The sequence below is a fragment of the Lampetra fluviatilis genome, chromosome 3 (genome assembly GCF_964198595.1).
Source record: "Lampetra fluviatilis chromosome 3, kcLamFluv1.1, whole genome shotgun sequence".
Taxonomy (NCBI): Eukaryota; Metazoa; Chordata; class Hyperoartia; order Petromyzontiformes; family Petromyzontidae; genus Lampetra; species Lampetra fluviatilis.
In genome coordinates this window covers 22518370-22658944 of record NC_136277.1, presented here as the reverse complement: position 1 = coordinate 22658944, position 140575 = coordinate 22518370, and the positions used below count along the sequence as shown (strand labels likewise).

The window sequence follows — 140575 nt, the reverse complement described above, 5'->3', positions numbered from 1 at the left end:
GACATAACCCTGAACAAAGGCCTCCACGATGGCTGCTGCCGACTGGTTGGCCAAAGGCCAGGCCATAGGCCAGCGTGTAAAATACTCGACACCCGTCAACAAATATCTATTCCCTCTGGGGGTGGCGGGGAATGGTCCCAAAATGTCCAGAGCGACCAGCTCGTTTATCCTGGACACTTTGATCGATTGCAAGGGCGGGTTAGACTCCCGTGCCGGCGGTTTGCGTTGTGCACATTGAGGGCACGATCCCAACAAATCCCCCACATCCCTCGTCATGCCAGGCCAGTAAAAATCAAGTTGCAGCAAGGCGAGAGTCTTTTGGGTCCCCAGGTGTAGGAGGCGCTCATGAGCGGCCCATACCACCCTACCCCGCAACCCAGTAGGGACAACCAGCCGATGTCGACGTGACTTCCCGTCCCAATGCATTAGCAGACCTTGGCACATTTCCCATGCGTCGGAACCACCTCTTTTTCCCCCCGCCGCACCGCCAACGCGACGTCGCCACCCGAGGAGGGAGACATCCTCCATCTGGAGGCGCCCCCATTCAATGACGGGCAACCCCAACAGGGAATCTTTGCCCTGTTGTTCGATCGAATTAGGAACCATTGCATCGTCGTCGTTGGCGGCCGCCAAGACAGGTACCGATGTGTCCCCTGGAGGCCTGCAACGTCCAGACCCCAGGAGGCATGCACACTCGGAGGTGGTTGGCAAGCGTGACAGAGCGTCCCGCGTTGGTGTGGCGAACGCCCTTACGGTATGTGGTTTGGAAATCGTAATCCTGGAGGACCTCCAACCATCGGGACAATTGTCCCGATGGCTGTTGAACCCTCAGGGCGTACTGCAGTGCCGCATGATCTGTGCGGACGGTGAAATGCCGACCGTACAGATATGGGCGATACTGTTGGACGAAATGGACAATTGCCAACAGTTCCCTACGGGTGACACAATACCGTTGCTCCGCTGGAGACAACACCCGACTGCCGTACGCAACCACATGTTCCACGCCGTCAACCACCTGGGAGAGCACGCCCCCAATACCCGTGTTGCTCGCATCGGTGTCGAGCAAGAACGGTTTTGAAAAATCAGGGTAAATCAGGGGAGGAGCGTTTACCAAAGCATCCCGAAGGGAGCAAAAAGCAGCCTCCTCCTCCTGACCCCAGCAAAACCGAACCCCTTTAGATGTTAAAGCATGTAGGGGTTTGGCGATAGTCGCAAAATTAGCGACGAAGCGTCTATAATACGACGCAAACCCAATAAAACTCCTAACCTCTCCCACTGAGGTGGGAGTCGGCCAGGAGCTTACACACTGCGTTTTGGCGGGATCGGTAGAAATACCTGAGCGCCCCACGATGTGCCCCAAATAACGCACCGACTCGCGTAACAAATGGCATTTTTGGGGCTTAAATTTCAAATTAGCAGCCCGCATCTTTAGGAAAACCGCCCGCAACCTCTGGAGATGTTCCTCAAAAGTTTTGCCAAAGACAATGACGTCATCCAAATAAATCAGGCACGACTCCCATTGCAATCCAGCCAAAACCAATTCCATCAACCGCTGGAAAGTTGCCGGCGCTGAGTGTAAGCCCATCGGCAACCGGTTGAATTGAAACAGGCCGTGCGGAGTACGGAAAGCAGTTTTAGGCTTTGAATCATCGTCCAGAGGATGCTGCCAGAATCCCGAAAGTAAGTCCAATGTGGAGAAGAATCGCGCTCCCGCCAAGGCGTCAAGCGATTCGTCCATCCGTGGGAGTGGGTATGCGTCGGCAACCGTAATTTTATTAAGGCGCCGAAAGTCAACGCAAAACCGCAACGAACCGTCCTGCTTCTTAACCAGGACGATCGGCGCTCCCCAAGGGCTGTTGGAGGGAGAAATTATGTCGGCGGCTAGCATGTCATCAACAGCCGATTTGACATGGTCCTTTTCGGCGGGACTCAACCGAAAAGGATTTTGGCGTATTGGCGCGCTGTCACCCGTATCAATATGGTGACGCAGCAGATGAGTGCAGCCCAAATCGTATTTATCCCGACTGAAAACGTCGGAAAATTCCCTCAGTAGTGTCTTAAGACGTTGGCGCTCTAAATTTGACAGGTCCGTCGATCCCGCGCAAAGCGCCTCGAGCCACCCTTCATCGCTGTCTGAATGTGGTCGCGGTGCAGGGGCAGCGCCGACATGACTCGCGACGGGTTCCTCACAGGGCACCGGCGTTGCGTGAGCAAGCACGGTCCCCTGTGGGACCACCACCGTCTGCGAGCCCACATTGAGGACCGCGATGAAGGGTTCTCCATCCCCTCTCACTATGGTCTGGGCCGGGAGTAAATTAGGTCCACTGACCCCGGCCCTAGACGGTCCCAGCAAAACCCCTTGAGCCCCAATGCCCTTAGCGAAGGGCCGCCGAAGTCTCAAAGGAATTAACATTTGCGCCCCCGGAGGAACGCGCACCGTTCTATCTACGAACGCCGGCACCGTCGCGAACGCCGTCCGGCTCGTAGCGGGGGATGGCAAAAACGCCATGCGTCGGCCCGATGGGAGCTCAATGCATCCCTGGTCGATTAATATCCTAATCGGCATTTTGGCCAGGAAATCCGTCCCCAGCAGGCACGGAACCGCCAGCGAGGAGGAAACAAAAATCGGCCCAGATAATTTAATATCCCCGACACAAATTTGGGCTCGAATTTGTCCGATGATGCCAAGTGAACCCCCGTTAGCAGCAAAGAATGGCACATTAACAGGCATCAAAGGACGGCTCTGGGCAGGGAGAATGTTATAAATCAACTCCGAAATAATGGTCGCCGATGCTCCTGTATCGACCAAGATGCGAACCTCCACCCCATCGATGTGACCCACAACGGCCGACGACCCCGACGACGCGGCTACAACCCGATGGGCCAACACGGACCACTGGCTGGGTTCAATGTGAGTACCCAGAGCGGTGCGTGTTGGTGCCATGGTACGCGATATTGGCCCCCCCTTCGCTGCGGTGTTTAAGTGTGCGACGGGCGTGTGCGTGGGCCAAACGTGAGGGGTGCCGCGACTCGCCGGATTATGATGGTGGAGCTTGTGACGAGGGCCGGCGTCCCGTTGAGGTGTCATCCCGTGCTGCCGAGGAGAGCGGCACCCCGAGGCGACGTGGCCCCGGATGCCGCAGTTGTAGCAGCGTGGAAGCGCTGGTGGCGACGATGGACGTTGTAGATGGCTTGAACCGGCCCGGTCCCCCCGCGCTCCCGCTCCGTGCTGCCGTCGATGGTTGATGGCGCAAACCTCTTCCGCCGGGAGGGTGGCCGCAGCGACGGCGCGCCCGCTCGCCGCCTTGCTGGCCTTCCGTCGTTGAGAGGACAGGTTTGCGTGGAGGAGACGGGCCGCTTGGAGGGAGCACATTTCTGCATCGTCCTGTGCGACAATGACGATGTCTAAGTCGTCCGCCAGCAAAAGTATCTTTTCTGTCACCATGGCGTCGATCCCCTCGTCGTCCATTCGTGGAAAGGCTTCCTTTGCCAGCGCCAGGAGGCTTGTACGGTACGCCAGGGGCGACTCCTTCGTCCCCCGCTGGCGATCGTAAAAGAGTTGACGACAGTCCGATGGTGGCCCATACACAGCGGACAGCACTTGCATCGCCTTCCGCAGCGTGGAACGCCTCTCCTTCGTTGCCGATGTTAGTGTGGCGAGGGCGTCGCTGTCGAGGAGTGCTGGCAGTGCTCGGAGAGCCTCGGCGTCTGTCCACTGTGCCATCTCCTGGTGAGCGAGGAAGCGCCGCTGGAAGCCGCCCCAGTCGCCCTCCTCGCCCACAAATTCTTTGAGCGGCGGCAGTCGCTGATGTAAGGCAGCGGCTGCAGAGGACGATCGCGCTCCCTCGTCTCCCTCACTCGACTCAGCGTCGGCCCGAAGCAGCGATGGCATCGCCGGTCGCACCCGTGGTGACGCGGCAGGTACTGTACTCCCGCCGTTGGACGCGATGCTTAGAGCGGCCACGCCCTCAACAGCAGCTGCGGCGATGGCGGGAGTTTCAAAATGTTGCTCCGTTGAAATGGCGGGAAGGCGCTGTGGTCGTTGGCTGCTGTCGCCTCGTGGCGGTCCCGCAGCCCCCAGCCGTGTGATGTTATCGAGCATGGCGGCTGCGGCGTACAGCAGCTCGGCCAGCTTCGCGTGCGCCTGCCTCAGCCCCTCCGTCGACGGCTCCCCTTCCTCCAGCTGCTGTGGCGTGGATGCACCCAGCCCCGGCTGCTCGATGGCATCTTCAGCCGTCTCGGGCTCTCCAACTGCAGCGGTGTCCTCCGCTCCTGGTACTCCGACTCGAGTCGTCCGGCGTGTATCCATGTTCGTACTTTGTTTCACTTCTGACGCCAGATGTAGTAATGCTTATGACTCGTTGACACCGGAGTTGGAGGCACACTTGTTTATTTGAATACCAACTTTGTGACATACACAATTGAGGGGGTATCGGCCCCCTCACCCGTCTATCTGAGGACACACCTCTAGGCTAACCTTAGCCTGCCTCTGAGTCCTCCACTAATGGGCTAGGGGAGGCTATCTTGGCCCGACACTGGTCAGTCGGGCCCGGTACCCAGAGTCCAGACCAGCACTGGCTCTGGCTCTGGTACCACGCCACTGGCTCGAGCCTGCGCGGTCCTGATAAGGACGGCGTACCAGGGGGAGTCCAGGGCTCTATCTCAGACGTCTTCCGCCTCCTCTTCTTTAGCTAAACATCACTCCCGAGCCCCCCGATACATTCCCCTTTTATACACCCCCCTCCCTGAGGGGTGGGGCCCCGGGGGATCGTAACGTCCGAAGCGCGGACGTCGTAGAGGGCACCTGCCCGTGCACTGACGTAGCCCCGCCCACTGTGCTTGTTTACCATAGGCTGCCATGCATAACGGGCTCTCTGTAACAGCCCTACATATATTTGGAGATGTATCTCTCCCCGTAGTCGCGTGGATTTTTCTGCGGGTCCTCCGGTTTTTCCTTCCACATTTATGATCAACATGCATTCAGGGTTATTGGCTGCTGTCAATTTCCACGCGATAAGCCACTTCATTGAATGATCATTTGTGATGGCCAGGTCGCTTCTGAAAAAGAGCTACAGAGCTCAGTGGGTCTTACCTGGTGAAGTAAAACATAGTTGAAAGTTTAATTCTGAGCAGACCTAGGGTGGGGGGAGGGGGGCACTCACACTGGTGCTGCCTGTAGGGCGGCTGGGTATTCCGCACCAACACGAGGATGACGAAGAGAAAGAGTGGCCATGTTAGTTCGAGCAGCAGCCGGACCTGGGGAGACAACAGGGGCGCCGACAGTCATTGAACGGTCTCCTTGACATTCCATTCGACAAATTAACGCAGACAATTCAACGGCAACAACGCGACATCCTCTATCCACTGCCCCTCTTTTTGTGGAGGGTGAGAGGAAATAGGGGAGAAGGCGATGGAGGAGCCTTCTTACCCAGGCACCGACCGAAGGCTGCGTGTTCACTTTACCAGGGAATTATTTGGTGATGCTGCTGCTGTGTTGGCAGTGACGCACACACACAAATAAGAGGAACAAAACTCAACACGTTTATCAATAACACGTCATATCACATCCACACAAACCATGGCAGATGTGGATATCTGATGCACAAATGGAAAATTAAAAAGCCTTCAGTGTGCGACTATGGTCATCCAGAACAGTCAGTACAACATATCTACAATACGAAGGAGACATCACAGCGATATTACAACTCCAGCTACTCCTGATAAGGTTATCTGGCTTGACCACCTGATTGTGAAATTGTAGTTAATGCTCTGCATCTACATTCAAAGCTGCATGCAGGTTGCCTAGCCCTGCCTCATATACCCATATCTTAAATCTGCAGTTCACATGTCCCCTTTTCTAATTTGCTTCACGAGTTCATCCAAAACTTGTTGCAAAGGTTCACGGTGCAAATCTAGTGGCCGCCCTGATTAATACTGTGGGTGTAACAACCGAAACGATACCTCGAGCCATCTGCTTCGCAGCGGACGTTAAAGATATTGTGATGTAATTCGCAAGAGTGAGCCAATTTGAGTGCTGACGTCAGTTTTCAAATGTGCCCAAAAATGTGAACATTACCCACAAATTACACAATTGGGATGATACAACAAACCAATCATTGCCCTCTACTGACAGCCTAATGCTCCAGGAAACTTGCAAATGAAATTTATCCTGGTGTCTTAAGTTCTCACATCGTAAAAAAACTACATCATCCATAATACTGTTTTTTTTTTGGGTTAGACCGTGTAAATATAAATGTGTCGTTAAACCCGCCACCACCTTACTAATTGGCTGTGTTGGGTGGTGGCGGGTTTAACAACACATTTATATTTACGTCATAAAACCCAAAAAACCTGTATTATGGATATTGGTCGAAAAAGCCTATGTGTTAAACAAAATACATGTCACTAAGCCGACTCTATTAGGTACATTGCATTACTGCCGAGACACAAAGTTCTAAACTACCTCTGCAATCTCGGCTTCTAATAACACCTGTGATTAAAGTGCATGGGGGCACACCGCTAACAGCTGCCCTCGCGTTTGTGTGGAACACTCCAAAGCAAAATGCATGTACTATTTATAATTGTGTATGCGTGTATTTGCACGCATGTGCGTGTGTGTCTTGTGAGCGTGCATGTGTTTGATATTGCACCTTCTGTCTTTTTCTCAAAGTAAAATTCTTCCACAGCAACAGACGCAGCTGAGTCCAAAAAGCCATCCTGGGGAGGGCGGTGGGGGACCGGAGAATTACAGTGACAAACGGGACACATTACATGAGCCTTAGTCTGGCTCTATGAACCCTTAGGGAGCGTTAGTCTGGCTTTATGAGCCATTAACTTTCACATAACACGTACACAAATGAGTAAAACACACAACAAATTACTTGTGGCTTTCGAGTCTGCACAATTTTTCTGTTGTAGTTTTTTCAAATCATTTACGTAATAATTTGTGCCGTGAACGCTGTACCCCAAGTGAGCCAAAGATTGGCATTATGAGTCATTAACCCTGAGACCTAAGGATGCATTGGTCTGGATTTATGAACCTTGCATAATAACAATGAACTCGTCGGGGAACATTACCTGGTTCTGTGAGCCTCCCTCATTAACACTGAACCCTATTTAGAAGAAGCCTTATACTGGTTGAAACATAATGTGTTCTGGATAAAATTATCTGACAACAAGACAATTCTACTAGAGTATATTACATTTATTCAACAATATTACAATTTGTTTATATAAGCCATAAACACTGAACCCGAAGGGGGCATTAGTCTGATTATATGGTCATAAAGGACCCTTATTCTGGCTTTGATTCTCAGTTCAAAGGGAGTCCCAGTTTGGCTCTGTGGGTCCAGGGCATTAATTCTGCACATGTTGTTAATAATATAAGTGGCTTTTCCTAAGAGGACATGCTTATATGTGACGTTGCTGACCCTAATTCCCAACAGCTGTGAGGAATGGCCATATATTCATGAGGATTAATGAACAAATGAGCGAATCTAGAGGTTGGCCGTTACACTCACTAATTCACGATGTAATATTGTCCTTCCCCTGGTTAAAAACAAATGCCAATCGTTATATAATTACTGTTATCGTAATCAGGATTACTTGGTTAAATTATGCTAACCGAAGGAGAGAATGAACCACAGTGGTCTCTCAGTTGGTTAAATAACGAGTAACCATGTTTTATTTTACCAGGTAAGGCCCACTGATCTAAATATATTTTTTTCAGAAGCGACCTGGCCACACAAATGATAGGTCAACGAAGTGGTCTGTCATGTGGAAATGTATAGCAGCAGCCAAGTAATCTAAACGCATGTGGCTAAATGTGGAGGGAAAAACCAGAGGACCCGGAGAAAAATCCACGCAACCACGGGGAGAACACGCAGACTCCAAATACACAGGCGTCAGGGTCGGCATCGAACCCATGACCTCCTGTATACCAGGCAAGGTAGTTAACATCTCGCCATCATGGCGCCCTAAATAAATACTGCCAGTCACGATAAAATGGCCATCAGGGTGCGCCTGGTTTAAGAACGTGAACCACAAATAAAATATATCTCAATAGAGTCTCACCTGGTGAAATGAAGTACTGTATTTCAATCGCGAGAGATGACTGAATGGGTGCTCAACCTGGATAAATAAGGGATGGCATTCACAACAGGACGGCTCGTCTGATAAAAGAAAACTATCAATTACAAGGAAATTCAACGCAATGAGGTGTCACCTGTTTAAACGACACGAATCACAAGACGTAACGATAGTCCATAATAAACAGTTTCAAGTACGTGTACTGTTCAAGATCTGCAACACGTGGTATAATGGATCTTGATGGGCCTTGTCTGGTTAAAGGCCGTATCAATAACAAGACAGTCATTATCTCTGTGGCGTTGGCTCACTATGGCACGGCCGTTATGAAACTCAAAAAGCCACCATTCTTAACCCGTAATCCCGTAAGAGGCACCCTGACCCAGGGCACAAACCTTGAACCCAGGCTTTCTATGGTATGTACTGGTTCACTGTTTCCGACAAGACCATTACGAACCTTCTGAGAGACATTCAAACCGAGGGCTTTGAACCCTCACATATCAACAGTGCTGGCACAGCTTCCATGAATGACATGGCTATTATGAACCTGTCACGGTCATTGTGAACCCCCACCGACGATGAGACATATTACCCAAACGTAGGAATTGAACCTCGTTATCAACCATGGCCAATCCACTGCTGGATGAAGGCCTCCCAAAATCCGTCGCCCATCTGTCGAGAGCCGTGTGATGTAACAAGCAAATACGGACCTCAGCATATATAATACACACGACCTCAGTAATGCCGGTTCAGTGCCCTCTGACATAGCCACTGCGAAGCCTCTGACAAGCACACAACAGCCGGCAGAACGTGGCAAAAGTCTCAACATTTCCGCGATTCTGTACACCGACTAATTAAACGCCCAATCTCTCTCTCTCTCTTGAACCCACGACGTTTGGCTCACCTGTGCGCGTGCGAGCCTCCGCTTCAGATATCGACGGCGCACATTTCCGAACACGCTCCCTGGCCCCCCACCCCGAAGTCGGCCTCCGGTTCTGCGTCCGAGCGACGTCGCTGTAGATATTGGACTTGGAACCCCCCCACCCCTTCACCCACCCCACGATGGTGTTGTAACTGGTGATTATCTCTCACTGTAGCCAACAGCGCAGAGTCTTTACAGAGTCCAAGAGCTCTCTCTCTCTCTGCGTGACACATAGATTTGGATTAGTCTTAGGGGTTATCAACCAGTCGAGGGGTGGCGGCGGGGGGGGGGGCAGTATAAGCCTGTCTTCTAAAGGGATCTGCGGCGGTGGCGGGGCGGTATGGATACCGTGCAGGGCAACGTTTGAATGTCCTCCCTCGGGAGACGTGCAAGAGAACACAACTGACACGCGACACGACAAGAATGCCTTGCCGCGACACCGCGCTGGCTGAAGAGTTAGTTGTGTGTGTCTTTGGGGTGGTGGAGTTCAAGCGGTATCTTCGATTAGAACTGCTTTTTGTGTGAAGTCTGTTGTCATGCCCCCGCGCGTCCTATTAAACACGGTTGGCTACGTACGGTGCGAAATAAGTGGAACATAAGTACACACTTGTGCTGCCATACCAAAGAGGTTGAGAACCACTGGATTCGCAAGTCCATAATGACCGTGTGTGAGACACTGCACCATCATCTCTGTGATTTTGAATTCAAGGTTTAAGCACCGTGGCTGTGTGTCTAAGAGTTCATAATGGCCACGTCTAAGACTCTTTGAGTTCGCAGCACCTGAGATTCTGGGTTCGAGGTGCGAGCACGGGCCGATTTCTGTGGGGGGTTAGTACAGGGACACAGACTACGTTTAATTCACGTTCCACGAGGAATAAGTCAAATTCCGCTCCGTTCCATTACATTCCAGTCACTTTTGACGTTTGTTCTCGAATGCTCCTGGTTCATAAGAAACATACAAATCTTAAATTTCGATTTAAAGCTTTCGTGACTGCAGGGATTCATCTTCTTGGTTTTTTCGGTAAAGTCACGTAGAAGGGAAATAATAAAATAATAAAAAATCATTTTATTATGTTTTATTTTTATTATTTTATTACTTCCCTTCTACGTGACTTTACCGAAAGAACCAAGAAGATACAAATCTTGTTCTGGAATTATTGGAATGGAACGGAAGCCAGTTCCTTCGCGTTTCATTAGTAAACAAAATTAGCATCTATTTGTAGGCTACTAATGTCGAATGTTATCAAACTACAACATGGAGGAATGAGCTCTAATTACCTACTGTAATTACCCAGGAATGTCTGTCCTTAACGCTCGTGACGTCACTCCACATCGACCAGCCCCCTCATTAATATTCATGAGCATGTGACATCTTCCAAATGAGCATCTCCCCCCACCCCTCCTTATTAATAAGGGGTCGTCCATAAATGACGTCACGCACCTAGTGGGGGGAGGGGGGGGTCAGACATTCGTGACGATGTGTGACGAGGGGGGGGGGGGAGAAATGTGACGTCACATCAAAATGCGCAACTTTAAATAAATATAGAATTGTTATAACAACACTAATTGTTATAACAACACTCCTACAACATCAGAATGCAGCGCCACATTAAATACGCACTACAATGACAATAGTTTAAAGCGATTTGAAGCATGTTTTATTTTCAAAATGGGAATATGGTTTGGGGGGGGGCAGAGCTTTGTGACGTCATATTTGAGGGGGGGGGTCTGACTTTTTGTGACGCCGTGTGACGAGGTGGGTTGGGTCAAAAATCGTCCAAAATCGCGTGACGTCATTTATGGACGGCCCCTAATCAAGATTAATCAAGACACTCTAACAGTGCAAAACACAGGAAATGGCTCACGTCTCCCAGATTGCAAATTATATTTGCCTAACTGCAGAATGGATTCACACCATCGGGATTATATAGATGCAAACCACCAGACATTTATGTGAATTTACACCACTAGAGATCATACAGATTAACACCACCATAGATTCACATCACTGGAGATCCAACCACACTATTGCACTCCTGCATATGGGTTCACGCGACTAGTTGAGAGATTCACAGCTAAAAAAAATGTTAGACACTTTCACATCACCGCTGGTTCCATACATTCACACCACGTTGGGACTCTGTCAATACCCACGATGTACATTTAAACCACTGCACATTTAACAGAATCACATCTGCGTCATTTGCCTAGATTTATACCACTACAGTTTTAACATTTAGGCTGTAACAAAATCACACCGCTAAATTACTCTGCATAACACATTGTTGTATGCATAATACATTGATGTATTGATGTATCATGCATATATTCATGTTATTATTGTAACAGACACAACAACAACCGCCGTTCGTGAAGTGTCAAAGGCTCGCTAACAGGAGGCCTCATGGACAGACCCAGGTGTTATGGTTGACTGAGATGCTACTTCAGATGCACCCCCCCAACTCCGTACTCCCCCCACTGTTCCAACTTTCTCTGCTCGTTGTTGTGAGCGTCGCTCCTGTGCCCTCCGTTGTTGTTGAAGGGTGCGACTGCCCTCCATTTGTTCAGTAGCAGCGTCCTCCTCCCTCCTCGAGAGAGAGTCTCATCTTGACACCGCTGGTTACCAGTACTCGGCAAGTCCACTCAGCTCCATCTCTTCTCTAGCCCGCAGAAGTTGCTTGGACATGCGGTGGCTGGGCATGCATTGAGAAGGGAGGGCATAACTGTGACCTAGACCACCCGCCCAGCCTGACCGCCTTTGTCTCCCTCGTGGCGATATTTACACATCGCACTCGGAACCCATTTGAGGCTGAGTCGACCTAGGGGAGGCCCACGAACGGTTAAGATAATCGTCACTGGGTCGCCAGGTTCGTAGCGCAGCGAGCCAACAGCGACACGACCGCTCTCCAATACACACACACCAACAATGTACATATACAGCACACAGTTCGACAAAAGATTATTAACACACAAATACACACAATTGTGCACCCCAATACACGCACTCATCGCCAGAAGCAGAGGTCGGGGTTAATATGCACCCGTTATACATGATAGACAAAATTATAAAACGTCACAATGTAACGGATGTGTCATCAGCAGTGAGAATTAAATGGTTTATATGTATGTATTCATCCAGTAAACAAGTCATGATCACATCGGTCGATTGTCATCAACATGTATAAAATCTCTCACATTATCATAGCTACTTCTATGCTAAATCCCTCTGTTGATATGTAAACTCCTTTGACAAGGCTTAATTTGGAGCTTTCGTGACTGCAGGAATTACTCTTTGGTTCTTTCGGTAAAGTCACGTATAAATATAAAATAATAAATTAAATACTAACATACGACGTTTCGATTGCAACACAAGCAATCATCATCAGGTATATATGAAATAAAAACACAAATCTAGTATACTTAGAAATGTAATGTAATACAACAGAGAGTCGGATAACATAACAGTCAACACTCTACCTGGTTGATTACGTTCTTCCTGAGAATGCTAAATTTGAGAGAGAGATAAAACACAGAACCAGAGACATATAGACAGACATATAAGCAGACAGATATCACAGAGATACATAGAGAGAGAGAACAAACATAGGCACACAGGCGCTCTGCTCCTCCCACCCAGCTTAAATACGCTGCCAAGCTTAGCAGTGTTCATTGGAGCGCTGTCTTTCCGACAGCTCTGTTTCTTCACCTGAGGACGGCTGCTTGTGTTGTGGCCGAAACGTCGTGAGAATTTTATTTTAATGTTTTATTTTTATTATTTCCCTTCTACGTGGCTTTACCGCAAGAACCGAGATGTATAAACAGTCATACATTGGCTGATAACATCTTAATGTGTAGAGGAACGCAGAGCATTGGCAATTGTTGGTCACGCCCACTCACTACCTGGCTTGGCTGCCTCTCAGCTTGTCCGTGGTTCTTCATCGATTGATATCCAATTTGCATGACCGACGCGATATATATTTCCACAAAACATTATTGATGAACACACGTGTGAATAAAAGCCAAGCTGTATTTTACTGTACAGTATTTAATTATACTGTAGTCATTTGAATGATTGCTCATCATAACCGTGATAATTGTGAGTTTCTAAATAATTACCGTAATTCGGATGTGAAAGAAATATGATTGTAACAATTGTGTTTTAAACATACAATTGCTTACGCAATTGTATGTTTAAAACGAGTCGAAAACGGCGCTCAGATTAGTCCTGTACGCATTGTTCTAATCTACAAAACGCAAACAGTTGCCACCACAGGGAAAGCACGTGCCAGGCACGTTTAGAAAACAAGCCGATGTCAGCATTTACTATTGGCCATTGATTTTGGAACGTTTCCAACATTTAAGAGCAACAATATCCCAATTAAAAGTTGTCTTTGATTTTTCGTTCCAAAAAGGTTTTAATATTATGTTCATTGGTACATTGCAAGAAAATTCCATTGTTCTGAAATATTCATTCATTCCGTTTCCCATTCATAGTTCCACATTAATGAGCAGATGACACGAAGCTGGCTGTTTTGAAGGCACAATTAATGTGGTATCTGTCCCTCTCACGTGAGTTTATAATGATCATCACGTTGGGTAGGTTCATAAATCAAAGACACCCAAGGCAAAACGACACAAATCCTGGGTTTGAGCTTCGAGTCTACAAGTCTCTCCTTTGAGGTTTGTAATTTTTTTCAGAATATTACGTATGGGGCAGGCAATGTTGCAATGTGAAATCCAAATTGAGTAATTTGTTGGTGATTTTTCAGCATTGAGATGTTTGGTCAATACAAGTGACATTTTGGGTATTTTATGTAGCTATGGGATGAAACTAGAGAACTCGGGGGAGAACAAGTGTTACCACTGTGCCATCCTGCCATCAAAACAATTATTATTCGACACACAACCGTGTCAGGTTCATACCGGCCGTGCGAGAAAATGAGCGAACATCTCCAGTTTTAGCTTTGAGACTGGGCATCTCTTTCAGTTCAAATTCTTGTTAGGTTTATAGTCTTGTCAAAAGCACTGAGGCATCAAAGCCGAAATTGTGGGTTCAAGGTCAGTTTATGCTTCTAAGTGTCTCAGGTTTATAATGGTCTTGTCAGAAGAAATGAGCCAACACCGCTTACGTCCTGCGTTCAAACTTGGTTGAACCTCCTAACCAAACACGTTTCAACATCGCAACGCAAACACCAAGTTTAACGATTTATTCAGAAGTTTATTCGCGAACAATGTTCTTTCACAACCAATGGGCAGGTCGTGATGCGCCAGCCTGCTCACATGTGCAGGGACACACACGAGTGTGTGAACATGAAAGTAGTTATGGTGAGAGGCTCTGCCTTTTGATTGTGGGGAGGTGGGGTGGGGGGTATGATTTGTGTACGTGTGCTTGTGTGCGTGCGTGTGTCACAGTGGTTCACACATATAGCTACAAATGTGGTGACACAAGTTCAATTCCCCGCCATGGCCGGTGAGGTGGGTGAACATCGATAATGGGGAGACTAAACCGAATGGGTGAATTGCTGGCCATATTGCCCCCTTGTGCACAATGCTGGAATTAATGAGTGCTCCGCTAATGGCACTTGCCCCAACAGTCTCTATAAGGATGAGTGGGGGGTCGATGTCTTTGTGTGTGTATGTATATGTGTCCAGGTGTATTATGCTGCTTGTTTCTGATCCAGACGCTGCTTTCTCTCCAGAAGCCGACGTTCGCGCTCGTATTCCTTCATGCGCATCACGTAACTAAACACACAGAGACATGCACGCACACACACACATATATGAACAAATTGGAAAAGTGTGCAAAGAAGTATGGGGATATCTATGCTCTGAATAAAAATTAGATGCAGAAACAAGAACACTTGGATCAGGGAATAAACACAAGTTAGAGATAGTACTTTCATGATTAATAAAAGTGAGTGGGCTTTGGCAGGACACATTGCTAAACAAGATGATGAGCTGACAGACTGGACTGATGACACACTCGCAGCCAATGGAAAGGAGGGTACCTGCATTGCGTGCTTTCCGATTTGATTCTGCAGCCGTCTAGAACGCTCTTCCTTACGATGTTAGGAAGCCACTGGAGCTATGCACTTTTAAATCTACATTGAAATCTAATTTCTTTAGAACTGCTTTTTGTATTTAGTTTGTTGTCCTTCCTCCGCACATCCAATTAGTACGGTTCGCTATGTATTGTGCGAAAGAAGTTCAATATACATACATACAGGAGTATCAAGTATCAATCACTGCAAAAATGGAGCAATGAGATCAGTTATAATTTGCAGGAGTGAGATGGATTGTGGAGTTCAAGGACAATGAAGGATGGCGATGGCATGAGGCCTTCATCCAGCAGTGGATAATAGCTGCTGCTGAAAATGACGTCTACGTAAGTGTGCGTGTGTACACAGCAGCGAGTGTACTCACTCATCGTGTTGGCACTGTTCCCACGAGTGCTTTTGGTGGCCGCAAGCGAAGATGTCGGGGAAGTTGTCACGCTTGCACTTGAGCCACATGATCATGTGGTGGGCGCAGTAGTCACGGAGATCTACGGGTACCTGAGCATCACGCATTTGTTCCGCCGTGGCCACCATCACTGACAAACAGACAAATACACGCAGTCATTGATAAAGATCCTCTCCATAGAGCCATAACAGACTTTTGTGGTGCTGTTAGTGAGCACCTATGAAGGCCACCAGGGAACACGAGGGGGTGGTGTGTCTAACGCCATGCGCAAGCTGCTTTTGTTTCTCCAGCGCTGATGTTTACGCACAACAGCTTCTCAATCTTGATTTTAAGCTTTCGTGACTGCAGGAATCCATACTCTTTGGTTCTTTCGGTAAAGTCACGTAGTTACCGAAAGAACCAAACAGGAATCAGTTTACCTTGCAGAGGCCCAGGACCGATTCAGATAGTCGCCACTGGCATTAGCTCTGGCACGAAATCAAATTCAGCTAGCTGAATTCATAGTGCATTGTGCTAACCACCACACATCATCACTCATTTGTACACAATTGGAATGTGTATGGCCTTATCAGAACTCAGAAACAAAGCAGGGTTTGGCCCGAACACCAGCTAAGCTAAGCAGGTTGAGGCCTGACCACCAGGTTTTGTCGTCTTGGGCTGTGTAGTACCCAGCAGACAACAGCGCAGCAATGGATTATTGAATCTATCTGTGGAAACTTTTGAGTCATCCCATTGTATGCATGGGTTTTCTTGGGTACTTGGGCAGTCTTCGCAAATGCTAACATTAATGAATGAACTGACCAAATAATTCTATACATCCCAATCCAGTCTTGAGATTCAGGAATACTTTTCTGGATAAATAGATGTTTTACATATACACACACGTATATAATCATATACTTTATCATAAAATAATACACATACAAATAGATACATTTCTGTTTTTTCAGCTGCAATGTTTTCCATCTGCATTTATTTAATCAGGCAAACTCTAGAATGTATAACATGTTAAATAAATGCTAATTGATTGCCTAATGTTAAAGACAACACTCCAAGTCCCGTCAAGCACAGTCCAGCAACATTGGATGTGCTATGAGCTAACCTTGTGGACAGAGTTTAAACGCAACGGTTTGTCTGGTCATATATAAACCATTGGAGTTCAACAACCTATTGGTCTTCTGATGCAATATTTTACAGCATCATCTGTTTAAACAACAACACTTGGAAGGGTTTAACTTTCATGAGTTTAACGTACATATACTCTCTCACCTTTAAAGATGTAAATACTAATGTTCAACTTCTTTCGCACCATACGTAGCCAACCATGCTAATCGGAGGTGCAGGGGAAAGACAACAAACTAAACACGAAAAATGGTATTCTCCAAGGGTATAACGATTTAATTTGCTCATAACTGGAAAATCTGAAAAAGTAAATGTTTGGTTTTGGGCGTCATAAAATGTAGGGGGGGGGGATATTTTAAACTTGTTTGTCCTCAGGCCTAGACGTATGAAATGTTATATCAGAAGGGTTTGAAGGGTGAAGAATGAAAATACATCATATATTGATAGCCCAATTTCTCTGGAACTTTTTGGAAAAAAGCCACGACCATTTACTGTGCTATGTGATAAGGAGGGTAATTGCCTGAAACGTCATCTATTCTATACTTTTGTTTTAAGGCAATGTTATTGGCGTTACTGTGAATCGTGGCACGAATACAAAGCACACACAAGTATACTCTGGTGGCACGGAGTACACCCCGATGACATGGCACTTTAATGATACTGTGGTGACGAGCACATTGTAGTGATAAGCGTACACCGTCACAGTACCATGGATGTTGCAGCAGTGCCCTCTGCTGCCGACAACGCACCACAGCCCCATGACAACTGAATTCCAGCCGCCCAACCAAACAAAATCCAGGCTCTTCACATGCTTAGCTTACACGGTCTGACGTTACGTGACACAGTGCGGGTTATTTGGTGGTCAACATAATCATCATCACGATATCCCGTGGGTGTCCACTGCACATTCCTCCGTCTTGTACCAAATAGCTTGGGCACATCTTTCTGGCACCAGATTTGGTCACAGGCTTAATAGTAACTGCACTGTCCAAATGAATACGAGCACGCAAACGTCAGCAAGCGTATACTGCTTGACCCCGTGCAACTAAAGACACACGCACGAATACAAATCGCACACGAATATAAAATACAAAGGCTGAAGGTGCCGCGGTTTGCCCCGTGACGCCAGGTTTGAAGGCCTCACCCCTCTCCTGCCGTTCGCCGAAGCCCTTGTTGGGGTCAAACGAGGGTTTGCTTTGCGGGTCTGGCTCGGTCTCGGTGCTCGTCACGTAGCGGCGCGTGAAATGCGACCCCATCGCGCCCTAAGTCAGTGGACGCTTATTGCGATATTCACCAATCTTCTTAATTTAAGTTGGGCAGCCGCTCAAAGACTTAAGAAGGGCGAGGAATCGATTCCATCTGCGAAGATAACCTCATTCGATTCTTTGCACGTTAGGCATCGTGTGCGACCAGGAATCGATTCCCACTTTTGGCGCGCATTAATCGGCGAAGGTACTTTCGCCTTCAACAACGTGTAGGGATTCGAAATAACCCAAAATCGATCATGAGAATCGAATCGTGTTTGGTGACACCAACACATCGATAATATCAACGCCGATTGGCGGCTTAGCGGTCACGTCACAGCAACGAAGAGTTCTGCCCCCTAACGCTGACGTCATGCCGCTCGTCATCGATTCGCAGATGACGACTCCGCCCACGCTGTCTACAAGCCACGCCCATTCTCAATTGTCATTAATCGTGACGTAGAATGAGACGGCGTCTGACCAAATGAAAGAGCAGCCCTGGGAGGTGGGGGGGGGCCAAGAGGGGGCGGGGCGAGAGGTGGGGGCGGTGCGATGACGTCACAACGTTTATATAAAGCCGCGCCGGAAGCGGACGACCTCCCCTTACCAACATGGCGGCGCTGAGCAAGCTGTTCACTCGCACCAATGGCTCTGCCGCGGCAGCCGCTTTCATCGCCTGCTACCTCCTCTCCCGACGCCGCGGCCAGCGCAAACCGCCCAAGTACGTGCGATTGCCGCCACCTCGCGCTCTGTCTGCGGCGCTTCTCGGTATCCCGTCGTCGGTAAATCGATGCGAACGTCACTACCAATGGGTCTCGGACAGCAGCCCAAGTGTCTTTGGAATTCGTAGTTTGCATGTGCGGCGCTGCAGCACGATTGGCTGCGCGCGCGTCGCGTGATGGCGGCCTCGCGACCTGATTGGTCGACGTTTGACGCGCCGGGTTCCCCTGTGGGGAGCTGCGCGCCTAAGCGCTGTATGGAATGCAAAGGCTCCAGTTGACCTTAGGTGAACGTGCGTGCGAGTCTTTGAGTTGACATAAAACTACGCGTGTATAGTTCGTAACGTTGCTCGCACATACGTATCTAAGGCATTTGTGTTGGGTGGTGGGGGGGGAGACATTTACATTGCAAAAAAAAATAGGTGCGGTTTTTGTGAACTGTGTTAGGTTTTATTATACAATCTGTGTTAAGGGTCACGGGTTGAAATTTCGTGTTGGTTACAATATTGAGCTGGAATCAACTTCGCCTGGTTGGTGTAGGTGTGTCATGAGCTCTCACTGTACAGAAAGTGCGTCAGTCATGCAAGATGTACTACTGTACCCTGCGGCTCGTTAATTAGCGGTGTCAACTGGTAATTTGGTTGAAAGGGGTATTAACATGGCTAATGGAAGCCATTCGTTTAGAATACGGTACAATCAATGTCAACGTGGTTAAATAAAGGACGGCAAAAAAATCGACAAGGTTAAATAAAGTACACGATTAAACCAGGTGAGGGTCCATTGAAATGGGGCCCTCATCTGGTTTAATCATTGTAGCGAATATGCATCTCTGGACTCGCACCTACCTCACGAACGTCAATCACAAGGGATATAACCTCAAATGATACCTGGTTAAATCAAGGACACCTCAACAGAATTTCAACGGGCCCTCACCTGGTTTAAAGAAGGTAACGACACTAAATCGAATGTTTTTTTTCCCCGAGGAATGTCCCCTTAGGATATCCAGAGCACAGTGTGTTCCCTATAAATATAATTCACCGACTCTGCCTCCCTGAAATCACACGAAGTGTAAGGCAAAGATTAATTCGATGTTTGACAAGTGCAGGATCCCCCCCCCTCCTCTGGCTCTGATTCTGAACTATAAAAAACGCCCCCTACAGTTTGCATTGTGACTCGCAGTACGTGTCCTGCGAATCCTGTCATCGTCTTTGAAACCCATTGCTAATTTGATTTGACCCATTATCATCAGCATCATTAGCAGCATCAGCAAACAACAATTTGTTCAGCTGCAGTAAAAAAAACACCGTTGTAAACACCATCGCGAACAGCTATAGCAGCAGAATCGGGAGCAACAGTCATCATCATCCCCTATGTGGTGGTAAAGTAAATAGTATCACTTTGTGGGAAGTCACCAGTGTTCTTCCAGTGTATCGACCGAGCTCAAATCGTTGCTCTTTTGATTATTGGAGACACTTTGAATATTTTGAAGGCTCGTAAAGTACAAGAACATATATATAAACCATAATGTGATGCCTTTGCTGTTGATAACACGACAGGTAATAAACATTTTGTCTTTCTTTTTCTAGGAAAGATGGTGATGGATTTGCAATTGTTGTCAATTCGGTAAGACTCTTCCTTAGGAAGTTCACAATGGCCGTGTCTGAGACACTGAGCTAGCACTACTGCGAATGTGGATTTGATGTTTGGGTCTCTCTCACTTGAAGCGTAAATGTCGTGGTTGAGGTATTGAAATTGAGTGGGAAAAAGCACACGAATGACTTCATAGGTGCTTCCTAACAGCACTCATTCCAACAACTCCCACAGGCTAAATTAAGGTGTTGTGTGCATAATTGATGATGGCGGTGATCATGTTGTGTTGTTTAACAGAGTTTTTTCGTGCAGTTTACTTTTTACACGCTGCCAGACAGTTCATTTTGGTTTCATACTTCATTGGGTTTACAGAACGTTGGTTTCATCCCCTCATGTAGACTTGCATATACACTTTTTCTTTACCAAGCACATTGTTATCTCATCTCTGTTATGTAAGCCCATCATTCTATGGCAGCTTACATTAGCTCCCAGTGCAGTCAGTCTTCCTCTCTTGAACTACAGGCATAATCGTATATTTATAGCTTGAAGAGCAGAGGCATGGTGCATGCCTGGTCAGCTGTCTCGCATTGTCACGGTTTGCACAATCGCAAGCCAGCACATTAAATGGCAGCCTATGAAACCGGTTCTCCTATTCCTTGCACTGCATCTCGGCCAGTGAGATCTGCCTTGATTTTTCTCTTGGGTGGCGACCACACCCAACGTTGGTTATCCCATGGGTTACCCCATTTGATGGCGACAGGTATGGTGTTCCTCTACCTTGTCACATGGTGGTTGTGAGCATGATGATGGTGGTGGTGGTAGTAGTGATGGTGGTGGTGGTAGTAGTGATGGTGATGATGCAAACGGGACTTGTCCATGTGTCTGTGTGCAGAAGGATGGCAAGAGAGAGAGGGCAGCTGTTGACAAGGCATTTTTTGGCCGAATTTGGCAGATTTTGAAAATCATGGTGCCTGGGATGCTTTCTAAGGAGGTAAGAGTTTAGATGTTGTTATTGTTATATGAAAGTGATATGAAATGTGTGTGCAACTGTCAGTCATCTCACTCGGCTAACCCCTTAACACCTCAGTTTGACCCTTGACTTGCCTCCAAGTGCACCTGGCTTGGCACAAGTATGCTGGTGAAATCACCACTGATTAGTAGAAAATGACAGTCATTGTTTTTCTGGGTGTGGATACGCTATGTGCTAAAATGTGTGTGATCGTTAACAGCACTTTCCCCAACAGTCTGTTTAAAGGTTGTATGGGTGTCTGTGTATGTAATATAGTATGTGTCTGCACATGTACAGACACACATACTATTTGACAAATTGTTACGTGGAGGTCATTATTTGTAAAAAAAAAATTTGCGTTTTTTCATTCTTGTTTGAATTATCTAGTTTATACTGTCGTTTTTATAGTACTGGTCGCTCTTTCAGCGAAAATATAATGACATATCATTTGGATATGCTTGTATCATAAGTGTCAATGTATTTTAATAAATGCAGTGAAGCATCATTACATTTCCAATGCGTACGCATATAGTTTACATCCATACCCAGATCCACACATTAACTGTGCATACACATGCAGACAAAAATACAGTTACATCTAGACACGCACACATACATATCCATATATACAGAGATATGCAGTCATGCACCAAAATGCATATGCACATACACAGAAATGGGAACGTGTGCGACCTTTGTGTAGGCATAGTTGTGTGTGTCTTATCAGTCGCACAATTTAGTGAGCGAGATGTTCTGTCAACTTACAGCCTCTAAATGATAAGAAAGCTCTCCACCCCTAAAAGCTAGCTGTTAAGTTCACAATGGCTGTCTCAGATGTATAATGCCTTCAATGGTGAATGGTGATGGAGTGTTGTTGGTGCAGTGGTTATCACTGCACTCAGAACCCAGTGACTTGAGTTTGATTCCTGGCCACAGTTAACAACAGTGACGAGTGATATGTCAACTGCTCCTAGGTTTACCCCCCCCCCCTCACCAACTCACACTGACCAGTGTGGTCAAGGATGGTGATATAAACCCCATTATGGATAGGCATGGAGAGGGGAAGTCATATCCAGCAGTGGATTGGCAAAGGGCTGCACATTAATGTGAAGATCATAAAGGCCATGTTGACAATGCTCCACCAGCACCACTGATATCCTGGGTTTGGGTTTACACATGCCTCTCTTGGGAGTTCAAAATGGCTCTGTTTGAGACTTTGAGCCAGCGCCACTAAAATCCTGGCTTCACAGAGATTGTAAAACCCCTACAGGGATCCTAGGTATTAATATGCTGACTAATTAAACCAAATCGCCGTGTTTCATGAGTTTAGTGTCACAACCTACCTGATCACTAATGACTGGAACAAAACAAGAAAAATGGCATCCTGATCTTCATTATTTCAATAGTAAATCTTGTTTTTTATTTAACCAAGCCCAGCTCTTGAGAGATAAAATTTGTATGACCGACACTTGGTGAACAACTTGTTATGGGGTGTTAATAAGTGCCCTCTAATTTGGGGTGAGGGGTGGCTCTTGAAGGCGAGACTCCTATTGAAGTGGCGATGATGGTAATCGGCTGAATCGACTCCGACCAGGGTTTGAACTCAACCTTCCAACTTGTGAGTCAAGTACTCAGACCACAGTGACACCAAGCTAAATTTGAAAGACAATACATCAAAAAATTATGACTTTATTTTAAAACCTCATGTTCCTCGATTTAATGAACGTTGCCCTCCATTGCCCCTGAACCCTCCCTATTGAACTTTGCCCAATGCTGACCTGTCTCCTCTCTCCCCCCTCATTCTTCCCCTACCACCCCCCCCAATTCCTCCTCCCCCATTCCTCTCCTAAACCATCTCGCCTCACTCCCTCCCTGATTCAACCTCCCAACCCACGTGACCTGGTTAAGACAATGTATCTGGTTATGGTGGCGGCAACTTTGGTGGCCCGGACCTACTGCGACGTGTGGATGATTGAGAACGGGACAATGATTGAGAGGTAAGGGAGTTACTCCGGTGATAGTGATGAGGAGGATAATAATGATTATGAAGCTGATGTTGCTGTTGATGACGGTGATTGTGATGGTGATGATATTCATGAGGGCGACGATGTTTATGTTTCTTATGAACAGGTTCAAATAAGTAAAGATAATTTTAGTAATTTTGTAATCTTTGTCAGTGCAATTCCTGTTAAAATTGTACAGTGAATGGGGGGCATAAGCCTGGTACTCATATTTAAAAATATATATACTGTAAATGGGAGGTAAAAGGCACGTGATCAATGATGCGTTCTTTCTTTCCACAACTACACATTTGAATAGCAGTGAGCTTATATTTGTGTTTTTATCCTCTGAGGGTATACAGATGCATGAGATGTATTGCAGAATGAAGCTGCAATATGATTACAATTGTATTCTGTTCACATAGAAATATGGCCAATAAGGCACAACAAAGATGAGTTTATTTTTTAATAGACTGTTCCCACACTTTTTTGCTAGCAACTCCTCATATATGCTTAGTTCCTACTTGACCTGGCATTCAAAATCAGCACCTCAACACAAGCATTGTTGCTTAGACTTGAAGCATCTTTCCCACCACTTCTGTTGTCATCACAAACATGGCCATATCTTGATTACCGCAGATCCACAATTTTTTTTTACTTTAAATACAGGTGCCACCATAATTTAACCTTATTATTTCAAGAAATGGCATGTGTCCTTACACCCCATAACAGCTCTCCGCTCTTGGATTGAAAATTGGGGCAAGTCTGTCATCTAGTGGAAAAATCTTGAGAAAAAGTTATGCGAGTACCGGAGTCAAGCTCCATTATGTACAACTTTTTTTTACTGACATTGCAGTGATATAAGTGATATCATTGTTAAAGTTTTATATATTGCAATACCTTCATATAAACGAATGTGGTGATGCTGATACTGTCTGGTAATTGATTAAGATGATTAAGAGGTGGTGGTTGGGTGGCTCAAGCGGCCAGGACAAGGAGCTGTCACCGTTGCAGTCCCAGGTTAAATATTGACAGCCACTCGTCATTAAACAGGTTCTCAAGTGGTCGTGCGTGGATGGCCTCGACTCAGTCACCAATGACTGCACAAAAACCTTGACGTTTTTTTATTTACTTAATTTGGAAACATTTCAACTGAAAATTTAAAAAGAGCAATTTTATTGTCATGCGTACATTTTTTCTCTGAAGCAAGGTGTTTAGGAAAGTGCGCACCTTGTGTGTGGATAAATAGGGTGACTTGAGAGATCTCAGAAGTAGTTCTGTGATATTGGACTCTGCGGGCCATTCTCGAGCACAGGCTCATGCACAGTGTACCGTGAGGAGTGCCAAATGGACATTTCGTCTCATCACATGAAGATAGTGGCACAATTTGAATAAAATTGTCGAAAGAGACAATTGTTAGTGTTGCTTAAGTCAGCTTTTTATCTTAGTGTCTGTGGTTACCACCTGAAACCATCATTCAACCAACAAGACACGACAACAACGATGGTGTCAAAAGCACTGCATGTTAAGCTTTTCCCTTTGGGAGTTAGGCCAAAACATGACCAAAAGGATTGCGTTAACACTTTGTGTGGTCTTCCATCCCGTGATTCTCTCTCGTTCCATTCTATTCGATAGCGGAATTATCAGCCGGAATACAACAGTTTTCAGGAGACATCTGTTTAAGTTCATATCAGCGATGCCGATGGTAAGATAATTAAAATATACAAAAAAAAGAAAGTTCTGCTCGCCTGTAAGGTTTGGTTGTGGATTGTGATGTTTCATGTTTTTCATGTTGGGTTTAAATGGCGATGTGGATTTTTACAACAATATCATTAATGTCAGCCTCGGAAGATGACGCCACAAACCCACTTAAATACGAGCCTCATTTTAAAAAGGCCTCTCGAAACCAAAACTAGACATCGCTTCTTCACCCTCCATAAAGAGTTGTCTGCTGTGTGTCAGTCATCTGATATCATTGGTGACCGAACTAAGACCTGATGCGACAACCTGATTTAACCATGGGCGGCTAAGACCAGGATTCATAATTAGGACCTCAAAGGTGCCAACACATTGTTTGAAATGCCCTTCATGAACGGCCTCAGACTCAGGGCTCAAACCCAAGATCTCTAGAACTCTCCTTGTCATTGATATGGCCTTTATGATACCCCCGAGACAGAAAGGTGTTCCCAGGCCCAGGCATCGAGTGCTCCTGGCTCATTACGATTTAAGAACCTCTAACGTTGCCATTGTAAATCTGGAAATTTAACACATTCACATTTCTTAAATATCTTTTATCTAAAGATGGATGTCTGTCTTGCCAGCATAGCATAACAAATGTGTACTAGAAAAGGTGATTTTGCCAGTCGAGGTTGGCCATTATGAAACCCAGCATGGAAATCCTGCTCGTATCGTGTTTGCGCATGTTTTTTTTGAGAAAAAAAAAGATTTTCGCTGTTCAGCTTACAACCCAGAATCAGAATATGTGTTTATACTGGAGGAATCCGATGAGCTATAAAGCTCTTTTTCACAGATGTCCAGTAGGGGTGGGTCAGAACGTTACATCAACAACACAACTATACAAAAACATGATAGGAGTGCAGAGTAAAAGAAAAGGTAAACAAATTGCCTAAACACATACAAATGAAACTAAACCATCCCCATCCTACCAGGCAATCTGGGCTGGTGTCAAGGCTATGGGTTAATGTTATGTACAATTGTTGTGGATGTGGGTTCAATACAAATTCCATTCCCATTGTGTTTATATGCAGCTAATCTCCAATAGCTTTCATATAATTTAGAAAATTGAGAGACTGAAGGTGTGATTTCACGTTGAGGCTGTAGGGTAGTTGTTGAGGCTATGCGTTAATGTTATGGATAATTGTTGATTTGATTTTATGTCGTGCCATGATGGCTGGGTTATCTTTGGGTTGTGTCTTATTTTAAGAGCAAATTTTTATCGCTGAATGTCAGGGAACTGTTACTGAACAGTGAAATGTCGATCTGGGTTCAGGGAAGGGTGGCTGCTTTTTTGAATGATGCTGCCCTACCCCCTTCGCTCTTCACTTCTGATTCATTTGGTGTTCTTCACACACCTTGGTTAACTTTCACTCATTCGCTTCTTCGCTCTACTTCACCCCCCCCATCCCTCCCATCCCTCCCATCCCTCCCTCCCCTCGGTCTCCCCGTGCATGGCTTGGTGGCTTTAGTGCTATCATTGGGAGGAGTATGGGGCTGTTCAAGAAATACCTCCTCAACTTCATGTGGGCAATGCCTCTTGTAAGTGTGGTTACAGACTCACTCAGTGACTCACTGACCCGTCCACTTATTTTCCACCTTGCTTAACCATTCACTTACTCCCTTGCACCCGATAACTCACACATTCACACATGCACTCACTGCCACGCTCATTTGATCCTGCTCACTCAATGGCTCGTTAATCCGCTCACTCACTTTCTCACTCCCCACACTCACACACCCCCACTTATTATCTCAACCACTCGCTTGCTTGCTAACCTGTCTGTCCGCTTGCTCATCAGTTACTCGATCACCCACTCATTCACACCAACTCACTCACCAACTCACTCGTCTTCCTACTCATCACCCATGAAATGTGCCTGTTTCTATGCTTTTGCGCCAGGGTGTTTTATTAAGTAAAGAGGCTTTTAGAACTCCCATAGCATGTCAGTGTGATTTTAGTAAAAATTGCTTCGTAAATGGGGAAGAACCTTGGAAAGCATGTGCAATGTGATTGGTCTCACACGTGCATAATTGCTCATTAGAGCACGGTGCAAAGACATGCAAAATTTACTTTAGAATTAACTGCAATATGATGAACATCTGTATGAATTATGGCAGCCTTTACAAATGTTATTGCAGCTGCAAACAGGACGTGAGCATACTGCTGCTACCATTGCGTGTAAAGAAGTTGATTGTTGGGTGGCGAAGTGGGTAGTAATTCGGCATAAATCAGCGGTCTATGGCATAGGTGTAGGAGCAGTTAATTGGACAGTTCATTAAATAATGTGTCCAAAGACCCTTTTGACTCTGAAAGAAGATGTACGTGGAAGGCAGCTCTACAGGAGGCTGAGAGCATTTGTGCAGTCACCACACAAAGAGCAACCAGGAGACTTCTCTGCTTTTGGCATTAGGTGAATTGGCAAAGGCTGTACATGAACATGCAAACTAATGTCCTCTGAAAAATAATTGTTGCCTCTTTGCTTACTGAAACGCCCTCGTATTTACTGTTGAATGTAATTTGGTGTACTTATGAGCAATGTAAAATCTAGCAATCTTCAGGTTCAACAATTGAAATAGTACGCCATCTTAATCATGGCCTTTATAACCAATGGTGTCCATGACAACCTTAACACATAAAAGCCATCATTCATATGAGCACAATGAAATGTGCATGCATGTGCTCATAAGCTTTGTGAAATCTAACATTGCTTATGAGAACTAACAAATGAACTAGGGTGTTTCTGCCATGCCCCATGATTATTGATGCTATGAAGGCCATGGTTGCGCTTGCATACAGTGTGGAGTCTGATGGCTTACTATTACAGATCGCAGTTGTCAACAACCTGCTAAAGTTCGGGCTCAATGAGCTGAAGCTGTGCTTTCGATCCCGGCTTACTCTGTACCTCTACGAGCAGTATCTCAAGTAAGTAGAGACCCACACCCACCATTGGCCAGAAGAGATATACATTCTCCGTCAGTAAGCTAGAGACCCATGATGTTGACAAGCAGTCACCCTCTTACTCGCCATTGGTAAGCAGTGACTAACATATGACCATTAGTTTTTGGTATAACTATGATCGTAAGCAGCGAGGCCAGAGTTTATTTGAGTGAGCACTCAGACTTTACTTGCCACCAGTAATATCTAGAATGTACTATTGGTGAGGAATTGCTTCCATTAATGATCAGTTACCCATGATTGCCGAGGAGTGAAATGTACTCATCACTGTAACGATCAATACTTAACGCTTACCCATAAGTACATCCCTATACCATTAAATGCTGAAATGGTAAGTTGATACCGTACTATTTGCACCAGACAATTTTCACCTATTTCATGCAGTGTTGGGAACTGCTTAGTGAGCTGCATTTATTCACAGTATGAGTACAGTGCAGTGTGACTGTAACATGATGTCTCATGTGAAAGTACTCTTGAGTGTAGAGTGTGTATCGTGATGTTCATACAGTTAGTGCATACAGTGTGACGTGGTTTCAGTTGACACAAACCAACCTTAGCATGCAGCGCACGTACAGTGCATATACTATGTACAGTTTTCATTTGGCACATTTGTTGTGCTGTCCATACGGTTCGCGCATACAATGCTCATACAGTGCTGTGTTCCGTGCTAGTGGCCACACGTACTACAAGATGGGGAACCTGGACAATCGCATCGCAAACGCCGACCAGCTGCTCACCCAGGATGTGGAGAAATTCTGCAACAGCGTAGTTGATCTTTACTCCAACCTGAGCAAGGTGAGGGAAGGCTGACTTGTCGACTCACCCATTGAACGATTCACGAGCTCACTCAATGATGTGCAACGACGACGACTCAAACTCACTCTGTAACTGACGAACACTCGATCACTGAATGACTCCCAAACATAAATACTCTCTCGATGCCTCACATACATGAACACTCTCAATGACTCTCGAACAAGCTCAATTATTTCCACACTCATTGACTCGGGAAGTTAAACACTTGCTCATTCACTCACACCCATTCGCTCACTCTTTTTTTTTCATATAACCACTTATGAACTCACCCGATCACTTGCTTGTTTGTTCACTGGTGCATTCACCAACTCATCCACTCGGTAGCCATCCTTTCAGGATACCTGCTGAGCCTATAACCCACACTCACTCACCCTGTTACCCAATGTATTGCTTGTTTTCTCTCACACCCCCACTCATTCATTCACTCACTTTGTTACAGCCTCTACTGGACATCGCTCTCTATGTGTTCCGGCTGACGAGTGCCATTGGAGCTCAGGTGAGCGTGAACTCTAATCCACAATCTCTGGCAATATGCCTGGCCTATGCTGGTGTTTTCAGTATATGTGTGTTTGCATGTGTGTTTGTACATGTCGAAAATGGTTGGCAGAGTGGGGAGCACAGGTGGTGTATCTGTCGGTCATCTCAGTCAGTCAACCCACAACACCTGAGTCTGTCCCGACACCTGTCAGTGAGCCTTTCAACGTGATCACCTCAAAGTGCATCTAGCCTGGCACAAGCGCTGTGGTGACGTCACCACCATATGGCAACAAATGGCGGCAGTTCTGTGTGTGAATATTTACATGTGTTGTGGACGGGCGTAGTGGTTTAGCACACTGGGCTACGAACCGTGAGACCTGAATTTTATTCCCGGCCTTGGCCCAACATCCGTGGCGAGTGATATCTGAACTGGTCTTGGGGTTCCTCTAGATCAACTCAAACTTACATGAGTACCCGGTGTGTTGTGTAAACAAAGGTGATGTGCGTGGTTGCAGCCACGCCAATCTCTCATGCTCATCTGCCTTAATGAGTTGCTCGCAAACAAAACTCTCCCGAACATTCTCTGTCGGCTAACATAATCTGTAGGCAATGACTTGACACAAGGGCTGTACATGTATATATGTTTGTATTACCGCACACGCGCGTGTGTCTGTTTGCATGTGTCTTTGTGTATATGCTGTACGTTTGTGCCTATGTATGCAGGGCCCGTGTGCAATGCTCTCGTACCTCATGGTGTCGGGGCTGTTCTTGACGAGGCTGCGTCGCCCCATCGGGAAGATGACGATGACGGAGCAGAGATTCGAGGGCGAGTACAGATACGTGAACTCGCGGCTCATCACCAACAGGCAAGGACCCCATATCACCATAAGCACAAGCAGCATCACCATCAGCAAGCCAGAGCAACAACAGCAGCATCTTCGTCATCATCATCAATAGCATCAGCAGTATCATTGGGTGCAGCGTATTTATTGTTATAATTGGCAATAGCAGCAATATCAGCAATAACAGCAATTTCATTTTTGATATCATTTAGTATCGTAATCAGCAGTAGCAGTTTTTGAAGCATCAATAATTATATGATCAGTCACAGCAGTAGAAGTATCAGTTGTAGCAGCATTTTCATTAAAGAGAATAGCACCAGCATCACCATCAGGAGCAGTAGCATCAGCAGCCATAACAGCAGCATCAGCAAATGTATCATCTTCATTATCATTATCAGCACAAGTAGCATTAATGTCAGCAGCAGCATCATCAGCAATGAGCTTCGCCATCAATATCTTCATTAATATTATTGGTATCATTGTTGTCAAAAATATCACCACGATCATCATCAGCATCGTCATCATCAGCAGTATTTTCATTATCATCAGCATCATCTCCATAATTTTGATGTGTCGATGTGTGTGCGTGACTTTTTACTCTACAGTGAGGAGATTGCTTTTTACAATGGCAACAAACGAGAGAAAACGACCATCAAGAACACGTTCAAGCGGCTGGTGAGATGGTTTCTTTCACCACTCCGACCACCATTATTACATCAGCAGCACCACCATTACTGTTATCAGTGAACATTACCACAACTACTACCACCTCCACTATCACCACCTGCAACACCATAACCACCTTCAATGTCTCGTAGACTCGATGCGCGTCTCAAACTTAAATCCTACAGTGCTATGTGTGTTGTGCTCATTGTGTTGGGTGTTTTTTGGTTTGTAAATTGTGTCTTTGTGTTCCCAGGTCGATCATCTGCACAATTTCATTGTGTTTCGCTTTTCCATGGGCATTGTGGATGACATCATCGCCAAATGTGAGCCATGTTTAAAAAAGCAATAACAATTCTATGAAAACCGCAAAGAATCATGGCAAACACCCACCATGCTTTGCAGGACTCCTGGAGCCAAGTCCCATTCAAGACTAATCCTTGGACCCAGTCTTCTGGAGTCGAGTTTTGATCAATACTCCAATCCTAAAAAATATCTCCTGCAGCCAGTTTTGGAGACGGTGTGTGTGTGTGTAAAACACTGCACTACAATCACTATGAGCTCAGTTCAATTCCCAGCCATGGATATCATCAGTGGAAAGTGGTATCTGAATTATTCCTTGGTTATGTCAACTCTAAATTAGTACATAGTGAAGTGTGTGAATGTTGGCACAGGGGAGACAAAGGTGGCTGGGTATGTTGCTTGCTACACCACCCCCTCTAGCATGGTGCAGGGTCTCACAGGTGCTCGTGAATAGAAGATGCCCTAACAGTCGATAAGGCATTAGGGGATCTGTCACTGTGGATCTCTAACTGTACAGTGTGTATGTGTTTTTATCTGGGGAGTGGTGGTACAATAGTTTTCACACTGCTATAAACCTAGTGACCTGCATTTGATTCATGACCATGGCTGTAGTCAGAAGTAAATGATATGTGAACCAGTCCTGACCTCCGTTCGATACTCAGTCTTGAATGAATACCTGGTGCGATGTGTAAATGTGCACTGGGGAGACAAAAGGCGGCCTTCTCGTGTGTTCAGCCAGCTTTAATAGATGTTCGTCAACAACACTTGCCCCAAATGTCTGGAAGGCTATGCTGGGATCTCTGCTTTTTGTTTTGCATATGTTGTATATATCCATAGAAACGGTTGTATTTGTGTGTGTGTATGCACCAGATGTTGCCACGGTGGTGGGTTACCTGGTCGTGAGTCGTCCCTTTCTGGAGCATAACAACCCTCGCCACCTCACCAGCAGCCATGCCGAGCTGCTGGAGGTGAGAGACATTCACCATGGATTGTGGTGACCGGTTGGCGCGGGAGTATCATAATGGTCATGTCAGAGGCGCTGAACCGCTGCTCCCCCGAGCACTTGGGTTTGAAACGTGATTTTTGGTCACCCATAATTAAACCAGGTTGTCATGTGTGTCGTGAAGTTGATGTCTTGACCCAGTCACCAATGATTAGTTTCTCGATTCTTTCGAGCCCAGATCCAAATGCTGCGATTTATGAATACAGGATAATCCATGGTGACTAAAGCCTCTTTGTGGAGCGTAAAGGGGAGATAGGCTTTATAAAGATGATGCTCCTTTTGAAGTGGATGCCAGTGGTTTTTTTTAGAAGTCTGTGTGCCTGTCTTCATATCTGTGTGTCTTTATGTGTAAATATCTTCATCTGCCGTGAATATAAGGTGTTAAGATGTTTAAACATTAAATAGACACCAGTTACAAGGTGTCACGTTTACGTAGCCACACAAGCTTGTGGTGAAGAATGCGAATACATTTTTGCTTTGACAATGTATGCATTGTCCTTGCAATTGATTGGTCTGCACGAGAGACAGCCTCCTTAATGGCATTGTATTGCTCGTCCTAGACCAGGGCCATCAAAAGAAGCACTACAAGGACAATGCAATCGCAAAACAATTATCACTTTCAAAATGTGTGCATTGTTCTTGAAACTGATTGCTCTGCGCCAGAGACAGCTTTCTTCATGGCATTGGCTTGCTCGTGCTAGACCAGGGCTGCTAAAATAGCAGTACAAGGATTATGTAATCATCCTTGTGCTGCTATCTGTTTATAATTCTGCTTGTGTGGGTGTGTTGTCTGTATGCCTATGTCTTTGTGTCTGTGTGCCTGCCTGCTTGACCGGCTACAGGATTACTACCAGAGTGGAAGGATGTTGTTGAGGATGTCTCAAGCACTGGGTCGGATTGTTTTGGCTGGAAGAGAAATGACCCGACTTGCTGGGTATAAACACAATGCTGCATATCGCGAGCACTAACCAACCCCTTACGCAAGCCCATAGCCAAAGCACTCGTCTTAAAATTAGCTGATTCCCATAACGCGAACACGAGCCCATAGGTTTATCCCTCACCCTAACACTAATCCTGCTGCTAATCCATAGCCTAAACCGGACCATGACACTTAACACTTACTCTGTCCCTGACCAAACACTCTCACTAGCTTCATCACGTGTCCTTCATGATAACCATCACATTTACGTAACTATTATGAACCTGAAAACCGTCATTATGAACCTGCTCAGAGTAAGATAAACGTGCAGACCTGGGACACGAACCCAGGTCCTCGGCAGCGCTGTCTCATTGTATCAGATATGACCATTATGAACCCGCTGAGAGAGTGAGAATTGCACCCAGAGTCAGGGCTCAAACCCAGCTTTTTATTGCTCTCAGGTTCACCGCTCGCATAACGGAACTCATGCAGGTGCTGAAGGAACTGAATGCTGGAAAATACGAACGGACGATGGTGACATCGCACGATCGAGGTGATTCCTTGACCGTTTGTACGTGTGAGCGTATTGTGTGTGAGTGTGTGAGCTGTACCACCTGGGTTATACTCTCAGCTGTGGTTAATACGAGTGATAGTTGAACCTTTTTGGGCCACCCGTATGTCAGCTCATCCTTAATTGATCACCTGATGCATTGTGTCAGGATTAGCACTGGGAAGATGAAACTCGGCTGAGCCTGATTCTGGCCACACTATCAGAGGTCGCAATCGGGTACCCGATACCCGGCTACCCGTACCCGGCCGGGTACAGATACAGGTATGGGTATCCGTTTGCGACCGTGGTGCGGCCAGGTACGGGTACGGGTAGGCCGTGAGTCACTGGTGAGTCACCGTTTGTCACTCATTTCCCAACGTCTTGTCTATTCTCACAATTCAAGTTCCTAGAACCAACCCACCCGCACCTGCAAAATGGCTTCATCCCAGAGGTCGCAATCGGGTACCCGTACCCTACCCGATACCCGGCCGGGTACGGGTAGCCGGGTATCGAGTAGGGTACGGGTACCCGATTGCGACCCTGTTGCGGCCGGGTACGGGTAAGGAATCAAAACCCGTTTGCGACCTCTGCACACTATCCCTCATGTCATGCCAGCCTGAATATTCGACCACTGAGAATGATTTTCACAATAGTTTGTAATGGTAAAATGGGAAAACTGCCTTCACATTTGTGTGTATGTTCATCTGCATGCATGTGTGCATATGTAAGCTTACTATGTATTTACTGTCTCATTTATACCGTCTCTTCTGTACCGTCTGCACACTTTGTACTATCATTGTCTTGTTCTTGTCTGTAATGTTTAATATGTTCTGTCTTTACGCGCTAATTTGTTTCGTCTCATTGTGTGTGTAACTGTGTGTGTAGGTACGGGAATAATATCTGTCTGTCGTGTGCGCGCGCGTGACTATGGGTATGTGTGTCCCCTTTGTGAGGGCGTATATCTACGTGCGTGCATTTCACCAAGTGTGTGTGCATATAACCAAGTGTGTGTGTGTGTGCGTGTCTGCATGTGAGAAGGCGCCTCTCAAGAGGAGACGGAACCACTTGTTCCTGGACGAGGACAAGTCATCCTCACCGACCACATCATCAAGTGAGGGCTTAACACAGTTCATGAAGGAACCTGCTATGAGCCAAGGCTCGTGACTGCATCTCCAGAGTTAGTAGGGTGTGTGTGTGCATTTCTGTGTTTTTATTTGTGTAGGGGGGGGGCAGGTGAGGCTGGGGTACAGTAGTTCATGCACTGCGCTATAAACCCAGCGACCTGAGTTCGATTCCCAGCAATTACTAATATTGGAGGCGATTATCTGAACCTCTTCTGGGCCTTCCTTTGGTCGACTCAGTCTTCATTGAATACCTTGTGCAGTGTTTAAACATCAGCACTGGAACGACAAAGGCAGGCAGATGTTGTGTTGGCCACCCACCCCTTCAGGTGCTATGCTGGCCTTCACATGTGCTCGTTAACAGCACTTGTCCCAATTGTCTGTTACAGGCTATATGAGGGATTTCTGTCTTTGTGTCTTTCTGAATGTATATCATCATTTGCCATGATCAATCCACTGTTTGGTGAAGGCCCTCCCACACCGTTGTCATCGCTCATGATCGTACAATGATTAATATAGAATTTATGAGTGTGTTATACGTGTGTGTATGTGTATATTTTGGTATGCATAAGTTCGTGTCTCGCTGTGCTACAGGTTTGAACACGTCCCATTGGCCACCCCTAACGGAGACGTCCTCATCAAAGACCTCTCCTTCGAGGTCTCCTGATACATTATCACATTCAGCAGGACAGGGTTAAGTGTCAGCGTTAGGGTGAGTAGTTAGTTTTAGTGTTATTTTTAGGGGTAAATAGTTGTGGTTATTGGTAAGGTAGTGTCCCAGTTATAGTTTATAATCGGGATAGTTTAAGGGTTAAGGTTATAGTTATTAGTACAGTTAATGTACGGTTATTGCTAGGATTATGTTTATTATCAGGGATAATATAACGGTTATGGTTAGAATCGTGGTCGGGATTAATATTTTCACCTCTCTTTTGTGATGTGGTGTGCCAGTCCGCTTGAATCCATGTACTTATCTCACCCTTGACTGTCCCTTCCCTCCCAATGTCATGTGCAGGTGCGTTCTGGGACAAATGTCCTCGTTTGTGGCCCCAACGGCTGCGGGAAGAGTTCGCTCTTCCGAGTGCTGGGAGAGGTGAGTTTTACTTCCACATGACGCGTGTAACTTTCTCTCTTGAGGGGTTAGCTCCTCTATACCTTGGTGATCTGCTGAAACTGTATGCGCCTGTCCGGCAACTTCGATCCACCAAATCCTTGCACCTGAGTGTACCAATGACAAATCTGCGTTCAATGGGTGAATCGGTAGTCGGGCGCCTCGTTTGTAGAACGCCTAGCCCCAGACCGTTAGGGATGTTACGTCAGTCGAGGTTTTTAGGGCTCGTGTAAAAACAATTTTATTTTCTCTTTCATATCCATCTGTTTACGGTTGTTTGCCTCTTAGTTTTAGTGTTAAGGGGTTTTTACTGGGGTTCTGTTGTAAAACGCTGTGGGTCTTGTGTGAATGGTGTGATAAAAAACCGAGTTTTTCTTGTTTTATTTGCCTTGTCAGGATCATAATGGTTAATCAGACCCTGAGCCAGCACCAGAGGTTCTTGATTCAAACCCTTATGAAGCCCTCTTTGATGAGGGCTTCATAGTTGCTGTGCCAGACACTGAGCTATCACAGCTGAGGTACTGGGGTCCCTGAATCTGCATGTCTCTTTTAAGGGTGGTTCACAATAGCTCTTTGGGGAGACACTGAATCGACACTGATGAGTTTGAGCCCTGGGTCTGAGTGTTTCCTCAAAGGGTTTGTAATGGATATACTATGTTAAAAATGGACACTAGCAGAACTGGGGTAATGCTTGTCTTTCTCTCTTATGAATGGGCATCAGGTTAACAGTGGCTATGTAGGAGACACTGAGCCAGAAATACTGAAGTCTTCATTTCAGCCAAACACCGACCACAAAGTGTCATTGTTGGTGTTTGTTGGTGTTACAGCTTTGTCTCTTTGTTTTCCCCAGCTGTGGCCCTTATTTGGAGGATCTCTCACCAAACCAGAGATTGGAAAGCTCTTTTACGTCCCACAGGTACTGAATAATTCATTATTTGTTCGTGAGAACCTTTACGGGGCCTGTGGTTAGCACACTCAACTCTCACTCCAAAGGTTGAAAAATTAAATCCTGGTCCGTATCATCATCATCAGCATCCTCATCATCTTCACAACCATTGGCAACAGCAGAATCATTAACATCAGGACGATCAGCATTGTAACATCAACTGTATTATTGCTTGCATTATCAATGTCATCAGAATCATTAACATCATGATTAGAAAAACAATTTACGGAGTGGATTAATTGAGAAGCGCACACTTTGTGAAGTGTCAACATTGGTCATCATCCCATTGAGATGCTGATATCCAAAATAGGAATGTGGATTTGTTGGTTGGGAGAAGAATGCGGTTGCAATTGAATTGTTTATGGGTTTTCTGCTATCACAGAGGCCGTACATGACCCTCGGAACCCTGAGGGACCAAGTGATTTACCCTGACTCACCTGAAGACCAGCGGGAAAAGGGCGTCTCTGACAAGGTGATGGTGGTGGTGGAGACAATGGCGGTTTTTCTGATTTTTTTTTCGTCATGGTGGTGATCTTGGTGATGGTGGTGGGTGAGCCTTTGATATTTCACATGACCTCAGTAAACCTAGCATGGCACAAGCACCGTGGTGATGTCACCGCCACTTAGTGGTGAACGGTGGTTGTTGTTGAAGTTAATAATGGTGGTTCTATTTGTAATAGTGTAGTCCTGATGATGGAAATAATGATGTTGGTGGTGATGATATTGGTAGTTGTGGTGTTGATCATGACACTGATTGTCATGATGATGCTGCTTTTATTGATGATGTTGATAATGTTCCTGCTACTGCCCCCCTATACTCCTGCTTTTATTGATGCAGGTCCTCAAGGACTACTTGGACAACGTGCAACTTGGTCACATCCTGGATAGGGAGGGAGGCTGGGATAGCGTTCAGGACTGGATGGACGTACTGAGTGGTGGAGAGAAGCAGCGAATGGCCGTAAGTGTGTGATTTTTCCACACGCTTTCTCCCATAAACCTGTAATGCCAAGGTGTGGAGGCTGCACATTTTGTTAGCCTTCCCACATTCCTCATCTGTCTCCCAGGCCCCCTTTCTCGCAGATTTCTCTGTCTTCATCTTCCCATTGTCCCCTTCATCATGGCCACCCCTCCATTTGAGTCTTCCTATAATCCCCCACTACCTTCTTGCAATCCCCTATCAGTTCCAATTTTTAACAATATTGTTTCCCACAATCCCTCCTTTTCTACAATCCCCCTCACCCATATTACAATTGTTTTATTGACTGCTCCATCTCCCACCCTCCTCTTAACTCTATCCACAATGCCATTTATTTTTTTCCATGTTGCTCCTGTCGCTTCCCACGATGCCTTAGATGGCGCGCCTCTTCTACCACAAGCCGCAGTTCGCTATCCTGGATGAGTGCACGAGCGCAGTGAGCGTCGATGTTGAGGACTTCATCTACAGCCACTGCAAGAAGGTGAGTTGCAGCAGTAGTAGCTGCGGTGTCAGTAGTAGTGTTAACAAAGTGGCAGCATTTGGAGAACTGACTGCAACAGCAGTATAAACATAATTACCGGCAGTCGTGGCATTGGTAGCAACAGTAGTAACAGAAGTGTCAGTAACTATTGGAACATTAGTCACCTTAAAATCAGAAGTAGCAGCAGGTTATGCATTAGTCATGGTAAAAATCGTAGCAACAGCAGTATTATTTGCCACAGCAGCAGTAGTTACAGTATTAACCTTAGTAACAACACACGGCGTAGTAGAAGTCGCAAGTATCAGGAATAAAATCAGTAGCGGTAGCCATATCAGCAGTGGTAGCAGTATTAGTAACAGTCGTGTAGTATAAGCGCTAGAATCATAAGTAATAGTAACAGCAGCAAAAATGGTGGTTCTTATTGTATTGGTGTCAGCAGCAATAGTTTTAGCAGTTAACAGGTGTAGGCAGCTATAAACTAGTGCTAGTATTAAGGTTATGTGTGATGGCTCGTGCCATTGTTGGGGCGAGTGTTTGGGATCATCTCGGCCGTTTCTTCCTCTTCTCGGTCCCCAGGTTCACATTACGCTCTTCACAGTGTCTCACAGGAAATCACTCTGGAAACACCATGCCGTGAGTGATACCAACAGCACCAACATCATCGTCATCACCACATAACCAAAATCATTATCATCATCATTTCTGTCACCATCATCACTCTCACCGTCATCACTTCACTCTCACCGTAATTACTTTCCACTGTTGCTGTCATCACCATAATCAGCAACACCACAAACCATCACTGCTCGTCTTAACACCATCACTCACTACTGTACAATAAACAGCACCACCAAAATGTGTATGCATGTGTGGTTATATTTAATATATTTGGCATGTATGTGTGCCGTCGTGCTGTGCTAGCGACCTTTAATACGTCCACTCTAATAGCACTTGTCTCAAACCCTCCATAAAGGACAATATTAGTATTTATTTCATACTTACATTTTTATGTGTCGGGTGTATATTTATGAGTATATGCGTGTGTCTCTCACCAGTTTTACCTGCACATGGATGGACGTGGCAACTACGAATTCAAAGCGATCACTTCTGACACCGTGGAGTTTGGATCTTAGTCCTGTAATTCTTGAGTGAGTGAGAGTGGTCAATTAGAGACAGCTTTGGTGGGTTGCAGTGAAGGAGGTTGATATTGGTTGGGAAATGTGTGAGTGAGTGATTAGGTTGATCGTAGAGTGAGTAGGTGGGTGGATGTGTGTGTGTGGATAAAATTAGTTGAGTGGATCAGTGTGTGAGTGAGTAGTTGGGTTGGTGAGCAAGCAGTTGGGTGAATGAGTGAGTAAGAAGATCGGTGGGTGAATGGATGAGTGGATTGGTAAATTAATCAATGAGTGGGTAGGCGAGTGATTGGGTGGATTAATTGGTGAGTAAATTCAGTGCATGTCTTTGTGCTCATGAAACTTGGAACTGCAGGCTCCACAAGCCGAGCAATGGCCCATTTAGTCCAGGATCAGAACCTGGACCGAGGTCCACATTTCCATGCTCCATGAGGCTGTCTGGTCTCAGGCCCACTCGTCTTGTTTTATATTCTTCCCCTACCTTCGGTAGCCAGAGGGAAGGGAGTGGGGTTGAGAAACTGGAATATAATGTTCTTAGGAACATTTAATATAGGCATGGGTTATGTTATGCAATTCTGCAAAAATGTTTTGACACTTCAACCAAGGTAGGAAAGCATGAGAGTGTATCAATTTTGCCCATTTGTCTGTTCTTCTATCTTAACGTGGGGGAGGGAACGATAACTCTCGTAAAGCTTAATCCCTTATGTACGAAACTTTATAAAAAAAAATAGTTCTTAGACACTCACTAATTAAAACTGGCCAAATTGTGAATAAAGAGTTGTGCAAAACTTTGACAAAAATCCAGCACTTAAAGGATACGCCTTGGCGTTTGTGCCATAACGGCTGAGATTTGTGAGTGTCTCGCTTTCCCCCGCCTCAGGACGTCACATGTCATGAGGCTGCCTCCCCACCTGATATGTCATAATCCCACCCCCTCCACACACAGCTGAGAAGTTAAACTAAGCAGATGACATCAAGTACGCATTGGCCTGTCATACTCATTGACCCCTCCACTCATGCTGCATTCCAAAACCATGGGAAAGCAGACTGCAACCGTGCTAAGCAATTTCAAGAATGACTGAAAATGGCTTGGTTTTTGTCCCAATGTTTCAAGAAACATGCCACCATGGATTAACTTCCCCGATATCCTCCTTGCCCCCCTCTCTTTCCAGAAGAAGAGGAAGGATCAACATTTTTTTTGTAACTAGGTTTGTCGCATGGTTGGGTTAACTTGCACTGTCCCATTTTAAAATGTATCAAATTTGGAATTGTATGCTGTGACTTTATTAGAAAAACACAGCTGTGATTTTAACTTAGAAACATCAATCATGGAGCATTTATCTTCTACCTTTAAGCCCGTTATGTAACAACTCGGGTGAAAGAATGTAGATCCATTCGTAAATGGTGCCACATGGCTTACAAAATACGAGCTATGGCTTGGCATGGTAAGGGTAATTTGGGAATCCATGCCAAGCTCACTTGTCTGGCTGGCTAGCTTCCCAATAGTGATGGTATCGTTACGCAAATATTTTGTAACCGTGCCGAGGGGTTCAGGGTGCCAAGGTCACTTAAAGTCGAGTAGGCCTGGGAGGACCGTGTGTGGGAATTTGCGTTCATCGTTTCAGCCCCGATGGAGCACCACCGGATCAGTGCAGTTCCCAGTGCCCGTGTAAATGTTCCAACAATATGGTGCTGCTCTCATCACCACCATCCATGTCCAACACTGCTAGCATAATCATTGTTATGGATTTATAACCACTGTGGCAAAGGCATTTAATGGTTGAACACATTTTGGAGCCACTGCACAGCAAAGTGTGTTGAGGAAATAGGGTTATTTTAAAGACCAATTACTGTAGTAATTACTGTAGTTAGTGTTGGTACTTTTAATGAATGTGCAAATAAAGAATGTCCAATGCATTTAAACGAAATCGTCACTATGTACAGCATCAATACTGTATACTGTGCTGTGTAATACCTATTACCAGAATCCTTCACTTTTGCCATAATTATAATTTCCATAAATGTTTTCGGAAAAAAGTTTAATTATTTATTTTCAAAATAGCATGCAAGTTACACCTTGATGGGCAAGATTTCTCAATTTGCAGTTGCCTTGTCAATTATACAATGTCCCAGATTTACTCAAACTGCCCTATTTAATTATAGCTCGGATAATAATTTGCTAGTGCAAATGAAATGCAGTACTGATACAAAAAATATTACAACTTATTATTACTGTTAACTTTAACATCGCAAATGCGCGTGAATGTAATTTCAACCGATTCCTAACGTGTCGACAAAATGTTGATGTTGCTGTTGAATTAATTTGCAATAAAATGCTCATTAGAAACATTTCGTGGATGAGTAAATTATAGTGAGCGGGTGAGTGAGGTCCAAGTGAGTAGATTAGTGAGTGGGTATGCGAGTAAAATAGTCGAGTGATTAGATTGAGTGGGTTAGTTGGTTCGTGGTTGAGTGAGGATTACCAATGATTGGGTTAGTACAGGGGTCGGCAACCTACGGCTCCGGAGCCGCATGCGGCTCTTTACGGGCTGCCTCTTGACGATATGTACGTATGTACATAGATGCATTGCGGCTCTTGAAATACTGAATTTTGTACCGAATTGGAAAGAAATGGCTCTTCTTGTTATTTTGGTTGCCGACCCCTGGGTTAGTAGATTGGTGGGTGAGTAGCTTCGTGAGGAGATTGATAAGTGGATGAGAGTAGTTGAGTGAGAAGGCGAGTAGATTGAGGGAATATATTAATGTGAAAGTAGAGTAACGAGTAGATCATTGAGTGGGTGGATAAGTATGTTGGTGAGTGAAAGATTGAGTCGATTAGATAATTGAGTAGTTTCATGAGTGGATGTGTAGATTAGTGAGTGGGCTAGTTTATGATTCCATGAGAGTGGGTGAGCGAGATGAATGAGTAAGATGAGTAAAGTCACGTAGAAGGGAAATAAAATAATAAAAATAAAACAAAATGAAATTCTCACGACGTTTCGGCCACAACACAAGCAGCCGTCCTCAGGTGAAAAAACAGCTGTCGGAAAGACAGCGTCTTAATGAACACTGCTAAGCTTGGCAGCGTATTTTAAGCTGGGTGGGAGGAGCCATTCAAAATCATCACCTTACCCTACATTGCGGGTGTCACGAAAAAGATCTCAAAAATCCTGAATAAACACAAGATCCAGGTCCGATTCAACACAGTACATAAAATACGTGATCTGGTCCTGTCTGTAACAGATGTGATTCCAGACATACAGTACCCTGGCATCTACAAACTAAGTTGCCTCTGTGGTAGTAGTTACATTGGGGAAACCAAACGACATGTCTCGGACCGCATCCGTGAACACAAAGCAGACCTGAAACACGGTAGGACCAACACCTCAGCCGTGGCAGACCATTGTTATAGTTCAGTGGGCTCACATGACATTGACTTCTCCAAGACGGAGGTTCTCTGCAAGCCATCCGGCTACCATGACAGATTTATTCATGAGGCCATCCACATATACAAACACAGAGACAATTTCAACCGAGAAGATGGATTCTGGCTCAGCAATCATTGGAAGGACGTGATAAACCATTTCGGGTCTTGATTGATTATGTTCACGTTTACGGTGACTTTCAGACCGCATTCCATTCGCTGGCATTGACTTTATAGCTTTTGTATTCTCTTCACAGATCGGAGTCTTTGCTCCGCTGCAAGTTTCCTGCTACCACTCTCCCACTGACATATTTCTTTGCTTCCTCCCTGTACCTTTCACGTGACGGTCAAGGGTATGGTGTATAGTAGAATGTATAATAATAATAATTAGTATAATAGTGCAATGTTTAAATTTTGATTTAAAGCTTTCGTGACTGCAGGGATTCATATTCTTGGTTCTTTCGGTAAAGTCACGTAGAATGGAAATAATTAAATAATATAATTATTAAACAATAAAAATGCTCACGACGTTTCGACTGCAACACAAGCAATCGTCATCAGGTGTGAAATCCACAGCAAAAAATTTTGAAAAAGTGCTGTGGATTTCACACCTGATGATGATTGCTTGTGTTGCAGTCGAAACGTCGTGAGAATGTTTTATTGTTTTATATCTATATTATTTTATTATTTCCCTTCTACGTGACTTTACCGAAAGAACCAATAATATACAGTGCAATGTTTAATAGAATGTATAAGGTAATATATAGTATCGTAATTGTATAGTGAATATACAGCAGTGTGGTATACAGTAAGGTTTGTAGAATAATACATAGCGTAATATTACAATTGTTTTCGATTTAAAGCTTTCGTAACTGCAGGGATTCATCTTATTGGTTCTTTCGGTAAAGTCACGTAGAAGGGAAATAATAAAATAATAAATACAACATAATAAAATACAATTCTCACGACGTTTCGGCCACAACGCAAGCAGCCGTCCTCAGTTGAAGAACAGGTCTGTCGGAAAGACAGCGTCTGAAATATTACAATGTATAGTCTAAGGTTTAGGGTAGTGTATAGTAACGCAGTGTACAATTCAATGTTGGGGTTTGTCTATGGCAGTGTATAGTACGGTGTATAGTCGTGTGATGTAGAAAAAAGTTTAGTTGGAGGCATATCAATATAATGCATAATGTTAGAGCTTATATTGGGCTGTGTATACGATATTATACAGTGTAGTTTAAATTGGAAGGTATAATATTGTAATGTATAGTAGTCTATATTCTTGGTTCTTTCGGTAAAGTCACGTAGAAGGGAAATAATAAAATAATAAAAATAAACCAATAAAATAATTCTCACGACGTTTCGGCCACAACGCAAGCAGCCGTCCTCAGGTGAAGAACAGGTCTGTCGGAAAGACAGCGTCTGAATGAACACCACCAGGCTTGGCAGCGTATATTTAAGCTGGGTTGGAGGGGGAAGAGCGCCTTAGAGTCGCGGCATCTCTTCAGAAAGGTGAAAGACTCAATTAGCTGAGCCTTCTTATACCGGAGTTTGTTGAAGGATCTTAAAGTTTTGTGGAATCCCACCCCGTAGTGGCGGTTAAATTTCGATTTTAAGCTTTCGTGACTGCAGGGATTCATCAACCAAGAAGATGAATCCCTGCAGTCACGAAAGCTTTAAATCGAAATATAGTAGTCTAGTTTATCGCATAGTTGTAACGCAACACAGGACAGAGTAGCGCATCGTGGTTGTTTCTTTCTATCTCCCCTCTCCTCCGTTCCCAGCGTAAATGGACTCGTCCGTCTGAACGACGCTAGCTGCTTTCCGTGGTGCTGACGTTAAGGAGGAAAAAGGAAACCGCCACTTTTTTCGACATAGAATTGTAATGTATACTGACTTATTGTTAGTAGCTCAGCTGATTGGAGAGTATATTGAGTTTATTGATAATATTGATGTAGTTTATATTTTAGTTTTTTTTTATCAGTTTACTATATGGTATGCATTATATAGTGTAGTGTATACCCGGTTACTTAATGTTAATAGCTCAGCTAATTGGAGAGTATATTGAGTGCATTTATTATATTGATGTAGTTTATATTTAGTTTTTTCACATCGGGTTATTGTATGATAGTAGGGTATGTGTAGTTCTTTAAAAACTCCTTTTTTGTTTTCCACATCATGCACGAGCTTGATACGTGGTGGTTTGGCTGCTGCAGTTCTTTATTATTAAAATTTCCATCCCTTTATTACTGCTAATCCTACATAATACACGAGCATAATATGACTTTGAGACCCCCCACCGCCTACACATTCCGCAAGGAGTGACTAACCCCATATCTGCATTTGTCATCAATATGCTAAATTACTCTGTTGATATATAAACTCCTTTGTCAAGGCTCTCTCCTCCAACCCAGCTTAAAATACGCTGCCAAGCTTAGCAGTGTTCATTAAGACGCTGTCTTTCCGACAGCTCTGTTTATTCACCTGAAGACGGCTGCTTGCGTTGTGGCCGAAACGTCGTGAGAATTTCATTTGATTTTGTTTTATTTTTATTGTATTATTTCCCTGCAGTCACGAAAGCTTTCAATCGAAATTTAAGATGAGTAACTGAAACTTATATAAAATAAATCTTCAAATGGTGTATCTAATGGCCGTGTCGATGATATGAATGGAGCACTGCTGATGTTCCAGTTTCATGATTCATTCCCTGGGTTTTGATCAGTGGTGGAGTCACGACATCAGTTCAAGGCGTGCGGCGATCGGTCAGATGGGAGCCCCAATATTTGATTTGTTCTTACACGGTCGCACCCAAGGTTATTATAGATCGCGGCTCCTCACCGACTCGCATCATTACGCTCACGGTCTCGAACATTTAACGTTGTAAGGGGCACTCCGTTTTAAATAAGTGTTTTGTTCTTTTACACCTCTGTTGAAAACGTATCTCATGGTTGTCAAGGGGGGGCCCAGCTCGTAGCTTTGGCCACCAGGGGTTGGGGGGGGTGGCAAAACACCCCCCTGTCCCCTCGCTAGTTACGATACTGGTCTTGAAATCTTTCCTCGGGTTCATAATGGCCAAGCCAGAAGTCGTCTCCGGTTCAAATCCAGCGCGCTCAGAGAATCGATTCTCAGTTTAGAAAGTTTCGAATCTTGCCATTCGGGGCCCAAGGAATTGAATCACTTGGCGTCGAATCGCACCAACCTCGAGCACCCGAACAGAAAAGGATGGGAATCGACGGGGTTGAGAATCGATTCTGATCTTAAATCCGAAATCGAATCTCCGCAATGCAAAGCTCATGAGGCAGAGAAGTGAGGAGGCGACGATGGGGGATGATGGTGCTAATGATGTCGGAGTCTTTTAAACTTTAATTGCAAAACCTTACCCGCATCAAGTGAAAGCACAGAGCGTCTTGCTCAAAGCTCGAAAGTTAACGCGGGAGCCACAAATCACCTTCGCCTCGGGGAATTCCACATTCCTATGGCCGGGAGCTGCTGTCGGTTGAACTTCTTCTAACTTGGAGCAGTCACGATGGAGGTGGACGAGGAGCATGTGTCCACGCTGCTCGCCATGGGCTTCTCGGACCCCTTCTCCGTGCGAAGAGCGCTCAGCTTAGCCAAGGGAGACCTGGGCGACGCCGTGTCCTTCCTCACCAACGAGACGCCGGGCCTTGGCCTCCAGAGGGAAGGGAGAGAAGGCGGTGTCGGTGGTGGTGGCGGTGGCGGTGGCGGAGAAGACGACGAGGACGTGGAGATGAAGACGGTGTCGGGCAGGGACGCGCTGCCCGCCTACGACGACCTCGCGGAAGCGGAGGTGAGAGGAGATGGTCTTCTCGGGGTATGGAGGTGGGGGGGCCTAGTGTTTTGATCGGGACAAGTGAAGGGAAGTTCGGTAGGAAGGCTTATGCAAGAGGGGGGCGGTCGGCGTGGCCGTCAGGATATGGGTTTTAGTTCGAATTTATTTGATAAAGGAGAGTTGGGGGGAGCTTGTACGGCACGACTAAGGGAGTGCAGTGCCGCTCAAGACTTTGGGGAAGTAGAGGATTCAAGGTAAATTGTTGGATAGGGGTTGGGAGGGGGTGGTGCGGCCTAGTTTCATTGGCCGGGTAGGGTCAAGGGACCCCAGTAGGGTGACTAGGCGAGGACGGTGAGCTCGGCCCTTGGAGAGTTTTATGGTAAAATTAGCGCCGCCATGGTCGAGGAGGTAAATTTAGATGCGGGAGTGGTTATTTGAGGAGACACGAGGGGTGTGTTTTAATATGAGCGCCTTGTTTGCCTGCCTGAGTGAAATGGGGTGATGATGAATTCACGATGAATGTTGATTGCGCTGATGGTGGTGGTGTTGATGTTATTAATCACTAATGCTGATTGCCCTGATGATGATGGTGATGGGGTACAGTCTGATGCTACTGATAATGATACGGTCACTGCTGATTTTTGACCACCAAATTATTGAATGAAACATGCGAGTGTTGATTATGAGGTTGCTGCTGATGGTCGTGGTTGTAGTGATGCTCCTGCTGACTGATGACGGTGCTGCTGATGCTTAGAGTGCGGCTTATACTGCAGATAATGGTAATGATGCTAATTATGCTGCTACTGCTGATGCTCCTAGTGAAGTTGCTGCTGTCGAAAATGTTGCTACTGTTGATTCTGATGCGGCTGCTGTCAATTTAGCCAAATACTGCTGTTGTTGAAATGCTGCTACTGCTAATCATAATTCGACTGCAGATGTTCATGTTGCTCTTTAGAGTGCTGCTGCTGCTGCTGATGATACTGCTATCATTGACACTGATGCGGTTAATGATACCGGTACTACAGCTGCACATCGTTCTGCTTGTGGTGGTTGTGTTACTGTTAATAACGCCGCTGCTGATGCCAACTTTCCTCGTGTCACTGCTTCTGCTAACTTCGCTGCTGCTGCTGACGATGATGATGGCGCTCCTGCTGACTCCAATATCGCTGCTGCCGCCTTGTGGCGGTCGTCCCCTGGCTGGTGGCGAGTGCAGGACGAGAATGGAAATGGCACGGGCGTCCCCACCTTCCCAGCTGCGTGCCTCTACGACCTGGAGAACAGAGTGTTCACCGAGCAATGGTCAATACCGTATAAGCGCAACGAGTCGCTGGGACGGTGTCTCTCGGCCGCCACACGCCTCGCCAAGCATGGTACGAGCCACACCTCCTCACCTTGACCCTGACATTGAAGCAGGGTTGGTGACTCACGCCCGAAGGTCCAAATGGATGTGTTGTCCTCTGATATGCCATTTGATAGCTTGCGTTAAAATGGAAACTAAATGAGGCTATCTTAACTATCCAGCATGCTGCAGTGATGTCGCCACCGTCTCACACTCATGCTCTCTAGTGTCCTGGGCGTGTGCTTTATCATAAATTCTATGTTACGATTTCACCTCCATACACCTGTGATTGATGTGACACACACTAACATAAAAAAATATCAAATATTAACCGCACACGTCCCATTTTTTATGCAAACTTACCTTAAGTTTATTATGGTTCTTAATTGTTTTGTTTTCTGTTTAATAAAGTTTGGGTATGTTAATAAGGTTATATATGTGTTTTAATTATGTGGTTATTATCAAGGTGTGGGGACTTTTTTTGTTTTCTATTCAACATTCTTACTGTCTTTAGAAGCGGTCACATTTACATGCTTTATAAATCGAAATAGGGTTAAGGATCAGATTTTTGGTAAGCATATGATGATGCCTTTGGTTTACCTTATGGTGTGTACATTTGTGTGTGTGCGATCAGACCTCCTTGATTCAGATGAGAGCTGCAAGAGGTTCATTGAGCGCTGCATGCCTGAAGCTTTTAAGAAGGTAAACTACAGCAAGGCTCACAATGACGGTGCTGAAAATGGCTAACCATCGAACTTTTGGCTAACCATCGAACAGAGAGGGTCACTGCATTGCGTGCTTTCAGATGCGCTTCGGTGGCCGTCTGGAACGCTCTTCCTTTTGATATTAGGAAGCCACTGGAGCTATGCATTTAAAAAATTAGAATAAGAACTAATATCTTTAGAACTGCTTTTTCAGTTTAGTTTGTTGTCCTTCCCCTACACCTCTGATTAGCATGGTTGGCTATGTACGGTGCGAAAGAGGTTCAATATATATATGGAGCAAGCATCGGTCAGTACCCGATTTAGAGCCCTGGGTCTAGGTGGCTTCATCTCAGGGAATTTGTAATATGCATGTCTGGTTTATAATGACCTTGATAGCATCATAATGGCCATGTCAGAGACCCTGAGCCAGCATTGTATTCCAGCCCTGGATCTGGGTGTCTGTCTGTCTGTCTCCCAGGGTTCATCATTGCTGTGGTAGAGACATTGAGCAAGCGCACGTGAGGTGTTAAAGTCAGATAGTGATGATGAGATGAGTGGTCCTTGAGAGATGTTTCCACTGTTCCAACAAGATGAGCATGATGATGAAACTGCAAGAGCTATCTTTGAAGGACGCATCAATTGTCAAAAAAGGGGAACCTCAAGCCGATGGAAGCAGTCTCGAGACTTAGAGTGGTCCTTGAAAGATGAAAGTGACTGCATAACAGTGGTTAAACTTTACACCAGACAATGACAGTGACGACGAGACGTAAGAGCGGTCCATGCGTAGATTTTTGCAACAGTTGCTGCATGTGGCATAAGTAAGGAAGCAATGGCATGGTGTGGCTGACCCCCTTCAACCTTGTCATTCAGCTGTTGACGTCGAGTGCGGTGCACAAGTGGGGTTCGGAGATCCAGGAGGGGATCCTCCACATGCTGCTGCTTCTGGTGCAGCTCACAGCAGAGACGCTCACTTCTAAGAACACGTCCCCCTTTCTACTCACGTCACTCTCACTGGTGAGTATGTCAGTGTGTCTGAGTGTGTGCGCAAATGTAGTATGTGCGAGTGTTAGTTCATGAAATCAGACCAGATATTGCACTTTTTGGTACTACTCGAGGTGGTGTAGTTTTAGCGGCTCCGATTTCTTGATGTAGCCAATAACAGTGGATGATGTTATAACCATTTTAAATCAGTGGGTTATCAAATCGTTCACTCTTTTTAGCCATGTAAATCAATCATTCATTCTTTTTAGGCAATTAAATCAATCCGAACTATAAAAGTTTCGTGAACATATGTGTGACTTAAAACTTTCGTGACTGCAGGAATTCATATTCTATGGTTCTTACAGTAAAGTCACGTAGATAGAAAAATAAAAATAATAAAAATAAAGTGAATACAAATAATACAAATATCACGATGTTTCGATCGCTTGTGTTGCGATAAAAACGTCGTGATATTTTTAGTATTTTTATTCACTTTATTTTTATTGTTATTTTTTCTATCTACGTGATTTTACCGAAAGAACCATAGAATAACATGTGTGGTACCAATATTGGCTCATGGATTGTGTAAGTATACATGAGCGTGCATGTGTGAGTGAGGTTGTGTGATAGTGTGTATGTGTGCGATCACATGCCCCCCATTTCTGACCACCTTGCATTGGTAAGTATATGTGTGCGAGCACACAGGACATTCTCTTCTCACCTCACACGTGTGATGGTGTGTGTTTATGGTATGATGTGTGTGTGTACATAAACATGGAGAGTGGTGGCATACTGCTCTATGACCCCAGCAACCTGGATTTATATTCCACAGCTAACATCAGTGGCGATTACCTGAACTGGTTCTGGGACACACTCGAGGTTGACTCGGCCTCAAATGTGTACTTGGTTCAGTGTGTAAACATCAGCATTGGGGAGACAATGGTGGCTGGGTGTGGTGTTGGCCATGCATCCCCTTCGTGTACTGTGCCGGCCTTAATATGGTGCTCGCTAACAGCACTTGTCCCAACATTCTGTTGAACGCTATATGGAGGTGCTTTGTATTTTTACGTACATATATATACCCATGTATTTGTATGGTTGTGTCACACAGGCCTTCAACCCAGAGAACGAGTTCCACTTCAAGAACCGTGCCAAAGCTTCCCAGACACCACGCCTTTCTTCTTCCTCGTCATCCTCCACCTCCTCACAGGATGACCCCCCTTTTGCAGAGTCTTCCCCTGGCAAGGTAGAGGGACACAGTGCTGACTATTCACAGTGAGAACGGTGTGCGGAGGAGTGAGATACATGGTGGTGATAGCGATGGAGGTGGTGTTGATTAATTGTTGTGTATTTTGGTGGCCATTTTGATGGTGTTCGTGGTGGTGATGATTGTGAAATTCCATACTGGTTTAAAAGAAGATGACGATAATGTTTTCTTGTTTTCAGGAACCCTATGGCTGGCTTGTGGATTTAATCAATAAGGTACGGCAGTGTTTTCTTTTTATCATTTTTTAAAGAAAGAATATTACTCTGGAATTATATGTTGGACTAAATCGAAAACTAAAATTAGTACTTTCTGCTGATAGACTGTACAATTAGAAGGCCCATTGTAATCGGTCTTCGTCTTGCTAGCCAACCTGTGGGTACACTTTTCTCTTCCCTCAACCCTCGTGAGGAGTTTTGCTTCCCTTAATCACTTGACGATTTTGCTAGGATATGCCGCGGGTGGAACTTATTTTTGAAGTGAGTAGGGCTGCTATGCAGTGGCTTGGGCTTCTTGCTGTCGTGGCTGTGATCTTTTTGCTGTAGTAGGGGGCCCTCTCCATAGTGGGCAGGGTTGAGTGGGTGTGGCTCTTTTGTAGTGGCCAGGGCTTCCTACTATATTGGGCGAGGTTTCTTGTTCTCGTGGTCTGGATTTCTACGAAGGGTGCAGCTTGTCAGTATAGTGGGTGACGCCTCTAGCGGTGGGGTTTTTCTCCACGAGGCAGTTTCTCGCTGTCATGAGCAGGATTTCTCACTCTTTGGTGTGGCTTCTCTGTAATAGGCGGGGCTTCCTGCTGCAATGGGTGGGGCTTCTTGCTGCAGTGGGCAGGCAAACGTAAATACAGCACAAGGTGGTGCATCTTCATCGATTAGTGTGTAGATGCAGAACAAGACTGCATCTTCATTAAAGAGGATATCAAGAAAGGATGAGGCTTTCTTCATTGGTTTGTCTATAGATTCAGGACAGGACTCCATATCTCAAATAAGAAGTGTATAGATGCAATACAAACTCTAGGCCTTCAGTTTCAAGTGTATCGATGCAATGCTCTAGTATAGTACCAGTGGTATTAGGTGTCCACTAACATAATTTGCTCCATCTCTCTCTAAGTCTCAATGAGAATGTCTTTGTGTGTTTTAGTTCGCCGAGGTTGGAGGTTTCAACGCCATAAAGACCAAGGCAGAGACTGAAGATCTGGACTTGACGGTACAACTTATACAAATGGAGACACGGATAGAGACACTGAGATGGACAGACACACAGCTACACAGACGGACAGACAAAGACACACCAGCCATCGTATACTACCCGCAAGCCTTTAAACGAATCACTGGATGGCTAAAGCAGATCGGCAAAGCCAGCACACTTCCCATCTACACGAGTGATCATTTACACTATGAGATCTCTTTTACCAGTGGCAAAATATAATGGTAGGTTTTTACCCTTTTAACTGGTACAAAACTGACACCTTTATTCAAGGCATCATGTTTGCAATGACCACAACACAAGTAGTCAATAAAGCAAACAAAAAGAAGCAACTCTGATAAGGATAATAATATGCACTGTCCTTGAAGTTGATTGGCCCACACCCGAGACGGCTTTCTTTAGAGCCTAGTCCCCATTGGTGTAGGGCCAGATGACACCAGAAGGCGTACAACTCAAAAACAGTGCAATATCAGAGTATTGAGAGTTCGGGGTAAACATTTACACTATGAGATCTCTTTTGCCAGTGGCAACCAGTGGCAAAATATAATGGTAGGTAAAAACCTACCATTATATTTTGCCACTGGTAAAAGAGATCTCATAGTGTAAATGTTTACCCCGAACTCTCAATACTCTGATATTGCACTGTTTTTGAGTTGTACGCCTTCTGGTGTCATCTGGCCCTACACCAATGGGGACTAGGCTCTAAAGAAAGCCGTCTCGGGTGTGGGCCAATCAACTTCAAGGACAGTGCATATTATTATCCTTATCAGAGTTGCTTCTTTTTGTTTGCTTTATTGATTACTTGTGTTGTGGTCATTGCAAACATGATGCCTTGAATAAAGGTGTCAGTTTTGTACCAGTTAAAAGGGTAAAAACCTACCATTACACGAGTGATTTGCTCTGATTTGTCCTGTTGGTGTATATTCTGAACAATTCTCTCTCTTGTTCCTCCAGACTATGGCCTCCGTCCTGCAGCCACTAGGAATGTGTGCAGAATTTCTCAACCCCACAGTCATGAAGGTAACCTCATTCATTACCAGCATCGGCATCATTTGGCGTGCAGTGGTGGTGCTCACCTTTAATCAACACTGGTGGCAGGGGTTGGTATATCACGCAAATATTGTGAAACTTCCTTGCCATGGGCGTCCAGCTGCCATACCCTGGCTTACCAGAAGGCAGTACTGCAATGTATGGACTAAAGTGTTGCCCCCTGGCATGTGTTGGTTTGCTCCGGGTGCTTTGGTTTCCTCCCACATGTAATAATTAATTCTCTGAAAATATCTTAATTTATAGACGACCTCAGAGCCTGCCTAATTGTTGGTGCCTGCTCACCGCCTGGCTGCCTTCCCGCTTGTCTGTGGTTCCTTGTGCCTCTGAGCCATTCTTCTTCTTTGAGAGTGAATGAATCCTGTGCGCATTACAAGTTGAAATAATAATTATTGTCATTATTGGCAGCAATAGCATTCACAGCAGCATTGCCAAACATCATATGTGTCAGTTTAACACGTAGGCTTTCGCGACCAATATCATCGTCACTAGTACAGCACACCGGTGTGTTGTTGTGGCTTGGCTCTCCAACACATCGGTGTGCTGTACGAGTGACGAATTGGCATGTTCTGTTTACGTGACAACCCTTACTAGCTGGCTCTGTCGGGTGGTGGCGGGTTTTAACCACACATATTTACGCGATCTAACCCAAAAACCTCTGTTATGGATCATATGTGTCATCATAATCTCATTGGTGCGGACTCTTGAGTCTCTAACATGGCCTTCATGAACCCTTGTATCCTGCAGACGATGTTCAACCCTGTGGTTCAGAAAGTTATGGCGTCATTGCAGAACCTGGATGAGAAGGATCTGAAGGACAAGGTGATGGTGGTGGTGATTGTGCTGATGATGGTGGTGGTAATGATATGGTGGTGGTGCGAATTATTGTGGTGGTGAAAATGATTGTGGTGATGCATCTGTTGCTCCTATTACTCGTGCTGATGCTGATGAGAATGGTGATGACTGGAATTGGTTATGTTGCTCTTGCCTTTGTTGCTGCTGCTGATAACTGTGTGTTGCTGCTGTGTGCTATTGCGAATGTTGATGTTGCATTTGCTTCTGCTGATGTCGTTAATGATGATAACAATGATGACACACCCTCTTCTCTGCCGTCTTAGCGCCTTGCCTCTGTGCCATCGCTGCTGTCATCCCTGAAACTGCTGTGCCTTCGTTTGAGCGCTGAAGCGGCGCAGCAGGTTGACCTGCTGCGCCTCGACACCCTGCTGCGTATGCTGCGATCGCCACACTTCAACGCCAAGATGACTTCACTCAAGGAGGTTTGAGCTGCTGCACGTGCAGATGCACTTTTCACTATATCCCCTTCTGCGAATACTGCTACATCATCTACTACACCTTACCCATATACCCATTGTGCATCATCTACTGCTACACCTTCTGCTACACCTACAGGGACACCTACGGTAGTATCGACTTCTATATCTACATGCATCACATGCCACACTTACAGCTCTATCACCTACTTCTCTATCACATACTACTCCACCTATATCACCCGCTGCTCCTCCCGCTGTCAATTTCTGCTGTATCAAGCACCGCCTGCTCTTTCACGACCCACTGCATTACCTCTTACTGCGTCAGCTGCTTCTGTTTTGTCGGCTGCTGATGCTGACTGTATTGCAAATAATGATGCAGTGGTTAGTGCGCACTGCGTGCTACCCAGTGACCTGTGTTTGATTCCTGGCCACAGCCAACATCTTATCTGAACCAGTCCTGGGTCTCACCCAGGTCAACTCAGCCTTAAATGTATAATTGGTGCGGTGTGTAAACATCAGCATTGCCTTGGCCACACTGGCCCCTTATGAGCTTTGCCAGCCTTCATTGGTGCTTGTGAACAGGCCTTTCCCCAAAAGTCTGTTAAAGGCTCTCAGGGGGATCTCTCTGTCTTTGTCCCGGCTGCAGGTGTCCCGCCTGCTGGAGGACAGCTCGAGTGCGCGTGCCTCGCGGGACGCGATGGCACGCGAGCAGCTGCTCTCGTGGCTCGAGCAGCAGCACGTGCTGTCTCTCGCTCTGGAGGGTGCGGCCCAATAACCTCAAACTTTCAATCCCGCTCCTCAGACCCTCGACCCCACACACCTAATATCTGACCCTCAAAACTCAATTTCCAATCCCACAAACTTAAATCTCACAAACTCTCGTGACTTCCGGTAACTTAACTCCAGGTCGCTGACTTTTTTTGACGCAGCAAACCGAACTTAGATTATGATACCACTTGTTAAACCGCGACCCACAACTTTTAAGCCCACGAACGTATCACGTGACCGCTGACCCTGCGCACTTGTGCTACCGCCTCATGAATTTTGAACTTGACCGCTGATTCTTGATCCCACTAACTTGGATTCAGGATCTTGACCCATGACCCCATTAAGTCAACTCAGCACCTGACCTCCGACTCCAAAAACTCAACGTCTGACAGTTGATCCACAGCCCCAACTGATTGCCATCTGTCTTTGACCTCATACATTCAAGATCCAAGTTTTACCCCTCATACTCAACCCGAACCCCGTAACAAAAACCTTGATCCAAGAGCTCAAGAATTCAGAGCTTGACCCCTGGCCTTTGCAAACACCATGAACTTGACACATCAAGCTGGGATTCTGATTTGAAACCTCAAGTCTTGACCCTAGACACTGCTGCCATGATAATGATAATGATGCTGATTCTAGTTGTGATGATAGCGATAATAGTGGAAATGATATTGATAATGATCATGACAATTATGATGGTGAAGCTGCTGTTGATGGCTATGATGATGCTTCAAGTGATAATAATGATGGTGATGATGTGTGCAGGTAACATAGACCAAGCGCAATACTGTGACCGAGTCAAGGGAATCATCGATGCTTTGGGTAGCAAACTGACCCTCGATGAGATTGCATCATTATGGAAAATGCAGGTAAGTGTGATGGTCATTAGGTTGGGGGAATGGGTGAGTGTGTGGGAGTGGTGATTGAGTACATGGGTTAGTTGTTGAAGTATGAATTTGTTGAGCAAGTGAGTAAGAGTATTAGCAAGTGTTAGGTGTGCGTATTGGGTAAATCAATGTGTGGATATATGGGTGAGTGAATAATTGTCAGTGAACGAGTGACTGAGAGAGTGGTAGTGTGGGCGAGTAAACAAGCGGGTGAGTTGAGCTTTGTTTTTTTTGTTCAGACGGGACAGTCGACCACAGTGATGGACAACATCCACTCCATCCTCGCGTCTTCCGCCACCCACTTGGGAAACCAGCAACTTCACCACCTCTTTGACCTCATCCACCAGGTACACCCAGACAACTTCACATCCCTGCAGAAGTTATCAGCACTTGATGAACATCACTTTGGCTCAGAGTGGGGTTTGTGATGACTTTGTCAAGTTCATAATGGCTGTGTCGGAGATATTACGGTTATGCATTCAAGCCCTGGCTTTGTTGGTGACACAACTGGTAACTGAGGTCATTGATTCAATATTCAATCCTCAGGGATGCCTGTCTTTTTCGTTTTCAAATGGTTCATAGCAGCTATGTTGGGTACGTAATGGAAATGTTAAATCGGCTTCTCCGGGGTTCCTGCTTTATGTTTGGTTGTCTCGGGGGGTTCATAATGGCCATGTCTGTTTCTTAATTGCTGTGTCAGCGTCAATGTGTACAAATGTTGAGGCTGTGTTGATCAATCAAGGCAAATTGTCTCACTGCTTAATAACTGTACATTACACAGCTCTTTTCATTGAGCAACCCTTTGAAGGCAGTGGAAGTTCCACATTCTCATGTTGGGGGCCCACTGTCGTTCAATTGCTACAAAAGTGGTGATACTCATTATCTCAACCCTGGAAAGAGGTGGATGGTGTTGTTGATAATGTAATTATGTATCCAGTGGACCCTCATTAGTTTTTAGACTCTTTTTTTCAATATGATCTGCATTTGGATGATTGGTAGATTCCTCTTAGTTTTGCATGTGGGAGGACACCAGAGCACCCACAAAAAAAGCCTTTCCACACATGAACACTAAGCAGTTCGCAATTCCACCTGTTGTACTTCCATCTCCTTGCTACTTTTCCATCCTACAGGCTTGAGAGTTTCGCGATTGGACGTGAGCCACCAATATTTTGATTACAAGTGCGCGCCACTCCGTCTAGCTTTCATGACAGTCCCCGTTTGGAATTTGAACTTGTGACCTTTTGAATGTGAGCCGAGTCCTCTGACCACAGCGCCGCTCGGACAGATCATCATGCTGTGTCGCAGTTTTTAGCCAAAAAACCCATGGTGGTTTTGTCTCTTGCCGCAGAGCTGGGATTCGGAGAGCGACAGGGTGAGACAGAAACTCCTCACTCTGATTGGGCGAATTGGCCGGGAGGGGAGGTCGGAGAGCACAACCTCCAAGGTGAGTGAGATAACGTGTTCTCAGTCTATATTCTCACCTCTTTGTGTCACCCGTCTCCTCCTTTGGTCACTTCACCTTTCCGCATCGTCCTTCATCTACTTCTGTCTCCAACCACCTCTAAAGTTACTCATCTCATGCTCCTATTGCTTGCATACCCTTATCACCCTTCCCCCGTGTCACTTTTCCATGTTTCTTCTTTCTCTTCTCGTACCTTCCTTCACGTCCTCCTTTATTCCCTTCCCTGTGTCTCCCTTCTCTCCATGTCTCCTTTCTCCTCCACCTCTCTCCCTCCAGCCCTTGTTTCATTTCTCCTCTTGTCTCCCTTCCCCCTCTCTCTTCTCCCTCAGCATTTCTCATTTCTCCTCCTATCTCTCCCTGCTCCCTGCATCTCATTCTCCCCCATATCTCTTCCTTCTCCTTGTCTCTGCTTCCCGTGTCTCATTTTTGTGTCTCCCTCCTCGTGCCTCCTAGGTGCTGGACCTGCTGTGGGATTTCTCCCACGAGCAGTCGCTGCCTTGCAGTCTGGTCCAGCAGGCTTTGTCTGAGCACATGGCCGTGTGCTGTGAGCCATACTCGACGCGGGATGCTCTCAAGAGATCGTTCGCTCTCCGCTGTGTTGAAGACCTCAAGAAGGTGCCCACATGACCTGCATGATTTATAATGGTCATGCTGGAGACGCTGGTCCTGGCTGCAAGTCCTGGGTTTCTATTAATTGTCAAGATTCAGGGTTGCAATAAGATTTAAGAATCGATTCTTTTGTTCTCTTTTTGGCATCTCATTGGTAATTTTTCGATTATTTGCCACATTTTAACCGTTTGTGTTTACATTATTAGCTTGAATATAGCCTTAGCATATCGTCTGCATAAATCATAAATAATACATTCTTACACACATGATTCTATGCATATATCACATAAAACTCCATGTCATTGTTGAATCGTTGGATCGTCCGATGCCTTCACACCCATGATGTGAGGGCTCAAGCTCTGGGTTTAAGTGTGTGTGACAGTTATAATTACGTGTTTGCATCTCGCCACAGGGCATCCTGGTGGTTCCTCTACTGAGGCATCTGCACGAGATGGTGAAGAGCCTCTTAGAACACAGCTACCAGAAGCAGGAAAAGGTTGGTCATCAAATTAATTTCTACTTTAGTAACTTCAGGAGGGAGGGGGCTGAAATCATTTATGAAAGTTATTTGGGGAGAAGGCAGCACGGGGAGGACAAGGGAAGACATGGGGAAAAGTAAGACCTTGGGAGAGGGGGAGACATGGGAAGGAGAATGGTGACATCGGGAGGGGAAGAAAGATCAATAGCTGATGGTGTGTCTACGCGAACAGGTTGAAGGAGGTTGCTGCTCAATGGTTCATTTTTGAGTTTGTGCTTTTTGGTCATGCCTCCCAGCTGCTTTCTTGAGAGTATGTGAAATGTATAAAGTGATGTTTATTGATTGTGTTATCCATGGGGGCACTGCATTGTATCCAAGATGAATGATGTGGAATGCAGTTCAGAGTTTGCCCTCTCTTCACCCCCCCCCGCCCCTCAGGGCATCATCCAGGAGCTCAAGAAACATGTGGACATGGTGAAAATGGTGACAGGCAGCCTGGTGGCCACCCATAAGACAGCTGTCGGGTCCTCAGGTCCTGGGGTTCTCGATGGGTCCGTGCTTGTGGACGGCCGCTATTCCCACCGTGATGTGCGTCTCCAACTCTTGCCTTCCACTCACAATAACAACACAATACAACAAAGTTATTAATTATAACATCGATGTCACAATTTATCCAGGGGATGGGGTGGTGGTGCAGTGTTTAGCACGCTGTGCTATGAACCTAATGACATGATTTGGATTTCCAACCATGGCTAACATCAGGTGGCGAGTGATTCTCAACCGGTCCTAGGTTACCCCCCACTCCTCCAACACAGATTTATCATGCTGCATTGACCAGCATGGTAAAGTATGGTCAAACAACTTCCATGACTGACATGGTATAAGGAGGTCTTCATCCAGCAGTAGCTCAGCAAAGGGCTAAAACATAAATTCATGATTAATCCATTACATCCTCACTGAGTCTCAGGACTAACTGGTTTTCAGGAGGGTCTTGAATTGGAAAGTTTGTTTAGAGAGCTGTTGGATATTTTTTAAGGTTTTTGAGATATTTATAATATATTTTTTTTTCACATTGGTGATTATTCATGATTTTTTGATTAACTAATTTTAAACATTTATAATTATAGGATTCATCCTAGGGTTTTTGTTTATTATATTAATATATTCTACTGATATATTTTTTTATCTTGAATCTAGTTTTCTATTAATATGCTGCTGATGAAGTTTCTTCTGAAGCAGCACCAGAATGATGGTGCACCATAATGATGGTGTTGCTTCCCATGATGATGGTCTTGCTACTGCTGCAGCTCATGATGCAGATGATGATCATGATGACACTGCTGGTGATGATGTTGCTAATTATAATACTGGCGATCATGCTGACAGTGATGCGGCTCCTGTTGCTGCTGATGGTGATAATGCTAATGATAATACTACTAGTGATACTGCTGTTGTTGCTGCTGCTTATGCAACTGCTGCTGCTGATAGTTGTGATGATGTTGATGTTCCCAGCATGTGGAGGCTCATCTCAAGTTCTTGGCGTTCTTCCTCCAAGTGGCCGCCCTGTATCTGTCCCAGAGCCGAGCCAACGACATCTGGGACTGCCTGGTGTCCAACCCCAATGCATGCGATTCAGACAGAGAGGTGAGTGTGTATATCTGTCTATATATCTGTGTCTGTGCATATGTTTGTGTGTAGACATGCACACGTGTTTAGATGTGAGTGTCTGTTTGCCTTTGTGTGTGTATCTGTCTGTCCTCGTATCTCCCTCCTGTGGCTTGTCTGACTGTCCATGAGTCAGTCTCTGTTTATGAATCTTTATGTTTGTCCTTTTCTTTGCATCGGTGTGTCTATGTGTGTCACTGTCTGTCTGTAAGTGTGGATAATTATCAGTACCTGTCTGGCCATTGATAACAATTGATCTGTGTTTGTGTCCGACTTAATTTTTCTGTCCATGTTTTTGTCCGTTAATAAAGTAATCTTTCTGTCTGTGTGTCTCTCTGCCATGTAACGTATCTGTCTTTCCATCTGTGTCCATGTCGGTCTGTGTGTGTGTGCGTTTGTCAGCTGTGTCTCGAGTGGTTCACCCGCGGTCTTCACGACCTGGAGCCGGACACGCAGCAGCGTCTCTTCAAAGACAAAATTCTCCGTCTGGAGCCACTTGAAATGTCCATGAACGGTGACTCCCCCTCACACGCCCCAGAGCATCATGGGGAAAAAACACCCACATGGCATTGTCTTTATTTGTTAAAGAGTGTTTTCTAATTGGTAATTTAAAAAACATGGATACAATTCTACAAGTAATTATTATCTAGATATTGAGTGGGTTTTGAACATTCTTAGACTTAAAACTTTCGTGACTGCAGGAATTCATATTCTTGGTTCTTTCGCTAAAGTCACGTAGATAGAAAACTAAAATCTAAATTCAAAGCAAAAAACCCACGACGTTTCAATCGCAACACAAGCGGTCTTCTCGCCACCTGTATGTATGTATATACCCATAGTGCGTTGTTTTTGTTAAATTGTGTTTTAATAGGTTGCAGATCATCATGGGAAAAGCCCCACAATTCATTGCATGTATAATGATTGATTTCAGGGTTGTTCTCAGTTCTTTGGAGTGGTTTATCATAACTAATTGGCGTGTATGTGTGTGACACGCATCAGCGTTCAATCTGTTCAAGGCATTCTTTGAGAGCGTGAACATGAATGAGCATCGACTGAAGAAGCAGGCTGGGCAAATGGTAATATTTTTACACGCATTATATATAACATATATACAGTTTAGACACTGCAGACAGACAAGATACAGGAGTCTTTAGCAGAATCTTATTGAGTAGGATACAAACAGGCGGGAAACCCGCTGAATTAAATTCACAGCTTTCAATTAGCAACTGCACACAGTTGCTTTGTTTCAGGTTGTCCAATGCAAGTTTGAATTGTCTATATAGAGAAGTAGCTTTTCCCATGAGTGATTATTATTATTATTTAACTGTGGAAACATATTGTAAGGCATTGGGAGCCAAGTCTGGGAATGTGGGCTTTCTCCACATTTTTACTTTTGTCTCCAGAATTTTCCACAATTCAGCTTACGTGCCAATTGAATGGCCCTTGGACACTTGCAAAAAAATGATTGGTTTGATTTCCTCATGATATGTGTTAGTCCTTCAAAACACAGACAGCCTCTTACTCACCCTTCATGTTTTGTTAACAAACATTTCCTTCCATGTCAGGCAACAGGCAATTATTTCACCCCTCGTAACTGCAAACTCAACACGACCGCAACTCAAGAACACCACCACCATAATACAATCACACCGGCTGCAACACAGAGCTGGCTTTGCCTCTGGGTGCCTTTTTAATAAGTGCTCGCTAACATCCCTGCCCCCGTCTCTACCGCATGCTCCCAGCTCGTAGAGAAGCCAGAGTTAATGGGGATGGATTTCATCTGGCGGGTTGCCATGGAAACAAGTGATGATGACATCGCAAATGAAGCCATCAACCTCATCATCAGCTACGGCTTCACATGCCTCAACCCTCGCCTCAAGAAGGTACTTTGAAATTCACAATGGCTGTCTCAGGTTGATACTGGCTGTGTCAGAGGCAGATCTGACACTGCTGACATCCTGTGCTTGAGCCTTGGGTCTGTGTCTACGTGTGTCTCTCAGGTACTTCATAATGGTTGAGTCAGGTTCATAATGGCTGTGTCAGTGACACCAACCGGTGATTTTTTTTTTTATCTGGGGGAGCATTGTGGGACTTTGCAGGCCCTGAGGTGTTTTAGGAATGCGCTTGGCTATAACAAGTGTCCAGTGCTTTTAAATACTTTGTTTTGAAAGGTGCTTTATAAAATAAAGATGATCACTATTACATCTGTTGAAAGTGAAACTGGTCTGTGGTTTGAAAATCATTGATCCTGAGGGCCCTTTAGCTGATGGAACATAAAGTTATCATTATGTGCAGAGATGAACATTGGTTAATTGTGTTTTTTTATATATATTTCCACAAGAACAGACAATAACGGGGTTAAATGCCTATATGCCGATTTACCCAAGATAGGAATTGGGTGAGGACATTCAGTCAATTTGCGAACATATAACCAAAATCGGATTATTATGAGAGCAATTTTGGTTGATTTAAAAAAAAAAATTTTGATTCGTCAAGACTAGAATCAGAACATGGAAATGTTCATTTAATTTCAGGACCCATCCTCGCTTCACAAGAAATTCTTCTCTGAATGCCAAAAGAGACTGGAGGTGAGATCCGCAAACCCTCGTATTTCTTCTTCATTTCTCACTCTGCATCTCCCTTGTCTTCGCTGTCTCTCTGCCCCTCTCTATTTCTCCTTTATTCCAATCTCCAATATGTTTTCTTACATCTTGATGCGTTTCCCCTAATTAGTCTGTCTCCTTTCTCTTTGTTTCACTTTTCTTCCTGTGTCTCTCTTCTCTCCATGACTCCTTTGATTTATCCCGTGCCTCCGTTACCCATACTGCTACTTCACTCTGTCCGTGCCACCATTCTTCTACCTGTCATCCTTTGCTTCCCGGCATTTCCCATCACCTCCCTTTAACTCCCTTCTGCTCCTTCTCTCTTCTTCTCCATACCTCCCGTCATATAAACTTTTGCTTCCTTTCTCCGCCAGCTGATGACAACGGGCGGAGAAACGAAGTATCAGCTTGTCATCATAATCGCTGTCTGACAATTTTTTTGTAAAAGGGAGCTATTATAAAAGATGTTTGATTGATTGGTTGATTCCGGTTATCTGCCATCAACTTCCTCTTAACTCCCTTCTCTCCGCTCCTCTCGCCCCCGTCACGTGTGTGTCCCAGGCGGCGAGTGGAGGTCTGAGCGGCGTGCCTTCTGTCTGCCACGTGCTGGGCCGTGCGACGCGGACGTTAACGGCTACGGCTTCCCCGGAGCTCTCCAGCACCGTCGACGCCCCCTCAAGGTTTCTGGCATCTCTTATTTAGAGAAAAATACGCAACTCAGAAATCGCACGGCTCATCTCGAGCAGCCACACACCCAGGCGTTCTCACACTTTCCTGACACAAGTTTGAAGCTTCGATAGCGAGATAAAACAAACTTTTTAAAGTCATGGTCAGGCACTCGGTCACAGCGCACTGGCCATGCCGCTGTATTAACAAATTGAATCGTGTGATAGTAACGTATCGGTGATCTAACTAGAGTGCTATAATAAAGTGCTTGACCATGATTTTTTATTATATTTTTCACGAATGAAGATTACAACTTTGACGCACGGCCTAGGTGTGTAGCTACTAGGGACGCGTTCTCTGTTTTTGGTTGCGCCTTCTTTTACACATTCATGGGCCCATCCAGATTCAAGATCTGTCCTTTATTTAACAAAATTGTGTTGACTCTGATTGATGGATTGATTGTTTGATGGATTTTTGTTTGTTCAATGCCAGGGTAAGGAGGGTTTTGACTCTGGAAAGGCTCTTACTTCTGGCGGAGCGATATATTGTCACTATTGAGGTGGGTGAGTGGTTGGGAGGGTGGACGGGTGGGTGGGTGGGTGGATGGATGGCTGGGTGTGTGAGCGAGTGAGCTCGTGGGTGGATGAGCAAATGAGTGAGTTTGTGGGTTGGTGAGTGAATCAGTGAAATTGGTGGGTGGGTGGGCGGGTGGGTGAGCGTGTGAGTGGGAAAGTTGAAATTGAGTGGGATGGATGGGTCAGCAGGTGTGTATGTGAAGAGTGGGTGATTGTATGAGTGGATGGATGAGTGAGTGACTGAATGAGTGTGTGGGTAAGTGAGTGAATGCATTGGTGGTAGATTGGGGAAATGAGTGGATGATTGAGTGGGTAGGTGAATAAGTACGTGATTGAGTGAAAGAATGGGAGAGTAACTGAATATATGAGTGAGGAAATTAGTGGATGGGTGTTAGGTTGAGTGAGTGAGTGAGGGAGAAAGTGAATGTGAGCGAGTTAATGAATGAGCGGTTGAGTCAGTGATTCAGTGAGACTTTCCTCATCTTCTTGTCTCCCGTGTCCTCCTTTAGGACTCCAGTGCCGATGCATTTCCGAGGACCCTGCTCCCCCATGGGGCCTCGTTTCATGGCCATCCCATCACCCTGCACGTGTCGTGTGATGGGACAGGAACCTCATTCACACTAGAGGTGAACAAGACCGGGGCCCTCGGGAGTCTCAATTTAGACCGAAATTGGAGTCTTGATTGAGACTCGGCTCCAGGTTTAAATACGTGCTTGAGTGTCGATGTCTGTGCATATGTGTATATATATACATACGGTGAGGAGCGGTGTTTTGTAGTGCTTTGCACACAAACCTGCCCAACTGAGTTTGATTCCTGCTCACGGCCAACATCAGTGGTGATTATCTGAACCGGTCCTGGCACTCCTTTAAGTTGACTCGGCCTTACACGAGTACCTTGTGGCGATCTATAAACATTGCCACTTGGGAGACAAAGGTGGCTGGGCATGGTGCTTGCCTACCACTCGTTTGTGTGCCGTGCCGCTAACAGCGCTTTACCAAAAGGTCTGTAAAGGTTATACAGGAGATATTTGTCTTGTATATACATACACCCACTTTGGTGACAATTGGACTGGTCCCGGGTCTCCCCTAGGTCAACTCAGTCTTAAATGAGTACCTAGTACAGTGTGCAAACACCAGCACTGGGAAGATAAAAATGCGGCCGGGCATGGTGCTGGCCACCTACCCCCTCGTGTGTCTTGCCGGCCTTCATAGGTGCTTGCTGATCGCTTTTGCCCCCAACAGTTTGTGAAAGGCTATACGGGGGTCTTTGTCTTTGGTGCCGTAACATGAACTCGACTACGAGTCTCACCCCTGTCTCCAACCGTGGCCCCTGCAGGCTCATGGCAACGAGACGGTCAGCAGCGTGAGAGCTCGTGTTGCGGCTCACATCCCCTGCTCACAAGACGTCCTCCAGATTTTCGCCAACGACACCTTGGTTAGTACGAACGCATGGCGAGACACAGGGAATGGATGAGAAGGAAAAGGAGACTTGGGGGGAGGTGAAAGGCGGCATGGAGACGAGATAGGAGACATGGCGATGGGAAGGGAGATGCAGGAAAAAGTATGGAGACACTGGGAGGCTGTGGAAGTCTGGAGAAGGAGAAGGGAGATATTAGGAGGAGTAATGAGATATTGGCAAGAGACTGGAGAGATAATGAGAAATCAGAAATAAGGAGGGCAATGGCTTTATGGGAAAGAGAATAGAGACGTGGGGAAGAGCAGGGAGGCATGAGAAAGAGATGGATGGTATGGGGAAGAGATGGGAGAAACGAGTAAGAAAATAGGGACAGCAGAGAATTAATGCATAGGGGGCGGAGCAATGAAACTGGTCGAAGGAAGATGCCCGGAAGACTTTTAAGACACGGGGAAGAGGAAGGATATGCGGGAAAAAGAGTGGACATACGGGAAGGAGAAACGAGACCCGAGAAAGAGATGGGAGTCGTGTGGTGAAGAAAGCACGAGGGAGGAGATGGGCAACACATTTTCCATCTCCTGTGTCACCTTGTCCCCGCAGCTGTTCTCCTGCGTTGTTGTTGCATGTGAGTCTCCGCGTCCCCGTGTCTCCCTCAGCTCACCTCCTCCCGCAACCACAAGCTCCTCCGCCAGCTGCACTTTGCCGAGCGGCAGCAGCTTGGGGCAAAGGTCGCATCGGGGTCGGCAACCTCCACTTCTTCGGCAGCTGGAGGAGGAGGCGGCGGGGCGGCAGCAACCGCCACGGATACAGCCGCCACTGGCAACGCGTATGGGCTAGATCAGGTGACGTCTTCCCATTAATTGATTAGCAATTCGGGGAAGGTTGCATGTGTTAAATTTGACACTTGCTTACCCCGAAATTTTTTTTATATGAATTTCAAGACTTTTTCAGGAGGGTCCTGCCAAGTTTTTGCCATGGGGGGAGGGCGATGTTGCTATGTGTAATCCGAATTGATTCGATGTTTGGCCAATACTCATTACATTTTATGTTTTTACAGTCATGGGAGGAAGCACATGCAGGACAGGGGGAAATCATTAAAATTCTACACAGAAAGGCAACGGAGTCGAGACCCTTTTTGCTTGAGGCACAGTTGTTACCACTGTGCCACCCTGCCAGCCAATGGTTACTAAAGAAATACAGATTTTCATTGTTTGCCTACCAAACTATGTTTTTTATAAATGATGTTATTCATGGTGATGATGTTGTTACAGGAGAAATCCCTGCCCGGTGTTGTGATGGCACTAGGGCAACCGATGTTCGACCTCCTCTACCAGCTCGCCAACATCGACGAGCCTAGGTTTGACTCGTGAATGTGACACTCGCCTCTTTTGGGGCTCATCAGTGTGCTGTAGGCTACTCGCATGCATCCATCGTAGGTCAAGATCAGAGGCTCTCCCTGCTTAAGCCAGTTTGGAGTAGCGCCCAGCTCTGTGGCGCCCCCCTGTCTTTGGCGGAAATTCCACGTTCCCGTGCCAGTCTCTCCATAGAACAACGACTGCTGTTGGCTTCCTACTGAGAAGTGCTGCTCGTTTTATTAGCCTCGGAGTGATGGTGTTGGCGATGATGGTGTTGGTAACGATGGTGATCATTAAGTTGGTGATAATAATTATACTACTGCCAGTGATTATTATGGTGATTATGTTGATAAGGGTGCCAATGCAAAGTAACAATGCTGTTGATCGTGATATGAATGATCTTGTCGATGATGCTGTTGATGTTGATCATAATGACGAGTTTACACATCTGACTAGGATTTGAAATTGCAACCTTCCTGTCTGAATTGAGTGCTCTAACCACATTAACACAGTCACATTACAACTTTGTTCATAATAATACTGTTTAATATCATGGTACTATTCATTAGCGGTGGAAATTTGCATCGATTCCATCATGTTGATTGTTAAGGTCTAATACTGTCGTGTTGCTGGTTACAGGCTGACTGTGCGAGTTCGGAACCTGCTGCTTCTCATTCCCACGGACCCTTCAGTCCAAGATACCCTGGATGCCTTGGGGCGAAAGGTGCTTTGGCCTTCATAATGACCGTGTTGGGTTCATAAAAGCCATGTCATGAGCCTCTGCCAGCACGACTGAGGTGCTGGATTCGGGCTTAAAGGCTTCAGTGGCTGTGTCAGGTTCATAATGGCTGTGTCAGGTTCATAATGGCCGTGTCAGGTTCATAATAACTCCGTTGGAACAGGGGCCTCAACACTTTGGGGCACCTGTACCCCACCCCCCTAGTTGTGTTTTTCAAAACCTTTGTGCACCCATTTGGCTCTTGAACATGGGCCCACCCCCATTCGAAGTATTCACTATTCGCTCCCCACCATGTGCTGTGATGTGACGAATTAATTAATTTGTACTGTTTCATTCCATCTCAATTCTGTCATGAACTGATATACAATGTGCATATGATTTGCAAATTTTTTTTTTAATTGCAAATTCATTTTAGGTGCGCAATTCAATCTGTTAGTTACATGCCTGCCCCCCTGACCCCCCTAAATTTGAAATCCCCACCTCCCTTGTCATAACCACGGAGCCAGCACTGCTTATGTAATCGGTTCACACCTCCCAGTACTGTGGTCTCTGTCTCAGGCTGCACATAATGGGTATGTCATATGGGTGCCACGGTGGTGAGATGTTAACTACTTCTCCTGGTATACAGTAGGTCGTGGGTTCGAGCCCAACCCTGACGCCTGTCTATTTGGAGTTTGCGTGTTGTCCCCTTGATCGCCTGCATTTCTCTCTGGGCCCTCCGGTTTTTCCCTCCACATTTAGAATCGGCGTGCGTTTAGAGTATTTGGCTGCTATAAATATCCACGTAATAAGCCACTTCGTTGCGCTATCATTTGTGACCAGGTCCCTTCTGAAAAAGAGCTATATAGCTTAGTGGGCCTTATCTGTTAAAATAAAAATATTTTTTTAGTTTATATTCACAATGGCTGTGCGATAGACACCAAGTTAACATGACTAGGTTCGTAATCGATTAATGATGTTAGTGATGATGTTTGTGGTGACGATGTTTGTGGTAATGATGATGAATTTCATGGTGATACTTTTGCTGATGACATGTTTATGGTGACGATGAAGGTGATGTTGCTACTGATAATGATGATAATGGCTGTGATATTCATCTGAAGTTGTTGATGTGTCTAGTCTGCAGATGGGAGATGCAACAGCATCCAAGCCTTGGGCTCCGTTCTAGAGAGCCTTTTCCGATTCTCCTCCACCGGCATGTCCACCTTCAGAGTTCTCTACAACCTGGAGGTACGGGGAGACTCGTAGAGGGCAAGGCTGTCACGGGGAGGTGATGCCGACGATGAAGCTGCTTCTGTTGCTGACACTGTTGCTAATGCTTCTGATGCAGCTCCTGCTTGTGGGTTTGCTTTTGCTGATATTTCTCCCGCTAATGGTTGTGTTACTTCTGTGGATGCCACTGCTGCTGGTATTGCTGCTTCTGCAAATGCTTTTGATGGTGATAATGCTGTTGATGCTGCGGATGTTATTCCTGTTGCTGATATTGTTGCTCTGACTTGCTGATGTTGTTGCAGGTTCTGAGCTCGAAGCTCATGCCGTTGTCTCAAGATGAGATGGCTCGGGACTGTGCTCGATCCTTCTGTGAGGGCTTTGTTCAAGCAGGAGGACTGAAGTAAGATATCACTGTCATTATCATCATCATCATCATCATTTCACCACCATCGGCAGCTGTATTATCATAGTCATCATCAGACCTCTCCTCGGTGTGGTATGCGAGACATCCTCTGTTGTGTTAGTTGGTATAATTCTAGATTTGAAGTTTTCGTGACTGCAAGGATCCATACTCTTTGGTTATTTCGGTAAAGTCACGTAGATGAAAAAAAAGTGAAAATAACTAAATTAAATCACGACGTTTCGGAGGCAACACAAGCTTCCGCCATCAGGTGGAACAGCCACAGCTGTTCGTGATTTAATTTAGATATTTTCATTTTATTTTTCATTTAGTTGGTATAGTCCATGAATTTGTGTATGAGACCACCCATATGTGTATTTGAGTTGGTATAGTCTGGAGTCACTGCCTCCACTATGTGATCCACTCAGCCTCGTTGTGGGAGTGATGGAGAGAGACACTCTGCCCATGGACACGGACTACGAGACGAGACAAGACATCTACTCCATCTGTCTTCAGTTGGCCCGGTCAGACATCAACAACATTAACATGATTGTTATCTGCGCCATGCAATGTTAGTCATGTAATGATTTGTGCAATGAATCAATGAATTGCCATGGTTCAGGGTCACGATTTAGTTAAATAATTGATTCTTGTTTTTTTTCTTGTCTTGTATTGTCATATAGTTTAAATTATAATACATTTGCAACATGATGCATGTGTTGTGAGCATGTGACAATTAATCTTAAGCAATTAATTATTACAATCATCATAACAAACAATTATCAACACAATCAATCATCACCACCAGCACCGCTAACACCACCAGTGGTTGGCAACACCCAACACAACCACCACCACGAATCACCGTGACCTTCTTCACTACCAGCACTGCCATCACCACCTCCACCATTATCACTACCATCACCACATCAACACTAGGACCAACGCTACTACTACTAGCACTGCTGCCACCACCATCGCTATTGTTACCACCATTACCACCGACAACGTCACTAGCCTTGTTGTCTATAGGTATGAGATGATTACTCCCCTCCTTATGTCCCCTCCCCCTTCCCTTCTCAGCTTCTTGCTCGTCGGCCTTCCCCTCGACAACAATTTTCCCGACGACATCGCCATGGAGACAAACGAGGGCCGCCCATCCCCATCGTCGCGTCCAGCCCGCACCGCCCATCACCTCCGCTCCAACACCACCACATCGCCGTCAACGCCATCGTCGTCCTCGTCGTCATCGCCGGCCACGGGCTCCATCTGCTCCACCAACGCCAGCACCTCCCCCTTCTCTACCGCTTCAGGGACTCAGCCCGCCACTCCCTCCACGCGCCTGTCTGTGGGCAGCGGCGGTGGCACGGGGACACAGTCCTCGTCTGATCGCGCGTCGATCCGCATCGACGACGTGCATCCGGCAGCACGAGCAGCCATACAGGTGCCCAGCGGGGTCTACTTGGCACGTTCCCCACCAGATCTGGGGAGTGGGGCAGGGGGGGCGCTGAGTTAACGTACGGCGTAGACGGAGCCTGATCGGGTGTATAGTGACGTATCCATCCGTGTCTTCCTGTACCCCTTGGCATCTTCCTATGTCCCTTTGTCTCTGCCAGTGTCTCTCCATGACCCTCCGTGTCTCCCTGTGTTTGGCCATGTCTCCTTGTGTCTCATCAAGCCTTCCATTGATTCTCTGTCCTCCCCTCTCCTTGCTGTTCCTCCTTCCCTCCCCACCCCCCTATGCTTTCCTCTTTCCTCTCCAAAATCCGTACACCCTGTTCCTGCAATGTTCACCTCCCTTCCCATCTCACTCTCCTTCACTTTTTATTTTTTATCCTTTTTGTCTCCCATGCTACCCTTTTACCTGTGCCTCTCTTTCCTTTGCTTGTCTGCCTTGTCTTCCATTTCCTTCCTTCTCGCTGTGTCTCTCTTATTCCTGTGCCTTTGCTCACCTCCCTGTCTCTCCCTTCACCTCCCCATGTGTGCCTCCTGTCTTTCGCCTGTGTCACCCCAGACGATGGAGTCATGTGATTTTGCAAGCGCAGTCTCTTGTCTCGTACGTGTCTCCTGGGCGGCTGCTGCTGGACGTCTGGATCTGTCGGGGACGACTCCGCTATCGGATCCCGGCGTCATTTACATGCGTGGAGCGATGGGGGGCGGCAGACGCAGTCGGCAAAGCAGCACAGGTAAGCGACGCAAGCCTACTGTTTGCAGTGACTCTAATGGTGGCACTAACAAGGACTCGTAACCTTGGCCCTGAAACTAACAGTCACATTAACACCGACTCTGATTCTTTCCCTGACATTAACAGTGGTACTACTTTCCAATACTGCCACGAATGCTGATGTTAGCCCTAATACTCTTAATGAAAGTCCTGGTACTAACTCTGACACTGGCCCTGTTGCTAGCACTGGCAAAAAACCTGAAACTAGCAACTAGCCCTGCCAATGACCTGAACACACAAGCCCGATTCCTGATCCTAAGACGAACACTTGCCCAAACCGTGATTTTATAACACATTAGCAAGCGGGTTGAGAGTTATGCGGGGCCAAGGATGACGTAACGTCACGGGTTACGTAAGGGGCTTTAGGAAAGCACTTTCGGAAAAGTAGGCGGGGCCGAGCTGTGGGGAGATAGCCACCCAAAGGGTTCTTAAGGGGGGGACCCCGTGACGGAGGCGTGGTCTTCGTCGGGGGCCAGGGTAAGGACCGGCTGGAGTAGGGTCTCTCTCCTCGTCGCGGGGCGGTGATGGCTGATCCCCCGCCCCGGGCAGACGAGTGAGAGAGCCAAGGGGATAGCCGGGGTAGGGTCCAAATAGTTATTCAGTGTCCGTGTGAAGGACGGAGATAGAGTGCACCTACACTGGGGTGAGTGTTGGATGCCGAGTGAGAGAGTGTGTTCATAAACGGCAACAGCCCTTATAGTATTCCTCGTCTCCGCGTGGTTGTACTGCACAACGATTGTATTGTGTAATGCTTGTGTTTAAATGTGATGTTACAGGCAGCACAGGCAGCTCGGGAAGCGAGTTGGGCGACCCGTCTGCGGTCCTGCAGGCCGGTGTTTGTGTCCGGCAGCTCGCCGTGGCTCCCAAGGACGCCCGCGTGTCCATCGAGGCCCTCTCACTCCTCGTCACGTGTCTGCAGCTACGCAGCTCTCTCATAGGTCAGCCTCACGCCCTACCCACAATGCCTTGCTCCCTAGTGGGTGTTGCCATATTTGGAGATAATAATTCCCATAATCCTATAATGAGTCTGCCTCTTCGGTGATGGTAATACCCGTAATTTTTAATTCCTGCTGTTCCCCTTTCATACTTGTACATGTACAGCCCGTTTGTCAATGCACTGCTGGAAGAGTTGCCTCCCTGCTCCATGTGGGCCGTGGGGGGTTTTTGTCCATACTTCACCACGCTGGTCAGTGCAGGTTGGTGAATGTGGGGGAGGGGGGATTACAGAACTAAAACATATTTAGACTGGCCCACAATTCTTCCTACACCTGTTTTTTTGCACATGATTGTCAAAAATCCAAGCACTATCCTCCAGACTTAAGCCTGCTTAACTTAGCAGGTCTGATGGAATCTTGTGCTTTCTGGGTGAGAAAGCAATAATCAGAATTCATTCTGTTTCGGGATAATAATTCCTAGAAGTCTTCAGTTCAGTTTTCATCTGCAATTCGTAAATATTGCATTAATCCTCAACTCCTAAAGCTCCTTGGATTAAGAAATATCCCATGATTATTGTCTGGTCGCACCCTGTGTTTGGTTGTAATAATACCCAACGTCCTTCACTCCTGCACTCTCATTGATACATATCAGATGATGATAGTTCAGAGAATCCAACATTGTTGTTTCCCCTTTTGTATCATATTAACCCCAGAATGCCTCGCTGCTTTGTGCCCAGGTGCATTCTACACTGTTCCCTGTGTCTCTGACTTCATCATCGACATATTACTCTGCTCGCCAAGCGAAGAGGTGAGACGACAGCTATAGGATTTACCCCTTCCTCGTTTGTCAACCATCTTCACGCTCCACCTCTGCATGCCTCTGTGTCAACATTCTCTCCTTTGTGCTCTCCTACTCTCTTCATGTCTCCCTTCACCTCCTTACATCCCTTCCTCCATTCTCTTGATGTCTCCACCTTCCTGTGTCTCCCTGAGGTGTGCTCTTGTTTTTATTTTCCTCCCAGAGTCTTCCCCCTTCACTTCCACCATTTTTTTACCTACCCCCCCCCCCCACAAATGTTTCCCCTCTCCCCACCATGCCCCTAGGTGCGGCGTGCTGCGTGCGATGAGCTCTACGCTCTGAGCTGCACCTCCTGCCCCACCATGGGAGGGGGTGTGGGGGACGACGCTTCCCAGGGTCAGAAACCACTGCTCTTCCTGCTCAGGGTCATTCTACAGGCGCGTCTACCGCTGTGGACACCGGCCGGGACGCTACGGGGACACCACCAGCGGTGGGGACACACGGGGAGGGGAGAGGAGACACGGGCAGGGCAGAGGAAATTAGACACGACAGGGGAGAGGAAAGAAGACACGGGAAAGGAGACAGCGGGGAGAGAAAAGTCCACATTGAAATGAAAAGCAAGTCGTGTAGAAGAGAAGGGTGACGTGACGAGGAGAAAGGTGAAATTGGGACGGGAGAGGAGGCATGGGGAGTAGTGTGACATGGGGATGGAAGAGTGCACATGGGGAGTAGGAAGGCAACATTGGAAGAAAGAAGTCATGGGGAGAAAAAGGGTGACATGGGGAGGTGGGGGGGACGTAGAGGATACATGGGGAGGATAAAAGTAGAATTGAAATTAAATAAAGTCGTTGGGAGGAGAATGGATTTTGCAGAGGAGAAGAGGGGAGATTGGGGAAGTGAGGCACAGAGAACAGAACGGAGATTCTGGGAGAAGAAGAAATGGAGACATGGAGAAATGGGACTTGTGAGAAAAAGGGAGGCATGGGAAAGACATGGTATGTGTATGTGTGTCTCCTCAGTCTGCTGGCTCAGTGCAAGGAGTACTTTGACCTAAGATGCCGCCTGCTGGAGGATATGACAGGTAAGTGATAGTCCAACATAGCCATAATGATTCCACTGAGAGAGATGCTTGACCCAGGGCTCAATCCAGGATTTTATCGGTGTTGGCATGGCCATTATGAACCCAATACAGCCATCTGGCATTTACATTTTGAAGTCATCAGTTTCATGAACCTGAAACAACCAGGATGAATTGCTGGAGAGAAGCACACATTTTAGACCCAGGTTTTCAACCTTAAACCCAAGATTTACATGACTGTGACTCATGGTCTCTAATGGTCATTGTGGACATTATAGTTCTTATAAACCCACTGATAGAAATATAAACACAGATCCATGTAAATAATTTATCCAGGGATACCTCACGGAGTCTCAAGACCCCATTTCTCAGTCGTGTGTCCTGCAATGGTATGTTTGGCTACGTTCCACTGACGATTTCCAATCAGTGTTGAAAGCATTAATGCAATATCTTCTTGGTTCTTTCGGTAAAGTCACGTAGAAGGGAAGTAATAAAATAATAAAAATAAAACATAATAAAACAATTGTGAGAATTGTTTTATTATGTTTTATTTTTATTATTTTATTACTTCCCTTCTACGTGACTTTACCGAAAGAACCAAGAAGATGAATCCATGCAGTCACGAAAGCTTTAAATCATTAATGCAATAGCTTTATCTCATAATTTTCAAAAAGATGATCGAAAATAAACTAAATTTCAGTTAAAATTGTCATTGCTTTAGGGATTTACCTGAGAGAAAACAGACCAAATTCATCAAAGGGGGGCTGCCCAGGTTTTGGTTAACAAAAAACAGTGCTAAAAGTATTTGCCTTGCCGGAACAATGTGGTGACGACGCATGTCATGCGCGCACCTCACCACCTCCTGATACAATTGTGTGTGACGTCATCTCATTGTGCAGCTTGAAACGTATCTGCTTTACAGCTGTTTAAACACAAAAGCATGTTGGGGAGTGTTTTTAAATCCATGCATATCCATGATTTGTCTTCCTTGTTTAATAATGTTTTGCTCTATCTGGGAGGAGAGTTTGCGGACATATTGCACGTACGTGACGAAATAATACTCTGCAAGGACAGATTAATTTCCCTACTTACCCACTTGTTGTACTGCCATTTCTGGCTACCTTGCAGCCCAATGGATTTTTAAATTTCACAAATCTGCACTGTTTGCAAGCCCTTGCCTCAAAGTTCCGGGTTATAGGTGTGCACCACTACACCCGGCCATTGCAAACATAACACTGCCATTGTGAACCTCCATCTCCCCCTCCCCTAGACACGGATATGAAAATGTTGGAAGTGAGCCCGGCGGCCATGTTGGAAGATGAGATCACATGGCTCGACAACTATGAGCCCCCCGCGGCATTGTGGGAAGGAGGCGACGGAGGCGGCGGTGGCACCAGCGTCGCAGTGCATTCTGGGACATCTCTTCTGGCGGGACACCTACGTCTCATCAACACTCTGCTAATGCTGAGCACGCAGGACAAAGATCAGATCGGTGCGTCACTGGCGATTCTGATGACATTAGAAGGGTTACAAACGAGAGTGGGGGGGGGGACCATTCGGTCCATCCAGCATGTTCAGTTATGAATAACGTATTGATTCTAGAATCTCATAAAGGCGTTTCTTGAGGTCCAGTGAATTAAAAATGGGTTTGAGCCACCAATTCTATACTCCCACCCTTTGTATATATAAAAAAATGTCTCCTCTATTCGGTCCTGAACTTTCCCACATGTAGCTTCCACCGTTTGCCTTCTTCTCTCTGTTAAGCTTGAAGTAGTAGTCCGGATCGACTCGATCAATACTATTTATGATTTTGTAGACCTGGATTAAGTCCCCACGAATTCTTCTTTGTTCAGGATTAAAGAGGTTTAGTATGTTGAGCCTATCTGTCTTTCAGTCCAGACATCACTTTGGTTGGTTTCCAGGACAGGAATGACCGAACTGAACACAATTCCAAGTTGGGGTCGTACAAATGCATTGTATAGACTTAACGGTGCATCCCTGCATTTTTTCTCATGAATGAACTTCATTTTTTAGTTTTTTGGGTTGGACAGCTGGGGACGATAAAGCGGTCATCCTTGAAGTTATTTTACACGCCTGTCGCCTTTAGGGTGGAATTGTTTATAGCCTCTGATGATTACCTATAACGTTGACTTCCTTGCTCCCTAGGTCCCCACCTCATTCGTCAACTCTTGGAGACGTTCCTCTTCCCCGCGGCGAAAATCATTGAGACGACGCAGAAGGAGGAAGCGGCGGGCCCACCCTCGCAGCACAACTTCAACCCCAGGCAGGGGCAGCACTGCACCTTGCCCTCTGAACTTACATTCCCCATCTTGAAACCTTAGTTTTAGGATCTTGAGTATGGATGTGTATGCCTTCGCTTTGATAATATATTTCATGAGCCTATGGCCAAAGCACTCAGAATGTGCTCAATCTCATTTTAAATCAGATGCTTGGCATGGTTGAACCTGGATGGGACTTGAGTTGGTGACCAACCATGTCTGCAACAGGTGTCGGACTACGTTGTCGGCAGCAGAGGGCAGTGCATTAAAACCTCATTGTTGTACTTGCATCTCTGCTCAGACATCTATGTGCACCCTGCCTTTAGTAACCTGCACTGACAGGTGAAGTATCCTCAAACTACCGACACGGCATTTTAAGGTCCTCATCTAGCAGTGGATTGACATTGGTCTATACATGCATATGTCCCATTATACCCGGGAACCTTGACCTTTGAACCTGTGGTTCAATATGGAGCCATTTTCCTTGAATCTTTGACCCTTGAATGTGAGCCCTGAATCCTAAGCTCTAATGTAACATCAACACGCCCCAACTTTAACATGATGGTTATTCCTTTACTCTGACCTTCAGCCTATCTTTAGCCCTTGTCCTGGCCAGGAGGTTTACCTATGTCCCCTTCTCCCGTGTGTCTCTTTGTGTGTAGGTGCTGCTCGCCAGAAAGCCGCCTCGCTGCCTGTGAGGTTCTGGTCACTCTCGCCGACAGCAGCCTCCATAACCTGCAGCTGTTATGCTCCGAGCTGCTGTCTCTGCACCACCAAGTGGAGCCGTCGCTCGCCAAGGAGTTCGAGGTAGGGTCCTGATCGGCTCTCGCAGCAGCAACGACGTAATCAACGTGAACAACGATAAATAAAAACGGCAGCAACATCTTCATTATCAGTTGCAGCAACAGAAGCAACGATTCTGATATCAGTATCAGAATCTTAATTATCATCATCATCGGCAGAAACATCTTAATTATTGCCATCAGGAGCAGCAGCATCATTAGTAGCAGCAGACATATCAGTAGCATCTTTATTATGCATTTCTGCTAAATTACCCTTCAAATGTGGGAGAATACGTATGCACAGTATTCACTCAGTCACACTTCGATGTAGACACACAAGCCAGGCACATGGACAGTTACGGTTTTGCTCGCTCCACTCCTTCCTAATTTCCCTTGCCCGTGTCTTCATCACACTGCTTAAGCCAAGGTGTTATTATTAGGATTATCATGAAATGGCAACACTATGATATAGCATGCGCTTACACGGTCCATGATAATCCTTGCCAGCGACCACCACCACAGCTTGCCTACTGACCCAGCCTCTTTAGAGCTGTCCACCGAGCCCTCCGCTAACCTCTGCACTATGCAGGAGGCATGGGAGGCTGGATATCACTCGGCAAATGTCACCCTGGCCCATGCAAGGCTGTGTTATGTGCCCTGGCTTCCAACGGTTGTGCATCATTCACGCCTTGTCCTTGTAGGCAGTGTCACTCACACCCGTGTGTTTGTTGTGTCTTGGTGGGTGTTTTTCAGTACCTTCCGCCTGTGGATGGTCGCTCCGAGTCCGGATTTGTGGGTCTCAGAAACGGGGGAGCAACGTGCTACATGAACGCCGTGTTCCAGCAGCTCTACATGCATCCCGGCCTACCCGAGGTAGCCCCGCACACTCGCCCTCCTGGCCCTTACCGTGAACAAAAGCTCGAACATTAGCATCAGCATTATTACTAGCGCTGTTACTAGCCGTGATGCTAATGCTGTCACTGGTGTTAGCCCTCATTACATTAACCCCAAAACCCACACTAACCCTAATACCCAAACTCCAACAAGAAAGTAGTGCTAGCCTTTGCCCTGACCCAAACACCGTCACTAGCACGTATATATGTCTGTGCTTGTGTGTGTGTCAGCATGTGTGTCTGCATGTAGTGTCGAGGTTAGTGGGCTGCGCAACGAACCCGGTGACACGAGTTCCATTGCTGCTCACGGCTAACACCAGTGATCATTATCTGAACTAGTCCTGGGCCTCCCATAGGTCGACTCAGCCTCAAATGAGTACCTGCAATTTGTAAACATGGTGTAAACATGCTCACAAAGATGGCCGGGATGGTGCTGGCCTCCCATCCCCTCGTGTGCTGTGCCGGCCTTCATAGGTGCTCGCTAACAGCACTTATCCTTAGTCTTTTAAGTCTATACGGGGGATCGTTGTGTCAGCGTGTGTCTGCATGTGTCTGAAAACTGGAGCACAGGCGGTGCATCTGAGTCATTTCAGTCGGTTAACTTGTAATATGTCTGTTCTGTGACCTGCCTTACACACTTCACGTGGCATTGGTGCATTTGGCTGGGCCCAAGCGCCGTGGTGATGTCACTGTCACTTCGTGACTGCTGTTGTGTCTGCATGTGTTTCTAGGCCATTCTGGCTGTGGAGGGGGATGATGCGGAGAACCCAGATGAGAGCGTCTTCTATCAAGTGCAGTGTCTCTTTGGACACCTCATGGAGAGCAAACTGCAGTACTACGTGCCACAGACATTCTGGAAGGTGATGCATACATACATACACGCATACACACAATTTGAAATGCACAGATCCACTGTGTAACCATTAACAGACTGGTGAGGCAAGTGCTGTTCGTGAGCACTTATGAAGGCTTGCACAGGACATGAGGGGGTGGTTGGCCAATACCACGCCCAGCCACCTTTGCTCCCTAGTGCTGATGTTTACACAGTGCATCAGGTATTCCTTTGAGGTTGAGTCGACCTTGGGGAGGTCCAGAATAGGTTCAGACATTTGTCAACGATGTTGGGTGAAAGCGGGGAATCATACTTGGGTTGCCGGATTCGTAGTGCAGCGCGCTAATCACCACACTACCGCTCCAACTACCTACACACACACATCATGTGTAGATGTAGATGATCATAATGTTGATTGTATTGATTGACCAAGTCATTCATGTAAATTACAATTATATTCTAGAAGTGCAACAAACTTGAATTTGGTGGTGTGCAGGGGCTGCACCTTTACATTTTAACATTTTGAGATAATTATAAACATTGCAATCAGATATTATAAGATACAATGTTTGAAAATGTTATATTTTGTGGTAACATTTTGAAATGCTCTCACGATTCACTGCCATGGATTATGAATACTTCAACAACAAGAACAGCCACCATTCGCCACTAAGTGGCGGTGACATCGCCACTCTGCTTGTGCCAGGCCACGTTAAGTGTCAAAGGCTCACTGACAGGAGGTTACGGGACAGCCCCAGGTACCATGGGTTGACTGATTGAGATTACTGGCAGATGCACCACCTGTGCCCCCTGCTATGCCAACTTGCTGCATTTTAGCAGCCGCTCTGCTCGTCGTTGTGAGCGTCGCTCTTCTGCCCTCTGTTGTTGTTGGAGGGCGACTGGTCAAAGCTTGACTTGAAACTTTCATGACTACAGGAATTCATATTCTTTGGTTCATTCGGTAAAGTCATGTAGATAGAAAGAAAAAATTATAATAAAAGTACTTTTCTTTTTCTATCTACGTACTCTATACCGAAAAAAAACAAAGAATATGGTCAAAGCCTGTTAATACTTACATACATTCACCTAAATGTACATGAATCATGTGTGTATGTATGTGTGTGCGTATTTCCTGGTCTTCCCAGATCTTCAGGCTCTGGAACCGGCCCCTGATGGTTCGGGATCAGCAGGATGCTTACGAATTCTTCACCAGCATCATCGACCAAATCGACGAACACCTGAAGGTCAAATTATAATCCTGTCCATTGACTCGACAGCCCTACTACTTGACTCCAACACGTAACATTTACTGTAATTCGTAACACGAACCCGCAACACTTATTCCTAACTCCTAACACTAACCATAACTTCGAACACCAACTTCTAACACGAACCATAATACGTATCCTAACTCGTAACACATACTTCTAACACTGTATCCTAACCTTATCCCTAACTCAACACTAATCCTTACTCGTAACAATAACCACATCATAACTCTTTTCTCCCGGCTCTTGCTACTTAAATTCAGTGAAATGTTAAACTGTTATATATTTTATTGGTAATCATTGTCAATTTAATATGCTATTTTCATTTTTGTTTTTATGCTTTGTGTGCCACAGAAACTGGGAAAGGAACAGATCTTTAAGAACACTTTTCAGGGAGTTTTTTCCGACCAGAAAATCTGCAAGGACTGTCCACACAGGTTCGTCTTACTGCTAGCAGGAACACACAGTGCAGAACCATTCATTCTATTGAATTGCGGCAAAATATGAACACAAATTAAACCTGAGCAGCCAGTGCAATAAAACATGTCCCTTCCCTCTGTGTCTCCTGCCATGCCCCCTTCTTGTTGCTGTGTCTCCCCTTCACCTCCTCCTGTGTCTCCCTTCTCTCTGCACCTCCTTTCTCCACTCTCTTCTCCCCATTTTCTCCTTTATCCTCCCTGTGTTTCCCTACACCCAATGCTCTTCCCTGTAACTCTCTTCTTCTCACTTTGCTTCCTTTATTCCCATGTTTCCCTGCTCATTTGCCTCCTCCCCATGCTCCCGTCCCCCTAATCAACGTCTCTCTGTGTGTTTTCTCCTCCCCGTGTCTCGTGTATCAGGTATGAGAGAGAGGAGCTGTTTGTGGCTCTCGACCTTGGTGTGACTGGCGGCTCGAGTCTTGAGGTTTGCCTTGACCAGTTTGTGAGGGGCGAACTTCTGGAAGGGGACAACTCGTACTACTGTGAGAGGTGCTGCCTCAAGGTGAGATACTGGTCCAGATTATACTTCCCGTATTTGCACTGGCCCAGACTCTGTAGCCAAGCAGCACGTGTGCATCTCGGTACACGCCTCTGCACTTGTGCGCTCATGTCTGTGGCTATACTTGTGTGTGGGTGTGTACGTGTCTACGTGTCTACGTGTGAGGAGCGGTGGTGTAATGGTTAGTGCATTACGCTTTGAACCTGGAAACCAGCATCAATGAAAAATAGCTGAATCAATATTGGCCCTGCTGTTGATTTTCTTGGCCTAAAAGCAGTATCTTTTGCAGTGTATAAACATCAGGACTGGGGAGACAAAGGTGGCTGGGAATGGTGTTGGCCACCTCCCCACTAGCCTTTGATGGGTACTTGCTAATAGCACTCGCCCCAGCAGTCTGTCGGCTAAATATGGGGGATCTTTGTCTTTGTTGCAGCGCACGACTGTGAAGCGAATGTGCATCAAGTCCCTGCCAGAGCTGCTCGTGATTCATCTCATGAGGTTCGGATTCGACTGGGACAGCGGCCGCCCCATCAAATATGACGAGCAGATCCGGGTGAGGGTCATTTTCATCAGCGGCAGCATCATCATCATTAGCAGCAGGAGCATTGCCATCATCACGATTCAGGGTGTCACATTTTTTCCTCCTCAATGCACGGTCATGGTTTGATTAACGAATGATTTTTTTAAACAACGTGGTGAATCTAGCAGCCTCTAGTGGCTGGAGTGTTCACGTGAGCTTTGTGCATATACCATATACACATTTTAAAACGCACACAATGCAAATATCAGATCTGCCTCTGGCCGCACTCTCTATATTTCTCCGAACTCAACGACCTCCACCTGCTCATTTACCTCTTAACCTCATCCACCTCCCACCACCTCTCACCACCACCTCCCGAACCTCCTCAAGCCTCCCCTCTCTCCCCGCCCCCCCCCCGACCCCATACCTCCCAGTTCCCGTTCCTCCTCAACATGGAGCCGTACACGACCGTGGGGCTTGCTCGCCAAGAGAGCAGCAGCAACAACAGCAGCAACAACAGCAGTAACGGCGGCAGTAACGGCGGCAGTAATGGCGGCAGTAACGGCAGTAGTAATGGCAGCAGCAACGGAAGCAATGGCGCGGCATTGAATGGGTCGGCCACGGCGGCGCCGGGCGGGGGAGCCGGCGTGCACGACGATCAGTACGAGCTCGTGGGCGTCGTGGTTCACAGCGGACAAGCGCACGCGGGGCACTACTACAGCTTCATCAAGGAGCGCAGGTGAGAGACTCCATAACGGTGGTATCGCAGACACTGAGCTTGGCAACCTTTGAGGGTTTTAAAGCTCTGGTCTGAATATTTCTCACTTGCTCTGAAGGTGGGGGTTTATAATGGGCCGTGTTGCAGGCATGAAGCTAGCATCACTTAGAGCGTGGGTTTTTGAGGCCTTGTCTATCTTGGATGGTAAATAATGGCTGTGTTGGAGACATTGATTGGCCTGGCAACCAATGACTTCTGGGTTCAGGCACTTTTCTGAGTGTCTCTGTCTCTCTCAGGGGGCTCATAATGGTCATGTCAGAGACATTGAGCTACCATTGCTAAGCACATGGTGTTGTTGAGATGACAATGACGATTATGCAGTTAGATGGTTACCGTGGTTGTGGAGATATTGGTGATGCTCTTTTGTAAATGGTTGTGGTGGCTGTGGAGATGATAAACATGATGATGATGTTGGGTTGATGGATTGTGATGGTAATGCAAAAGATGATGATGATGATGCTGTTTGATTGATGGTTGTTGTTGTTGTTGTACTTAATGGTTGTCTTTGGGTTGTTGTGGTTATGCCAGGCCCGGTCCTGCTCTTGGCCGTTGGTTCCGGTTTAACGACACCCAAGTGGAGGGGTTTGAGATGACGGAAGAGGCCCTGGAATATGAATGCTTTGGCGGAGAGTACAGAACGAAGGTTTACGATCAACGTGAGAATCGTCATCAGCAACAGCATAGTAGCATCACCAGTATCAGTATTATCAGCAGCAGCATTATCACCACCACTGTCACAAACTCAACCACATCACCACCATCACTCTCACCACTATAATTATCATTACCAAAACCACTACCATCGGCCACACCATTACCACCATTGTCGGCATTTCTAGCGTCACCACCCATATCTTCATCACCACTATCACTACCACTGTCAGCACCAACAACACCTCCACTCATGTTACCATCACCATCTTCATCACACTGCCACCGCCAACATTAGCAACATGACAACCATCGTCAGCACTTTAATAACTGCCACCACCTGTGCCTCCCGTGTGTTTAGACAACTCTGCGTCGGATCTCCGTCGCCGCTACTGGAATGCCTACATGCTGTTCTACCAACGCACTGGGGCATCTGCTGCTGCTGCCTCTGCTGCTGCTTCGAACGTTTCAACCACCACAGCCACCTCCACTACTGCCATATCACCTGTATTGCCCAAGAAAAGTCGTGTCAGCACCAGTTCTGGATCTAGCTCTGGCTCTGGATTGGGCTCCAATGCCGTATCTGACTCCGGTTCCGGACTGGGTGTCACCTCCACCCCTGGCTCCGGTTCTGGATCTGGATCCAGACAGGGGGTGTTTCCGGGTATTGTGGCGGCGACGGCGGCGGCAGCGTCCCCGGATCTGTCCCCGGCCTCGTCCCCGCGCCCGCCTCGGGCTCACGACGGACTCTCCCTGCTCGCCCGCCTCGTGCGGCGCTGGGAGCGCACGGGGATGCTGGGGGAGCGCATGCCGCCCTCCATCTGTCAGGTGCGGGATGCTGTCCCGAATACGAGCCCTCGACACGGCCACTATCCCAGACGCGCACTGATGCTAGCTCGTCTCGCCAAATCACTGACATTAGTGCTGGTCATATCACTGACACTCATGCTGAACATATCACTGACACTAGTACCGACCATATTCCTAACCATAGCCCTAAACATGTGAACATGTTGACATTATTACTGGCCCTGACCCTAGTCATAACCAATAACCATGCTGGATATTAACACAAGCCCACGTTTATTGAGACTAATATGACCAGCCATTACACTGTCACTAGTGCTGACTATCATCCCAATCCTGACCTTAACTATTACACCCCTTCCTAACACCCGAATGCTTGGTCTTATCTGAATACTTACCATAAAATAAACTTGGACACTAACCTGAAATTGAGCACCGATCTGACCCTAACTGTGACCATAACCGTTACCAAAGCCTGACAATAACACAAAGCCTAACAATAACTCGAATCTTCCCATTTTCCCTCGTGTGCCCCCCACCCCCCACCCCTGACTAATCTTAACTTTTTCGCTAAGCCCTGCAGGCCTGACCTTCAACCTCAGGCCACCGTCTTGGACGCCGTTTTCTTAGTGGCATGTCACTTCATTTGTTGGTGTTGTTGATTATTTTTATCGACTTGGTGACGTGAAGGAATTTTTCTGCTTCATGCTACCAGGCGGTTCTCGAAGAAAACCTGAAGTTCATGAAGAACCGAGAGGTCTACAACCAAAACTACTTCAAATTCATCCGAGCGCTGGCGTCCATCAATGTCGTGAGTTTTGAGACAAAAAGGTGGAAATTCCACATTCCTATGGCAGTGGCCAGTCTTTCTCCATTGGTCATAAACCACTGCTGTTGACTTGCATACACTAATTAGCATTACCCATTCTCTATGCCCCAGAGAGGATGATGATGGTTGACGGTGATTTAAGACTGTACAGCGTGGCTGTGTGCAGGAGCTGCATGGATCATTGACATCGCAGGATTGTAACAGGTGGTGACGGATTGGGGAGGTCTTCGTTCAGCAGGAAATAGATCATGGCTGGTTATAATGATGATGCTGTGATAATTAAGTCCCTCCCTGGTTTTAAAGTAATGCAAGACTTCAATACTGTTCATACCTTTTCATCCCAACTTGAAAATTTCTCCATACTTTTTTCCCAAAATGTCTCGAGTAACTTTTCCAAGGGCAGTTTTTATCCTTACCTTGAGCTCTTCCACATTTCCTGGCTTCTTGTTGTGACTCTGGACTTGGACATCCGGTCACCACTTCAAATGTTGTTTCGTGACCCTGAAGTCGTGGCACAGCAGTTTGCATCGCAAACGCCACCGCTTTCTGTATGTGCTGTGAAATAAGGGGGCCAGTGCCCAAAATGTCACCTTTTTATATTTTATTTTTTTCATTTTAAGGCCACTCAATGTTACTGACAAATGTGCGGAGTTTTTTTTTTCTTTACTCTTTGTCATCCATGGCTCGTAACATTAGCTAACATGGGGTCTATCTTTATTCTAAAATTATACTGGATATTTATATTGATCTTGATTTGAAGCTTTTTCGTGACTGCAGGAATCCATACTCGTTGGTTCTTTCGGTAAAGTCACGTAGGTATTTTATTTTATACCTACGTGACTTTACCGAAAGAACCAAAGAGTATTTATATTGATATTACATTTACCTATACGCATTCTTCTTTTACCAGGGAGGAACTTTACCTTTACCTTGTACTGAACAGATCGTGTGCAGCACTCTGTGTTTATCCAGCAGTTGATTGAAAATGGCTGTTACATTATTTAAAGCCTTTGTGTGATAATGCGTGATTCATTTTTACCTGATCAGAAGTACAGAACATACGTGTTGATCTATCACTAATATTGCAGTAGAGAGTCAAGGATCCAAGCTAACTGGGATTTTAGGTAGGTTGGCTTTACGAAGTCTCGTGTGGGAGCCGCCAGCCATTGTTAAGGTGTTGCATTGTGATCTGATTAAGCCAGTGAATGCCACATGAACATGTGTCCCACATTACATGGATCCCTGCATCACACTCATGCCACATGAGGAATGTGCATCACATCCAACCCCTAGACACTGAACCAATAAGCATGATCTTCAGCATAAAGATAAATATCCCCCGTATGGCCTTAACAGACTATAGGAGCAAGAGCACCTATGAAGGCCGGCACTTGACACGAGGAGGTGGGTGGCCAGCACCACGCCCGGCCGCCTTTGTCTCCTCAGTGGCGATGTTTACACACCGCACTCGGTACTAATTTGAGGCTGAGTCGACCTAGAGGAAGCCCAAGACCGGTTCAGATAATCGTCACTGGTGTTGGCCGTGAGCGGGAATCGAACTTGTGTCTGTCACCAGGTTCCTAGCGCAATGCGCTAACCGCTGCACCACCGCTCCACAGCACAACCTCCACCACCCTAGCACACCAACAGACTACGCCTGCTTTCCTAAAACCAGGTTCTTTTTGTATTGGAGGTTCGATTATGACGTTTAGGACCACTGCGGTGGTGGCACAGTAGTTCGCACACTACACTTTTAACCTGTATGACCTTAGTTTGTTTTCTGGACACGGCTAACATCACTCGCTGATATCCAAACCAGTCCTGGGCCTCCTTTTCCCCTTCGTGAAGCTGCACTGAATCGCGTGATGATTGACGCGATGTGGGGAAGCCTTCACCCAGCAGTGGATTGACAAGGGCTGTGAAAATTTAGGACCAGTGTTTTGATTGAGACTCGGCTCCTGTGTTATTCAGAATAAGAGCAAGCACACGGACTTTGAGGAGATGGCTACCGTGAGTCTGCGTTTGGCCGTGAACTTTCTCTTCAACACCTTCCTTCGCACCAAGAAGAAGCTCTGGTGAGACCTGTGCAAACCTCGTCAACGCTCAACCTCGTTTCATCTTCTCAAACGCCTCGCTCATGTGCACGATGTCCTTAACCGTCTCCTACACCTCAACTGCCTTGTCCATTCCTTTATTAACGATGGTGTTGATGGTTCTATCGATGATGATGATGATGATAAAATAAAAATGTTGCTGCTGCTGATGGTTCTGCTGCTGAGGCTGCATGGCAATGACGATGCTATTGATACTGCTGATTATTACTTAAATTGCTTAAGTTGACGGTGGTGATGATGTTATTGCTGATACTGATGTTGATGGTGATGATGATAAGTGTGGTGGTGGTGGTGGTGATGCAGGGAGGATGTTGATGAGTGGATGATGCTGGTCGGGTCTCTGCTCTGCCGTTCGAGTCGGGCCTGCGAATGGCTCCTGGAGACGATAAGGAGCACAGAGGGACATGAGACGATACGGTACAACCACAACCCTGACAACCACCACAGCTATCACAACAACCACAACCACCACAGCTTCCACAACCACAACCACCACAGCTTCCACAACCATGACAACCAGCACAGCTATCACAACCACCACAAAAAGAAGCACCCCAACTACCACCACCACAACTACCACAACTGTCATCACCACAACTACCTTAAACCACTGCCACTACCGCCACCATCATCACAACCACCATCGTCATTATAACAGCACAACCGCATCGCAGCTACCACAACCACCACAACTACAACACCTCTCACCACCTCTACAAATATTACAACACCACAACTCCATCACAACTTTCACCACAGCCACCAACAACTGCAAAACCACAAACACTACCTCCCCTATCAAAATAGCAACTACCACCACCACCAGCATCATCTGAACCACCTATGACCGCCTTCACCACAACAACCCTTATCATTATTACCACCAAAATAATTCCCACCAATGCCATGACCACCACAACCATGTCCCATCCCCTGACCTCAAACCAGTTTTCCCTTTGACCCCAGACATCTAGGTTGTTTATGCGTCACTCTTGACCCCTGAACTTTGACTCTGACCTCTGACCCAGGCTGCTGTTGCTCGAGTGCGGCGTTCGTGAGGTCAGGAGTCACACGGCAACCATTCTCGACAAGACCCTGGAGGGAGGACTCCAGCACACAGACAGCCAGGTGATGGGTTCATAATGGCCATGTCGGACGGAGACACTTAGCCTGCATTACTGAGATATTTGGTTCAAGGCATGGGTCTAGGTGAGTGCGTGTGTTTCTCTTGGGGGGGGGGAGGGCAGGTTCATGTTGGCCGTGCCAGAGTCACTGAACCAGCAATGCTGAGGTCATGGGTTCAAGACCTCGAATTCATCATCACTGTCAGAGAGTTCAATACGGTCGTGCCAGGTTCGTAATGGTCATGTCGGAGACACTTGGCCAGCATCACTGAGATATTTGGTTCAAGGCATGGGTCTAGGTGAGTGCGTGTGTTTTTCTTGGGGGGGGGAGGGCAGGTTCATGTTGGCCGTGCCAGAGTCACTGAACCAGCAATGCTGAGATCATGGGTTCAAGACCTCGAACTCGTCATCACTGTCGGAGAGTTCAATACGGTCGTGCCAGGTTCGTAATGGCCATGTCAGAGACACCGTTGCATTGCTCGCCATGAAAGGCTTTTCTCCATAATTTGCAGTAGCCATCTTACCGATTGTGCAACCGCCATTGATGAAACGTCACTTTTGTCTGCCTTGGCGAGATGGCCAGCCAATCACGGAACGGAGAGGGTGCATGTCCTGCTTTCATTCTCCGTGTATCGTGGTGGCATACACAAGCAGGCAAACTGGACTTGTTTTGACTTCATAAGCCTCATCAGCCGGCGTGTTTAGCAAATGCTACTGGTTTGTAGGTGTGAAAGGCAGGAGCTCTCCACAGACACTGGTGTTTGTTCAGTGAACTACAGCAACATTTTTTTTTTCTTCTTGGTTCTTTCGGTAAAGTCATGTAGAAGGGAAGTAATAAAATAATAAAAATAAAACATAATAAAATTACAGCAACATTGTACACACATCCATTATGCATTGTCCTAGTGGACTGTGGATAAAAAAAAACTCACGCTTGTCATCACTGTGTCAGGTTGTGCAGGGATTGAAGAAGCTGGTGGATTCCTTACTGGACCTCCTGGACAAAGATGTCATGGAGAACTGTAAAAACTGTGCCCAGTATTTCCGACTCCTGGAGTCCTTCGCTCGCAGGGTAAGAATTCGTTAAAAATCCAAAATTCTGGTCCCAAAACCAGTTTCCTGAAGCCAAGTCTCAAGACGTCCCTGAAACCCAGTCACCTGGAGTCTCGATAACGACTTTAAACATGAAATTCGATTTCTTGAAGCTGAGACTCAATCAAAGCTTGTTTCTTTAAATCTGATCTCAATCCAGACAATGATTCGAAAACATAGCCTCCTAAACTCCCTTTGTATTCTCATTTGCTCCCATGCCTCCCCAAACTTCCCTTTGTTTCCCAAAGTCCTCCCATGTATTCCCATGTGTCCCCTTGGTTTCCCATCCTTCTTTATGTCCCAGTGCTACTCAACATCTCCTCTTGCCTTCCTATGCCTTCTGTGTTCCCACGTGTCCCTACGAATCCTCATGGCGCTCCTTGTCACCTTGTTTCTCAGGGTCCAGCCCCCTGCCAGCTCCTGCTGGATCTCTCTGCATTCCGGCGCCTCATCTCATTCCTGTTGGGACCTGGACCTCAACCAAACCAGGTGCACAGTGCCAGATCTACCCCTACTACTAACACATCCCCATCCTTAACCTTACCACTAACACAGTCCCATCTATACCCCTACCACTAACACAGCCCACCAAAGACAAAAACCCTCCATATAGCATTAATAGACTGAGCAAGCGTTGTTAACGAGCACCTATGAAAGCCAGCACAGCAGGGTGGGTGGCCAGCACCACGCACCAGGTATTCATTTTGAGGCTGAATCGACCTAGGGGAGGCCCAGGGACCGGTTCAGATAATCGTCACTTGTGTTGGCCGTAAGCGGGAATCAAACTCGGATCGCCGGGTTCATAGTGCAGCGTATTAACCACGACAACTCCCGCTCCCCACAGCCCCATCTCTACCACTAACACTGCCGTCCTGCCCCGAACACTAACACCAGCCCCATCTCTCCCACTGTCTCTGTTATCGAAAGCTTCGTGTTAAAGGATTTTATTCTTTCGCAGAATCGTCACTGGACCATGTCTCAAACGCGAGAATTTTCTGGCCTCCACTCCTGTCTGGCTCTCATCATCCTGCACTGTGACGTCTCATCACAGGCCACTGTGGGTGAGTGAAGTCACCACCATCACAAGCAGAAGCATCAGCACACAAAGATGTTGATGCTGCTGACCAAGGTGATATGGCGATCATGATGACTGAGATGATCATACTGGTGCTGCTACCGTTGATGAGTATTTGGTTGATGCTGATACAAATTTTTATTAATTTTATTTCTGATGGTATTGATCCTGCTAATGATGATGAAAATGCTAATGTGGTTGACGATGCTATTTCTGCTTCTGGTGGTGATTCTATGTTTGCTGCTGATGAGGATGTTAACTGATATTTCTGATGGTATTGATGCTGCTGATGATGGTATTACTGATTATGATGCTAATGCTCGTGGTGATAATGCCACTGATGTCTACGATTGTGCGATTGCTGATGATGCTGATGATGATTTTTTATGAAATGTGATGTTGATGATGATCCCAATATGGGTACTGTTTGCTGCTGACCATGACGCTGCTGGTCTTTGCAGTGTTGACAGTGTTTGATATTGACGTTACAGAACCTGGCACTGCGGTCATGGCCTCCACCGCTGTGGAGGCACCGCCCTCCAACGCCCTCCTCACCCTGCCTGAGGACATCGCACAACTGCTTTTCACAAACAGCAACCAGGCCTACATCAGAGAGGTGCGGAGGAGCACCGCATTACCACCTCATCATCATCGTCGTCAACAACAGCAGCGTTAACTGCAACAGCTTCATCAACATCATCAACAGCAGCTATATTAGCAGCATTAGCAAGATTAGTAACGAAAGTATCATCATCAGGGCTGTCAGGTCACACCATTCATACACTCACAAGTCGACACCCAATGATTCCCCATAGTCCATGAGCCCAGACCAGATATTTCACTTGTCGGTACCACCTAAGATGGCATAACTTGAATGCTCCTAATGTATCAATGTGGCCAATAACAATGAATGACGTGGTAATGATATTTTTATGACTAGGGTTGTCAAGTAATTAACTCTCTATTAACTTTGCATATACATTTATATGACTAAAGTTTTACCGCCTTAGCTGGTACCAATATCTGATTTGGCTCATGAACAAATGCATCAGCCCCTCCCTACTCTTTGCCCTTGCACCAGGCAATATTCATACGCATGCCCTTGCACATGCAAACATGTGCACACTTCCCACACAGCCAGTGTAGCGGTGTGCATAACACACATCTGTGGCATGTAAAGCTTGACAGTGCTGCATCAATACAGGACTGTGAATTCACGTGCTTTGTGTGTGTGACACACATGCTGGTGGCTATTGTTGACTTTCCATTGCGTGATCTCATATATGTTTCCTTCCCCAGAACTTGGCAGCCTTGTAATTGTCATCAATAATACTCTTACTGCCATATCATCTTTCACCTCTCCACCATTTACAATGTTAGTCCTTATTCTAATGTTATTATTGAGGATGTTGGTTTAAATAATTTTACCGTCAATGACACGAGTGATGACGGTGCTGATAATGTTGAGAATGTAAGTATGTATGTTGAACTTCTCTAGCAACGTACGTTGCCAACTGCTAATCGGAGATGCGGGATGATGCTAGTGACGACACTAATCCTGCCGGTGATGATGCAGCTGCTCATAGTGCCGATTGTGACCTAGCTGATCCTCATGCTGGTGATGATTTTGATGTAGGTCATCATCGCATTGAGGAAGCTGCCATCCATCGTCACCATCCTCATGCAGGCGCTCTGCTACCTCTGCTTCTGCAATGAGCAGTTCTCCGCCACCGTCCTTCAGCAGATCAAGGCAAGGCCGCGCTGGGGACTCGGGGAGAGGGGGGGAAATTAAGCGAGAAGCGGTTGGGGTGGGGGGGCGCACATGGGTGGCGTCAGCTGAATTCAGGTTTAACCTCGTCAGCCTAAAAACTCGATTATCCAGGTTGGCGGGGAGAGGGGTTGCCCGGATAAAACATGGAATTAGATGAGGCTATGAAAACGTATCTAATGTTTATTAAATTAGGGTAAAGGTGTTGAATGTGCAATGTTTTTTATCGCCTCTTAAAGTGACACTGATTCATTGACTCTAAGTGGGGAGCTGCTAGTCATTAAACCAGTGTCTGTAAGAGGAACATTCTTAATCCACAACCCGGATAATATGGACAGGGAGCATTGTGAGTTGACTGTCGGTGATACAGACTTAATTCAACACTTGGTTGAAAATTACATCTGTTTTGTGTCCTGCATAGTTGCTTGCTAAATAACATTTGCTACCACATCCTGTAAAGATAAGAGTAGGTATGATTATGTGTGTGTCTTGCAGTGGTTAGCACACTGCTACGAACCTGGTGACCCAAGTTCGATTCCTGTTCATGGCTATTCTCAGCGACCAGTATTTTAAATGTTATTAGGCCTCTCCGAGGTTGACAGCCCAAATAAAAACCGGTTCCAGTGTGTAAACATCAATACCAAACCCGTCCACTAATGTGCCATGCCGTCTTTCACAGGTGCCCGCGAACAGCACTTGCCCCAACAACCTGTTAAGTCTATAGGGGGTCTTTGTTTTTTTTTATTTTTGTGGATATGTGTGTGCTAGCGTTAGTAAGTGTATTAGTGTGTTTGTGATTGTGTGTTTGTAATTGCATGTTCAGAGCCAACTGGAGACGGCTCCACCCAACGAACTCAAGTCCATCTTCCAGTTGCTCCATGAGATTCTTGTGAGTGACATCAACACATCAGGACACATGGGTGGGTGGTCATGCTTGTGGTAGTGGTAGTAGTGGTGGTACTGTGGCAATAGTGATGATTTCAAGTATATTTTAATCAGGTGGAAACTCAAACCAGTGTCTAATTTGCAAAAGTGACCTGAGGCATTGATCTGTCAGTACGGGGTGATGATTTCTGTGTATAATCCTAGATCAGTCAGTTCCAAGTAATTTTTTAACTTGGCAAATTTGAACGCTGACACCGGCACACAATGGCCTACTCTTATGATGACGTCAAGAAGTTTTTAATGTCCACTGTGAAGCAGGATGCACGTAGTATTATGATTATTTACACCTGCAGTATTAATCGGGGGCGGCCACTGGATTCGAACCGTGAAGCTCTTCAGCAGGCGGCGAAGGTGCCCACCCCCGCTGGGCCGCGTCACCACCAAATGTTGCGCTGGTAAATGGCGTTTAATTTTGGTAGTTCAGGTGATGATGGTGATTGTGGTGGTGTTGATTTTGGTAGTTAATATCGATGATAGTATTGGGGCTATGTGGTGGGCAGCATAATCCAGTGGAACAATCCGTCGTTGAACTGTTCTTCTATATCTGCTCGTATGCGCTCCCACGCCTTCATCCTGCAATGGCTAGTGTGGTGAAGTATGTTCACATTTTTCATGACCCACACAGGCATGGGGAGACCCTTACCCTTTTGTCAGTGGACTGACAAAAGGGATGCACATGTGCATGATGATGTTGGTGTTATTGCTGATGCTGTTATTGCTGATGCTAATGCGATTGCTGATGCTAATGCGATTTCTGATGCTGTTATTGCTAATGCTAATGCTGATGCGAATGTTATTGCTGATGCTGATGTTATTGCTGATGCTGATGTTGCTGATGAAAAATGTTATTGGTGAAGCGAATGTTATTGCTGATTTTGTCTGTAGATGATCGAGGACCCACTTCAGACGGAACGCCTCAAATTCACCTTCGAGCGGGAGCGAGGGCTTCTGGGTAAGACAATGGACGCAGACCCCCACATACGTTCCAGAGAGACGAGACGTTATTTACTCACCACGGCACACTGAATTGTAGTTAAACTGTGGTCATCCTGCGGAGAGACTGGCCCCTTGATGGGAATGTGGAATTTTCACAGCTGATTCTGGGCCGAAATGGAAAGCGACGCTGTCCTGTTGTTCGGTTGATGATGAGACACTTTGACTTGACGTGTGTGTCCTTGAATGTACATGTGTGTTAACTTGTATATGTGTACCAGTGTACCTGTATTAATGTGTCTTTATTTCTCTGTATTCAAATTTGGGTTTTTGTCCCCTGCTCAAACAAGTGTGGGGTGGCACTCATCTCCACTGGTGGCCCTTGAACCAGCAGTGGAAATTCCACATTCCCATGGTGAGGGACAGTTTATCCATGGGGACAACGACTGTTGCATGCAACATGTGTATATGCGTGTGCGTGTGTCTGTGTCCACAGCCTTTATGCATCAGACCTCCACCACGGACAGCTCGCGCTGCTACCAATGCATCAAGTTCATCATGGGGCTGGCCCAGAGGTCAGAGGTCTATGTTTGGTGGAGTTAACAGTTTTAACGGTTGTGGTTTATGGTGCATTTGAATTGACTCAGCAATTGGTGGTGGTGATGGCAGAGATGGTGGTGCTGGTGGTGGAGATGGTAGTGTGATGGTGGTTGTGGTGGTGATGATGATGCTTTTAAAATGGTGTTGGTAATCATAATTGTCAAGTGTGGATGTGTTTATATGCATGTGCATGGATGTGGTGAAATGCATGTGTATGCGTGCATATTAATGGTGAGCGGTAGTTTAGCGGTAGCGCGTCGCGTTACGAACCTGGTGACCCTGGTTCGATTACCGCTCATGGCCAACACCAGTGATGATTATCTGAACCGGTCCTGGGCCTCCCATAGGTCGCTCAGCCCCAAATGGGTACCTGGTATAGTTGTGTAAACACTGCCACTCGGGAGACAAAGATGACCGAGCGTGGTGCTGGCCACCCACCCTCTCGTGTGCTGTTCCGCCCTGGATGAGTGCTCGATAACAGCACTTGCCCCAACAGCCTGTGTAAGGCTACACCGAGGATCTTTGTATTATATATGTTCATTTTTTGTACTTGGTATATATCTATATAATTTTGAAATGTGTGCATGAATATACTGCGTAGGTGTTCATCTGCCAAAGAATATTTTCGTGGTGACACCTACCATCTCTCATGGACTGTTCAGTGGCTTCAGAAGAAGGTACATGTGTATGTATGTATGTGATGGTTTCTTTGCATATCAATGTGTGTGTGGGGAGTGGTGGTCCCTTGGTATTGTGCACTGTGCTTTAAACCAAGTGGTGACCTGAGTTGAATTCCCTGCCATGGGTAATATCAGTGGCAAGTTGTTATCAGAAGTTGTCCTGGGCCTCCCCTAAGTAACCTCGACCCTAAATGACCACCCGGTGTGTTTTTTAAACTTCAGCATTGACGTTAGTGAGCCATGCCAGCCTTGATAGTTGCTCGTGAACAGAAATGGCTCAACAGACGAAATGGCTTCATGGAGAATCTTTGTGTGTGTCTGTGATGCACCAGTGGTTACACGTTAGCGTACTGCACTACGAACCTGGTGGCTTGAGTTTGATTCCTACTCGTGGCCAATATCAGTGACAAATATCTGAACATGTCCTGGGCCTCCCCTAGATCGAATGGGCCTTAAATGAATAGCTGCCTGGGTATGTAAACATAATAATTTGGGAGCCAAAGGAGGCTGAAGCGTGGTGCTCGCCACCCACCCCTTTGTGTGGCCATGCTGGCCTTAATAGGTGCTCGCTAACAGCACTTGCCACAAAAGTCTTAAAGTTTCTTTGGGGGATCTTTATTGATGTGCCAACCTACTATGTGCTCTAAAACAGGGCTCGCTTGTCCCGGCAGAGTGGAAGGGAGTTTTATTGTTTTTTTGTTCACAGATGTCAGATCAGTACTACGCTCCACAAACTGACATCTCAAACGAGACTTCTATTGGAAAAGCCTTTCAACGGACCATGTCTGCACAGGTGAGTTGCTGATGACAGGAATATCTTTATCATCATTTTCATCGCCATCATGATCATCATTATTCATTATGTTGGGCGATGGTGGCGCACGCCTGTAATCTAGCACAGTGGAGGCGAGGGTTGGTGGATTGTGCAAATGTTGAGAAGCTCCCTTCCCGTGGGTGGCGAGGAGGTGTCGTACCCTGGCTTGTCCTTCCCCCCGCACCTCCAATTAGCACGGTTGACTATGTACGGTGCGAAAGAAGTTCCACATACATACATTGCCAGAGATAGAGTGTTACTCCCCTGGCGCTCGTGCGCTTTCTCCAGGCTCTCCGGTTTCTTCTCGCATGTGTAGTGAGTCCAACTGAGTCGCAGACGTTGTCTTGGGAGCAACACTATTTATTTCAGTAACTCAACCTCACATAACACAACCTACACTCGGGTGTTGAATGCCCATTTCGCCACGCTACGGCAGAACTAGACATGGTTCGCTATGCCGGCCCGGACCACAAGCTAGGTCCCGGACCGCGTGGCTAGAGTTCTTCTTTTACCCGACGTGGATCTTCATCACCAGCAACACGAAGAACCCCGAGCCCCTCACGGGGCCCCGTTATATTGGCCTGGGCTGGGGCTGGCTCCGCCCTTCGCCCCGCCCACCTTCTAGATCTCTCGAGCTCTTCCCCGAAGGCTCCCGAGAGCTCTTCTATACCACGTGACCGCCCAGCGACCCCCGCCCACCGGTGACCCCCCTCCAATATAATCCGGTGACGTGTCGGCAGATCAACCAGCGTATCATGCCCCAACGTAACCCTGGCTGGCTGACACTCCCTCTTGCTCCCTCACCGGGAGCCCGCACCGCACACTGTACGCGGTGCCTCCGTGCTGACCAGCGCTCACGCAAGCCCCACTGGGGCTGGTACTACGCCCAGTAAGCGGTCTACACATAATGCCAACACATCCGCCATGGCTTCGTAAGCCTGACACCAGACAGTGACAATCACAGTCACTACACATGTATAAACAACCATTAATGGTCTTCATCAAACATCCCAATATTGCACCACAGAGATCGGGCAGTTGTTAGCGGCAATTCCAGTTGCCTTTCTGGTTGTGATTTCTCGCACCTCTGAATCCTTCTCTCTCTGAAACTGTGCACATGTTACAAAGTCTAAATCATTATTATCAACAGCACCAGCAGTCTTATTTTGTTTAACATTTAGTTTAAATCGGTATTAATTTTTTTCTGTTCCGGGCACCCTTCCATCTCAGATTTTTGCTGACCATGGCACGTGTCAAATATTGGATTGATGATTGATTGAACGTCATGCATTTGCATGACGTTCAGCGTCACCAGTCGTCCACTGTTGGATGACTGCCTCCGCAAGCTGTCGCCATCTTGCTTGACCTCGCTGTGCTACAATCCATATCGCTCCTGCACATGGGCTGATCTCCATATCGCCGAATCTCCACAGTGGACGCCACCTCTGCCGTGCTTATGCCTACGGCTGTCAGTGTATTATTACTATGATGTCTATAACACTTGTTTTATTTGCAGATTATTCGCACGTGTGATTATTGATATGCTGTGATAATGTTTGTGGCTGCAGGACACACTGGCAGGCATCACAGCCCTCCTGAATGAGAAGGACGCAACCGGCACTGCGAGTGTCTTTGAGGACGAGGCCGAGGGCTCCACAGACACCACTCAGAGGGCCTCTGAACAGGTGACTCCCAGAATGTCTTTTTTTGCTTTTTCTTTACTTGGAGCTCTTTACTGGGTGGTGGTGGTGGCGGCTGCTGTGGGTAACTGTAATCCAGCACTTTGAAGGCGATGGCTGGTGGATCGCACAGATTTTGTGAAACTCCCTGTTTATGTCGAGGATGTGGTGTATCCTGGCTCGCCAGGAGGAAGGTCGTATAGCAAAAATGTGGACTTCCACCTGTTTCATCTCTGGGATAGTGTTTCTCCCTCGCAGGTGTGGATTTTCTCTGGGTGCTGTGATATCCTGCCACATGCAAACGTTCATTAATTGGCCAATAACATCTTAGTATATATAGAGGATGCCAGAGTTTTGGCATCTGCTGGTTGCCGGTTCATTGTATGGCTGCCTTCCTGGTCGCCTGTGGTTCCTCCAGCCTCTGACCCTTGCTCTTTTGTCTACCATACACCCAGCCTTGTGACTCATCAATTGTCTACCATACACCCAGCCCTGTGACTCAGACCCAGCAATGAATCGGTGCTAGCTCACGGTCACTGAAATCTATATATATAAAATCGCAAATCTGTCTGTCTGTCTGTGTGTGTGTCTGTGTGTCGCCGGACCATACGCAGTTTCATTGGACGGCGGTTGCCCCTGGCGACGGGTAGCGACGCATTCGCTGCCGGGTGGACGCCATTTTTAATTCCCGTTAAAAATATGCGCACGCATTTGTGGTATAAACTCGATATACCCAGCGTTGCCCGGGGGGAAAATACATTTAAAATCTTATGAAAACTTTCAAACATTACATACCAATGAAAAAACAACTGTGTAATTACTTTTAAACCCGACACGCCAAGAATCGATTCTCTGAATCGCAACAAAGGAATCGAAGGTTGTACATTCCTTTAGATTCGGACGATTCCCGTTTACTATAAGTTGCTTAAAGTCGATATAAACTGCTACGAACGGGAAATATCCGGCGTTGACCGGGGCAAAAATGTAATTAAAAACTCCTGAAAAAATAAAAAAATAAAATAACAATGAAAATGAAACTCTATCATTCAAAATGTAAACCCCCAACATGCCAGGAATCGATTCTTTGAATCGCACAAAGGACTAATCGAAGGTTGTAAATTACTTTAGGATCGCGCTTCCTGTTTAATATAAGTTGCTTATAGAGTTGATATAAACTGCTACGAATGGGAAATATCCGGCGTTGACTGGGGCAAAAATATAATGGTGAGGGCGGTTGTGAGTGGCGATTGTGAGTGGTGATTAGTGAGTGGTGAGGGGAGGTTGAGTGGTGAGGGTGAGTGGTGAGGGTGAGTGGTGAGTGGTGAGGGTGTGATTGGTGAGGATGAGTCGTGAGGGAGAGTGGTGAGGGAGAGTGGTGAGGGTGAGTGGTGAGTGGTGAGGGTGAGTGTTGAGGGTGAGTGGTGAGTGGTGATTGGTGAGCGTGTCATTGGTGAGGGAGAGTGGTGAGGGTGAATGGTGAGGGTGAGTGGTGAGGGTGAGTGTTGAGGGTGAGTCGTGAGTGGTGATTGGTGAGGGTGTGATTGGTGAGGATGAGTGGTGAGGGAGAGTGGTGAGGGAGAGTGGTGAGGGTGAATGGTGAGGGTGAGTGGTGAGTGGTGAGGGTGAGTGTTGAGGGTGAGTGGTGATTGGTGAGGGTGTGATTGGTGAGGATGAGTGGTGAGTGAGAGTGGTGAGGGAGAGTGGTGAGGGTGAATGGTGAGTGGTGAGGGTGTGTATATATGTAAGGTTATTAAGAAATATATTTTTCACCCGGGCAACGCCGGGTACTTATGCTAGTTACCGTTATAAATCTGGCATGGCCATTATGATCTGACATAACCATCAGGATAGTATTTTGTGTGAGTATAAATTCGCTTTAAATCTGTTTGTGTTTTCGTGTTGTATGAGTGGAGAGCAGTGGCACAGCAGTTAGCACACTGTGCTACGAATCCCGCAAACCCGAGTTTATAGACGCAGAAAAGCACATCGCATTATAATTGCTAATCCATAAATGCACATCAATTAGATGTATTAGTTCATTTGATAGTGTATTGACATCTTCTTGGTTCTTTCGGTAAAGTCACGTAGAAGGGAAGTAATAAAATAATAAAGAACCAAGAAGATGAATCCCTGCAGTCACGAAAGCTTTAAATCGAAGTGTATTGACAGTGGTGCACAAGCACAAATAGCCCAAAAACTCAACACATCAATAACACTGCATTTAAGAGAAAACATAATAGGCGACCTATCACGCAAGCCCTTTTGAACCCATGTGCTTAACCTTCAACAATGCGAGTTTGACACCAATGAAGGTTTGAGAGCAGAATGAAGTTCAAAAGAACTCACAAACAAACACCTTGTGAAAGACCCAATGCAGAAGATCTTCCATGGAGCTCATGGTCAACCCTAAACCGCATCCGCACAAACCATGGCAAATACGGATACCCGATGCACAAATAGAAAATTAAAACCTTCTTCAGTGCGCGCGACTGTGGTCTTCCGGAACAGAGCAACATATAACGACGCAATGCCCGATCCACAAATTTGAAAGAGACATCAAAGCGATATTACAACTCCGCTTCTCCTGACGTGGTTATCTGGCTTGACCACCTGCATCTGCTGATGGTGATGATGGTGGTGTGTGTGTAAATATATCTTCTGTCTGCATTTTTGTTCTTTTCAGACTCTGGGTTCCCCTATGAAAATCGGTGACACGGACATCACCGACATTGATCCCTGATCGCCTCCCTCTCCCTCCCTGGCTCGGGAACGCCTCTCTCCGAGTCCCGCAACTCATTCACAGGAGGGTGTTGCCTCGGCGTGTCCGCCTACTGCCTTACCGAGTTACATTCAGCTTGAAAGCCCTCCACGGAGGAGAGACACTGCACAATAACTCCACTAAGACAGAGAGGGTGGCAGCATAGTTTTGTACTGCCCAACAACAGCAGATGGAAGGCTGTGTTCAAAGTCAAAGTAACATAAATAATCATGATCTGGATAATATTGTCCTGTGGATAAACTGACCCCTGGCCATAGGAATGTGGATTGTCTGCTCTGAGGCTGCCAATCGACGTGAGTTGCTACCCCTTGGGGAGACACCCAGGGCTTGAACGTAGGCCTTCGGTGTCTCTGACTAGGCCATCATGAACCACATGAGAGAGCCATCCAGACATCGGGCTTAATTGAGCAGGAATAGGAAACTTAATAAATAAAACATATATAATTAAAGTGACTATTTTCTGCTCCAATTTGTGTCCAACTTGTGGTACTCATCTTCATTGGTGGCTCTAAGCCAGAGATGCAAATTCCACATTCCCAATGCCAGTGGTCAGTTTTTGTCCATATGATGGTCACAGTTTTTGATTGAAAAAGTGGTGCTTCTCATTCTATAAACCCCTGGAGGGATGACGACGATGATGAAGGAGATGATAATAATGATGATGGGCTGGGGATTTGAAGTCACAATCTCCCAACTCCTTGAGTCGTGTTGCTCTGACCCCAGAGACACCCGACTGGAGTATATCAAAACAGTCAAATTATTCAAATTAAGTGCACATTTTTGCAATGAAATCGCAGCTCTGAGCCTTGCAAAGGGCCTCTCTTGCCTTTAAAACTAAGCGATTTACCGCAAACCCTAACATCGACGTGCCTTTAACACAAATACTTTTCAAATGGAAACACAAAAAATTGCCAATTTCTTTTTTCATTTGACCATCGCGTTTTGGTTTGCTATTTTTACAAACATTTGTCAATTTTTCCTTTTTTTTTCCTTTTTGTTTACTTTCCAACATTTCATTTTGCCGCTATCTGGTGCTGCTTTGGTTTCCGCATATTTTTCGTTGGGGTTGTCGCGTTTCCGTTTGTTATTTTCAGCTTTCGATTAAAGAAAATTCATCGTCAAACATCGCACTTGGTGCTAAGCAGATTCAATGACAGAATTCCTAAGAGCAGGCATTTAAACCACACCACTCCATTCTCAGGCACCCAGGCATTGACGTCTGGAATTAGTGTTGAATTTTAACCTGGTTTAATGTTTTCAATATTAATGGATCAATTTCTTTTCCCCCAATTTCATCCTAATTTTGCATTCGGCGTCATGAAACAGAACTGACATAGAACTCTCAGCAGATATCACAGAACTATTTCAGGAATCTCCTTATCCACCAGAGAAGAACACCTTTTTCACCTGAAAGAGAGAATTGTCCATCACGTGAAAAGGTAAACTGATCGTTTTAACACTGATTTGGAATTTAACCATCGTGAGTGCCAAATAAAAAATGTTTATGGTTTTTTTCATACAGTTATTGGTGACCAGGCTGAAACCAACAACTCGCTACAATTGAAAATCAAGCCTATTCACAGAGGGGGGGGGGTGACTGGTTTCCAACCCAGGAGTCCAGTGATGGCAGCTCTCAGCCCTTTGACTTGTGAGCCACCTGAATTCCAGACGTTTTACCCGTTGATGTCCTTCAGCGGCTATCCTACAGTTCAGTTTCATGTTCTCCCTGATTTCGACTGAATGAGTCCTCACGGCTGAACAATGACTAAAATTGCATTCAACCCAAATTCATTTATTTTTTTGTTAAACCAATCTGAAGCCTTAAACTCATGACCAATGGCAACCGGGTGTGCTCATGGCTGGTGCTGGTTCACTTCCTCTGACATAACCATGATGAGCCTCCTCAGGGAGAAAGATGTTGCATTCCCACAACAGTTGGCAACTCGGCTATTACAGGAATGATCTGACACGGCGCGGCCCTTGCCCCAAAACATGGCTCCATGGATTCGATTCCTCCCCATCCCCCCCCCCTCTCCTCTCTCTACGGACAGAGGGAAGCAGTCATTATTTTGGAAATGTTCTGCCGTGCCTATTTTTAACACAATCGTGAAGTTAGTTTAATTCGAGAAATGCCATTCACGGCATACATCGCTTTTTTTTCCATTACCCCTGTATGTGTCACAGCTGTTTACCAGGCCCGCCCATCTGAAGCGTGGGTAGCTTGCTCAGCCAAGCAAGCTACACAGCCCAGATTGCGAGTCGCACGGACCGTGTTCAGCTTGGTGCCGGCTTTTATTGGAATCCGAGCGTCAGCCCAGTTGTCTACCGGGCACGTGGGGTTGTTTTTGTTGTTGTAAACTGGCTGTGGGCACGCAGCAAGTGACCCCAAACTCGAGGAGTCGGTTGAACCCATGGTCTTGTCGGTGCTGGCTCGGTTGCAGCGTTTATAATTTAAGGTTTTAACCGAGGACTCTTTTAAAATGTTTTTTTTCACAACCCCAACTTTGGCAGGTATATTTTATTTTAAATCTAGCTATTCAATTGTTTAAAGATTCCAGAGTGTGGCACAAGTTTTAAATTGATTACATTTAACATTTACACACCCAGACAACCTTTTCCTGAGAATGGAGTAGCAATGTTCTGATGGCCTCTTGGATTGTTATCGACAAACATTTGTCTTAAAGCTTTGAGATTAATGTTTTAAAGAATTTTGTGGTTTAGGGTGTGCATGTTTGCTGTATACGCGTGCGTGTGTTGGGGTACGCAGCGGTTTGAAAACTGAGCGATGTTCCCAGTGACCTGGGTTTGCTTCCTGACTGTTGATACCAAACAGTGGAAAGTGGTATCTGTAACTGCCCTGGGCATCCCCCGAGGTCAACTTCGCCTTAAATAAACACCCGAGTGTGTAAACCATCAGCACTGTGGAGAGAAGATCAGAATCGGAATCTTTATATAGACTGCAGGAGGAATCCGATTGGCTATGAAGCTCTTTCTTTCACGGATGTCCAGGATGGGTGGGTCCGCAATGATGGGGTCAGGCATTGGTGCTGGCTGCACTACCTCCATGTTCGCCATGCCGACCTAAATAGGTGCTCGCTAACAGAACTTACTCGAACCAGTCTGAGGATAATTGGGGGATTTTGTTCTTGTAAAGTGAAAGTATACGAGGGTGTACCATCTGTGAGTATGTATAGGAGCATGTGTCTGAATGTATGTGTGCATTTACATGTTATTGAGTATGGCTATGCTAATTGGTATAAATGAGTATATATTGGTACATATATTGGTATATATCTATATAGTGTGTATGTAATATGGCTGAGAACTGTAATGAATGTGTGGATGTATAGTTGAGGATGTGTTTCGAGTGTGTGTGCATGAATGTGTGTTTTTGTATTTGATTGTTTACGTATATGAATATTTGGAAGTATGTATATGAGTGTGTGTAATGTACTATATATGTGCAAGTGTGCCAAATTTTGCATATCCCTTAAACCCAGTTTTAAACTGCTTTTAGTGCCAAAGACCCATTTTCAGCCTTTTATGCCGATGGGTATTTGTCAAGATCCAGATCTGGCTTGCGTTTAAAATTCAATCTCCTAAAATTGATATAATCTCATTAATATATATATTGACCCTTTATTTTAGCCATTTGAGGGCCAATTGAGATATATTATCTCTTGTGATTGACATACTTTAACCAGGTGGGAGTCCATTGAGAGTGATTCAATGTTGCGATTAACATCCTTGAACAGGTGAGAGCCCACTGAGATTGATCGTCTCTTGTGATTGAATTATTGATTCATGCGAGGGCCCATTGAGATTCATTATTTTGTGACGAGAGCCTCATGAGATTTATTCTCTCTTGTGACCGACGTCCTTTAACCAAGCGATAACTTTTTCGAGTTCCATTATCTCTAGTGATCAACACCCTTTATTTAACCAGGCGACAGTCCACTGAGATGTATTATCTCTTATGATTGACGTCCCGTAACCAGGGGAGAGCATATACGTTATTTCTATCTTTCGGTCCGGTTGTTGAATCTTTATCTTAACTGAAACGGCTGTGATCGTCAATGCGTGAACATTTAAGCCAACTAACGTGGCTGAAGCACAAATTGCTCAACTGTTTTTTTTTGGTATAAATATGCAAAAAGTGTAACCAACTGAATTTGTTTTTACGTTTTATTAATTTTAAAGTTTATTTAGGACTTGGCTTTTCTGCAGAAAATGTAATTGTCTCTGGTTTGCGTCGCTTGCCTTTTTCACATTTTAATTATGGATGTAAAGCGTTGTTTATAGGCTTTGGGGGACTGGAGTGGATGAATGTAATTTACTTTAGGGGTTTAACAAATAAAGCGTTGGTTAAAAAACAGCCTTAGTCTGGCTCTATAAACTATAAAGCTGTTCTAAGCCTGGCTCTATGAACCCTAAGCTCGGGTCGCAACCAAAATAACAAGAAGAGACATGTTTTTGTTCGAATTCGGTGAAAAAAAAGTGCTACGCTGTCTTATAAAACAGATCGACGTACTTGGTGATGTTGCTGCTGCGTTGGCAGCGGTGCACAATTAACAAATAAACTCAACACACCCGTCACTCACACTGTGGCCTTTAAATTAAACATTCCATGGGCGACGTTCTACGCAATGGACCTTCTTACGTGCCATGAAATGCCGTATGACCCAACACATCGTCTGTTATAGTTCGTCCTTTTATAGCAGTGTTATTGACATGTGTTGATACACCGGTCATGTGATAGAACAATTCAGCTCGTCTGGACATTTCAGGCAATATTGTACTTGTGCAGTTTAGGAAACGTAGTTGCGATTAAAAGTATGGATACTCGTCCGTTCTCGGCACGTTCCGATGGGAATTTGAATAAATGTCCTTTGTCGGGGTTATACCACGGGTTCTTGCTGGCCCTATTGGGTTCACAATGGCCACCTTGATTTTCTGATGGTTGCGCGAAAGACACTGGACCACTATTTTTGAGAGCATGAGTTCGAGCCCTGGGTCTGTTTCTCTCGCAAGATGCTTCTAATAGCTGTGGTAGAGACACGGAACCGGTGAAGATATTGATTTTTGGTTACCAAATAAGCACTGGATCGCTATTTAAAGCTGTTAATTTTTTATGAAATTCCAATCGGGTAAATAGTTCAAGTGGCCACACTTACGGACGTGATTCATTAACAGAACACACGAGATCTCTTCGTTGGGAGTCAACTGTGGTGGATGACCTGTGGATAGAATGACCCTGCTGTGAGAACAAGGAATTTCCACCAGTGGTTTACTTCCACCAACAGAGATAAGCGCTGTCCCACGCTCTCTTAAGCAGGATATGCTTTGAATCGGGATTTGACCAACAACCGTTTGTTGACGAAGCACACTACTCCAAATGATTCGGTGAATATTGATTTGAAGCTTTCGTGACTGCAGGATTCGGTGAGTTTGACATTGCAACTATAAGCAGCGACGTGCCACCAGGGGACATGGCCAGACCGTTTGCGTTGTTCGCCGCTTGTTGCAGAGACTCGTGGTTCGAAGTCCAGTGGCCACGCTGATTAATACTGCCGGGTGTGTTCACCCTAAGAATACAAAGCTCCGTCCACTTCACATTGCACCTTAAATATCCTGTGACGTATTTATCAAAGAGCGAGTCATTTTCGGTGTGATGGTCCAAATTTGGTACATTTTAAAAAGATACTCGTTTGGGATTTTGTGCAAAGCAATCATTGCCCCCCCCCCCACTACTGCGAAAACACTTGGCAGGATCCTCGGTGACAAAACAAGAGTCGGCGAAGTCGGCGAGACACTTCTGTGTAAAGAAGTGCAATAATGAGATCTTCAGATCAGCCTGGGTGTCACGGGGGTCATCGCGGTCGGCTGAGTAGTAAAGTCGCGAGTTCAAATCCCGGCTTGGCGTTCACTCGGCGCAGTATGCTCATCTTAATCACCAGCAGAACCAGCCTCATCGTCATTCTCATCGGTAATCGTCGTTGATGACGTGTGTACTATTGTGGGGAAGTCCGTAGCGGTCATCATTTCCACCGCCGGCTCAGGGCCGGCAACGGGTATGAGTTGCCACTCCTCCGATAAAGAAATCGTCTCCAAAAGTTTCGTAGATGATCGTTGACATTTGTTGAGCAGGTGAAAGCCCAATTTGGGCCAAGGGCTACTTTGTTTCGAGGGAGACTTCAAGAGATCTGAACCGAAACACTTTTTCCTGCGGAGGGAGCTGGTAGGAACGTTGGGTTGCTCGGTCAATGGCCAGGGTCAACGGCGGCGTGGTGTATTCCGCAAATATGCCCGCCTGTGAGGGCGGGCACAAGCCGGCGTGAGTAGGTTAAACGTTGAGTTTTATAACGGCACCACGGGGTGACCAGCCCCTCCCCACTCAGCCCCACCTCTCCCACCCCCACCCAGCCCCACCCAGCCCCTCACCACCCAGCCCCACCCTCCCCACTCAGCCCCTCCACCCCCTCCCCACCCAGCCCCTCCCTGCACGACGGACGGACACAATAATCTCCTGTGGGCTGGTGTAACCAGGAGGTTCCTACCAGTATACCCATGGTCTATGGGCCTTACCACCTACCTCTTCCTCACCCGTGCACTGTCCAGCGTCTAGATCCGCTCAGCCTCAAAATTTGCAGGTGCAAACAGAAGCCGCCAAATTGGGTGTTCGAATTAACATTTTTATCAACACCTCATCCGTATTTGTCTCTCTCGCACATTGCACAGCCGCTGAGCCGATGGAACGGGTTAATTAATTACGTATAGGGAGGTTAATTAGTAATTAATTGGCAGCACTCCCAGGAGTAGGGGGGGGTTAAGGTTCAACTCATTCCGCTGACCCCCAATCTCCATACAGTATCTCCCCGCCTTCGCTATTAGGGGCGGCTGAACATTTCCAGGGGGTTTGTTGGGCGAGTAGTCGTGTGTTCGAGTGTTCGTGTGTTCGAGTGGTCGTGTGTTCGTGTGTTCGAGTGGTCGTGTGTTCGTGTGTTCGAGTGGTCGTGTGGTCGACACAGGTGTGCGGAGGTGCGTCCAGTGGACGGGCGTGTTCGACGTGTTAGGTTAGACAGGTGTGTTGGGCGCTAGGTAGACAGAATAGTGTGTTCGACAAAGGGGTGTTAAGCGTGAGGCAGGCAGGTGTGACAGGTGATCATACAGGTGTGCTAAGCGTGAGGTCAGACAGGTGTGTTTATGTGCTTGGAATACAGACAGATATGTGTGTGTGTGTTCTGTGGTCGGGAAATAGAAAAGTGTTATGCAGAGAATGTTAGGGGTGTCATGTGTTAGGTAGACGGGTGATTATGAAGGTGTGTTAAGTGTAAGGTATAAACATAAGTATGATAGTCTTTGGATATATAGACATGCGCGTTGTACAGGCGTGTTAAGCGTTATGTATATTGCCAGGTTTGTTCATTGTCAGATTTCCATGCAGGTGTTTTATCTGCTGTATAAGCAGGTGTGTTAGCTGTGTCCGTGCAGGTGTGTTAAGCGAGCAGGTGTATCGGGCGGGGAGTGTAAGTGTAGAGACTGGTGGTGTGTAAGAACCCAGGTAAACCGTGGGAGGTTCGCGATGGACTACGCTGTGCTGGACACGGTGGATGTGGTGGTGTTGGTGGTCTACTTCATACTGGTGATGGTGGTTGGGATGTGGGTGAGTTATTCAATGCAGTACATCCAGTCGATACGCTGTCGACACTTCGTCCTTAGATACGCACACAGACATTTCTCCAAGACAATTAAGGATTCTGAATGTATGTATACCGTATGTTGAACTTATTTCGCACCATGCGTAGCCAACCGTGCTATTGACACAAAGACAAATATCCCCCGTATAGCCTTACCAGACTGTTGGGGCAAGTGCTGTTAGCGAGCACCTATGAAGGCCAGCACGGTACACGATGGGGTGGGTGGCCAGCACCACGCTCGGCCGCCTTTGTCTCCCTCGTGGTGATGTTTACTACACACCGCATCAGGTACTCATTTGAGCCTGAGTCCACCTAGGGGAGGCCCAGGACCTGTTTAGATAATCGTTACCGGTGAGCTAACCGCTACACCACCGCTCCGCTAATGACACACACACACATGGACATGCGCGCATATAGACACTTGCATACACATACTGCCCTTACATTGACTCACACGCATGCGTACACAGTCACATAAACACAAATACAAAAAGACACGCACACTACAAAAACAGTAGCAGCCGCCACTAAATGATGGGGATGTCACCGCGGCAATGACGCCAGGCTGAGTGTACTTTGAGACCTGTGAAGTGGCAAGAACGCTCCCTGTCTGGAAATCACAGCACAGACCCAGATGCTCTGGGTTAACTGACTGGCACATGCACCACCTGCACGTTTCACTGTGCCAACGATCGGTTTTAGCTGCCGGATGCTCTGTCCATTGTTGTGAGGGCGTGCCACGGTAGCGAGATGTTAACTACCTCGCCTGGTATACAGGAGGTCGTGGGTTCGGTCCCGACCCCGACGCCTGTTGTATATTTGGAGTTTGCGGTGTCTCTCTCCCCGTGGTCGCGTGAAATTTTCTCCGGGTCCTCCGGTTTTTCCCTCCACATTTCGAAACACGCATTTAGAGTATTTGGCTGCTGTAAATGTCCACATGATTAGCCACTTCGTTTAGCTATCATTTGTGGCCAGGTCGCATCTGAGTGTTGCTTCTCTGCATCTAGTTATTGCTGTACAGTGGCTTCGACCGGTCGCGCAGTAGCAACTTTCACGAGCCTCCTCCACACAGGTCGATTGTGACACCACTTCTGGCATCTGTTGGCAGGATCCACTTAGCTTCAAAGGGCATCCTTAGCCTCATGGAGGATGACTCCGAACTCCTCGCCATGCAGCTTTACCAGGGCTGTACATCATCATCACAACAAACAAAATCCCTGGCAGCTCACTGGTGTAATTGCCCTTAATGACATCAAGAATGCAAAGGCGTAGATCGGGTTGAAATTTCCAACACCTCTTTATTTAGCAGACGCAATGTGAGCATTGGTGATGGTTGCCGATACCCCCACCAAAGAGAACGATCCATGGAGGGACCACAGGCAAGACTGATGAGTCAAGCCTTCTGTGACTTCCTGTCCCAAGTGCTCGTGCAACTTTACTGCCCGAGTGGGTCATGCTGTTAACACTGGGATATTAACGTGATCGGAATTGACAATGCAGATTAATTCAATGATAATGGTAGGAGGCTGCTAAATTTCTGTGCAGCCAATGGGTTTGTAACAATATTGTACGCTGTTCCTTCATAGGTAAGCATGAGTAGTGAGCGACTTCCGAGACGCGTCGTGTAGAAGGCTTCTTATTTATTCTCACACTTTAAGCACAACACTGGGCGATACGTCTATGTAGCGTTCTACGTAGCGAGACAACCCCATTGTCGGCGTCCAACTACAAAGCTGTCTGACTAGCGCAGCGACGGCGACGATGAGAGCCTTGCAGAAGATCGGCCACGCGGCCAGACGACGAATAAAAATGACGGCGAACAGCGACACAGCCAGGACCCAGGACCCGCAACAGCACCGAACCTCTGGATCGGTCCCCCTTATATACACCCTGGCGCGGCCAAGCCCCGCCTCCGGCCACGCCCCCCTTCCAGAACCTTCGAGCAGGTTCCCGGAGCTTCCCGACTGACTCCGCCTTACACCTTTACCCCAGATACGCCCCCCTCATAATTAGACATGACGTGACATGCCCATAACCACGAATACCCCTTCAGGCCGACAGGTGGCACCCTGTCATTACACAAACATGGGTCCTCGCAGGAATATCTACTGCACTCCGTGATGACAGAGCAATGAATGCGAGCCCAAGTTGTTGACATTAAAACCTTCAATTTTGTTGATCTGTTCATGGAGCATTGGCTTGTTTATATTTGAGATGCCCCTGCCATTATTTCCTTACAATATTCAAATCACATTTCACATGTTGTTGTTGTTTTTTACTGCTGCATCCAGCTACGATGTGTTCAGGATTCGTGATGTTCAGTGTTTTTGGATGCTCGTTGCATGAATAATGCCGGATAAAATAAAACTTTTTATTTCATTACTGTTTTTTGGACTTTCTCTGATGTCAGGAGATGAAGTGGTCGGTACCACCCTGCCTGGTTCGTGGTGTTGTTGTTCACCTCTCTACCCTTGATCGTGTTCGGTTTTCTATCCTTTCTGTGTGGTCCTCGTGCCATTTTTGACGTTAAGTGTGATTTGCAATGTTCACCATTGTGATATTCAATTTGCCATCATGACACTATATACGCACCTCCGATGAGCATGGTTGGCTACGTACCGTGCGAAAGAAGTTCAACATACATGCAATTGTATTATTTTACAATATGTCCACGTCTTTGTATACACAAAATCGTCGACATGTCACACGAAGACCCAAGGCTCGAACCCACAACCTCAGTGTTGCCGGTGCAGTGTCTCCAACATGGCCATTATGATCCAGACACGGTCAATGTTAGGAAGCCCTTGCAAAAGACAACCAGACCCAGTGCACAAACATATAACCCATTGAATCATAATGTTGGACGTGAAAGCCTCTACACATGAAATAATAAATACAAATCTATGATCTCAATGGTGGCAGCGGCTCACTGTGTCGCAGAGCTGCGTTGGCTTCCGGTTGCCAAACGATACGTTACAAGGTCGCACTCTTTCCGATTTGAAGCTTTCGTGACTGCAGGGATTCATCTTCTTGGTTCTTTCGGTAAAGTCACGTAGAAGGGAAATAATAAAATAATAAAAATAAAACATCATAAAATTTCGATTTAAAGCTTTCGTGACTGCAGGGATTCATCTTCTTGGTTCTTTCGGTCAAGTCACGTAGATGGGAAGTAATAAAATAATAAAAATAAAACATAATAAAATAATTCTCACGACGTTTCGGCCACAACGCAAGCAGCCGTCCGTCCCCAGGTGCTTGGAGCATATATATAAGCTTATAAGCTTATATATATGCTTATAAGCTTATATATAAGCTTATAAGCTTATATATATATGCTCCAAGCACGTGTGCTGTTTCATTCAGACGCTGTCGCCTCGACAGACCTGGTTTCACCTGAGGACGGCTGCTTGCGTTGTGGCCGAAACGTCGTGAGAATTATTTTATTATGTTTTATTTTTATTATTGTATTACTTCCCTTCTACGTGACTTTACCGAAAGAACCAAGAAGAAGAAAGGTCGCACTCATTACGCACAAAGTGCTCGCCACAAATGAACCACAATACCTTGCTGATCTCGTCAAGGAGCATAAACCCATCACGCAAACTCCGGTCATCCCCGCAGCAGCGGATTTTTGGCTAACCAATAGAACAAAGATGGTCACCGCATCACTCGCATTCAGATGTGCTTCTGCGGCCGTCTGGAACGCATCTTCCTCCAGATATTAGGAAGTCACTGGAGATATGCACTTTTACATGTAAATAAAAACCTCGTTTCTTTAGGACTGCTTCTTGTCTTTAGTTTGTTGCCCTTCCCCCGCACGTTCGATTAGAACGGTTGGCTACATACGGAGCGAAAGAAGTTCAAAATGAACACGTACATGGTAATTGGGAACTTGACTTGGCCATTGTGAATATCTTGCCCGTCTTCTCCCCCTTCCCAGGCCTCTTGCCGGACGAATCGCTCGACGGTGGGGGGGTATTTTCTGGCCCGTAGGACCATGACATGGCTCCCGGTAAGTCCAACCATACTCATTCACTCGCTAACTTCCTTGTGTCTGTGTTTAAAACTCTATGTATGTGTGTTTGTACCTATGTGTGTCCATGCGTGTGTGTGTGTAGGCATGTGTATTTGTGAAGAGTGATCGTGTCAGGTCTCTTTTCATTTTTGTTTAACACGTGATGCATTTCGGGCACAAATCTGCCACCCAAAGCACTGCACTTCGAATCCGGCGAACTGAGTTCGATTCCCGCTCGTGGCCAACACCTGTGACGATTATCTGAATCGGTCCCGGGCCTCTCCTAGGTCTACTCAGCCTTAAATGAGGACTGTGTAAACATTGCCACTGGGGAGCCACAGACAGTCGTCGGGCGTGGTGCTGGCCACCCACCACCTCGTGTGCTATGCTGGCCTCTATATGTGCTTGCGAACACCACTTGCCTCAACAGTCTTTGTCTTGGTATCTGTGGGTATGCGTCTTGTAGTGGTTAGCGAAAATATATTGAGGAAACTGAAGCCCACACGTGTGAGGCGGGTAACATTCATTCCCCATACAGATGGAAATGAAGCCACCTGCTGCACCCCCTTCTGCTCGCCAGCCAGGGAGGGTTATGACAACCTTGATGCCCACGGGAAGGGAGTTTCACAGCAATTGTGCGACCCACCAACCCTCGCCTCCACAGTGCTGGATTACAGGCGTGCACAGCCACCGCCACCACCCGGCATAGCAGCGTTACAAACGAACTCAACTTTGTTTTGAGCCAGGTAAGGCCCACTGAGCTATAGAGATATTTTTCAGATGCCACCTGGCTGTCACAAATGATAGCCCAACGAAGTGGCTTATCATCATCATCATCACCACGTGGAATTGATAGCAGCCAAATCACTCTAAAAGCGCGATGTTGATTCTTAATGTGGAGGGGAAAACCAGTGGACCCAGAGACAAATCCACACGACCACTGGGACAGAGACACCGAAAACTCCAAATATACAACAGACGTCAGGGTCGGGAAACATCTCCTAGCCATCGGGGCACCCAGCAATGCAGTGCAACAATGCCGTCTACAGCCCACGAGGTAGCCCTGGCGGGTACAGTATCCGTGTACCCTGTGTGCACGTATGCTCTTTGCAGGTACGCTCTGTGTATGTATGATCCGCACCTCTGACTAGCACAGTTGGCCACGTACGGTGCGAAGCACGTTCAACACATTCCTGTGCGAAAGGTTTCTCTTTGGTGTTTGAACATATTAACACCTGTTTTATTTCCAGAAAGGGTAAAGCCTTTTCTTATTTTTCCATAAATATGTAGTGTCAGTGAGTCGGAGACGATGTTTGTAGAGGCACTTTCTTTATTGAGCACACACACGACCTCGCCTGCACACCCTACAGCCTATGCACAACACGAGCCGGACTAACACCGACGGCGTTGACGGAGACAGCCAACAACTATCTCGCCGCGCAATGTCGAGCGATGACAACAGCGACGACGATGGCGACGAGACGACAGCAACAACGAGACCATCCAATCCCAGAACCGGCTGCCCCAGGCTCCCGCTCTCGGCCCCTGTGATGCGACCAGCGTGGCCTGACTCCGCCCTGGCCACGCCTCCCTTCTCGAACCTACTAACAGGTTCCAGGGGCTTCCAGATGGGGCCCTCCGTGACCCTTAGGGGCCGTCCATAAATGACGTCACGATTTTGGACGATTTTTGACCCCCCCCCCCTCGTCACACGGCGTCACAAAAAGTCAGACCCCCCCCCTCAAATATGACGTCACAAAGCTTTGCCCCCCCCCCCCCCCCCCAAATAAAACATGCTTCAAATCTCATTTAAACTATTGTCATTGTAGTGCGTATTTAATGTGGCGCTGTACTCTGATGTTGTAGGAGAAAAGATTGATTAAAAAGTCTACTTAATTAAATAGAACGTGTTGTCTATATTTATTAAAAGTTGCGCATTTTGACGTGACGTCACATTTATCAACCCCCCCCCCCTCCCCTCTTCACACATCGTCACAAATGTCTGATCCCCCCCCCCCCCCCCTAGGTGCGTGACGTCATTTATGGACGTCCCCTTACCTCAGTTCCCCCGTGTATATGCTCACCGGCGTGTGTACTGTTTGTCCACCGCAGTTGCCGCTGTTGGCCACCAGCCGACGCTATTACACTCCACGCACATAGTGTGTGTACGTGTTTGTTTTGGATGCCTTGTGAGTGACAGATCGGAGCCTCGTTGATGTCCAGTAACGTGGGGAGCGGCCTCTTCATCGGGCTCGCGGGGTCAGGGGCCGCCGGAGGAATCGCGATTGGAGGGTTTGAGTGGAACGTATGTGCACACACAAAGACAAAAATCCCCCGTATAGTCGTAACAAACTGTTGGGGCAAGTGCCTGTAGCGAGCACCTATGAAGGCCGACACGGTGTACGCGGGTGGGGGGTCAGCACCATGCCCGGCCGCCTTTGTCTCCCTCGTGGTGATGTTTACACACCGCGTCAGGTTTCTCGTTTTGAGGCCGAGTCGACCTAGGGGGGGCCCAAGACCGGTTCAGGTAATCGTCAGTAGTGTTGGCCGTGAGAAAAATTTGAACTCGGGTCACCGGGTTTGTAGCGCAGCGCATTAACCACTACACGCGTTGACACATTGACACAGACACACACGGGGAGGCGGCACAGTGGTCACACTTGCGCACAAGAGCAAAAAGCGCCTGGGTTCGATTGGCGACTTGGGCGTTTTCCTGTGTGGAGTTTGTATGTTCTCCCCCTGTTCTGCGTGGGATTTCCTCCCAGTTCCCTGGTTTTGATTTAGAAAGTTAGCTGTACGCATCACTGCTTACTTAGGCTTCCGTGCTTTAAATCACCTGTTTGTTGCCAAAAAAAGGGGAAAACCTATTCTCAAATCTCAACACATTGATCAATAATAATATTGCCTTACAAGAGAACAAATATATATCAGGTGATGTTTTGACTATTTGCCCTTCTTCCATTTGTGATATTGAGAAGGGCCATTTCCCCCAAAATGTTGACGATTATATATTTACACTCAAAGGCCGCTGTTTTCGGTAAAGTCACCTATGTGACTTTACCGAAAAAAACCTAAGAATATGAATGTGGTGAGTTTTTTTTCGTTTGTATAATACAAAAAAAGTTGAATTTGTGAGCATCTAAAGAATATTACAGTCACACCGTTACACACAAATACTCCACACGGTGTGGGCAGTTGGGTTGCTCGGGGGTGGGTACACGACGGTCGGCTATGCGTGTACCTATTTTGAATTCCTTCCGCACCGTATGTAGCCACCCATGCTCATCGGAGGTGCGACGTAGTACAACTAGAACCAGTGGCGGTAGTAGCTACGTTGTCAGCTCAGCGGGGTGCGGCGATCGGTCAGGTTGGGGCCTGAATAACTGTTGCACACGTGCCTCATGGTGGTTGCCAAGGGGGCCCCAACTCGTAGCTTTGGCCACCAACGGGAATGGGCCAAGGCACCCTCTGCCCCCACGCTAATTACGCTACTGACTATAACTCGACGTGCTGTGCAGTGTGTTCTCCTTTAGCTTGGTAGTTGCATTCCTGAAAAACACCGCGTTATGGAAAAATCGCGTTTTGATAATTAACATGTGAGACCTGTATGCAGGCTGAACAAAGACTGAGGCGCCTGGGTAGCATCTAGAAGCATCCAGCAGCATCCCGTCCCGCGTGGATGATCGGCCGAGGCAGCCGTACGACCGCTTATTCCTACTCGAGCGACGTACTTCTGTTCACACGATTGCGTTATGTCCATGAAAACACGCGTTATAGAAGAACAGACTCTGTGCTCTTAGAGGCCTACGGCGGGAGCTGGGCCCTGGTTTGTACGCCGGGCTCGGAGTTGCTAACGAGTTGGCCCCCCATGCGGCGTCGTGCAGGCCAGCTGGGTGTTGGTGGCCCTGGGCTGGGTGTTCGTGCCGGTGTACATCGCCGCCGGCGTGCTCACCATGCCGGGCTACCTGAGGCGGAGGTTCGGAGGGCAGAGAATCTCACTCTACCTGTCGGGGCTCTCGCTGGCCCTCTACGTGTTCACCAAGATATCGGTGGATTAACGCGCGGCGCGCACACACACACGCGCATGTAACGCCTACACCTCACCACCACCATCAACAACAATCACCTCCTTTCTCAGCCGTGACCATCATCGCCTTCTCTTCCATTATCATTGCTACTGTTGTCGCCAATATCTCCACCATCGTAGTGGCGGGTGCAGGGGCGAGCGATGAGGGAAACCCCAAAGTTGGTATTGTATTTATATAAAAAAAAATTAGTAGTGTAGGGCATTATTTTAAAAGCTTGACAATTTAGGACTACCGCTACCCCTTTGTAAGTTCTAGATCTGCTTCTGTATGTATGTTGAAATTCTTTCGCACCGTACATAGCCAACCGTGCTAATCGGAGGTGCAGGGGATGGTGCTTTTACACCATCGCCACCATCACTACCAACCGCTCCCCAAACCATCACCGCCACACCTCCAGCACCACTGGCACTGAGGCTGTGACTTGTGCAATCCCATCACATGTCGGTAACTGGGCTCGCATGGTCATCATGCCCGTCATGGATTCTTGATGTTAAGCTCCAGGCCCTGACGATGCTGCATCTGCCGATGTCAACGTCAGTCCGCCCGTCTGTCTTGTCTCTCCGCTGTAGACAGACATTTTTGCTGGAGCTATTTTCATCAAGGTGTCCCTGGGCTGGGACATCTACCTGTCCACTGTGGTGCTCATCGCTGTGACAGCGATTTACACTATTGCCGGTACAGACACACATGTACCCATACACTTACACATGTTAATGTACCTCTACACTTATACACGTACAGTGCCCAAAAGACAAATATCCCCCGTATAGCCTTACCAGACTGTTGGGGAAAGTGCTATTAGCGAGCACCTATGAAGGCCGGAACGGCACACGAGGGGGTGGGTAGCCAGAAACACGCCCGGCCGCCTTTGTCTCCCAAATTACTTTTTACACATCACACTAGGTACTCAAGTGAGACTTAGTCGACCTAGGGGAGGCCCAGGACCGGTTTAGATAATGGCCACTTGTGTTGGCCATAAGTGGGAATCGAACTCGCGTTGCTGATTCCTAGCACAGCGCACTAACTGCTACACTGTTGCTCCTTATATCCTTATACATGATGATATAAATGTACCCATACACTTGCACGCATATATGTATAACAACAGTACAAAGACAAACACCCCAGTCTAACTATACATATGTTTGTGGCAAGTGCTGAGAGAATGGGCACCTTCTAAGGCCCGAACGATGCACGCAGGGGTGGTGTGGCCAGCTTGTCTTTCCTGAAAGTTGACTTAGGGAAGAGCCAGAAACAGGGTCCTCCGGTGTTTCCCTCCACATTTAGAACCAACATGCATTTAGAGTATTTGACTGCTGTAAATATACAAATGATAAGGTACTTTATTGGGCTAACATTTGTGGCCAGGTCGCTTCGAAACAAGAGCTACATGTATAGCTCAATGGGGCTTGCCTGGTAAAATAAAAAACGTATAATAGTAACTAAATAGGTTCATATACCACCTGCTCCTGGTGGTACCCACGGCTGGGAATTGAACTTAGATACCTGTGTGTGTAACATACATATTCAGCAATACACACGTACGTACGTCAATTTGTTCTGTAATTTCGTTGTGAATAATGGTGAATTTGTACCCCCTCATGTTTTCCCTTGCCTACCTATCTCCATGTCTCCCTTCTCCATCCCGTGAGTCCCCGTGTCTCCCTTCACCCAATGTCTTCCTGTGTCTCCATGCCTGCCTTCTCCACCCCGCATCTCCCCATGTTTAGGAGGCCTGGCTGCTGTCATTTACACCGATGCACTCCAGACTGTGATCATGGTTGTGGGAGCAATGATTCTGATGGGAATTGGTGAGTATATGTAAACAAATACGAATTCTACTCACGCGGCACGATGTTCAAAGATCCCCTCTTAACCTACGTAGAATGTTGGGGCAAGTGATGTTGGCAAGCACCTATGAAGGCTGACATGGCGCACAAATGGGTGGTGTAGCTACAATCTCACCCATCTACTTTTGTCTCCCCAGTTGTTATGTTTACACACTCCACCAGACACTCATTTATGGCTGAGTTAACCTAGGGTAGGCCTAGAACTGGTTCAGACATCACTTGCTTTTGGCGTTAGCCGTGGCTCGTAATGGGACTTAGGGTGCTGCCTTCATAGTGTAATAAACGACTGGACCACGATGTCTGGCTCAGTGTCCTTTATTCGGTTCGTGCTGTGCACCCACACGGCTGTCTTTACTCTGTAGCTTCTCCACGGTGCTGACTCCAATGTCGGCCCGATCCACAACAGCAGCTCCGCTGCTGTTTCTCTCACACAGCCCCCCTTGGCTGTACTCGCTGCAACTCCTCTCCCTCCGCAGCTCTGACAGCCTCTTGCTGTCTCTCTCTCTCTCCGCAGCTCCTCCTGGCAGCCACACCGCTGCCTCTAACACGCAGCCCTTCTGGCTGTCTCCTCTGCAGCTGCACACCACTCCGCAGCTTCCTCTTGTCTTCGGGGTTGGCTCCCGATGGCCGTCGGCGCCCCCCCTCTCCACACTCGCCCGCGTAGCCTCACTCTTTTCCGCTCACACCCCGACTCCTTCCCCTTCCGGTTTACCCGCTTAAGGACCCGAACCTTCCACCCACGTCACATGACTCCACCCCCCGTGACGTCACATCCGGAAGGTCGCTTACGCCCGCATTACAATAGCATGGTGCTCTAACCACGATTCCACTGTTCCCCACACACGATGAACATCACCCCATCATCGGGGTAGAATTGGGCCAATTCCTGCACTGGCATCGCAAATGCATTTCATTGGCGATTCTGGATTTGAGGAAGCTTCCATAGTCCCCATTGTGTGTGGTTAGAATCGACAATAGCTTAGCTCAGCTAAAATCCTAGGCCTTTCCGGCCCGTGGGCCCTGACGCAGTTGCACCGCCTGCACACTCGACAGCTGTACCACTGAAGCCTCCGTGTTAACGAGAGGCCCTCTTGCTGAGAGACCTTTGCCCATGGTCCAAAGTAGCAAATTCTATCAAATTCAGCAGGTACTTCTGCAACAAACCCTTGCTTATCTAAAATATGTGCGACAATAAAATCAACTTTGTTTTCTTTCCTCCCAAGAGTTAGCAACTGTAAGTCTGAGTGTGTGAAGCAACCATACTTCACCACATTGGTCAGTATGGGTTGGCAGTGCCGGATTATCCTAGTAGCAAAAGTAGCATATGCTACGGGCCCCGCACTTTCAAGGGCTCCGCGCTAAATGCTTTCAAGCTATCAATTCTGGTTCAGTGATTCTGCACTTGCTCTATTACTATAGTACTACACTACCTTCAACTTTTATGAACGACTGGGTGTTTAAGGTTAGCGATTTGTCGTATTATTTGGCTGTATAGCAAATGAAAAAATACAATTGCTTTACTATGCAAGTAAAAAGTGTTGTGTTTTCATATTTATGTTTTTTTAGGGCCCCTTTATAACATATGCTACAGGCCCCCGAACTAGCTTAGTCCGGCACTGCGGGTTGGTGAAGTGGAGGTGGATCGAGCACTGGCTAAGATTTCACTCGCCGCCGGTGTTGGTCATGATCGGGAATCGAACTCAGTTTGTCGAGTCCACAGCGTAATGAGCTAACCACTCTGCCACTGCTCGAACCATGCGAAAAAATCCCCGTGGTCTAATAATGGTAACAGGAATTTGACGGCAACCACTTTCCTTGGTTTGCATTTTGTACAATTCCTCTTTTTAAAAACACGCCCATATCTGCTATGATATTCCGCAATTATACTATATTAATATAAAATCCAAAGTCCAAATGCTGAACTAGCTACATGAGCCACAGACCTCACCCATTTCCCGTCAGCATCCGAGGGGGTTGGGGGTGGGAGGTGATGCAAAAATCCTCACCCACAACTTTGAATAGTTGGCCGAGACCAGGCTGCTGTGGATGTGAGTGGGGTCCAAGGTGAATAAACTAAAACTATTTAAACTACTTTTTTATTTTACCAGGTAAAGCCCATCGAGCTATATAGCTTTTTTAGAAGCGACCTGGCCACAAATGATAACGCAAAGAAGTGGCTTATTACGTGTATATTGTTAGCAGCCAAATACTCTAAACGCATGTTTCTAAATGTGGAGGGAAAACTGGAGGAACCAGTAAAATAATCCACGGGGAAAACATGCAAACTCCAAATACGCATGCATCGCGGTCGGGATTGAACCCACGACCTCCTGCATACTAACATATCGTCACTAGAAGGATATTGGTTGCATCCTGCAGGTGACCAAACAATATATTCACACATATACACACGTCTACACGTAGACAAGGATCCCCCATATCGCACTGACAGACTGTTGAAGGCTGGCACGGCACTTGAAGGGGTGGGTGGCCAGGACCGCACCTCGCTGCCCGTTCCCCCAGTGGCGATGTTTGCACATTGCACGAGGTACTCTTTTGAGGCTGAGTCGACCCAGGGGAACAATTGCACCACCTCTCCCCATTTACAAAGATCCTCCGTATAGCCTTAACAGACTGTAGGGGCAAGTGCTGTTAGCGAGCACATACACACACGTATACACATATACAGCCATGTACACAAATATACAGCAGATACACGCACACATATCCTGCTATGTTGTAGTCCAGCGAGTGAAAACCTATTGTACCATTATTCAGCATTGGGCTCTCATATCTATGTTCAGCCACAGCTATAAATGTATACACTTTCCACCGGTGATGATTGTTCACAATAACCGGTGTCTATGACTTTCTACATTCGACCTTGTCAATTATTGCCCACACTTGACCCTTATCTATATTTGTCCACTATTGTCCAGCATTACCTATCGTTGCCCCCCTCTGGCGAGATGTTCACTACCTCACCTGGTATACAGGAGGTCGTGGGTTCGATCCTGACCCTCCCACATTTATATTTGGAGTTTGTGGTGTATCTCTCCCCGTGGTCGTGTGGACTTTTCTCCGGCTCCTCCTTCCCCATTTACAAACATGCATTTAGAGTATTTGGCTGCTATTAATTTCCACATGATAATGTACTTCGTTGAGCTATCATTTGTGGCCAGGTAGCTTCTGAAAAAGAGCTAAATAGCTCAGTGGGCCTTACCTGGTAAAATATAAAAAGTTTAGTTTGAACAGTTTTTTTATTGTCCACCTATGACATTTGCCTGCCAATGTCCAGCCCTTGTTCATACTTTACACATGTCCGTCGTTGTCTACCTTTGACCTCGCCTTTCATCGTTCACCATTGTACATCCGTGATGCTCGTCCCTCATTTGTCCACTCTTAACCCTTCGCCATCCCTTCTCATTGTCCAACGCTGACCTTTCCTCACCTGCTCTACCAGGCCTAAAATATCCTGGAGGGGAGTGGGGGCACTCTCCATATTTATCAATCGCAATCGACATCCACCCTTGTCCACTGCCATCCACCCCCTGCTCCCGCACCCAGGCCTGGTGAAGCTGGACGGGTACGACGGCATGGCGCGTAGCTACATGGCGGCCGTGCCCAACATCACGGTGCCAAACACCACGTGCCACCAGCCCCGGGCAGATGCCCTCCACCTCCTCCGAGACGCCGTCCAGGGGGACCTGCCCTGGCCGGGACTCATCTTCGGACTCACGGTGCTCGCCACGTGGAACTGGTGCACGGACCAGGTGCGGGGCTGGAGGAGGAGGTGGGGGTGGAGGAGGCGGTGTTGATAGCGGTGGTGGAGGAGGTGGGGATGGATAGCCGAAAACCGCTGAGAAATTGACAGGAGTTTGCGTTGATGGTTTATGCTCCTTGACGAGATCAGCAAGGTATTGTGGTTCATTTGTGGCGAGCACTTTGTGTCCAATGAGTGTGACCTCAAAACAAGTGAGGTGTTGTTATCGTTGCTGTACGTGCCCGTAGGTGATTGTGCAGCGCTCTCTCTCCGCCCGCTCGCTCTCGCACGCCAAGGCTGGCTCCGTTCTCGCCGGCTTTCTCAAGGTCCTGCCCATGTTCTTCATCGTCTGGCCCGGGATGATGAGCAGAGCGATGTTCCCTGGTATTGTGCACGTCATTATCATAACCTGCGTTTACATCGTCGTCATCATCAGCAGCATAGTCAACGACTCAGAATCATCAATAGCTGCTGCATCATCGTTGTTACCACCATGACCATCCGAAGCATGCGCAGTATTATAAACATTAGCAGCATTAGGATCGTCATCATAGCCACCTGAAAATCATCATCACCATTAACATCGTCAGTATTTTAAGCATCAAGTAAATCGTTTTTTTTATGCTTTTCCCAATCTTGATCAATCGGACATATATGATAAATAATTATATATAGTGACTTGCTTACCATTTTCTATTATTTTTCACTCCTATCGTTTTCTAAATATTGTTTGCTGTTGTAACTTTCTGACCCTCCCACACTGGACATCTGTGAAAAAGAGCTTCATAGTTCATCGGATTCCTCCATTTTCAATTCAGATTATGATTCTAATCTGTGTGAAGAAGCCTGCGAGGCAGGGTCGCGTCTCCAACGAGATGCATCTTTGACGAGAGGCACCCGACGTGTTGTGCTGCCCTAGACGAGGTTGCGTGCGTCGCTCCGGACGAGTGCCAACGAGTCTGTGGCTCCAGGGTCGGCTGCTCCAACGTCGCCTACCCCAAACTCGTGGTGGAGCTCATGCCCACAGGTAACCGTTTACCCCCATCCCTAACACTACTGTAGAGGAGTAAAATGGGGACGTGACGTCAGGTGTGTCGTTCAGTGCGATGACGTCACGTCTCCTAGGGTATTTAAGGGATACCCCGTGACGTAAGCAGGGTCACTGTGGGAACGGGTAGAGTGAGAAGGGTGAAGAGGGAACCAGGGGGTAGAGAGAGGGATCGAGTGGTGAGTCTGGGGAGAAGCCGGTGGTAGCCGTAGAGGTGCTTCTCTCTCCGGTCGGTGGAGTCGGCAGAGTCCACGATCCGACACGAGAGAGAGAGAGACCGGAGCTAGCCGGCAGGGACCCCTAGCTCCTGGGAGTTGTGTACCCTTGTGTATTATTGTAACAACTTTATTAAACCCTGGCGAAAGCCCTTAACTTACCTCCGTCTCCGAGTACGTCCGTCGGAACTTCTCTACACTTCCAAGAAACCAGCATTGGAGCTGATGCCCACGAGGTCAGGAGGTCATTGTCTACCACAATCCCTAACTAATGGCCCAAACACAAACTCCCGAAACCGGGATAGGGGAGTTTTTTCCTTACTGAGGGTCAAGGACTTTTCAATATTGTACCTTTGTCGGGACACACATTAACACGCGTCCCATTCACTTATGTCACTCCAAGAGGTTATTTTATACTCTTTTGTTCTTTCGGTAAAGTCACGTAGATAGAAAAATTATAGTTCACGACGTTTCGATCGCAACACAAGCAATCGTCATCAGGTGGGACAACCACAGCAAGAAAAAACTGCTGAAGTAGGCGAGAGATCTTCCGTGGCACGAGGTTATATAGTAGGCCTCGGCAGTAGGGGAGGAGAGGGAAGTGGGGGGGGAGGAGGCGGGGCAGAAAGTGGACCACGCAGCAGCACCCAGGTCACTAGAGTAGAGATTGGAGAGAGATGCACAGAGAGAGAGAGAGAAAGACACACAGAGAGTCGGAAATAACAGCTGACATCGGCAGGTAGGATGGAAACATCACAGTCAGTTAAGACTTTACCTGGTTAATAAGACTTTACCTGGTTAGTGCACTAAGCCCTCTTGCCGTGGCTAGCAGACCTCGACTTTGGCATTGGGCTAACGAACACATTGCTGCCAAACCACTCAAATTAAAAATGCTGTGCTGCCAGGTTGAAAATATTGCCATTGAGTACGCGATTAGCGCGGCTAACATCGTTTTTAGGCGGTTTTGATGTGGTAGGTCTCATGTGACAACAAGCCATGTCCAACCGTTGGGTCGGGAGGTTCCTCACTCCTGCGTTCCATGAACACTGCCTGAAACTTGGGGTAAAACTCAAGCCCACAAGACATTAGTTACCATGGTCTGACCCTGAACACTAACCCGCTCCATACGATTTACTGCGATCCATAACGTTTAATCCTAATACAACAATATCTAACCTGTGGCAACCCTTTAGCCAGTGACCTAACGACCTTTGAACTTAGTGACCTCTTTATGTATAACCTCACACCTTGACCCCAGTCACCCATTGATCTGACTCCCATTTGCCATCTGACCTTATGATCCCATGACCACGTGACTCCTATGAATGTTGAACTCTCCTGTTGACCTCATGACCCCTGGCCTGCAGGCCTGCGGGGGCTGATGATGGCGGTGATGGTGGCGGCACTGATGTCATCCCTCACGTCCATCTTCAACTCCTCGGGCACCATCTTCACCATAGACGTGTGGAAGAGATTCCGGCCACGAGCCTCAGAGATGGAGCTTATGGTGGTGGGGAGGTGAGTAGGGACGCTCAACAGCATTCACCAACACTCAGAAAAAACAAAGACACAAGATTCCCCCATATAGCATTCACAGACTGGTGGGGCAAGTGCTGTTAGGGAGCACCTATGAAGGCCGGCATGGTACACCAGGGGGTGGGTGGCCAGCACCACGCTTGCCCGCCTTTGTCTGCCCAGTGGCGATGTTTACACTCTGTACTAGGGGAGGCCCAGGACCAGAACATACAATTGTCACTGGTATGTCACGTGAGCGGGTATCAAACTCAGGTCGCCAGGTTTGTAGCGCAGCACACTAACCGCTGCGCCACCGCTCCCCACACCAACACTCAAAGGCAATCACAGACATGCACCAACACTCACCATCACACTCACGCGAACCAATGCTCGCCACGCTCACAGCTATTCACCAACATAGACACTCACCGACACTCACTAACAATCGTAAGGCGCTGATGCACACCAACTCTCGCAGACACTCGCCAACACTCGTACGCACTGACACTGTCATAACTCACGCTCACACACTCAACGTGCACGTGTACCCCAGGCTGTTCGTGCTGCTGCTGGTGATCATCAGCATTCTGTGGCTGCCGGTTGTTCAAGTGGCGAACAGTGGCCGACTCTTTGACTACATCCAGTCGGTGACGAGCTTCCTCGCTCCTCCGATCACCGCGATCTTCCTCCTCGCCATCTTCTGGCCCCGGATGAATGAGCCGGTTTGTGTGACGAGGCCACCAAACATCTTTATTGGGCCGGAAGAGTTCCGGTGGTTTCACAAAGGCTGTCCCGGTGTTTCTCATCAAAGCTTTGGCAAAAATCGGGATTTTGTTCAGGCTTATTGTTTGTTGCTGTAACTATCTGACCCGTCCCTGCTGGACATCTGTGAAAAAGAGCTTCATATCTCGTGGGATTTCTCCAGGATAAATAAAGATTCTGATTCTGGTTAAAATATTTCTGGCCTAACCCTCGACTTACGATGCGGGCAACGTATGACAATATCACTCGGGATGCTTGAAGAGGTGACCGCCAAAGCCTTCGTTTTCATCTGTCCATGGGACTAAGTGGTGGGCAGCAGAGGGCAATGCATAAAAAAATAGATTGTCTACGCTCAACGCCTTGACAAATCCACACTGACCAGCGTCTTAAGAGAACGGTCGAATAACGCCCACGACCCGCACAGCATTGGGGAGGCCCTCGTCCACCGTGTGTATTTAGAAGCGGACCGTGCGTGTGTACGCGTGCGTATGGGGCGTGTGCGAGCAGGGCACTTTCTGGGCTCTCATGTGCGGCCTGGCCATCGGGGTGTCCCGCATGGCGCTGGAGTTCTCTTTCGCTCCCCCGGCGTGCGGCGAGGCCGACCGGCGCCCTCCCGTGCTGCGCGACATGCACTACCTCTACTTCGCTCTGCTGCTCTGCGGCCTCACGGCCCTCATCGGGGTCATCATCAGCCTCGCCACGCCCGCCCCACACCCTCAGCACGTGAGGTCACACTTTCCGCAGCGCCTCTCCAGCTCGCTCGCTTTAATACGTTCGAATAAGTGCTGTGCTGCTTCAACCGGGGCAGTGGTGGCTATGCACGTGACCTGTAATCCAGCACTACGGATCGGGTTGGTGGAATGCACAGATGTTGTGAAACTCCCTTCCTGTAGGCGTCGACTAATCGCCAACTGTTTCCATCTGTATGGGGATAGAGTGTTGCCCCCTCACGCGCATCGGTTTTCTCCTGGTGTTCCAGTTTCGCATTTGCTCCGACTTAGTATTTGTTTTCTATACATTTCCACGCGATAAGCCGTTTTGTTGAGCTATTATTTGTGGCCAGGTCGCTTCTGAAAATGAGCTGTATAGCTTAGTGGGCCTTACCTGGTAAAATAAAAAAAATTATTTAGTTTAGAATTTCCTTCCACGTATAAATAACCATCATTAATTGGCTTGAAACATCATAAAATAAAAACCCAACGCAGGACCCTCCTGAAAGTGAGTCATATATCTCAGTGTAGCTCCCCTGGATAAAATAAGTACATTATAATTAGATTCATAGTTGTTTTAAAAAAATCGATAGTACGGATACAAATGTGGCGGTGACATGGCCCAGTGGTAGTGTGCTGGCTGTTTGTTGCAGACATTTATGGTTGGAATCCGGCAGGTCGCTCTGGTTATTTCTGCAGGATAAATACATACTGTCTGCTGAACAATGGGTGTTAATGGTCCCACGAAGCCATTTGAAACGGGTAGGCGATTGTGTGCTGGCATCAAGGTACAAATTTGCCAAATTCCAAAATATTCCCACAAATTACTCAATTGGAATTCACTTAGCAATAATCATCACCATCCCCATATTGGCAGACTACCGTAATGCCCTCCTTGCAGGCAGGCGCGGAGTCAGCCTTGTGCCACACAGGGACAACTGCCACTGGGGGCCCCCTTTGAATGTTGAGATGTGATGTAAGGCGCTTTGAGTTACTGAAGCATTTACGCACCATGTACATGCCAAAGATTACGATTATTATGACATTCATACGGTACGTCTTCCAGAAAATGTATCCTACTTGCCAACAGGGGGAAACTTGTATACGTCCTTTTTATTTGGTATCAGATTCATGCGTTTAGGAAGCAGTGATGAATTTTCCTTCGTAAAGAAAAGCGACAACGTTGAAACGGATGTGGACAGGGACATTTGGCTTGGACATCAGATGACTGATGGCGGCCGGAATAAGAATTCTGTTGGCGGGATATGGATAAGGCGAGGGAAGAAGAGAAGTGCAGTATTCCCTCGTTATTGACAAACTTGCTGTCCGCGATTTTGGCAATCCACGAAACGCATCTGGGACTCTACACGATTGCATCGAGAGAGTGAGAAAGTGATGAGATAAAGTGATGAGATATGATGCAAAGCATCATCATTTAAGGTAAGTTCGTTTGTAAATGATTTTTTTAAACTTTAAAGTTTATTTTATTTATGTTATAACCAATTGTATCTGCGTTAATATAATTGTCATGTAATCAATAGGTTTTCGTTGGCCAATATAATAATTATCCGTGAAATGTGCTAATTCACGCGAATAACGAGGAAATGCCGTACACGGAAGATGAGATGGCACACTGTGCCGACTGTGAGAGTTGACAAAGGCACCAGATGGGAGGGCAGTGAGAAGTGGTGGAGCGTGAAAGACTTGAGAGGAAGCCTTTTCCCAGCAGTGAATTGTTCATTGTTGAGAATTTTATTTTTTTTACAAAATAAGCGACACTAGGCGGAATACATCAAATACAGGTCATCGCGGGAGGTCCTCGTCCAGCAGTGGATCGGCAAAAGGGCTGTACTAACGTTGCACCATGAGAATAATGCATAACATCACAGTGCACGGTGCCTGCTGTGGATTATCACGAGACACAATTCCGTTTCAGAAAAAGTCACAAAATTAATGGCATGAACGCTGGGTAATTTAAAAGTGCACGGGTTGAGGTATTGCTTCTGTGTTTTCATAAAAACCCAAAGTGATTTGTATTGCAGTTGATCGTGTACCAAAGAATTAACATGTACGAAATGTAAATGTTTCCCATTTTCATCTTGTACACGTATCTGCTCTATAAGCGATTCATCTGTACATTTGTAAAAAAAAAAACTTGACCTAGATCCCTCCACCAATTTTCATTCATGAGGTGTAATTAAAAGGCTCATGAAGATTAAATTCACCAAACGAGGTTGAATATATGAGAAAAAAATGCCTTTGACCTGATGCAGCGAATTGGAGCTGGTTCCGCTTATCCGCTTAGAACCCCCTGTTTAAAATCACACACCAGATAAGTGTAACCTGGCACCGTTGAATCTGAAACAGACTTCCCACGATGTCTCCTGCATACCAGGTGAAAGCCCATCGAGACTTCAATTATAAAATATATATACATCATACCAGCGGTCAATAAGGATACACGAGGCAAATAATACAAGACAGAACAAATGAGCAAGACAAAACATCACTACAGCTTGAACCTTGACCTCTTGAACTTGTCAGTTTAAAGCCTTTCTTATCATTAGCAAGCTGAACGACTCGTGCGGCCTAGGTGTGTAGCTACTAGAGAGGAGCTCTGTGTTTCATGGGTCGCGTCGTTAAGGAATACGGTTGCCGAACGAATGCGTTATAAGGTCGTACTCGTTGCGCGCAAAGTGCTTGTCCACAAAAGAACCACGGCACCTCGCTGCTGGTCTCGTCAAGCAGCATAAACTACCGTCACGCGCAACTCCGGTCATCCTCGCAGCAGCGGCGGCGGCTTTTTGCTCAGGCGTCGAACAAAGACGGTCACCGCATCATCGAGCGGTGCGCTTTCAGATGCGCTGCTTCTGCGGCCGTCTGGAACGCTCTTCCCCTTCCGATGATAGGAAGCCACTGGGAGCTGTGCTGCACTTTCAAATCATCGTCTAGAATGACAAACTCGTTTCTTCAGAACCGCTTTTTGCGTTTAGTTTGTTGTCCTTCCCACCGCGTCTCCGAATTACCGTGGTTGGTTGCGTATGGTGCGAAAGAAGTTCAGTATCCATATCGTACATGCAACAAACTTCTCAGTATTTATCCTGTATTGCAGCTTGTCCGCCTAACTTGGTGGACTCGACACTCCAAGGACGCCGAGGGTGGCCACGATAATCTCGATGAGGTGCCCGATGGGACGAGCAATTCTAAGGAGCCCGAGGAGGGTGGTCACAGCAATCCATGCGAGGTGCACGACGAGACAGGCAACTCGAAGAGCCCCGAAGAGGCTGCCCACAGCAATTCCTGCGAGGTGCCCGATGGTAAAGGCCTCTCCGGGGACACCCACAAGCGAACTGGAGATCTTGATCAAGAGACCCCAGAAAGCACAGGTGAGAGAGCGCACGGCTAAAGGCTGGATCTACAAAAAACATGCTGACAGCGGCATCACTGGTCTCGACTTTAGACATGATTGGGCCAAGTCTGGGTCTAAATAGAAAGGCTGACACTGGGGTTGCACAAGAATAGGTTCTGCACAGTTTTACGCTCAGGATGAATAGAAATTATGATCGAGGTGGCACGAGGCGAACCTTAGGCTAGCCGAGGCTAAGGCTGAGTCTAAACAGAAGTTGTAAACAGATGGCGGCACTCGTCGATAATGGGCTGAGACGGAGTGAATCTTAGTTGTTTCTTCCCACCCACTAATTCCAATGATGCCACTGGGTGCATTTTTTCCGATTCAATGGAGTTTCAATGCAGAACTCTTGAGTCGAATGGCCCCAATGACGACTTTTGAAGTTTATCCTTTTTCATCCACATTGGGTGTCACGCCTTTCTATTTTGCCCCACAAAGAGCGTATTTCGCACAGCAATCGCACCTAAATATGCATTCCTCGAAGCTGAGATGTGTTGAATCAAGAGACAAAGCTTTTATATTATGGCCTCGACTTGTTCGGTCATTTGGTAGCAGGACTAAGACCATCATCTCGGTTTAATCACTGGCAGCTGAAACACAGATGTCTCTAACATGGCCATTGTGAACCTTCTGATAGAAAGAGATACCCAGTCTCAGTACTTGAAACAATAGTCTCAGCCAGCCCATGCTGGCTCGGTGTCTCCGACACAACCATTTTAAGCCTCCTGAAAGGGAGAGGCACGATTCAACTCCATGACTTGAAGCCAGGCCCTCAGCGGTGCTGGTTTCAGTATCTCTGACATGGCCATTGTGAATCCCCTGAGCCTCCAACAGAAATGCTGACATGGGATGCATTAGGCTGATGCAGGTTTTGTGTTTAAACAACGTGTTATTTTTTTGTGGGGTGGCTTCATTGCAGGACCACGAGGCTGGAAGAGAGCTCTTTTCTGGATGTGTGGCCTCACTGGGTCTAAATCATCATCGTCATCATCATCGCCACCCATCCTAACAAGCATCGAAGAGGACTGGAAGTGGAAACATATCTGCAACACCAGCGCCATGCTCCTCCTTGTTGGAAATATCTTCCTGTGGGGCTACTACGCCTGACCTCACTACGACACTAACGACGCACCATCCCCATTACCACCACCTCCTCACCAATTCATTATGCAAGCCACACAGCTATTGTCAAGGTTTCTCGCTACTCATCCCGACCTTAAGAGACGAGTCACTGTGTATTTTGTTGACATCTGAACTCTCTTGTTGTGAGCCATCAGCATGCGTGGAAGCAGCATCACCATGGGATTCTGAGCCATCTTGTTCTGAATCGCCATCGTTTATCTCTGAACTTTCATCATCATTGTTTATAAGCCACTGTTAACATCATCATACCTGTGATCGTCATCATCACTTCGCTGAACTAAAGGAAGATACACAGAGACGTGAAGACGTAGAAAGAGACGTGAAGACAAACTAGAGACAAGCAATCACAGAAACGGGGACATTTATGCACAGAGTACAATGCCATGCTACATGCTGCTATTAATAATTCATACCCTGACTTGCCAAGAGAAGGCAGGACAGAAAATGTTGACTCCGCCTGTTCCGTCTGTATGGGATAGAGTGTTTCCCTTTCTCATGCATCCGTTTTTTTCCGGATGCTCCAGTTTCTTCCCACGTGTAAACACGTATTAATTAGCTGATAACACCTTCATATATGGAGAAGCGCAGAGCTTGGGAAAATATTGGCGCCAACTTATCGTGTGGCTGCCTTCCTGCTTGTCCGTGGCTCCTCCTCATGCCTCTGAGTCGTTATCTCTCTACGAGAGCGAGTAAATGCTGTGTGCTTTACAAGTTGAAATAATGATTATCATTCAGAACTGATCAGAATCAGAATGTTTATTTATGCTGCAGGAGGAATCCGATGAGCTATGAAGCTCTTTCTCACAGATGTCCAGTAGGGGCGTGTCAGAACGTTACAACAACAATCAATACAAAAGCACGATCGGAGTGCAAAGTATAGGGAAGGTAAACAAATAACTTTAATACAAATAACACTAAACTTGTTTCTGTTATCTTACCAGGTAAAGCCCACTGAGCTATTAGCTTCTCTTTCAGAAGCAACCCGGCCACAAATGACAGCTCAACCAAGTGGCTTATCATGTGGATATTTATAGCAGCACAATAATCTAAATAATCGAACTGATTCATTATTCATTATTATTCGATAACAGCGAGCTCTTGATTTCAGGCGGGAGCTGCGTGCACGCTGAGACAATGTAGAGGTGGCACCGGCCCAGGCTCCACAGTGCTTGCGTGAGCCATCACTGAACCAGTAGAACGCACGCATAATACTGGTAGGAACCTCCTGGTTACACCAGCCCACAGGGGATTATTGTGTCCGTCGTGCAGGGAGGGGCTGGGTGGGGAGGGAGGGGCTGGGTGGGAATGGTGGGGTGGGGAGGGGCTTGGTGGGGAGGGTGGGGCTGGGTGGGGAGGGTGGGGAGGGGCTGGATGGGGAGGGTGGGGCTGGGTGGGGAGGGGCTGGGTGAGGAGGAGAGAGTGTGGAGGGACTGGGTGGGAGGGGTGGGGCTGGGTGGGGAGGGGCTGGTCACCCCGTAGTGCCCTTATACAACTCAACGTTTAACCTACTCACGCCGGCTTGAGCCCGCCCTCACAGTCGGGCATATTTGCGGAATACACCACGCCGCCGTTGACCCTGGCCATTGACCGAGCAACCAAACGTTCCTACCAGCTCCCTCCGCAGGAGGAATGTGTTAACCCTCATGGAAAGTAAAGCCTTGAGACTCGGACAATCCCCAACATCAACATGCACGGAGAGAGTGACATTTCATAACACACGCAACGTTTATTAAGATATAAAATGCCTGGGTTGCACCCCCAAATTATCACACTCATGTAAAATAAAAAAAACATTGTAAATCAAAATAAAGCGAATGTGGAATGTCCAAGCGTTGTCTCGAGAGCTGGCGCTGACGTCGAGCTCGGCTCCACGGGTTACGTGACCAAGACACTCACCCGTGACTGGACATTAGAATTATTTTGATTTAAAGCTTTCGTGACTGCAGGGATTCATATTCTTGTTTCTTTCGGTAAAGTCACGTAGAAGGGAAATAATACAATTATACAAATATAAAACAATTGTTATTGTGTTATTGACTTTACCGAAAGAACCAAGAATATTAGAATTATCGTTAACGTGGCTATTTCCCCAGAATTAGGACCCCGAGGCATGTGATTATAACCTAAGACTTATTTTAAACTCATGTGTACCTAACAATGCAAGATTCTGCCATTTTTGTCTGAACAGAGACGTATTCTTAGACGTTCATAAATTAATTATTGCACTCAACGATGACGCGCATTGAATTGTGCACGTGGGAATCATTCATTTTACATTCATGCACTGTGTTTATCGGCTTGTACACGACTACTTACTGCATAGGCTTTTACCAGTTATTAAAAAAAAGTGGGCTTTTGAGTCATTCCCTAAGACAAACCGAGGCACACCTTCCAAGCTCTCTCAAACTTAAGCGTTAAAAAAAACATTCGTGGGATTTATCAAAAATATCCAACGAATTATAACCACTGTACTGAGATCGCAGGCTATTCACGGCAAAATATGATACTCGTTGAAAACTGAATTGGAAAAGTAATGGCATAAGCGTTCTACGTCAAAAGTGTGAGTCATCTCAGTGGAGCTGATAACATCGAAAAACGAATGAATCGAGGGAAATCAATTACAGTCATTGTTGACTGAATGAAGAACTTCACAATTGGGCTGCAAACATTGTATTAAGGATAAATATGAGCAAAACAAAAGCCCCTGTACAAGTTTGCAGAACAAATAAACATATAAATAGTGGTACAAATGAAAACGCAGCGTTATGTACATGTAAAGTAACTGTTTGAGGTGGATAAACATTACGAAATAACGAAGCAAACAGGAGCAGGATTAAACACTTTTGTACGGTGACATTTGACATTTGATCGTGAAAAGCCGCACGGCAATCAATCAATCTTTATTTGATGCGCCAATATCGCCGTCGCTAAAGTGTGGCGTCAGCGCACATTATCGCGGAACGGGAACGGTACAAGAGGGGTGGCACAGAGCAACAGGAATGAAAAATAAGCGATATTTTTAAAAAAAACTTTAAAAAAAACATGCTTTTATGAAATGTACTAGTAATGGCAGAACTCCACGACTCCAAGAAGTGGCCCCGAAGCTTGCCATAACGTAAGGGACCGTGGGCAATTAGACCCATGCCGAAACATAACATATAAAAAATAATGTTTAGAAATATATATTTTTTAATGATAGAATATGGTATTGTCATCAGTATGACATAAGTATACCGAGTTTGCAGTCGACACCACATTGGGAAGTGGGTTAAAATTTAGTTACAAAATTTGAGGATACAACGACAACAGCAGACAGAGTTAGTTAAATGAAAGCGTGTAAAATAAAAAAAATATTTTAAAATACTTTAAAAAACCCACGCTTTAATGAAATGTACTGTCCGAGCTGCTCCTCCCCCTGCCCCCTTCCCCCATCGCCCCTCCCCTCCTTCCACATCCCCCGCCCCTGGGCGTGGCTGCCCGAGGCTTGCCGTGACGTCAGGGACCACGTGGTGATTTACAGGCAACGTGAGTTGAGCGTGGACAATTAGAGCCGTAAAAAAGATTGTTTAAGAAAATATTTTTAATTTTCAATGATAGAATATAGTATTGTCATCAATATGACATACCTATACCAAGTTTGCAGTCGATAGCACATTGGGAAGTGGGTAAAAATTGAGTTAGAAGATTTGTTTAAGGATACGACAACAGACGGAGTGAGTTAAATGAAAGCGTGTAAAAAGAAATCCGTCACACTCCACAACCCGCAGCGGCTAACACCGCTGTGCCTCAAGAGGTCCAACGTTGCTCCAACGTTGCTTCAACCACATGCAGCACTGTTTGCCAAACGTTGCACGTTTACAGACCACACACAATTACAAAACTCCCCCCCGCCTCCCCCAACTTGGTTTGATTGGTTCATACCAGTAAATATTTTACAGATATATACAATCGAGATTCTGCATGCATGATATTGCTTTCTTAGGTTTGAAAATGTATGGATTCATAGCGCTATCGGTTCTGCAGAGCCACCTCACCATCGACTCAATAGCAGGGGCTAAACATGCCTGAATTAAATTGTAGCCAAATTCTGACAAATGATTGAATAATGGACAGAGTGCTTTGTTACATTCACAATTTTAGTTTTGTTTAGTAGACCCAGATTACATTTTTTCTGCATGATATTTTGAAGGGGGGAAAAAACTGCCCCATCGCATATACCAAGTTAGTCGTCCACCGCGAACTGAAGCCATCACATCTACAGATTTTCATAATCGTCTTTGTCGTTATAATTAATATCACCATCGATATAATTGTCAGATTCCATGTCTTCCTCTATCATCTCCCCCACATTATCGTACACATCTTCGGGGACGTACGGGGAGGACAATTCCGCGGTGGTGATGTAAGCATTGTTGACCGTATTGCTGGTCGCGAAACTCGTTCCAACAGTGATATTACTGATGGGAGCATTGTTGGAAACTCGACGGTGATTGTAGGAGTGTTTTCTGGCCATCCACATCCCTGCTATAGCTACAGCGGAAATGACCAAAAACAGAGCAACCCCGACGGCCATTGCCACGACATACAACTTGGAGAAATAGGGGCCCACATCCCGGCAAACCATGTCCATGGACACGTTCTTGACTGGTTCGCCTTTTAGTTGAACAGGGCTGTGGCATTTGGGGAACTCCGGCGCATAATCGGTGGGCACAAGCAGTGTCGTTTTGTGTCGGAGCATGAGGTAGAGGGAGCAGTCACAGACCAGCAAGTTGTTGTGGAGGGTGAGGGATTTGAGGGGTAGTTTGATGAAGGAGGGGAGGTGCATCAGCATGTTATTGTGCAGCAGTAGCTTCTCCATGCTGACGCACCCCTTGAGGAAAGCCATGGGCAGGATCGTGAGATGGTTGTCTTCCAGGTGAAGTACCCTGTGAGACGACGTACAGGGAAGGGGGGCCATCGTGAACCGCGACTCTGCACAACGCCTACAGATAATACCGTGCCGCTGACCATGTCACCCGGAATGCGCTCGTTCCCCATCAGATCTAGTAAGCCAAGTAGGGATGAGTCTGGATAGTGCTTTGATAGACTTTCACCGTGCATTATCGTGTTGTCATAGGGCTGTGGGGCATCGCGGTGGGCAGTGAAACAAATCTGCCGGACTGTATTTCTGTGCCGCCACATCTGTGCTCCCCTCCTTCAGCAACCTGCACTGGCCAGCATGAAGTGTATCGTCAAATAACCTTCCTTCAAGATCACGTCTTCAAGATGGGAGACCTGGCCCAATAGTTTATAACGCGATTAACCACAGCACCTCACTGCTGCCACCACCCTCAGCTTAATGTTGAGACGTTATTACGGATTTGCATTTAGAGAGCACTTAAATGCCTCGGCGACTAACTCAAAGTGCCTTAACATCAATCCCACCTCACTAAGACCATTTTAATGTTCTGCTACAGTATAGACAGGGGGATCCCCTGTGGTAGCTACCCCTTTGTGGCACGAGGTGCACCAAACACCAGGGTGCAAATGGGCATACTCCATCTGCCTGTGTGGGGAGATGCTGCTTATGTGGGGTTTCCCAATTAAGTTGGGAGTAAGTTATCGTATGCGGCCCACTCTTTTTGCAGACACATCGTGGAATCTTTAACATCCGCTGTGAAGCTAACGGCGCATATTCATGAGCAACACACCCGCAGTAATAACTAGGCCGGCTGCTGGGTTCGAGCCGTAAATCTATGCAATAAGTGTAAGATCCGCCCAAGGACTCCTGAAAGCCCAGCGGCAGAATCCGTACTTAGCTACCCTTATTTATTCAAGTTAATTTATTAGGTATAGCCCTGTGAGCCATTCTGCTCTTGAATTCACGACAAGAAACGGGCCCATTGTGTGTTTTCCCTACTTTGTTGTGTGAAGGGCCCAGGGTAAATTGCCCCTTCTGCTCCCACTACTCTGGACACCCCGACAAATGTATGGTCGCCATGGTGGCGAGATGTCAACTACCTCGCCTGCTATACAGGAGTCTGTGGGTTCGATCCTGACCCTGACGCCTGCTGCTGTATATTTGGGGTTTGAATGTCTCTCTCCCTGTAGTCGTGTGGATTGTTTTCCGACTCCTCCGGCTGTTCCCTCCACATTTATAATCAATATGCGGTTAGAGTGTTTGGCTGCTATAAATTTCCACGCGATAAGCCGCTTCATTGGGCTATTATTTGCGATAGCCAGGTCGCTTATGAAAAAGAGCTATATAGCTCAGTAGGCCTTACCCGGTAAAATAAAAACAATAGTTTTAACGTGCTACCCACTGGGGCCATGTTACTGCCCCCCCCCCCAGACCTGACCTGTGGGTGTTTTTGGCCTGTGGGAGTTTCCCTTACTTGAGGCTCTTATGGTTGCCCATGAACCCCGTGGGGAGGTTTTGCAGCTGGTTGTTGTTCAGGCGGAGCTCATTGAGGTTGGGCAGCATGGGGAACGGCTGCCCCTCAGAAACCTCCACGGATTTCAGTTTGCAGTCGATCTTCAGAATCTTGGCCGAGGCCGACGTCAAGGAGACGAGGACGTCCCAATTCAAACTTGGGCCGAGAGGGCAGTTGGATCCTGTGGCTTCGAAACATGTGGTGGTGGAGGAGGCGGGGGGAGGCGACGAGGAGGATATGTTCAGTGGGTCGCACTTAGCTGAGAAAGCAGAAGGGACGATGGTGGTGGTGATGATGATGGTGATGCTAAAGGCGAGGTGAGGAGATAGATCTGTGGAGAGAAGAGAAGACCAGCAGCAACACTATTATATGCATTCTGCGGCCGTTTGAAACGCTATTCCGTTGAATCTTAGGAAGTCACTGGAGCTATGCATTTTTAAATCACCTAGATTTAAAAATCATTTCTTGAGATCTGCTTTTTGTGTTCAGTTTGTTGTCTTTCCCCCACACCTCACATTAGCACGGTTGGCTACGTGCGGTGCGAAATAAATTTAACATACAATACCTACTGTGAATATATACATACATGTGTAGTGGGTACAAATGGGCGAGAGACTTCTCCTGGAGGCAACACGTTTATTATAATAACATCAACACCCTAACACAAGGGTGGGGAACCTTTTTTCTGCCAAGGGCCATTTGGATATTTATAACATCATTCGCGGGCCATACTAAATTATCAACTTACAAATTAGCCTGTTATATTTGGTCAAACATTTAATTAACTCACACCCATAATGTGATGACTGGAACTGCTTCTCTGTGGTGAGGCGTCTGATGTTAGCTGGTATTGATGATGTTGCTACTCGCAACTGCATTTCCAGGTTTGCTCCTAGATTTATTGAATTTCGAGTCCCGCCTGCGGTTGCCTTGGCAGGGCCAGACCAAATGATTTTGCGGACCTGAAACGGCCCACGGGCCGGACGTTCCCCACCCCTGCACAAAGGAGTATCTGCCCCTTCCACCAGGTAACCTAGGGAGGTTGTCCCTCCGGGCTGACGAGGCCCCAACACAACTGGTGGAGGCTGTCAAGACTGGACCCCGACTCGGGTCCGGTCTTGTCTTGGGGCTTCTCTTCAGGATGACGGCTTCATGACTTCAGGTTAACAACAGCAGCCGGACCCGTTCAGGGGTCCGGCTTATATAGTCAGACCCGGGGCTTCCTCCGCCCCTAGCCATGCCTCCCTTCTCGAACCTTCGAGAGGGACCTGGTCCTGGTCCCATGGTCCCCCAGCCCCCTCTTTGGGGGGCCCCGGGCTGGTGCCTCCGGTCACGAGGTCCTCCAGGTTCATCCGGAGTGCCATGGCCCCCTGTCACCCCTGCGCCACTCCAGGCGCTCTCGCCCCCGAGCCCCCAGGGGGTGACACTGCACACGGAGTGCGGTGCCCTGCAGCTGCCGTGCTGTCGGTGGTGTGAGCAGCGTGTCTCGTGCTTCACACACATGACATGCAGAGTGTGAAACTGAGTGTGTGTATATGTGGTGATGTGTGTGAGTGTTGTGCTTGTTTTGCTGGAGTGGCGGGGGGAGGGCTAAGCGGGCGTATCATGGGCTAGGGGTATCGGCTGATTTGGTACGGGAGGATTTTGAGCTCATTGGACTTGCAAATGACTGGTACCAGCGATATCAAGATCGGTCTCTGTGGAGGAGGCTTGTAAAGAATGCTACTGGGACAGTGCCAGGCTAGGTCCACTTCGAGATTACAACGGATAAGTGGAAGAGGGACGCCTACAACAACGAGCCAGATGGCGTTTTTGGTTAAAATAGCAAGTTGCCACAGTGGGAGCACAAGTTTCAAGTTCCATTGATTATGTAGAGCCCTGTGAGCCATGCGGCTCTTGAGTCGGGTGCAACCGCAACAAACAAAATATGAACAGAGAACATCTTAAATCGACGACGCGGTGAATCTGCCAGTCATCTCGGTCAACCCAAAAACTGCAACTTGTCCTGCAAGACAGACGGTGATGCACATTGTTGAGGGCTGTCCTCCAAATTAAGCAAGCTAAGCGATGGTCTGTGGAAAACGTCGCATTCTGCAAATGATAAAGCTAGCTTTCTGGCTTGGTGGCAAATTCAGGCGATAAATAAATAATGTAATGGAGGCGAGAGGGAAGTGACGAGGTGGGAAGAGAAGTAGCTGACATGCATATGGACGTCCAGCGTTTCAGTGAAGGCCAGTGTGCAACATGTTTAACTTATGTACAGTTTATCAAATTATTTTTACGTTGATAGATATTTTAGATAGGAACCTATTTCGAATATCTATTTTAAAAAAGTATTTTAAAGGTGTTGAGAACATAATTTTTAAAATTGTATTTTACTATTGGCGTCCTCTGGTCTGACACCGTTTGAGACTAGGCTCAAAAGAAAGCTGTCTCTGGTGTGGACCATTCAGTTTCAAGGACAATGCATATATTATCAGAGTATGTTTATTGTTTGCATTCTGACCACAAGTATTGTGATTAATGCAGACGTGATTCCTTGTAAAAGGTTTCAGTTTGATGTTTTAACATCTGAACACCTGTTTTGTTGCCAGAAAAAAGAGGAAAACCTATTATCATATTTTGATACCGGCAAAAGAGGTACCATGATGTATTTTACTCTTTGTCTTTAAAATATATTTTCCAGTTAGAAATGGCACTGAGGAACAAAACAACCCGCAGAGGGTTTTCTTTGGAAAGAAGCTTATTTTAAAAAAGCTAACTTGCTATCATACATATTTTAACACATTCCTGCGGAAGGAGCTGGTAGGAACTTTGGGTTGCTCGGTCAATGGCCAGGGTCAACGGTGGCGTGGTGTATTCCGCAAATATGTCCGACTGTGAGGGCGGGCACAAGCCGGCGTGAGTAGGTTAAACGTTGAGTTGTATAAGGGCACCACGGGGTGACCAGCCACTCCCCACCCAGCCCCACCCCTCCCACCCCCCACCCAGCCCCACCCTCCCCACCCAGCCCCTCCCGACCCAGCCCCTCCCCACCCTCCCCACCCAGCCCCATCCTCCCCACCCAGCCCCTCCGCACCCCCTCCCTCCCCACCCAGCCCCATCCTCCCCACCCAGCCCCTCCCCACCCCCTCCCTACCCACCCAGCCCCTCCCTGCACGACGGACACAATAATCCCCTGTGGGCTGGTGTAATCAGGAGGTTCCTACCAGTATACCCGAGATATAAAAAGCTCAAAGAAAACCACTGTTAGGATTCCGCCTCTGGCTCAAAGATTGTAATATCTGCGTCTTTGTCTGTTTCTCTCCGTGTGTCTTGCGTCCCGCTATTTCTGTATATTTCTGCGTCACTGTTCTTTCTCTGTCACCATATTCCCGTGCATTTCTATGTCTCTCCGTGTCTCTTTGTCGCTGTATTTCTGTGCATCTGACTTTCCCTGTCTTGCTCCTAGCTTATGTGTATTTCTCGTTTTTATGGCTCTGTGTATGATCTGTATTATGTGTGTACGTGTACATGTATTGCCACAATAGGTCGCACATCTGCCAATCATCTCAGTTAACCCAAAACACCATGATTTTCCCTGTGACCACCTGCCAGCGAGCGTTTGACACTTTATGTGGCCTCGAATCGCACCTCGCCAAG

At 46.7% G+C, this 140575-nt stretch overlaps 6 protein-coding genes across 9 annotated transcripts in view; 3 read left to right on the top strand and 3 right to left on the bottom strand.

Annotated features, from left to right (window-relative positions):
• Positions 1-6716, bottom strand: part of LOC144950090 (phospholipid-transporting ATPase ABCA1-like) — a 55003-nt gene extending 48287 nt beyond the window's left edge. The window contains exons 1-2 of the mRNA XM_078880119.1: positions 6651-6716; positions 5163-5256 (exon numbers count right to left, since the gene is read on the bottom strand). Of these exons, the coding sequence (XP_078736245.1) occupies positions 5163-5256; positions 6651-6716 (160 nt within the window). The remainder of the gene's footprint in view (positions 1-5162; positions 5257-6650) is intronic.
• Positions 6717-14199: 7483 nt separating this feature from the next.
• On the bottom strand, positions 14200-17958 carry NDUFB7 (NADH:ubiquinone oxidoreductase subunit B7). Its single transcript, XM_078879232.1, has 3 exons — positions 17736-17958; positions 15431-15599; positions 14200-14749 (listed from the first exon to the last, which is right to left on the bottom strand). Exons 1-3 carry the CDS (start codon positions 17845-17847, stop codon positions 14665-14667), a joined length of 366 nt encoding a protein of 121 aa, XP_078735358.1. The 5' UTR covers positions 17848-17958; the 3' UTR covers positions 14200-14664.
• A 446-nt stretch (positions 17959-18404) lies between these two features.
• ABCD3 (ATP binding cassette subfamily D member 3) lies at positions 18405-41509 on the top strand. Of its 4 annotated transcripts, none has more exons than XM_078885193.1 (24): positions 18405-18556; positions 20141-20177; positions 21037-21135; positions 23062-23150; positions 24789-24858; positions 27716-27813; positions 28518-28641; positions 29102-29158; positions 29863-30005; positions 30587-30656; positions 30901-30970; positions 31818-31915; positions 32793-32884; positions 33331-33422; positions 34458-34530; positions 35135-35198; positions 35556-35633; positions 36502-36567; positions 36980-37069; positions 37436-37555; positions 37950-38054; positions 38631-38687; positions 39110-39202; positions 40363-41508. In XM_078885193.1, the coding sequence occupies exons 1-23, from the start codon at positions 18447-18449 to the stop codon at positions 39185-39187; spliced, it is 1980 nt and encodes a 659-aa protein (XP_078741319.1). In that variant the 5' UTR covers positions 18405-18446; the 3' UTR covers positions 39188-39202; positions 40363-41508. The 4 variants fall into 4 exon arrangements, with proteins under 4 accessions (XP_078741319.1, XP_078741312.1, XP_078741323.1 ...); XM_078885186.1 differs by having other exon boundaries at positions 40360-41508; XM_078885197.1 differs by lacking the exon at positions 24789-24858 and adding an exon at positions 26360-26429 and having other exon boundaries at positions 39110-41509.
• A 4403-nt stretch (positions 41510-45912) lies between these two features.
• On the top strand, positions 45913-104854 carry USP24 (ubiquitin specific peptidase 24). Its single transcript, XM_078885172.1, has 66 exons — positions 45913-46419; positions 47615-47771; positions 48375-48442; positions 49315-49458; positions 50537-50671; positions 50872-50907; positions 51827-51892; positions 52847-52912; positions 53687-53761; positions 54058-54216; positions 54860-54974; positions 55750-55853; positions 56111-56218; positions 57220-57315; positions 57787-57948; positions 58355-58438; positions 58859-59008; positions 59933-60064; positions 60488-60599; positions 61085-61161; positions 61828-61968; positions 62620-62673; positions 63250-63368; positions 63847-63913; positions 64439-64555; positions 65266-65364; positions 66000-66185; positions 66615-66700; positions 67338-67422; positions 68557-68667; positions 68952-69049; positions 69478-69573; positions 70133-70493; positions 71064-71235; positions 72050-72211; positions 72946-73016; positions 73313-73497; positions 74027-74088; positions 75356-75577; positions 76252-76369; positions 77027-77171; positions 77900-78019; positions 78771-78899; positions 80017-80115; positions 80494-80576; positions 80979-81120; positions 81551-81670; positions 82072-82376; positions 82944-83071; positions 83428-83894; positions 84589-84684; positions 86674-86777; positions 87120-87233; positions 87845-87944; positions 88893-89012; positions 89432-89521; positions 89991-90093; positions 90599-90723; positions 91744-91857; positions 92699-92764; positions 93706-93772; positions 94250-94328; positions 94955-95030; positions 95740-95826; positions 97416-97532; positions 100210-104854. Exons 1-66 carry the CDS (start codon positions 46138-46140, stop codon positions 100264-100266), a joined length of 8193 nt encoding a protein of 2730 aa, XP_078741298.1. The 5' UTR covers positions 45913-46137; the 3' UTR covers positions 100267-104854.
• A 2975-nt stretch (positions 104855-107829) lies between these two features.
• On the top strand, positions 107830-130484 carry SLC5A9 (solute carrier family 5 member 9). Its single transcript, XM_078879219.1, has 14 exons — positions 107830-107968; positions 111943-112014; positions 114218-114322; positions 115902-116066; positions 116675-116780; positions 117836-117916; positions 121523-121728; positions 121967-122102; positions 122638-122745; positions 124349-124499; positions 125050-125218; positions 125766-125981; positions 129081-129354; positions 130297-130484. The coding sequence occupies exons 1-14, from the start codon at positions 107888-107890 to the stop codon at positions 130482-130484; spliced, it is 2058 nt and encodes a 685-aa protein (XP_078735345.1). The 5' UTR covers positions 107830-107887.
• Positions 130485-135044: 4560 nt separating this feature from the next.
• Positions 135045-138297, bottom strand: LOC144950083 (uncharacterized). The gene is made up of 4 exons (XM_078880106.1): positions 138189-138297; positions 136895-137264; positions 135142-135445; positions 135045-135050 (listed from the first exon to the last, which is right to left on the bottom strand). Exons 1-4 carry the CDS (start codon positions 138295-138297, stop codon positions 135045-135047), a joined length of 789 nt encoding a protein of 262 aa, XP_078736232.1.
• Between the last annotated feature and the right edge of the window lie 2278 nt (positions 138298-140575).

Bases quoted from the DNA above. Each gene is read 5' to 3' on its own strand.
- NDUFB7 (XM_078879232.1), bottom strand. From the start codon at position 17,847: ATGGGGTCGCATTTCACGCGCCGCTACGTGACGAGCACCGAGACCGAG. The intron at 15,600-17,735 runs GTGAGGCCTTCA...TCTGTTTGTCAG, and splicing joins CGGCGAACGGCAGGAGAGGG to TGATGGTGGCCACGGCGGAA. The intron at 14,750-15,430 runs GTGAGTACACTC...CTGTGTGTTTAG, and splicing joins GAACAGTGCCAACACGATGA to TTACGTGATGCGCATGAAGG.
- ABCD3 (XM_078885197.1), top strand. From the start codon at position 18,447: ATGGCGGCGCTGAGCAAGCTGTTCACTCGCACCAATGGCTCTGCCGCG. The intron at 35,634-36,501 runs GTGAGTTTTACT...TGTTTTCCCCAG, and splicing joins TCTTCCGAGTGCTGGGAGAG to CTGTGGCCCTTATTTGGAGG. The intron at 38,688-39,109 runs GTGAGTGATACC...GTCTCTCACCAG, and splicing joins CACTCTGGAAACACCATGCC to TTTTACCTGCACATGGATGG.
- USP24 (XM_078885172.1), top strand. From the start codon at position 46,138: ATGGAGGTGGACGAGGAGCATGTGTCCACGCTGCTCGCCATGGGCTTC. The intron at 74,089-75,355 runs GTAAGTGATAGT...CCCCTCCCCTAG, and splicing joins CCTGCTGGAGGATATGACAG to ACACGGATATGAAAATGTTG. The intron at 87,234-87,844 runs GTACAACCACAA...CCTCTGACCCAG, and splicing joins GAGGGACATGAGACGATACG to GCTGCTGTTGCTCGAGTGCG.
- SLC5A9 (XM_078879219.1), top strand. From the start codon at position 107,888: ATGGACTACGCTGTGCTGGACACGGTGGATGTGGTGGTGTTGGTGGTC. The intron at 112,015-114,217 runs GTAAGTCCAACC...TGTGAGTGACAG, and splicing joins GGACCATGACATGGCTCCCG to ATCGGAGCCTCGTTGATGTC. The intron at 122,746-124,348 runs GTAACCGTTTAC...CCTGGCCTGCAG, and splicing joins GGTGGAGCTCATGCCCACAG to GCCTGCGGGGGCTGATGATG.
- LOC144950083 (XM_078880106.1), bottom strand. From the start codon at position 138,297: ATGGCACTCCGGATGAACCTGGAGGACCTCGTGACCGGAGGCACCAGC. The intron at 137,265-138,188 runs GTTCGAGAAGGG...TTCTCTCCACAG, and splicing joins GGACCAGGTCCCTCTCGAAG to ATCTATCTCCTCACCTCGCC. The intron at 135,446-136,894 runs GTAAGGGAAACT...GTCGTCTCACAG, and splicing joins GGCAACCATAAGAGCCTCAA to GGTACTTCACCTGGAAGACA.